At 41.8% G+C, this 143,358-nt stretch overlaps 8 protein-coding genes across 13 annotated transcripts; 5 read left to right on the top strand and 3 right to left on the bottom strand.

Annotated features, from left to right (window-relative positions):
* The first annotated feature begins 41,961 nt into the window (after positions 1–41,961).
* Positions 41,962–53,116, top strand: LOC110509100 (zinc finger protein 2). Its single transcript, XM_021590064.2, has 2 exons — positions 41,962–42,484; positions 50,721–53,116. Exons 1-2 carry the CDS (start codon positions 42,319–42,321, stop codon positions 52,046–52,048), a joined length of 1,494 nt encoding a protein of 497 aa, XP_021445739.2. The 5' UTR covers positions 41,962–42,318; the 3' UTR covers positions 52,049–53,116.
* A 1,241-nt stretch (positions 53,117–54,357) lies between these two features.
* LOC110509099 (dnaJ homolog subfamily C member 1) lies at positions 54,358–62,493 on the top strand. 3 transcript variants are annotated; one of them, XM_036966658.1, is made up of 13 exons: positions 54,358–54,733; positions 56,139–56,240; positions 57,453–57,499; positions 57,869–58,034; positions 58,560–58,657; positions 58,953–59,046; positions 59,260–59,359; positions 59,843–60,015; positions 60,406–60,525; positions 60,704–60,752; positions 61,157–61,366; positions 61,439–61,644; positions 61,957–62,493. In XM_036966658.1, the coding sequence occupies exons 1-13, from the start codon at positions 54,578–54,580 to the stop codon at positions 62,023–62,025; spliced, it is 1,590 nt and encodes a 529-aa protein (XP_036822553.1). In that variant the 5' UTR covers positions 54,358–54,577; the 3' UTR covers positions 62,026–62,493. The 3 variants fall into 3 exon arrangements, 2 of the variants coding, with proteins under 2 accessions (XP_036822553.1, XP_021445738.1); XR_005040236.1 differs by having other exon boundaries at positions 54,359–54,733; positions 61,157–61,644; positions 61,957–62,092; positions 62,253–62,493; XM_021590063.2 differs by having other exon boundaries at positions 54,360–54,733; positions 61,157–61,644.
* Positions 62,494–67,271: 4,778 nt separating this feature from the next.
* riok1 (RIO kinase 1 (yeast)) lies at positions 67,272–77,987 on the bottom strand. The gene is made up of 17 exons (XM_036966583.1): positions 77,824–77,987; positions 76,659–76,872; positions 76,449–76,539; positions 75,604–75,673; positions 75,446–75,488; positions 73,634–73,726; positions 73,163–73,275; positions 72,618–72,698; positions 71,082–71,168; positions 70,476–70,613; positions 70,072–70,175; positions 69,466–69,572; positions 69,188–69,253; positions 68,951–69,070; positions 68,679–68,732; positions 68,270–68,389; positions 67,272–67,913 (listed from the first exon to the last, which is right to left on the bottom strand). Exons 1-17 carry the CDS (start codon positions 77,877–77,879, stop codon positions 67,803–67,805), a joined length of 1,668 nt encoding a protein of 555 aa, XP_036822478.1. The 5' UTR covers positions 77,880–77,987; the 3' UTR covers positions 67,272–67,802.
* Positions 77,988–80,798: 2,811 nt separating this feature from the next.
* On the top strand, positions 80,799–82,820 carry LOC118944844 (serine/threonine-protein kinase RIO1-like). Its single transcript, XM_036966480.1, has 4 exons — positions 80,799–81,525; positions 81,645–81,735; positions 82,523–82,592; positions 82,708–82,820. The coding sequence occupies exons 1-4, from the start codon at positions 81,298–81,300 to the stop codon at positions 82,760–82,762; spliced, it is 444 nt and encodes a 147-aa protein (XP_036822375.1). The 5' UTR covers positions 80,799–81,297; the 3' UTR covers positions 82,763–82,820.
* A 5,840-nt stretch (positions 82,821–88,660) lies between these two features.
* lyrm4 (LYR motif containing 4) lies at positions 88,661–90,448 on the top strand. Its single transcript, XM_036966844.1, has 3 exons — positions 88,661–88,815; positions 89,537–89,657; positions 90,074–90,448. Exons 1-3 carry the CDS (start codon positions 88,730–88,732, stop codon positions 90,143–90,145), a joined length of 279 nt encoding a protein of 92 aa, XP_036822739.1. The 5' UTR covers positions 88,661–88,729; the 3' UTR covers positions 90,146–90,448.
* Positions 90,449–93,486: 3,038 nt separating this feature from the next.
* On the top strand, positions 93,487–103,681 carry rpp40 (ribonuclease P/MRP 40 subunit). Of its 2 annotated transcripts, XM_021590059.2 has the most exons (9): positions 93,487–93,761; positions 93,991–94,135; positions 94,251–94,319; positions 96,150–96,245; positions 96,408–96,533; positions 96,679–96,682; positions 96,855–97,058; positions 103,029–103,163; positions 103,280–103,681. In XM_021590059.2, the coding sequence occupies exons 1-9, from the start codon at positions 93,645–93,647 to the stop codon at positions 103,476–103,478; spliced, it is 1,095 nt and encodes a 364-aa protein (XP_021445734.1). In that variant the 5' UTR covers positions 93,487–93,644; the 3' UTR covers positions 103,479–103,681. The 2 variants fall into 2 exon arrangements, with proteins under 2 accessions (XP_021445734.1, XP_021445735.1); XM_021590060.2 differs by lacking the exon at positions 96,679–96,682 and having other exon boundaries at positions 96,860–97,058.
* A 4,029-nt stretch (positions 103,682–107,710) lies between these two features.
* On the bottom strand, positions 107,711–121,019 carry LOC110509094 (chromodomain Y-like protein). Of its 3 annotated transcripts, none has more exons than XM_036966482.1 (8): positions 120,748–121,019; positions 116,093–116,912; positions 115,188–115,453; positions 114,636–114,808; positions 114,040–114,250; positions 112,023–112,124; positions 110,770–111,454; positions 107,711–110,657 (listed from the first exon to the last, which is right to left on the bottom strand). In XM_036966482.1, exons 1-7 carry the CDS (start codon positions 120,769–120,771, stop codon positions 111,296–111,298), a joined length of 1,755 nt encoding a protein of 584 aa, XP_036822377.1. In that variant the 5' UTR covers positions 120,772–121,019; the 3' UTR covers positions 107,711–110,657; positions 110,770–111,295. The 3 variants fall into 3 exon arrangements, with proteins under 3 accessions (XP_036822377.1, XP_036822376.1, XP_036822378.1); XM_036966481.1 differs by having other exon boundaries at positions 111,981–112,124; positions 120,748–121,018; XM_036966483.1 differs by lacking the exon at positions 116,093–116,912 and having other exon boundaries at positions 111,981–112,124; positions 120,748–121,015.
* Positions 121,020–131,402: 10,383 nt separating this feature from the next.
* LOC110508289 (mannose-specific lectin) lies at positions 131,403–133,148 on the bottom strand. The gene is made up of 3 exons (XM_021588710.2): positions 133,042–133,148; positions 132,037–132,130; positions 131,403–131,896 (listed from the first exon to the last, which is right to left on the bottom strand). The coding sequence occupies exons 2-3, from the start codon at positions 132,124–132,126 to the stop codon at positions 131,630–131,632; spliced, it is 357 nt and encodes a 118-aa protein (XP_021444385.2). The 5' UTR covers positions 132,127–132,130; positions 133,042–133,148; the 3' UTR covers positions 131,403–131,629.
* Positions 133,149–143,358: the final 10,210 nt, after the last annotated feature.

Below are 143,358 nucleotides of genomic sequence, written 5' to 3'. Positions count from 1 at the left end.
AGTCACATAAGCTGCATGTAATCGCTATAACAATAGTGTTGAACCTCTACGGGATCAGTCCCCTCACGGAACGGTTGAGCTAACGTAGGCTAATGTGATTAGCATGAGGTTGTAGAGGTTTTAAATTGATTTTTAAATGACTACCCCATCTCTGTACCCCACAGGTCCCTCAGTCGAGCAGGGAATTTCAAGCACAGATTCAACCACAAAGACCAGGGAAGTTTTCCAATGGTTCGCAAAGAACCATTGGGAAGATGGGTAAAAAAATAGCTGACATTGGGCTGGCAAGTAGCCTAGTGGTTAGAGTGTTGGGCCAGTAACTGAAAGGTTGCTTGATCAAATCCTCGAGCTGACAAGGTAAAAATCTGTCGTTCTGCCCCAGAACAAGGCAGTTAACCCACTGTTCCTAGGCTGTTGTTGTAAATAAGAATGTGTTCTTAACTGACTTGCCTAGTTAAGTAAAAAAAAAAAAATCCCTTTGAGCATGTTGAAGTTATTAATTACACTTTGGAGGGTGTATCAATACATCCAGCCACTACAAAGATACAGGTGCCCTTCCTAACCCAGTTGCCGGAGAGGAAGGAAACCGCTCAGGGATTTCACCAAGAGGCCAATGGGGATAAAAAAAAAGTTAGCGTTTAATGGCTGGGACAGGAGATAACTAAGGAGTAATCACCCACATTGCAGTTACTCTACAATATTAACATAAATTAGTGAAAAGAAGGAAGCCTGTACATAATACAAATACTCCAAAACATACATCCTGTTTGCAAAAAGGCACTAAAGTAATACTGCAAAGAAATTAGCTTTTTGTCCTCAATAGAAAGCATTGTTTGCTGAGTACCCCTCTTCATATTTTCAAGCATAGTGGTGGCAGCATCATGTTATGGGTATGCTTGCCATCGGCAAGGACTAGGTTTTCTGGGATACAAATATTAAAATAAAATGTGCTTTACAGGGAAAAAAACGAATACAATTCTATGAAAATAAAAGCTAAACTATTTACTACACAACAAGCATAAGATGAAAAAAGAAAGAATGGCAGAAACTGAACAACTAAAATGCAACCGAAGGAAAAGCAAAGCTAAATAAGTGGGTTTTAACATCTCTTTTAAATATGTCCACAGTTTCAGCCCCCCTTCCAGAGGCTGGGGGCATAGTAACTAAAGGCTGCCTCTCCATGCCTCTTGGCCCAAGGCTTTGGGAGAGTTAAAAGGCCAGTACCTGAGGACCTGAGGGACCTAGTGGGTACATAACTCAAAAGCATGTCTGACATGTATTGGGGTGCACAATCATTGATTGATTTAAAAACCAATAGAATAGTCTTAAAAAGTATTCTAAACTCACAAGTAGTCAGTGCAGAGACCTTAAAACCAATGTAATGTGTGCTCTTCGTCTGGTCTTGGTCAGTATGTTTTGCAGTTGACCAATGACATTCTTGGGTAGAACAGACAGGAGAGAATTACAGTAGTCAAGCCTGCTTGTAATAAACAAGCATGGATGAGTCTTTCTGTATCAGCCTGAAAGAGAAACGTCCACACCTTGGCAATATTCCTCAGGTGGTAAAAAGCTATTTTGGTCACATTCCTAATGTGTGATTCAAAATGATGTCTAAAATAACACTTAGGGTTTTTTACCTGGTGTTTTACCTTTATTGCCCGTGAATTAAAATGTGCGGCCAGATTCTCTCTCTGTGCTTTGGCTCCAACAATAAGTACCTCAGTCTTGTCTTGATTTAGCTGGAGGAAGTTGTGAGCCATCCAAGTATTTAAATCACTAACGCGGTTGTATAATTTATCCGTGGAGCTAAACTCCTCTGGTGGCACAGAAAGGTAAAGTTGTGTATCATCTACGATAAAAATAAAAGGAATAGAGCTAAGCACAGGTAAAATCCTTTTTACCACTCTCTATATTTACAAGCATAGTGGTGGCTGCATCTCGTTATGGGTATACTTGTAATCATTAAGGACTGGGGAGTTTTTCAGGATAAAAAAGAAACGGAATGGAGATAAGCACAAACAGAATCCTAGAAGAAAACTTATTTCAGTTTGCTTTCCAACAGACACTGGGAGACAAATTCACCTTTCAGCAGGACAGTAACCAAAACAGCAAGACCAAATATACACTGGAGTTGCTTACCAAGAGGACATTGAATGTGGCCTAGTTACAGTTTAAACTTAAATCTACTTGAACATCTATGCTAAGACTTGAACATTTCTGTCTAGCAATGATCAACAACCAACTTGACAGAGCTTGAATAATTGTTTTAAGAATACGCTCTTAAAAAAGAAAGACCCCTTGACTTTTTCCACATTTTGTTACGTTATAGCCTTATTCTAAAATGTATTAAATATATTTTTCCTTAGCAATCTACAAACAATAACCCATGATGACAAAGTGAAAACAGGCTTGGTGGTGCCTGTACCTAAAGAATGCCAAGCATCACGACTGGAGGAAACCTGGTACCATCCCTACGGTGAAGCATGGTGGTGGCAGCATCATTCTGTGGGGAATTATTTCAGTGGCATGGACTGGGAGACTAGTCAGGGTCGAGGGAAAGATTAACAGAGCAAAGTGCAGAGCGATCCTTGATGAAAACCTGCTACAGATTGCTCAGGACCTCAGACTGGGGCGAAGGTTCATCTTCCAACAGGACAACAGCCCTAAGCACACAGCCAAGACAATGCAAAGAATGGCTTCGGTACAAGTCTCTGAATGTCCTTGAGTGGCCCAGGCAGAGTCCGGACTTGAACCCGATCTAACATCTCTAGAGAGACGCTCCCCATACAATCTGACAGAACTTGAGAGGATCTGCAGAGAAGAATGGGAGAAACTCCCCAAATACAGGTGTGCCAAGAGTGTGGCGTCATACCCAAGAAGACTCTCAAGGCAGTAATCGCTGCCAAAGGTGCTTCAACAAAGTTGTGAGTAAAGGGTCTGAATGCTTAAGTAAATGTGATATTCTAGTTTTTTATTTAATATAAATTTGCAAAACATTCTAAATACCTGTTTTTGCTTTGTCATGTGGTATTGTGTGTAGATTTGAGGGGGGGAAAAAAACAATTTCATCCATTTTAGAATAAAGCTGTAACGTAACAATGTGGAAAAAGGGTCAAAAGGTCTGAATACTTTCTCAATGCACCGTAAACTAGTGTTTAATTTTCCATCGGTATGAGAAGGACATATTTTCCGATGCCATCTGTTAACATCAGATACATCCTGAAAAAATACACACTGTGACTGGCCTGTTGAGAAAAGACCACTGACTGAGCCAAATGGTTGCCTAATCAAGCCTAGGCTAGATCATTATTTTGGAATGAAGCATGCTTTCAAAAGGTTATTCAAATTAGCCTACAATCACTGCAGTTTAAAGCCCTAGACAAAAATGGTGTACTCTCACTTGATCACAGTAATACATGCTGCTGTAGCCTAGGTAAAATAATGTTCTTGCCCAGGGACTGCCAAGTGAAGCCTGGAGGAACGCACAGATGTGCCATTTCATAATCTGTTAACTTTTTCCTTCCACTTGCACCTGACAGGTAAATATTTATAGCCCTACTATTTAGCTAATGAATGGCCTAATATCTAGCTAATATTTAGCTTCCTACTTCTGCTACACAACTCTAATCTCTCTCTTCCGGCTGTTCCTGTGCGCAATGGGCTATAGGCTACAGAAACAGGCCTTGCCACTATTCCTGTTCTCGTGAAATCCCAGGGAAACCTACCGTATAGGCTACAAGAGCTATAGGACCTGTATTTTTAGATTTATTTGTATTATTTTAATACTAGGCCTAAGCCTTTTCGTGGAGAGAAGCAGTGGGAGAGTGTGTTGGTGTGATTGTTGCACTGATGCTTTGCAAATGGTTACACAGGACAAACAGAAAGATGAGCACAGTGAGAAAGAAGATCCAAACAAATTGACAAAAATTGAAATCACTTGCAAACCACTTGAGCAACGAGGCAACGACACGATGTAAAAGATACGCAGGCTAGACAGAATTTGTCGTTGAATTGTTACATTTATAAAAATGTTATCCCCTTTTCTCTGCAATTTCGTCGTATCCAATTGTTAGTAGTTACTACTATCTTGTCTCATCTTACAACTCCCGTACGAGCTCAGGAGAGACGAAGGTCAAAAGCCATGCGTCCTCCGAAACACAACCCAACCAAGCTGCACTGCTTCTTAACACAGCGCGCATCCAACCCGGAAGCCAGCCGCACCAATGCGTCGGAGGAAACACCGTGCACCTGGCAACCTGGTTAGCGTGCACTGCGCCCGGCCCTCCACAGGAGTCGCTGGTGCGCGATGAGACAACGATATCCCTACCGGCCAAACCCTCCCTAACGACGCTAGGCCAAATGTACGTCGCCCCACAGACCTCCCAGTCGCGGCCGGCCAATAAACTGCCCACTGGTGTGGATGCTTGCCAACATTTATAGTTATTATTATTGACCTTTTCAATTATCAAATCAATAACACGTTCTATATGCACGTGCAACCAATAGCCATAATTACTAGTTCCCAAAATGACGAGTTCTTATTTCTTGATCCAACCAAAAGAAAAGGTAACAAACAAGTTATATATACACACATTGCCTTATTGCTACCAAATCCACTAAACAAAATCATCAGACAACGTTTATTTCCTGTTTCTAATCCCTGTTTCCTCTGCTGGTGTTAGCCACATTTGGCTAGCACATCAAATAACCACAGAGCTAGCGTGATGTGAAGGTAGAGAATGATCAGCTTACCTTGTTAGCCATCAGCAAGATAGATTATTTTCTCTCATGACAACCAACAATATAACTAAACTAAATGTAGTTAGTATATGAGTCCAATGTTAGACGGCCACATTGTTTACATCAAAAGTTCGCTAGCAGCATTAATTACCCCACAATCAACATCTCTCTCCCCCCTCACCAATCTGTCTCTCCTAGCTCTTCTTCGTCTGCTTCGAACAAAACACAACTATGTTTTACCAAGGTGTATTGCCCACTTAGTTTCAATGAAGAAACATACTGTAGTATTAATAAACCGCTAGCTTCTGCTGAGGCATGCATTATCGACCTCACATTATGAGACCTGGCTAGTTGTTTGTTTACATGTAGTAAAGCTAGACTATAATACAAATGCTAGTGCTGACACCTTGTAGTGATAATGTTGAACTGCATATCAATTACATCAGGATGATAAATAACATGAAGCAAACAAATTGTAACTTTATTTCAATTTATATATACATATATCTTTAAATAATGCTTTCATCATACCCTCATGATCTCTCCTGTGCATGTCATGCTTAAGGCCTACCTTCATTACAAGGCTAGGGCTTGCACTAATCCATTTTAGAGGTCGACCGATTAATCGGAATGGCCGATTAATTTGGGCCGATTTCAAGTTTTCCAATCGGAAATCGGTATTTTTGGACACCGATTTACACCTTTATTTAATCTTTATTTAACTAGGCAAGTCAGTTAAGAACACATTCTTATTTTCAATGGCGGCCTAGGTACGTTGGGTTAACTGCCTTGTTTAGGAGCAGAACGACATATTTTTACCTTGTCAGCTCTGGGGATTCAATCTTGCAACCTTACAGTTAACTAGTCCAACTCTCTAACCACCTGATTACATTGCACTCCACAAGGAGCCTGCCTGTTACGCGAATGCAGTGGAAGCCAAGGTAAGTTGCTAGCTATCATTAAACTTATCTTATAAAAAACAATCAATCATAATCACTAGTTAACTACACATGGTTGATGATATTACTAGTTTATCTAGCGTGTCCTGCGTTGCAGATAATCGATGCGGTGCGTATCGTTGCTCCAATGTGTATCTAACAATAAACATCAATGCCTTTATTAAAATCAGTACACAGAAGTATATCTTTTTAAACCTGCATATTTAGCTAAAAGAAATCCAGGTTAGCAGGCAATATTAACCGGGCGAAATTGTGTCACTTCTCTTGCGTTCATTGCACGCAGAGTCAGTGTATATGCAACAGTTTGAGCCGCCTAATTTCCCAGAATTTTACGTAATTGTGACATAACATTGAAGGTTGTGCAATGTAACAGGAATATCTAGACTTAGGGATGTCACCCGTTAGATAAAATACGGAACAGTTCCATATTTCACTGAAAGAATAACCGTCTTGTTTTCGAGATGATAGTTTCCGGATTCGACCATATTAATGACCTAAAGCTCGTATTTCTGTGTGTTATTATGTTATAACTAAGTCTATGATTGGATAGAGCAGTCTGATGGAGCGATGGTAGGCACCAGCAGGCTCCTAAGCATTCATTCAAACAGCACTTTCGTGCGTTTTGCCAGCAGCTCTTCGTTGTGCTTCAAGCATTACGCTGTTTATGACTTCAAGCGTATCAACTCCCGAGATTAGGCTGGTGTAACCGATGTGAAATGGCTAGCTAGTTAGTGGGGTGCGCGCTAATAGCGTTTCAAACATCACCCGCTCTGAGAGTTGGAGTGGTTGTTCCCCTTGCTCTGCATGGGTAAGAGATTAGGCTGGTGTAACCGATGTGAAATGGCTAGCTAGTTAGTGGGGTGCGCGCTAATAGCGTTTCAAACATCACCCGCTCTGAGAGTTGGAGTGGTTGTTCCCCTTGCTCTGCATGGGTAAGAGATTAGGCTGGTGTAACCGATGTGAAATGCCTAGCTAGTTAGCGGGGTGCGCGCTAATAGCGTTTCAAACATCACCCGCTCTGAGAGTTGGAGTGGTTGTTCCCCTTGCTCTGCATGGGTAAGAGATTAGGCTGGTGTAACCGATGTGAAATGGCTAGCTAGTTAGCGGGGTGCGCGCTAATAGCGTTTCAAACATCACCCACTCTGAGAGTTGGAGTGGTTGTTCCCCTTGCTCTGCATGGGTAAGAGATTAGGCTGGTGTAACCAATGTGAAATGGCTAGCTAGTTAGTGGGGTGCGCGCTAATAGCGTTTCAAACATCACCCACTCTGAGAGTTGGAGTGGTTGTTCCCCTTGCTCTGCATGGGTAAGAGATTAGGCTGGTGTAACCGATGTGAAATGGCTAGCTAGTTAGTGGGGTGCGCGCTAATAGCGTTTCAAACATCACCCGCTCTGAGAGTTGGAGTGGTTGTTCCCCTTGCTCTGCATGGTTAAGAGATTAGGCTGGTGTAACCGATGTGAAATGGCTAGCTAGTTAGTGGGGTGCGCGCTAATAGCGTTTCAAACATCACCCGCTCTGAGAGTTGGAGTGGTTGTTCCCCTTGCTCTGCATGGCTAAGAGATTAGGCTGGTGTAACCGATGTGAAATGGCTAGCTAGTTAGTGGGGTGCGCGCTAATAGCGTTTCAAACATCACCCGCTCTGAGAGTTGGAGTGGTTGTTCCCCTTGCTCTGCATGGGTAAGAGATTAGGCTGGTGTAACCGATGTGAAATGCCTAGCTAGTTAGCGGGGTGCGCGCTAATAGCGTTTCAAACATCACCCGCTCTGAGAGTTGGAGTGGTTGTTCCCCTTGCTCTGCATGGGTAAGAGATTAGGCTGGTGTAACCGATGTGAAATGGCTAGCTAGTTAGTGGGGTGCGCGCTAATAGCGTTTCAAACATCACCCGCTCTGAGAGTTGGAGTGGTTGTTCCCCTTGCTCTGCATGGGTAAGAGATTAGGCTGGTGTAACCGATGTGAAATGGCTAGCTAGTTAGCGAGGTGCGCACTAATAGCGCTTCAAACATCACTCGCTCTGAGACTTGGAGTGGTTGTTCCCCTTGCTCTGCATGGGTAAAGCTGCTTCGAGGGTGGCTGCTGTCAATGTGTTCCTGGTTCGAGCCCAGGTAGGAGCGAGGAGAGGAGACGGAAGCTATACTGTTACACTGGCAATACTAAAGTGCCTATAAGAACATCCAATAGTCAAAGGTATATGAAATACAAATGGTATAGAGAGAAATAGTCCTATAATTCCTATAATAACTACAACCTAAAACTTCTTACCTGGGAATATTGAAGACTCATGTTAAAAGGAACCACCAGCTTTCATATGTTCTCATGTTCTGCGCAAGGAACTTAAACTTTAGCTTTCTTACATGGCACATATTGCACTTTTACTTTCACCTCCAACACTTTGTTTTTGCATTATTTAAACCAAATTGAACATGTTTCATTATTTATTTTAGGCTAAATTGATTTTATTGATGTATTATATTAAGTTAAAATAAGTGTTTATTCGGTATTGTTGTAATTGTCATTATTACAAATGTTGTTTTTTTTAAACGGCCGATTAATCGGTATCGGCGTTGAAAAATCATGATCGGTCGACCTCTAAGTCTAATCTGGTATCCTTCAACACGGTTAGCCTCATTGTCTAATGAAAAAGAAAAACCCACACTGATCTGGCCATGATCAGCCTTTTGTTTTCTTTCCTAGTTATTATCAAATGATTCCCACACATGAGTTATTTCTGACATGTGAATGTTTTTCCTATTACTAATAGTATAAGGGCACAGGGCTTGACCCAGATACAGGAGGCAGATGGTTCGAGTCTCTGATATTTATTAGTATCCAAGGGGTAGGCAAGAGAATGGTCGTGGACAGGCAAAATATCATAACAAGGTCAGAGTCCAGGAGGTACAGAGTGGCAGGCAGGCTCGAGGTCAGGGCAGGCAGTATGGTCAGGCAGCCTCGAGGTCAGGGCAGGCAAGGGTCAAAACCGGGAGGACTAGCAAAAAAACTGAGCAAAAACAAGCGCATGGAGTAACATGTTTTGTCAAGTCAACCAGCAAGACAAACTGGCACAGACAGACTGAAAACACAGGTATAAATACCCAGGGGATAATGGGGAAGATGGGTGACACTTGGAGGGGGTGGAAACAAGCACAAGGACAGGTGAAACAGATCAGGGTGTAGTATCATTTCATTTCAAATGGAGAAAACATCTCAACAAAATATAAACAATGTGTGAGGAATTGATAATCCTGTTTCAGTACATTCTTAGAAAAAAAGGTACAAAAAAAAGTTTCTTTGCAGAGGGATAGGATTCTACCAAGAACCGTTTTGATCTGAAAAATCCCTTTTGGAAGACAAGGGTTCTTTATAAGGCATAGGGTTCTACCTAGAACCTTTAACATCATAGGAATCAGTTTTGGAAGAAAGGGTTATTTGATGATTCTTTGGAAGGCATGAAGGGTTCTTTGGAAGGAAAGAAGGGTTCTATACAGAACAGTATCATATTTCCCAGCATGCTCTATTGGAGGGTGATTTTTCAGAATGTTTTGTTTTAATATATGTTTTTGCATACATTGATTGGTTGATACATTTTATGCTACACAAAGATAAATAGCATACATTTTTCTAAACTATTTCTATCTGTTAGTAGATGGACTTATTTGCACCCATTACAGAGATGGTTGTTCCAGTTTAACTGATTGAGAGTCTCAATACTTAACCTCCTCTACCCTGGCAGTCATTATGAATGCAGGTTGCAGGTGATTAAGAAATCCACTTGTTGGATGGATTCCAATCTGCGTTAAACATCTCTTTGCAAGCCAGCATAATGTAATTTGCAGGCCTGCTGTGTGTCTTAGACCCTCAAAGAAAGGCCTTATGATATACACTACCTGTCACAGGTTTTAGAACACAGACTCAAGGGTTTTTTCTTTATTTTTACTATTTTCTACATTGTAGAAAAATAGTGAAGACATCAAAACTATAAATACATATTACATTTATTTAACTAGGCAAGTCAGTTAAGAACAAATTCTTATTTACAATGACGGCCGACACCGACCAAACCCAAACGATCCTGGGCGCCGACCTGTGGGACTCCCAATCATGGCCAGTTGTGATACAGCCTGGATTTGAACCAGGGTGTCTGTAGTGATGCCGCTAGCACTGGGATGCAGTGCCTTAGACCGCTGCGCCACTCTGGAGCCCAAGTATGGAATCAGGTAGTAACCAAAAAAGTGTTATACAAATCAAAATATATTTGAGATTCTTCAAAGTAGTCACCCTTTGCCTTGATGACAGCTTTGCACACGCTTGGCATTCTCTCAACCAACTTCACCTGGAATGCTTTTCAAACAGTCTTGAAGGAGTTCCCACATATGCTGAGCACTTGTTGGCTGCTTTTCCTTCACTCTTCGGTCCAACTCATCCCAAACCGTCTTGAGGTCAGGTGGTTGTGGAGGCCAGGTCATCTGATGCAGCACTCCGTCACTCTCCTTCTTGGTCAAATAGCCCTTACACAAGCCTGAAGGTCTTTTGGGTCATTGTTTTGTTGAAAAAAAAAATGATAGTCCCACTAATGTCAAGAGTGTGCAAAGCTGTTATCAAGGCAAAAGGTGGCTACTTTGTAGAATCTCAAATATAAAATATATTTTGATTTGTTTAACACTTTTTTGGTTACTACAAATGTTTATTCCATATGTGTTATTTCATAGTTTTGATGTCTTCACTATTTGACTAGTACTGTAGTTCAATATCTTTTCTGCATGCTTTCTATCTGTTTTTAGTCGTTTAAGTTGACACTGAAACTGTTTTTCCATCCTGAAAATTACCACTTAGACTGCCCGCCTAAGAATTTTCTATACAGAAAAAACCCTGTAATTAGCTCCAATGACTGTAATTTCCTCCATATTAAAGGGATAGTTCGAGATTTTGGCTATAAAGCAATTTATCGACTTGCCCAGAGTCAGATGAACATGAACAGATAGAATGCTAACTGATGCCGTAGACTGGAAGTTAAAAGTCCCGTAGACTTTTAATTACGGACACGCTGCAGTACCTCTGCAGACCCCAGTTTGAAAACCCCTACACTGTAGGATAAACACTTACCAAAGACATGGCTTGTGGTGAACCACTCAAATCTTTATTTGCCTTCCCATACAGGAACAGCAATCACAACCTGGCCCAAAGGATGTGGACATTTTAGTGAACCGATAGTGTTTAACTAACGTCAACAATTGGGGAGGGGAAAGAAACAATACAATTAAATAAATTAGAGGCTGAGCCAAACAAAACCACAAGCCAAAAATGGGTTTTACCCAGCCAGCTGTATTTCTTACTGTGCCTTTTATGCTCTAAAATGGACATCCTGTTATTTGGGCCCTAAAATGCCATTTGCCATGCCAAGTGAACCATTCCCCTTATTCATAAGGCTGCACAGAGATGTACTAGGCAAATCAATTAGAGGTAGTTCAATTTTGTGAGCATACATTGCCAACTTGCAATGTTTGTTTTGTGTGTTAGTTAGTGTTAGGGTACATGTTGACTGAGTTTGTTAGGGTAAGGGGTTCAGTAAATCAAATCCTGTATTTCACTAAATCAGAAGTAAGCCTCCCTTTGTGAAAACTCCTATATTATGGGCTTTGCTGTTGTCTTGAGTTACAGGTTTCATAGACCTCTCATGCCACTCAAGGGCAAAGCAAGGACCACACTTGGAGCAAAAACAATACTAAACCTTGCAACTCTCATGGCATGTAATGGTAACATCATTTGAAATACATAAGCAGTAACTTCATGTTTTTGTGTGTGTTTCTTTTTGTTTGTTTCGTAACACATGTAAATTGTGTTCTGCTTCAACCTAGCCCCTGTTGCATAGACCAGCATATGGTGCCTTCAGAAAGTATTCACATCCCTTGACTTTTTCCATATTTTGTGTTACAGCCTGAATTTAAAATAGATTCAATTGTACCTTTTTGTGTCACTGGCCTACACACAATACCCCATAATGTCAAACTGGAATTATGTTTTTTAATTTTAAACAAATTAATTAAAAATGAAAATCTGAAATGTCTTGAGTCAAAAAGTATTCAAACCCTTTGTTATGGAAAGCCTAAATAAATTCAGGAGTAAAAATGTGCTTAACAACTTACATAATAAATTGCATCGACTATGTTTTCAATAATAGTGTTTAACATGATTTTTGAATGACTACCTCATCTCTGTACGGTTGCAATCCAGTATCTCATTAATTATGTACAAATTAGCACAATGTTTTTATGCACTAATAGCACAAACTCTTGGCGCATGGAACTCCATCAATGCCACGGCCCTTCTGAATCCCTTAACCTCTCTAGGCTAGGGGGCGGCATTTTCACGTCCGGATGAAAAGTGTGCCCAAAGTAAACTGCCCGCTACTCAGGCCCAGAAGCTAGGATATGCATATTATTAGTAGATTTAGATAGATAACACTCTGAAGTTTCTAAATCTGTTTGAATGATGTCTGTGAGTATAACATAACATAACTTATTTGGCAGGCGAAACCCAGAGGACAAACCATCCAGGATTTTTATTTTTTTTAGGTCACTTTCTTTTCAATGGGATTTCTATGTGGATCTAGATTTTTAAGGCACTTGCTTGCTTGCAGTTCCTATCGCTTTCACTGGATGTCAACAGTCTAGAAATTGGTTGATGTTTTTCCTTTGAGAAATGAAGAAGTAGGGCTGTTCAGAATGAGGGTCGAGTCTAGTGTACTGTTTGTTAGGGGCGCGCGACCTGAAAGCTTGCTCCACTTTGTTTTTATCCGCTATTGAACGCAGTTTATCCCGTCTTAAATTTGATCGATTATTTACGTAAAAAAATATCAAAAATTGTATTAGGAAAGTTGTTTGAAATGTTTGGACAAAGATTACAGGTAACTTATTAGATATTTTGTAGTCATATTGCGCGAGTTGGAACCAGTGTTTTTCTGGATCAAACATGCCATATAAATTGACATTTTGGAGATATAACGACGGAATTAATCGAACAAAAGGACCATTTGTGATGTTTATGGGACATATTGGAGTGCCAACAGAAAAGGTAAGGCATGAATTATATCGTTATTTCTGAGTTATGTGTCGCGCCTGGCTGGATGAAATATGATTGTCTGTGTTTGTTTGATGGGGTGCTGTCCTCAGATAATCGCATGGTTTGCTTTCGCCGTAAAGCCTTTTTGAAATCTGACACCGTGGCTGGATTAATAAGAAGTTAAGCTTTATTTTGACATATTGCATGTGTATTTTCAAGAATGTTAAATTTTTACAATTCTGTAGTTTGAATTTGGCGTCCTGCACTTTCACTTGATGTTGGTCAGGTAGGACGGTAGTGTCCCATCTAGCCTAGAGAGGCTAACAGGTGTTTGAAATTCTCCACGTATGAGCTCGCTGTTTTTTAACTCGATGCTCTCTGAGTTTGTGCTATTAGTACAAATAAACATAACTGCTTATTTGGATGTAGCTAGTTATTTTAAAGTGAAAGCGAGGTAAAATATCGGATAAGAAATTACCAATAATCTAGTAGTTTCTGTATTTCGGCCCGCAGAATTCTAGGCTATTATTTTATTTTTATGTGTATTACTTTATCATCTTGTATACTGGAAGTGATCTTTATTCGCTCTGGCCAACATTGTTGTTGTAACATAACTAACTTTATGTTACTAACTTTAACTCACAGAGCACGTGATGCCGCATAGCTGAGCAGACGTTGACAAACCGAGCTATTCAAAGTTATTCCATTATTACCTAAATAACAACGTTGAAACAATATTCTAACATCGGCTGATAAATTGTCAAGTACTTACCTTCCCAAAGAGCCATGGACCTCCGGCCCAGAGGCAAGAAGGACGACCAAAACGTTGTTGATTCCCAAGATAACATTAACGCTACAGCTAGCAAGATTAGCATTAGTGCTCATAACTCAGACGGACAGTTCCAGACTGTTGCTCTCTGCAGCCTCTTGCAAGCCTGTCGACATGTTTGTTACTCTCCTCCAGGAAATTCAGGACGGTAACAGAGGTCTTTCTCTAAAAATTGACAAGAAATCGGCTGAACTCCATTCTTCCATTGATGACCTGAAATCCTCCATGAATGATCTCCTTTTGAGAACGACTGAGGCTGAGTTGCACATTAGCGCAGTTGAAGATACCATCTCTAGACATGTCCAGGTTCTGATACAACTGCAAAAGGACAATGCCTACCTCAAAAACAAGGTAGACCAGATGGAGAACCAGAACAGACGTAGCAATATCAGTGCGCTGGGATTGAAAGAGGACAGCAAGGGTCGTGACCCGGTCCGTTTCTTCACTCAATGGATCCCGGACGTCCTAGGCATAATCATCTTCACCAAGCCGTTGGAAATTGAACGCACGCACAGAACATCAGCACCGAAACCCCGGCCAGATGAGCCTCCACGGGCCGTCCTGATTAGGTTCCTCTGTTTCCAGGATAGAGAGAAGATACTGCAACTCGCAAGAGCCAAAGGGGACATCACCATTGATGGCAAGAGGGTCAGCCTTTTCCCGGATATGAGCGCGGATCTCGCCAGACTTCGCAAGCAGTTCAGACCAGCCGACAAAGCACTGAAGGAGAAGAACATCACCGTCTACCTCATCCACCCTGCGCACATGAAAGTTCAGTACAAAGGCCGAAGCCGTCTCTTCAACACACCGGGAGAAGTGTTCACTTTTCTCAAAGAACTGAATCGTGTCTGAATCAGGATGGTCTCTCTGGGTGATAAGATGCATTTTGTTTGTTTTTTCTTATCCATGCTGTCCTGGGACTGCTGATATCTTCTTGGAATTTGGATGCGTTTACCCCGCTATCCAGTCGCTATAATTGATTTGTACATTTTCAACCGTTTTTTCCCCAGTAGGAGTTGTATTACATTTACAGGATAGTATATTTTGGTTTAGTCAATATGCACTGGGCGAAGCAAATTAGTGGGCTTAGGTCCACTGCTCCCCCCCATTTATGTTTCTCCTCTCCTGAAAATAGACTTAAGCAGCCCTTACTGTGGGCAGTAGATATTCAGCCATAAATGTCTATTCACAACGTTTGAGAGTTCGCAGCTTTTAGTTTACGCCAAGGTTTAGCTAGTAAGAGCAAGATGGAAAGCGAGCAGCAACGTATCTCTACAAGTGTATTCATGTTTGATTGTTGGGATTGTGGTTTTAGTCTGACAATCGGGGTGGGTGGGGTTTCTGTTTTTTTTTTTTTTTCTTAAGAAATTAAATGCTGACATTGTGTTTTTACAAGAAACACATCTTACAGCCAGTGGAACACAAGAAATTGAAGAGGGAATGGGTAGGACAAGTTTTTGCGTCCTCATTTAACTCCAAAGCAAGAGGAACTGCAATTTTGATAAGTAGACATCCCCTTCTGTGTCAACAACACCATCTCTGATCCCTCTGGCAGGTTTGTTTTGGTGCAGGGGCTTATGTTTTCAGAGTCTTGGACCCTATTGAATATTTATGCTCCTAACTTCGATGACCATATGTTTATTCAGAATGTCTTCCTTCAGGTCGCTCAAGCACCACCAGGATGGCTACTGGCTGGAGGAGATTTACATTTTTGTTTAGATAGAGTTCTTGATAGGTCTTCTGATAAACCCTCACTTCTTACCAAAGCCGGCAAGCTCACCATGTCATTCATGAAAGATCTGAATTTACTAGACATCTGGAGACAGTTGCACCCACAGGATAGGGACTACTCTTTTTATTCACACCCACACAAGACACACACACACACGCATAGATCACTTTTTTACTATCAACCCAACTGTTTCATAGAGTGTTAGATGTCGAGTATCTCCCCAGATTGCTTAGTGACCATTCTCCTCTGGTATTATCAATCTCCATTCCTACCAAGGTAAATGGAGCATATAGATGGAGACTCAATTCTACACTCCTGAAGCATCCTGAATTTTGTGTATTCATCAAAGAGCAGATGAATATTTTTACTTTGACAAACAAACCCTCCGCTCCTGACAGTTTCATTCTTTGGGACATATTGAAAGCCTATCTGAGGGGACAGATCATTTCCTATACTAAAGGGTTGTAGAGAAAACACGGTGCAGAACTGAATGTCCTTGAATCTGAAATCTCTGAGCTAGAGAAAACCTACCAAAGAGACCCGACTAAAGATCTATACAGGCTTTTGGTAAATAAAAAACTGAAATATAATACTCTGAACAAATATCAAGCTGAGAGGGCCATCACTAAATCAAAACAGCTTTACTACGAGCTTGGAGAGAAAGCACACAAAGTATTGGCATGGCAACTGAAAGCAGAGGGAGGTAAGAGGACAATTAATGCCATAGAAACTCTTTCTAATGAGATATCTTTCGACCCTACTGAAATTAATTTGAAACTTTTAAGAAATATTACAAAGACCTCTACACTTCCCAATCAAGTGGTGATCTATCAGAGATTGACTCCTTTCTCTCCTCTCTCAACCTCCCATGCCTGTCAGAGGAAGACAGAGAGCGCCTGATTGAACAGTTCTCAGTTCCTGAATTTTTGGAGGCCATTAAATCCTTACCTTCTAATAAATCTCCTGGGGACGATGGCTTCCCTCCAGAGTTCTATAAAGAATTTAAGGAGCAGTTGATACCCTACCTTATGGAGGTACTTAAAAAAGCCAGGGAGGACAACTGCTTTCCAGAGTCTTTCTCTCAAGCAGTGATTACTGTAATTCACAAGAAAGGGAAAAACCCGCTAAAGTGCGCCTCCTATAGACCAATCTCTCTCCTTAACACAGATCTCTCTCCTTAACACAGATCTCTCTCCTTAACACAGATCTCTCTCCTTAACACCAAGAAGCTATCTAAGAGACTGGAGTCATCTTTTCCCTCTAACAAAAACAAAATACCTAGTGTCACAGTCTCCCTCGACGCTGAAAAGGCCTTTGATAGGGTTGAATGGCCATACCTCTTTCGCGTCTTGGAAAAGTTTGGTTTAGGTACCGTGTTTGTAAATTTGGTAAAATCACTCTACAAATCTCCTAAAGCTAGGATTGCTACCAATGGGATTACTTCCTCCTCTTTCCCTCTCTATAGGGGGAACAGACAAGGTTGCCCAATTAGCCCCCACCATCGAACCTTTGGCTGAGGCTATTAGAACATGCCCTGACATACATGCCAGCAGCATACCACCATGCATACCACTGCTGGCTTGCTTCTGAAGCTAAGCAGGGTTGGTCCTGGTCAGTCTCTGGATGGGAGACCAGATGCTGCTGGAAGTGGTGTTGAAGGGCCAGTAGGAGGCACTCTTTCCTCTGGACTAAAAAAAATATCCCAATGCTCCAGGTCAGTGATTGGGGACACTACCCTGTATAGGGTGCCGTCTTCGGTGTGTCCTGACTTTCTCGGGTCCTTAAAGATCCAATGGCGCTTATTGTAAGAATAGCGGTGTTAACCCTGGTGTCCTGGCCCAATCTGACCGTCACCTAATCATCCCCAGTTTACAATTGGTTCATTCATCCCCTGTAACTATTCCCCAGGTTGTTGCTGAGAATGTGTTCTCTGTCAACTTACCTGATAAAATACATGGGCCCCCATATCCATGAGTTATCACTCTTTGCGGACAACCTTAACTTATTTTTAACGAGCCCAGAACACTCCCTCTCTCACTCGCAGATCCAGATATAAGGTCTATTTTGATAAAAGCTAAATCTTACCGTTGTCTGTCTATGACCACCATACCATCAAGCACAATTTTCCATTTAGATGGTCGCCTATGGGCTTCACATATTTGGGCATAATGGTGGATGGTAACCTGAACAACCTCTATAAACTCAATCTGGCCAGTTTGTGTAGAATCAATGTAATTAAAATGAATGTCCTGCCCAGATTTCTATATCTGTTTCAATCTCTCCCTATCCCTGTGCCCGCAGCATTATTTTCCTCTCTCGACAAGCTGACCAGACGGTTTATCTGGCACGGCAAAACCTCTAGGGTTGGCCTGGATAAACTGACCCTTGATTACGGTCAAGGGGGCTTAAACCTCCCCAATTTTAGAATGTACTACTGGGTTGCACTGTCTAGGTTTCTGGCTCAGAGGTTTGACAATGGTTTGGTTGTTTGGAGGTTTGACAATCCCTCTCCCAACATCCCAACATTCAACTCAACATTGAAAAGTTTGAGGTAAATGATGACACTGGGGCAGAATTGTTTTACAAATGGGACAGAAAATCTATAAAAAACATCACAGACAACCCTTTAATCATACATTCTGTCCTGGCATGGTGCAAACTGTATGAGCTGTTCAGACGAGGGGGATTTCTTTCCCCTAAAACCCCTTTGTGGAACAATAGATTGATTCCTATGTTGATAATATATTGATTCCGATAGATTGATTCCAATAGATTGATTCCTATGTTTTTCCAGAATAGTAACTTTAGACCATGGTCTGATAAGGGGATCACTCTCCTGGAACATTGTTACGAGGAGGGAGTTCTTATGTCTTTTGATCAGCTGAAACAGAAATACCACTTGCATAACAGGGACTTCTTTAGCTACCTACAACTACGAAACTTTATTAGGGTGACTCTCAAGAGACAATGGAACCTACCTAAGATGTCACCTATTGAACAACTCCGCCACGCAGACCAACCACTGTTCAAGACCATTTCCCGTGTATACGATGCTCTAATGTCAGGACTAACACTGCCTGAGCTAGATAAAACAAACCAATCATTTCAATCGTGTAAGCACATGGAAATACATTTTAGCTAAATTATTTATTTATTTCAGACAGATTTAAGTGGTGGGCTGTGAGTGACGGACTGTGAAACTCAATCTCCCATGATTCCCTAGTACCGGAATTGACCATATAATTTATGTATAATTTATGTTGTATTCCGCACACAAACTTAAAACATTTTTTTTACTCTGCATGTAATATATAATAATAGAAGAAATACTTGTATTTTACATTTGAATTAGATCTGTGATGGTGTAGCTAGTTTATTTATAGACCTGCATGTGTCCAATAGAATAAAAAAAATGGGTATGTCCTGTCTGCACAACCATTAAAATGATCAGAGAGGGAAAAAAATGAGAAAATCCTCTTGAGCCTTAGTAGTTGCTCAGTGACACATTGTTGACAGGATATTGAGATGTTTATTCACAGTACACTCTGCTTTGGGACACCATTTATGCTGTCATCAAGGCAGAATGTGGCTATTTGAAGAATCTTAAATATAAGTATATTTAGATTTGTTTAACACTTTTGTGGTTACTAGATGATTCCATATGTGTTATTTCATAGTTTTGATGTCTTCACTATTATTCTATAATGTAGAAAATAGTAAAAATAAAGAAAAAACCTTGAATGAGTAGGTGTTCTAAAACTTTTGACTGGTATTGTATGTGTGAATAAGGTGTAAGCAATATGGTGTAAGCTTCACCACTTTCCTGATTATACCTATCCAGACCATTCAGAACAATCTAAGGGTTAGGTCAGGGCCAAAGAGGAGGGGTAGGGAGTGAATTTGAACAAGCAAATATTAGCCTATTATAGGCCTATATGTATTTGAATCTATAGCTACACCTAGCCTATTATAGGCCTATATGTATTATAATCTATAGCTACACCTAGCCTATTATAGACCTATATGTATTATAATCTATAGCTACACCTAGCCTATATGTATTATAATCTATAGCTACACCTAGCCTATATGTATTTGAATCTATAGCTACACCTAGCCTATTATAGGCCTATATGTATTATAATCTATAGCTACACCTAGCCTATTATAGACCTATATGTATTTGAATCTATAGCTACACCTAGCCTATTATAGGCCTATATGTATTATAATCTATAGCTACACCTAGCCTATTATAGGCCTATATGTATTATAATCTATAGCTACACCTAGTCTATTGTAGACCAATATGTATTATAATCTATAGCTACACCTAGCCTATATGTGTTTGAATCTATAGCTACACCTAGTCTATTATAGACCTATATGTATTATAATCTATATCTCCACCTAGCCTATTATAGACCTATATGTATTATAATCTATAGCTACACCTAGCCTATTATAGACCTATAATAAACTCCTCTATGAAGATGCACTTATTGTTGCATATAGGCCTATATTAACTATTTGAAGGTTAGTTGGACATATAATAAGCCATAATAAGTTTTTCCCCTGGTACAAATGGCAAGAGGAGCCCTGCGTGGCCTAAATAGTGTAACTCTGTATCATCCCCTTCAAAACGCCCTAATTCTTCATAACACCACTCACGCATGTCCACTGATGTGGGAATTTGCCTACGTATTCAATCTAAGTATTTGATATTCCCATCACTTTTGCTGATTGTTTTCTCATTCCTCACAATAAAATCACTAGACCTATATGTATTATAATCTATATCTCCACCTAGCCATAGACCTGCTCAGTATGTCAATCATACTTAGTATGCTATAGTTACTGAATTTTTATAATGTAAAATTCTATATATTTTTTTACACCATGAATATATCAATTGACATCAATTAATTTTGGTAAAATAACTATTAAAACATATGCTGTTGTAAATAAGCATATTATCCTTCATCAGGTAGGCCATCATTGTAAATTAGATTTTGTTATTTTACCTTTATTTAACTAGGCAAGTCAGTTAAGAACAAATTCGTATTTTCAATGATGGCCTAGGGACAGGGGCAGTTCATGCCTGTTCATGGGGCAGAACGACAGATTTGTACCTTGTCAGCTCGGGGGGTTTGAACTTGCAACCTTTCGGTTACTAGTCCAACAGCTCTAACCACTAGGCTATCCTGCTGCCCCGAGTCTTAACTGACTTGCCTAGTTAAATAAAGGTTAAATTAAATTAGCCAGTAAGCTTTAACAGGACACATGTCGTACCATTTGAAAGTATGGTGTAGGGTACAATGCCCTGCTGAAATATATAGGTTGGGAAACAGTACATTCCCCTCAACCACATTAGAAAGATGATGTTATACTTACAATGTTGCAAGGAAAACGTTTTATTACATAAAAATAAGTAATTCAGACTATGTAATCGATTGAAACACACACACTCAGAGCTGTTACTGCTTAATGCATTTATTTATTGAGAGCTTTATTTATTTAAGCAGTCCCATTGAGACCAAGGAAGGACTCTTTCACAACTCACTCAATTACAACGAACAAAAGGAAATCCCAATCATGACATCATAGACAACACTTGAAGAAAATACAACAAAAAACAATGAAGAACAAAACACATTCCTCGGTAAAGATGTCTTCAAGCAACAGTCTGAGTTGCTGATGACTTCGCTACAGCCTAGGACCAGGAAAGAAACAGAGGAGAGGTGAGGGGAAGAAACATGGCAACAAATGCGCTGAAAAATACACATTCCTTCTCCACTAGCGCGTCATCGGGCAAATTACATTTCCTTGGATGGGTACAGAAGGTGAGGGGGTCAGGGGTCAACGTCAGGAGACCAGGCTGCTCCCAAGGGAGGTGGTGGCGACCTTCTCCCTCTCCTGCGGGAGACAGCGAGACCAAGTGAAAGAGGCAGGAGTGTTGTATGATTTCAGAAAGCATAGCAGGAGTCATCTGATCTCTCAGCAATAGGACTTCTATCTTCATCTGAGTTCTTGTCTTCATCGGAGTCATAAAAAAATATCCCCTCCTCCCAGAATCAGCTTGTGGTAGGTGTTCCTGGTGTTGACTTGGTCTTGTGTCAGTTCACTCAATCTTCTCTTCAGGTGGCAGAGAAGGCCATTCCTTTCTCCCTCTGACAACTCCACTGAATTGCCTAAATGTCACATGTAAAGCAGTAAATGATTTACCCTTCCATTAAACAAAATAGTGTGGAGGGTATTTGTAAAGCAAGACAAAAAGTTCAGTCCAAAAACAGTATAAACCTCAACATACTCTGGTCTTGCTGTAGACCAGCTGTAGGGACAGTACCTTCTGTGTTCCCGATGCTCTTTGTAGGCTCCCCCCAGTGCCTCTTCATCTCCTTCACCAGGATCCACTCTTCCTCCTGTAGTCTGTTCACCAACATCAGTCTGTCCAAGATTGCCTTTTTTGATGACAAGATGGCTGTTGCCTGTGTGATGTAAACTCACAGAGGTATATAACAGAACGGCAGCAATGATTGCAGCCTACGCTGAAGGTAAACATTCAATCCCAATAGATACCTTCTGCAGTCCTGTTTCTTACTGGTGCCAAGTCTCTCCCATGGCCACACAAAGCTGTCAGTGTTGATCAGCTCGTCCACTGTGGGGAGCCTAAACTCTGCCTTGCTGTTGGTGAAGTTGAACAATGGCAGCTGTCAAGGCCGCTTTGTCCTCAACCATTTCTCTGAATCCGATGTGTCCTTTTGTTGCCGTCTGAATAAAAAGGGGTGATTAGACAGACTGTATGTTCAGATATATTACATGACTATAAGTTACAGAACTACTGTAGAGGCACGAACAAAGAGAGAACAAAGCAATCAACTCATTTCTAAAGCATTTACTGTCATGCGGTTATAACATTATACAAGGCCTACAGAGTTGTAGCTCACTCTGCTGTTTATGGTCATGCAATTTCTCAGTTTAATGAAATGTTTTGCATGAGATCAATTAATAACATAGGTCATGGATACATTTTTTATCATAAACATGGTCTGATGTGTATGACTAATGCATTTTCTTTCACAAATCCGTTTCACTGCTTGATTAAAAAGGTGTTTGAGGTCATATTGTTGTTGGGGCTTACCTGTCTAACGGTAGAGGTAGTGTTTCCTCTGTTTCCCACTGAGGTAAAGCCCCTCAGTCTTCTTCTGGAGATGCCCCGTCTACCCTGTTTGACTATCCTGAAGTGTGGAGATCAAACATTAGGGCAAGTTACAAACATGACTCCACTGACATCAATGCAAAAAATAACATTCACTTTTCTACCTGTCTGCCTTGAAATATACTTATTCCTGTCATCATATTAGAATGTATTGATTACTTTATATGTATAAGAAATGTACAGTACCAGTCAAAAGTGTTAAACAAATCAAAATATATGTTATGTTTTGAGTGCTGCATCAGATGACCTAGCCTCCACAATCACTCGAGCTCAACCCAATTGAGATGGTTTGGGTGAGTTGGACCGCTGAGTGAAGGAAAAGCAGCCAACAAGTGCTCAGCATGTGGGAACTCCTTCAAGACTGTTGGAAAAGCATTCCAGGTGAAGCTGGTTGAGAGAATGCCAAGAGTGTGCAAAGCTGTCATCAAGGCAAAGGGTAGCTACTTTGAAGAATATAAAATAGATTTGTTTAACACTTTTTTGGTTACTACATATCTGTTATTTCATAGTTCTGATGTCTTCACTATTATTCTACAATTGAGAAAATAGTAAAAATAAAGAAAAACCCTGGAATGAGTAGGTGTGTCCAAACTTTTGACAGGTAATGTATATGTTAGGGGTCAATGAAAGGTGTATAGGAACTTTGGGTATGGAAAGTTACTGAGTGAGACAAGGGGAATTGCAGAAAGTTTATATTCTGATCAAACATGTTATTGCTGAATGTGAATATTTCTAAGAAAGGAGGCAAAGGCTAGCAGTTTAGTTTCAGTTCCTGATAAGGCAGGCAAGCTGCTGAGGAACCAGGACAATGAGGGATGTGGAACTCAACTCCAGAAAAGGTCAGCAGTTGAAGAGAGAAGACACTGCTGGGAGGGGGGCCATAGGGGCCCATCCCGAAGACCATCTGACTACAGACCTATCCCATACACGCACTGCTGGGAGGGGGCCATAGGGGCCCACCCTGAAAACCATCTCACTACAGTCCTATCCCATACACACACTGCTGGGAGGGGGGTAATAGGGGCCCACCCTGAAAACCGTCTGACTACAGTCCTATCTAATACACACACACTTCCACACCCGTGAGGGTTCTAGACTTAGGCAGGCCATGACAATACCAGTGAGAGGAACCTATTATGTTTCTGCCTAACAACAGATGAGTGTTTATCTTAGACATGCAAGGTGGCAACTCCACCCAGTCAGAAGGCTTGTGGGTAGAATAAACTTAGTTTGAGCTTTTTCTGATTGTCTGTTTCAGTTTCTGCTCTATTTGTTCAGAACCTGACATACCTTCAGGCCACTGCTGGACCTCAGAAACCCACTCCTGAAGCACAGAGTCGTTGATGTCCAGCTCTGCCCGCTTTTCTTCAAGGAGTCTGGTCTCCCCCTTCAGTCTTTTGACATTCTGAAAAAATTCAAATTCAATTTAAGGAATAACATAGGTGAATGTTTTTCAAGTGAATCACACTAAAATATTTGACTTTAATGGAAACAGTCATCTTGATGTTTTCCTACAAGTGTGCTGGAGCTGAAATATAAAGGACCATGATGCAATCCTGAACCTTCTTCAGCATTAGTCATGACATCATAATACACTTACCAGCCTTGGACATGTGCTTTGTTGTGACAGCAGCTCTGGATATAAAATTATTCACCTGTTCGACTTCCTCTCTGGTTATGTTGCCGGCACCAGGCTGATTGCGGCCTCCCCATTTGAACTTTAATGCCTTAATGAACAAATACAACAAAAATGTAATAATGTATTATGGAACGATTATTTAAAAAAGCATTACAATATCCTTTCTTCATAACATTTAATTTAAATAAACAGTCAAGAAGGAAAACAATTACCTCACAAGACCATTCATGTGCCTTCGCATGAATAACAGAGAAGGAGAGGGTGCATTTTTAAGAAACTACTCCAACTCTGGGCACGCCTGCACAACTTTCTGACAATATGGACAGTATTTACATGCAACATCGTGCCAGCAGAAGACAGCTCCTTCTGCAAGTGCATTGTATGGGCATATATCTCTCCTCTGTACATGTTGAGGGCCTTGAGGAGTCCATTACATAGGCATATATCTCTCCTCTGTACATGTGGTGTCAGCACTGTATCCTTCCTCATCTACTTTGGCAGATCATTTTCCAGACGTCTCCTTGGCCGCTGTCCACTCTGACGTGCCACGCACTCCTTTGCCTGGCGTCTACAACATGAATATCACAGGGAAGTGCAGAGATGAACTTAAAAGAAACAAGTTCTAAACTAGGTGACATTAAGTTATGTTATAGAAACTGTGAGAATAATTACATGATTGGTCTTTGTACGGACATGTTTGACGAAAGATGACATATCGTTTGTCTTTTGCCAGGACGACACCATCACAGAAGCCCTTCTCAACACTAAATAGAAAGTCAGACTGCAAGATTACATCACAAAATGATCCATAAAACCAAACCGCCAAGGTGTGGCATGTAGCCTAGAGTGGTGGGTTGCTGGTTCAAATCCCAGACATCTGACAGTGTTGCTCCAACCTCTCTGTGTGTGCGTCTGAGTGTGTGTGTGTCTCTGTGTGTCTCTGTGTGTCTCTGTGTGTCTCTGTGTGTCTCTGTGTGTCTCTGTGTGTCTCTGTGTGTCTCTGTGTGTCTCTGTGTGTCTCAGAGGGATTTGGATGAAGCAAAAAGACAAATCCCTGTCCAACAATTTTTCTTCCTGGAAAATGACCTTTAGGTTGATAATTAATCTTCTTCTAAAAAGACCAACTGCAATATAACATCATAAACATATAATTCACAACAAAAGGAAAACCAACTGCAATATACTAGCACAGCTACACAGCTGTGGCACAGCTACACAGCTACACAGCTACACAGCTACACAGCTCTGGCACAGCTACACAGCTACACAGCTACACAGCTGTGGCACAGCTACACAGCTACACAGCTACACAGCTGTGGCACAGCTACACAGCTACACAGCTACACAGCTACACAGCTACACAGCTGTGGCACAGCTACACAGCTACACAGCTACACAGCCATGGGCAAAAGACAAACTAGAAACCAAAATGTGACACCAAAGAATCACAAATAAATTGTTCTATATATTTGGATTGTAAATACTGATGCATTGAAAATTGTGCAGCATGACTAAAAAAGTGTGTATTGCAGGAGGTGCTATCAGATTTAATTTGAAACACATAAACAATAAACACACAATTTTCTCCTGGAAGGTAAGGGATGGTTGGGGGACAAGGGTCGATAAATCCCTTCAAACAGAGACTTCCTGTTATGCAAAACCTTGGTGCTATGGGTAGCTTTGTCACATGTGGCACAGAGAATATGCCTGGGCAGGCAATCTGCACTGCACAACAGCATCCTCACTGTTGCAATACTGACACTGTCCCAACACAGTACCTTCAGCAGCGAGCATGCTGTCCACCATTGCCTCTCCCCCTTTTGTGCACACAAGGCCTGCCACTCTGCCCAAGTCACCTTTGGGGTTATATGACAACCTGGCCCTGTGAAACTCCTCATCAGCTCCTGTAGGTCCTGCATCAGGGAGTCTTGTGGAGATTAAAAAAAACAAAAACATGACAGGATTCATTAAAAGAATAGCTGCTTGGCTATATTAAGAAATGTTAAGGTTGGCATGGTATTTGTTTGGCATTCTAGCATACTGTACCTTTATCTTGTGGGGATAGGTGCAGGAGCATGGGTACCGCAGGAGGATGGATACTGCAGGAGGATGGGTACTGCAGGAGGATGGGTACTGCAGGAGGATGGGTACTGCAGGAGGATGGGTACTGCATGAGGATGGGTACCGCAAGAGGATGGGTACCGCAGGAGGATGGATACTGCAGGAGGATGGGTACTGCAGGAGGATGGTACCGCAGGAGGATGGTACCGCAGGAGGATGGGTACCGTAGGCGGATGGGTACCGCAGGAGGATGGGTACTGCAGGAGGATGGGTACCATAGGAGGATGGGTACCATAGGAGGATGGGTACCACAGGAGGATGGGTACCACAGGAGGATGGGTACCACAGGAGGATGGGTACCACAGGAGGATGGTACCGCAGGAGGATGGGTACTGCAGGCGGATGGGTACTGCAGGAGGATGGGTACCATAGGAGGATGGGTCCCATAGGAGGATGGGTACCACAGGAGGATGGTACTACAGGAGGATGGGTACCGCAGGAGGATGGTACCGCAGGAGGATGGGTACCACAGGAGGATGGTACCGCAGGAGGATGGTACCGCAGGAGGATGGTACCGCAGGAGGATGGTACCGCAGGAGGATGGGTACTGGTACTGGAAACTATTAACTAAAAATGGTGTTTTATTTCTTCATCAACGCAACTTAAGTATAACTTAGTATAACTGTTTATTGGGTGAAGAGATGAGAATCCACTCTGACAGATATGTCATTAAATGATGATGTCCGTTAGTTCTTATATTAGATATAAATATATCATGAAATTATGATATACTGTATGTCCTTATATTAGATATCATTAAATTATGATATACTATATGTCCTTATATTAGATATATATATAATTAAATGATGATATCTGTATGTCCTTATATTAGATATATATATTAAATGACATGTGCATAGCTATGTGTTTTTAATGTACATTAGCAACAGGTTCTTCTTACTTCGGGAGACATAGAACATAACATTTTCAGTACATGCCACCTAAGAGTTCATGCCTGCCAGACAGAGGCTGAGGTTACAGTCAATCGGTCTGAGGATTTGAACTTTTTATAGCACTACTTTGCATTTAATTCCACATTGAAATGAAAGCCAATGAGACAGCTAAAAATCGGTCAGTATATATTGCAACTGGATTTAGTACTAGTTAGAAATAATGTCCTGACAAGGTAATCATGCTGCCTGACCAGGTGAACGACGCTAGTCTTGATGAGGCACTTCATCTCTTGGGGTTGTTGTGTGTATCGTGATTTCCTTAGGGTCATGTGACCTGGGTTTCAAGCCTACCTCTTTTTGTATCCAAATCCGGCTTAAAACTTCTTCACAACAGTATCTCGGACCTGCCTGGTGTGTTCCTTGTTCTTCATGATGCTCTCTGCGCTTTTAACGGACCTCTGAGACTATCACAGTGCAGGTGCATTTATACGGAGACTTGATTACACACAGGTGGATTGTATTTATCATCATTAGTCATTTAGGTCAACATTGGATCATTCAGAGATCCTCACTGAACATCTGGAGAAAGTTTGCTGCACTGAAAGTAAAGGGGCTGAATAATTTTGCACGCCCAATTTTTCAGTTTTTGATTTGTTAAAAAAGTTTGAAATATCCAATAAATGTCGTTCCACTTCATGATTGTGTCCCACTTGTTGTTGATTCTTCACAAAAAAATACAGTTTTATATCTTTATGTTTGAAGCCTGAAATGTGGCAAAAGGTCGCAAAGTTCAAGGGGGCCGAATACTTTCGCAAGGCACTGTACAATTATCTGTAAGGTCCCTCGGTCGAGCAGTGAATTTCAAACACAGATTCAACCACAAAGATCGGGGAGGTTTTCCAAAGCCTCGTAAAGACGGGCAACTATTGGTAGATGTGTAAAAAAAATAAGAAAAGCAAACATTGAATATCCCTTTGAGCATGATAAAGTTATTAATTACACTTTGGATGGTGTACAAATACACCCAGTCACTACAAAGATACAGGCGTCCTTCCAATCTCAGTTGCCAGAGAGGAAGAAAATCGCCATAAGGCCAATGGTGACTTTAAAAAAGTTACAGCGTTTTAATGGCTGTGATAGAAAACTGAGGATGGATCAACTACATTTGAGTTACTCCACTACTAACCTAATTGACAGAGTGAAAAGAAGGAACCCTGTACAGAATACAAATACTCCAAAACATGCATCCTGTTTGCAACAAGGCACTTAAGTAATACTGCAAAGCAATTCACTTTTTGTCCTGAATACAAAGTGTTATGTTGAGGGCAAATCCAATCCAATACATGACTTAGTACCACTCTCTATATATTCAAGCATAGTGGTGGCTGCATCTCGTTATGGGTATGCTTGTAGTCATTAAGGACTGGGGAGTTTTTCAGGATAAAAAAAGAAACGTAATGGAGATAAGCAGAATCCTAGATGAAAACCTGGTACAGTCTGCTTTCCACCAGACACTGGGAGATGAATTCACCTTTCAGCAGGACAATTTACTAAAACACAAGGCCAAACCTACACTGGAGTTGCTTACCAAGAAGACAGTGACTGTTCCTGAGTGGCCTAGTTAGGGTTTTGACTTAAATCAACTTGAAAATCTATGGCAAGACCTGAAAACTGTTGTCTAGCAATGATCAACAACCAACTTGACCGAGCTTGAAGAATAATGTGCAAATGTTGCACAATCCAGGTGTGGAAAGCTGTTAGAGATTTACCCAGAAAGACTCACAGCTGTAATTGGTGCCAAAGGTGCTTCTACAAAGTATTGACTCAGGGGTGTGAATACTTCTGTAAATGAGTATTCAACTAATCAATACATTTGAAAACATTTTTAAAAAACATGTTTTTTACTTTGTCATTATGGGGTATTGTGTGTAGATTGGTGAGAAAAATATATATTTAATTCATTTTGAATTCAGGCTGTAACACACAAAAAAAGTGGATGAAAATCAAGGGGTTAGTTTCTGAAGCAGCTGTATGTTGTGTTTTGGACACTTTTTGATACTGGTGACCAGTTTGTGATGGTGATGCTGGTGACCAATTTATGATGGTGATGCTGGTGACCAGTTTGTGATGGTGATGCTGGTGACCAGTTTATGATGGTGATGCTGGTGACCAGCTTATGATGGTGATGCTGGTGACCAGTTTATGATGGTGATGCTGGTGACCAGTTTATGATGGTGATGCTGGTGACCAGCTCATGCTGGTGACACTGGTGACCAGATTATGATGGTGATGTTGGTGACCAGTTTATGATGGTGATGCTGGTGACCAGTTTATGATGGTGACACTGGTGACCAGTTTATGATGGTGATGCTGGTGACCAGTTTATGATGGTGATGCTGGTGACCAGTTTATGATGGTGACATTGGTGACCAGTTTATGATGGTGATGCTGGTGACCACCTCATGCTGGTGACACTGGTGACCAGTATATGATGGAGATGTTGGTGACCAGTTTATGATGGTGATGCTGGTGACCAGTTTATGATGGTGACACTGCTGACCAGTTTATGATGGTGATGCTGGTGACCACCTCATGCTGGTGACCAGTTTATGATGGTGATGCTGGTGACCAGTTTATGATGGTGATGCTGGTGACCAGTTTATGATGGTGATGCTGGTGACCAGATTATGATGGTGATGTTGGTGACCAGTTTGTGATGGTGATGCTGGTGACCAGTTTATGATGGTGATGCTGGTGACCAGTTTATGATGGTGATGCTGGTGACCAGTTTATGATGGTGATGCTGGTGACCAGTTTATGATGGTGATGCTGGTGACCAGCTCATGCTGGTGACACTGGTGACCAGTTTATAATGGTGATGCTGGTGACCACCTCATGCTGGTGACACTGGTGACCAGTTTATGATGGAGATGTTGGTGACCAGTTTATGATGGTGACACTGGTGACCAGTTTATGATGGTGATGCTGGTGACCAGTTTATGATGGTGATGCTGGTGACCAGATTATGATGGTGATGTTGGTGACCAGTTTGTGATGGTGACACTGGTGACCAGTTTATGATGGAGATGTTGGTGACCAGTTTATGATGGTGATGCTGGTGACCAGTTTATGATGGTGATGCTGGTGACCAGTTTATGATGGTGATGCTGGTGACCAGTTTATGATGGTGATGCTGGTGACCAGCTCATGCTGGTGACACTGGTGACCAGTTTATAATGGTGATGCTGGTGACCACCTCATGCTGGTGACACTGGTGACCAGTTTATGATGGAGATGTTGGTGACCAGTTTATGATGGTGACACTGGTGACCAGTTTATGATGGTGACACTGGTGACCAGTTTATGATGGTGATGCTGGTGACCAGTTTATGATGGTGATGCTGGTGACCAGATTATGATGGTGATGTTGGTGACCAGTTTGTGATGGTGACACTGGTGACCAGTTTATGATGGTGATGCTGGTGACCAGATTATGATGGTGATGTTGGTGACCAGTTTGTGATGGTGACACTGGTGACCAGTATATGATGGAGATGTTGGTGACTAGTTTATGATGGTGATGCTGGTGACCAGTTTATGATGGTGATGCAGGTGACCAGTTTATGATGGTGATGCTGGTGACCAGTTTATGATGGTGATGCTGGTGTGAAAAGTCATGTTTAATCCCTAGATGGAAACTATCCAGAGTAGGGAGATCCCAACATGTTTACATTTATTCACCCACAACCTGCATTCAGAATGATTTCCAGGGTTGGAAAGATATATGAGACGACCTAAACCCTCTAAAAGGCAACAACCATTTCAGTCCAACTAACTCATGAATCAATGTACATGCGAAAATACAGATGCTGAAACAAACGATGCTAAAAAGTCGCTGTTTTCGAATACCTGAGCCGACAAGGTGAAAAATCTGTCTCTGCCTCTGAGCAAGGCACGTATTTATTTTATAAACAATTTACTTTAACATTTATTTAACGAGGTCAGTTAAGATCAAATTCTTCTACACAATGACGGCCTTCCACAGCCAAACCAGGACGACGCTGGGCCAATTGTGCGCCGCCCAATAACCATCATTTTCTTCAGGGGTGTTCAGGGGTGTTGTACTACTATGGCTGACCCTGTAAAACAACACATTTCACTGCACCTATCTGGTATATGTGACCAAAAAAACACATTAGCTACTTATTAGTTTTGTATTTAATGTTGCGAATTGTGGTGAAAAGCCTTTAATCTCTGCTCTAACTCCTCTGCAGGATACAGTTGTGGCTACAACGCCAACACGTATCACCACTTACATCAGATCAATACACAGATGGCAATTCAATGCAAGGATTAAGAAACTTAAAGACCACCTGCCATAAATGAACAAAGACCAATTCATTATTTTCCTTTAACAACCCCCCCCCCCCCCCCCCCCTCCATATTTACCCCAAACTTTTTTTTGTACATTTCATTCTCCACAGCATGTATCCCCACTTGTATCGAGTTAACACAGGTGGCAGAACAATTGGCAGAAAAAAAAGGATAACAACACTCGGATAAAAAGCTCAAACACCACCTGCGCTTTAAAAAAAATAAGTAAAGGAGCCGTTTGGAAATGCAAACAGACAAAGTGCTAGTTAGGCATAAATATTGTTGCTTTCACCACCCCACCCCAACCCACCCCACCCCACCCCACACCACCCCACCCCACACCACCCCATGCCATGCGAATAGTCAACAAAAGTGACTTCACCCTCTGCAATGAATGCACCTGGTCATAATTCAAGTATTTTTTTTCCGCCCCCCAAACGAAAAAAAACAACCTAGTTTGACACTGCCATCTTGTGTTATTTTCTGGAACAGCATCTGAGCTCCCATGTATACAACAAAAAAAGTACCTAAATGGAAAGTGGTTTAGCGGTATATACTGTATGAGACAAAGCAGGCAACAAATAAAGAATTACATAATAAGAAAGTTGAATTCAAAAAACAAACATGATATAATAAGTTAAAAGTAATCTTGGGAGACGTTGCTCAAACACTTGCCATGTAAACATATCAACAAGGCTTAAAAGAGGAATGATAATGCACATTTACACTACAGCCATGCAGGTAACATTATCTTCTTTACATTACCATGAATAAATACAAATTTGTAAACATTCTGACATTGACATGTGGGAACCAAAACGACTCAAATTTCTTTCACTGCAAATACCTGAGTGCGGACCCTCGTCATTTTCTTCTTCATAACAGATCACTTTTTTTGGGGTCGACGCATCACAATATGAAAATCTACAATTAGATGTGAGCTGTGTTTTCTTTTTTTGGAATATTTCCATTTCCATAGGCATCTCAGACTGAATTTACACTGAGAAGAGTTTTAGAGAGAATATCTGCTTCTACACATACTTCTAGGTCGTTCCTATGCTCCCTCAGTACCCACTGTGGAAAGGTCTTATAAATTAAATTGAGGCTACACAAAGCATTTATAACCCTGTCATGCATCTTGTCAGAGCATTGCAATGCCAGGATAGTGGGTTAGATTCCTGGGACCACCCATATGTAAAAAATATATTCACGTATGACTGTAACTTTGGATAAAAGTGTCTTAAAATGTTATATATAATATTATAAACTGGGTGGTTTGAGCCTTGAATGCTGATTGGCTGACAGCCGTGGTATAGCAGACCGTATAGAACAGGTATGACAACAAAAACAAATTTACTGCCCTAATTTAGTTGGAAATCACTTTATAATAGCAATAAAGCACCTCTGGGGGTTTGTGATATATGGTGAATATACCACGGCTAAGGGCTGTATCCAGGCACTCTGGGTTGTGTCGTGCTTAAGAACAGCCCTTAGACGTGGTATATAGGCCATATACCACACCACCTCAGGCCTCATTGCTTAATTATATTACTCTAAAACATTTCTAGGATGGTCCAACCTCTTTCATTCTTGAGTGCATATTCAATATTAGTCCTGACCACAACCTTCCACAAAATGCTGACCTGCAGGATGACACACACACGCTAAAGTGCAGTCATGCACTGCAAAAAAACATTGGCAGAGCCTTTTACAAAAAATAATCTTCTGGAGTTTTTTTCCGCCCAAATCGTGTTTTCTCTGTTTTTTTTTTTTTTTTTCAGGTATTCATGAATATTCATCCATTTTCTTCTGGTTTTCCTCCAGTTTTTTCACACTTTTTTTGTTTGGTTTGTTGTGTTTACAACAATGTTTAAACTGGGGTCATTCACTTGACCTTAGAGCATGTTATAAAACCCAAATGTCTCTTAAATATCAACAAATATGAATCATTGTTAATGTTTAGACAATTATTTTTCATATATACACTGAACTAAAATATAAACGCAACATGAAAACAATTTCAAAGATTTCAGTTCATATGAGGAAACCAGTCAATTGAAATAAATAAAGTAGGCCCTAATCTATGAATGCACCTGGTCATAATTCAAGTATTCACATGACTGGGAATACAGATATGCATCTGTTGGTCAAGTAGGGGTGTGGATCTGGTGTGACTACTGTTGGGTACTGAGAATATGACATATTCATGTCACTGAGGGAGAGAGGGTAATGTATAACGTTTACATTATGTCAGGATATGTTATTGTTAGCCATCAGGGATCCTCTGGGAGGAGAAGAGACACAGTCTGGTACCAGGCACAATGACAGCCTTGTGTTGAGTGCAGGGAAGCGGACACATGTGGCAGGCATTGATAAGGGGAGAGAGCCATGGATTAGCGATGAAGGGGGGGTCGAGATCAGGTCAATTAAGGGATTAAGGGAGAAATAAAAGTTTATGGCCCGTATCACTTAGCGTCCTGCCTAGCAGTAAAGAACAATGTTTGTACAGATGTTTAGGAGGAGACTCAGCCTAGGAGGAACAGTTAAACATCAGTGCTAGTGTGAAAATGTATTTGTCTAATGCAGCTGTATTGATCCTCTGGGATGAATAAACTTGGTTTAAGCTTTCATGGTGTCCGTAGAGTTTTTTACTCTGATAATTAGAACCCAATACTACCATTTGCCTCATGCAGTGCGACACATATCCTTTGCGTAGAGTTGATCAGGCTGTTGATTGTGGCCTGTGGAATGTTGTCCCACTCCTCTTCAATGGCTGTGAGAAGTTGCTGGATATTGGCTGGAACTGGAACACGCTGTCGTACATGTCGATCCAGAGCATCCCAAACATGCTCAATGGCTGACATGTCTGGTGAGTATGCAGGCCACGGAATAACTGGGACATTTTCAGCTTCCAGAAATTGTGTACAGATAGATCCTTACGACATGGGGATTTGCATTATCATGAATGGCACGATGATGGGCCTCAAGATCTTGTCACAGTATCTCTGTGCATTCAAATTGCCATTCTTAAAATGTAATTGTGTTCGTTGTCCGTGCTTATGCCTGCCCATACCATAACCCCACCGCCACCATTGGGCACTCTGTTCACAACGTGGACGTCAGCAAACCACTCACCCACACGACACCATTCACATGGTCTGCGGTTGTGAGGTCGGTTGAATGTACTGCCAAAGTCTCTAAAACTACGCTGAAGGCGGCTTATGGTAGAGAAATTAACATTCAAATCTCTGGCAACAGCTCTGGTGGACATTCCTGCAGTCAGCAGGCCAATTGCACGCTCCCTCAAAACTTGAGACATCTGTGGCATTGTGTTGTGTGACAAAACTGCACATTTTAGAGTGGCCTTTTATTGTCCCCAGCACAAGGTGCACCTGTGCAATGATTATGCTGCTTATTCAGCTTCTTGATATGCCACACCTGTCAGGTGGATGGATTATCTTGGCAAAGGAGAAATAAGATTTTGTGCATCTGGAACATTTCTGAGATCTTTTATTTCAGCTCATGAAACATGGGAACAACACTTTACATTATGTGTTTAATATTTTTGTTCAGTGCATCATGAATAAATACAGGTTATTGACACTTTTCTACTATTATGTAGGTGTCACTACTTCCTCCGAAGTCGGTCCCTCTCCTTGTTCGGGCGGCGTTCGGCGGTCGGTGTCACCGGTCTTCTAGCCACCACCGATCCACTTTTCATTTTCCATTTGTTCTGTCTTTGTCTTATCACCCCTGGCTTCACTTAATCAATGACTTGAGTTTATTATTTAACCCAATGTTCTACATGTTGTATTTGTGAGTTAAAACCTACAGGACTGTAGCTCTCCAGGAACAGGGTTGGAGTTAAAACCTACAGGACTGTAGCTCTCCAGGAACAGGGTTGGAGTTAAAACCTACAGGACTGTAGCTCTCCAGGAACAGGGTTGGAGTTAAAACCTACAGGACTGTAGCTCTCCAGGAACAGGGTTGGAGAGCCCTGCACTTGTCCAGCTTCAGCCACAACATTTGAGCTGCCACAATGTGTCAACAATGTCATGTTGCTAAGTAGTAGGCTGCTGTTAATCACAAATATATAAAATTAAAATGTAACAGGAGCCGAACCACCGGTCCAGTAGAAAACGGATTAGCAGACCTGAGGGCGTTCCTTAATTATTTTAACAATTTATAAAAGTCCCGATTGGGCATTCCAAAAGGTAAAGTTCTGTTTTACTGTCCATTCAGAATGTTCTGTTGTCCTCCCACGGCAGGAACGCTCTGAAGGCTCCAATCCAGTGCTTGCAGTAGGCCTCTCCTGGGTCATGTTGTACTGCGTGGAAGACAAATATTCTGTCAGCAGATGGCGCTGTATAGCACAACAGTGGTCTAGTTACCTCAACGGTGTCGGGGCCACTGCTGCACTGTCAACTCCAGTAGTACTTAAACACATAGATATATCTCTGAACTCACCGAGAGGCCATACACCTTGAGAGTCTTTGTAAAAGGGTTGAAAATGTCTGTAGTACCTCCTTTATAGAGACCAAATCATACAGTGTGTGAAAGAGGGGGTGCGTTGCCTCGGGAACAGATTCTGTGGAAGGACGAGGGCGTTTACAAAGCTCTGGTTGAAGAGTTCATTGACGGTGGTGTCCTAATTGGTGGTGTTCTAATTGGTGGTGTTCTAATTGGTGGTGTCCTAATTGGTGTTATAAAAATTAACTGATTCAAGGACTGAAAAAATATGAGTCGTTAACATTTCAAACAGTATTATAGAAATTAACTGATTCAAAATAAAAATGTACATAAGTATTCAGACCCTTTACTCAGTACTTTGTTGAAGCACTTTTGGCAGCGATTACAGCCTCGGGTATTCTTGAGTATGAAGCTACAAACTTGGCATACCTGTATTTGGGGAGTTTCTCCCATTCTTCTCTTCAGATCCTCTCAAGCACTGTCATATTGGATGGGAGCGTTGCTGCACAGATATTTTCAGGTCTCTCCAGAGATGTTCGATCTGGTTCAAGTCTGGGCTCTGGCTGGGCCATTCAAGGACATTCAGAGACTTGTATATCGAAGCCACTCCTGCATTGTCTTGGCTGTGGGTCGTTGTCCTGTTAGAAGGTGAACCTTCGGCCCAGTAGGAGGTCCTGAGCAGGTTTTCATCAAGGATCTCTCTGTACTTTGCTCCGTTTATCTTTCCCTCGGTCCTGACTAGTCTCCCAGTCCCTGCCTCTGAAAAACATCCCGACAGCATGATGCTGCCACCACCATGCTTCACCGTAGCGATGGTGTCAGGTTTCCTCCAGATGTGACATTTGGTATTCAGACAAAAGAGTTGAATATTGTTTTCATCAGATCATAGAATCTTGTTTGTCATGGTCAGAGTCCTTTAGGTGCCTTTTGGTAAACTTCAAGTGGGCTGTCATGTGCATTTTACTGAGGAGTGGCTTCCGTCTGGCCACTCTACCATTCAGGCCTGATTGGTGGAGTGCTGCAGAGATGGTTCTCCCATCTCCACAGAGGAGCTCTGTCAGTAACAATCGGGTTCTTGGTCACCTCCCTGACGAAGGCCCTTCTCCCCGATTGCTCAGTTTGGCCGGGCGGCCAGCTCTAGGAAGAGTTTTGGTGGGTCCAAAACTTCTTCCATTTAAGAATGATGGAGGCCACTGTGTTCTTGGGGACCTTCAATGCTGCGGAAATTGTTTGATACCCTTCCCCAGATTAGTGCCTCGACACAATCCTGGAACTTGGCCCTCTACGGACAATTCCTTCGACCTCATGGCTTGGTGTTTGCTCTGACATTCACTGTCAACGTTGGGACATTATATAGACAGGTTCAAAATCATGTCCAATCAATTGAGTTTACCACAGGTAGACTCCAATCAAGTTGTAGAAACATCTCAAGGATGATCAATGGAAAACAGGATGCCCCTGAGCTCAATTTCAAGTCTTACAGCAAAGGGTCTGAATACTTATGTAAATAGGGTATTTCTGTTTTCAATTTTTTATAAATGTGCCAACATTTCTAAAAACCTGTTTTTGCTTTGTCATTATGGGGTATTGTGTGAAGATGAGGTGAAAAAATGATCATATTTTTTAGTATTTAAAAAAAATGTTTTTTTTTACCCCTTTTCGTGGTATCCAATTGGTAGTTGCAGTCTTGTCCCATCGCTGCAACTCCCGTATGGAGAGAGGTGAAGGTCGAGAGCCGTGCGTCCTCCGAAACACAACCCAGCCCAGCCGCACTGCTTCTTGACACAATGCCCGCTTAACCCGGAAGCCAGCCGCACCAATGTGTTGGAGGAAACACCTGGCGACTGTGTCAGCGTGTCAGCGTGCATTGAACTTTTGAACTCCAAGAACAAAATCTCTCCTAGAAGTAAATTGTTCTGGAATGCATATGCAATGCATTTGGGAAGTATTCAGACCCCTTGACTTTTTCCGCATTTTGTTATGTTACAGCCTTATTCTAAAAGTGATTAAATTATTTTCCCCTATCATCAATCTACACACAATGACAAAGCGAAAACAGGTTTTTCAAAAATGTTGTATGCATCTGAATACTTTCCGAATGCACTGTATTACTGACATTTAATGGAAGAAAGCTTGGTTGCTCCCCACAAATTCTGTATATCAAATAAAGTAAAATCTTGCACAAAATATACCCAATAACTTGTTGTCTAAATTCATGGACTTAGAGGTCATATGCCTTTTCTGTGGTAAAGAAGGGGAAACAGAGTGTGACTCTGAAGTTATTTTGGAGCGAGTTAAGTAATTACGTTTTTTTATTTCATTAAGACCCATGTATTTACAATGAAATATGTAACATGTTATTATTCAAATGAAAACAAAACTACTGAATTAGTCATTAATTTCTTCATTCTCTTTGGTAAATTTAATATACACGAGAAAACAAATATTTGAAATCTGTCCCCAAATACAATATATTTTTTACTTGTATTCTAACAACTCTATCATACAAAAGTAATTTACAACATCAAAAATGTATACACATATTTCAGATAAATTTGATGTTATTTTAATGGACAAAAAAAATAAGCTTTTCTCTCAAAAACAAGGATATTTCTAAGTGACCCCAAACGTTTGAACGGTAGTGTATATATTTTGTATATTTTTATTTGTTATTTTATGTTTCTTCAGAGAAAATATGTTTTTTTTGTTATTGTAATTTGAAATGTAATTTAAAAAATATATATATATATATACAGTACCAGTCAAAAGTTTGGCCACACCTACTCATTCTTTATTTTTACTATTTTATATACTATAGAATAATAGTGATGACATCAAAACTATGGAATAACACATATGGAATCATGCAGTAACCAAAAACAGTGTTATATTTTAGATTCTTCAAAGTAGCCACCCTTTGCCTTGACAGCTTTGCGCACTCTTGGCATTCTCTAAACCAGCTTCACCTGGAACCAGGGATTTGTCCCAAATACAATGCTTTTAGTTTTAGAAATATTTAAGGCTAACTTATTCCTTGCCACTCACCCTGAAACTAACTGCAAATCTTTAAGTGTTGCAGTCATTTCAGTCGGCGTAGTAGTTGACTAGTGTATAGTGTTGAGTCATCCGCATACATAGACACTCTGCCTTTACTCAAAGTCAGTGGCATGTCATTAGTAAAGATTGAAAAAAGCAAGGGGCCTAAACAGCTACCCTGGGGAATTCCTGATTATTACAGGTAACTCTTTATCCACATTATAGCAGGGGGTGTAAAGCCATAACACATGTTTTTCCAGCAGCAGACTATGATCGATAATGTCAAAAGCTGCACTGAAGTCTAACAAGACAGCTGTGAAATTGTTAGATATTACTTGTTAGATATTACTGCACTGTCGCAGCTAGAAACATAAGCATTTCGCTAACTCCCGCAGTAATATCTGCTAAACATGTGTATGTGACCAATAAAATGTGATTTGATTTGAACACCTTTTTATTGGTGCTTTGGTCTGAAAATCACAACTCTCCACTTCAGATCCTAATCATTTAGAGCCAGGAAATCAAAACAAAACCACTCCTTGTCACTCTGACTCTACATTTCCTAATGCCTCAACTATCTTTGTGACCACTAATAGATCTCCCAGAAATACATAATTGTCGATGAATCTCTCTTACAAGAAACTGATGTTCGTTTACAACTTTCGCTCTTTTGGCTCCATTTCCCTTTTGTCAGTGTCTTCCATTCATTCTCACCAACTTCACTCAACCGCACGCCATCAACCAGCACTTTCACGTCCGACATCTCCCTCCTCCACCATGCTGCTATTGTTGCCAGCTAGCCAGCATAAACTAGCTTGCTGGGAAATGGGAAAGGCTCATCAGAGATGACTGACTGAACCAAATTCATTAGTCTCCACTTGACTCTGATCTGCGCGGCTAACGTCATCAAAGGTGTGTTCGTATAGCTTCTCCCTATGAAAGGGGACAGTCTAGTGATTTCAGCAATCGTGGTCTCATACAAAGATTATAGATATACTAACAAGATACATGTCTCTCTGCCCTAACAATGAGAGTTGTTGACATCAACCACCTGTATTAAATGGGAGAGAGATGCTATGCTACTAGCCTCATGTCATGAATATGCATAGCCGTCTCGAGACAACGCCCATATAAAGAGTTTTTTCTCAAAGTTGCCGGGATGTCACATGTCAACTACTTATATCAGTATGCTCGTAACAATTTAAGCATTACAAAACTTTTACTCAATCAAATAAACCTCACGTAGCAAATAAGCCATTCATATTTTCGTTGAACAAATTCGACGTTCTCAATGACATCCACACAAAAACACCTCGCTTGGTGGGCGACACAACAAAAATACGCCACCTGCTGGAGGGAGACAGATTTTCCCCCGAGTTGGGCCTCTCTTCCTCATCTCGCTGTGATATTCTCCGATTTAGAGCTCACAATATGGAAAAAATACTAAATCACTTTGTGCGTAAAGCTGAAGTTGTAAGGAGTCTGCAGACATTCGAATGGTGTCTCAGAATTGCTCAGAGGAGATTTGGCAGAAAATGGTCTGTTGTCAGTTATTTTAAATGGGGCCAAATTTGTACTGTCATTAAATATAATCATATTTATTTTACAGTTATAAGAAAGGTGAAATATTATAGTAAGTCGTTTATTTTATTGTAACTATATTTAGAAAGCATTAATATTATTATATTTGTATTATGTACTTGAGTTTGTGTCCTCAAAAGTGAGTACACCTCAGAAATGAATTCCTTTTTTTTTTTTTTTTACCAGAAAGGTGTGTTCCAGACCTTTCTAGAACTATGCAGCATTACTAGTTATGGTTCTTGACCATCTCATAAAAAATGATTACTTTTGGGTATGGCTATTTATGCGTAAAACTACATTTTGCCATAAAGTTACTAATAAGTTTAATAAAGTAGTTTTAGATTACTTTCTTGCCGAGTCCATTTCAAGTAAAAACTCAAAAGTCAACAATCAGCGTTCAAAATATCTCAACATCCCAGGGATACATTTGTAAACATTTTTATAAAATGTAACTAGGCAAGTCACTTATTAAAATAACAAATTCGTATTTACAATGATGGCCTACTCCAGACAATGCTGTGTCAATTGTGCACCCCCACCCTATGGGACTGTCAATCATAGCCAGATGTGAAACAGCCTGGATTTGAAACCAGGGTCTGTAGTGACAACTCTAGCACTGAAGTTCAGTGCCTTAGACTGCTGCACCACTCAGGAGCCATGCAAATTATGGGCAGGTTATTAAAAACAATCAAACTTGAGCACCAAGCTGTGGAAACGTGGATATTGTATTTGCGCATTACAAATATATTTTATTTCGAAAACTGCTTTTCACTTATGTTAAATACATGTGATATGAACGTGTTTTGAATGGTACTGCAAACACTCATAATTAATAAGGTGATACTGTTATTAATGCCTCGTGTTATATACCCTTTGGAGTGAAAAGATGGCAGATTGTACTGAGAAAAACAATTTCAAATAATCCATCCTGTTTGAAACTAGGGACATAAATAAATAATAATAATAATAAACTGGCATGTTACAGCAGTGTGTAGAAGGGAGATCCCACAATGTGAGAAATTTGCAGGGGGGGCACAGTTAGAGGGAGCGTAGAGTTGGGATAGAGAAGGCATCTTGTGTCAACTGGGGATCCGAAGTGCCCTGTGAGGAAGCGACAGGTTGAAATTGCGACAGTTCGAGAGGGGCAGAAAGTTTAATATGCTGAGGCAGTGAAGAGAGTTTAAGATAGCCCAAGGGTGAGTGATTCGCCTGGGAGCCCCCCATTGAGTAGGCCTGAAGAGAGACCTACAGGGAGGATACGTTTTTAGTAAGGTTGAATTTCTTGCGTTTATAGCCATAACGATTAACTTTACTGCACTGATGGAGCGGAAATCACAGAAGAAAGCTTTGTTAGTTGCAGCAGCAGAAATATTGGGGTGTGAGAGATTTTAGTGCAGAACATCTACAGGGACTTTTGAGAAAAGGAATCCCAAAGTAGTTGGATGATGGGGTTAGATGTGCAATTTAAGATTTTCCCCATTTTTGTGACCAAATACTTCATCCGTACTCCAACCAACGAAAGGCAGCACCGGGTCTAAATCTGCCGGAAAAATCACACAAAGAAGAAGACAAACACAGGATTGTGGGAAATTTCGCACCTTGCGAAATGTAGGCTACATGCACAATTTGAAAGGATTATTACATATTTATCGACTTTCATTTCGATCAAAATGTCTAAACTGCAGTTGTTCAATGCGTATCTGACTGAACGATTAACAGCAGCTGCTGCAGAGATATCAGTGGCAGTAGAGAGAACGATAACAGATTACCAGGAAGAGAACGAACGTCTGCGACGACTACTTGATTTGTTAACCAAACCAAAGTTTCATAGAGCAGGTCTGTATTGTGTCAATGGGAGAGCTAACCAAATGTGGCATCATAACATTTTAAATAAGGCACACTGCCTAGGTAAGCTAGCGTTAGCTAGCTAGACCCAATGATGCGTATTAACCCTGGATTGTTGATGCTATGTATTGGACAATGACGGGCTTTGAAGGGTCATGGCTAGAAGGGATCCAGGTTTTGTTGAAGGGTCGCGGCTAGAAGCGTTACAGGTTTTGTTAAATTAACGTCAGATTTTCGTACCAGGTTAGGATAATTGGGTTAAGGTTAGCGATAGCCAAAATGCAAAAAAATAATTCCACGTTTGACCTTAAATGGTCAAAAGCTGGATCCCTTCTAGCAAGCCATGCTGCTGGCTAGAAGGCCGCCCCTGCTGTTGTTATCCCAGAAGGAGCAGTTCTCGAATGAATGGAATTCTACAGTATATCAATAAATACATTACATGTTTTTAAGTATTTATTTGTTGTAGTGGGGACAGTAACATTACTACTCCAAAAAAATGTTTTAAAGAATAGGTTTTTATATATATATAACAAAACATTTTAATGTTTAGTTCAATTAGGGCTCAGACACAACAATAGCATTTGCTGGCCAAAAGTACCTCGCACCTCTGAACGTAATTTGTGAACCGAGTGCACACTGATTTGACATCGTGTGGAAAATGTCGGCAGTCAGACATCTACAGCCGGTGGTCGCTAAAACACAGCGCGCTGAACGTTCAGCAGACGCCAGAATCACATTCAGTGTTATGTGTACTAGCCTTTAAAGGCGCCCACCAGAGGGCACAGCTCAAATCAAATGTTATTTGTCACATGCGCCGAATACAACAGGTGTTGGTTGACCTTACCGCGAAATGCTTACTTACAATCCCTTAACCAACAAAGCAGTTTTAAGAAAAGTACAACCAAATAAAAGTCACCGATAATTAACGAGCAGCAGTAAAATAACAATAACGAAGCTATATACAGGGGGTACCGGTACCATGTGGAGGCTATATACAGGGGGTACCGGTAGAGAGTCAACGTGGAGGCTACATACAGGGGGTACCAGTACAGAGTTAATGTGGAGGCTATATACAGGGGGTACCGGTACCATGTGGAGGCTATATACAGGGGGTACCGGTAGAGAGTCAACGTGGAGGCTATATTCAGGGGGTACCAGTACAGAGTCAATGTGGAGGCTATATGAAGGGGGTACTGGTACAAAGTCAATGTGGAGGCTATATACAGGGGGTACCGGTACCGAGTCAATGTGGAGGCTATATACAGGGTATTACGGTACAGAGTCAATGTGGAGGCTATATAAAGGGGGTACTGGTACAAAGTCAATGTGGAGGCTATATACGGGGGTACCGGTACAGAGTCAGTGTGGAGGCTATATACAGGGTGTTACGGTACAGAGTCAATGTGCACCGGTTAGTCGAGGTAATTGAGATAATATGTACATGTAGGTAGAGTTATTAAAGTGACTGCATAGATAATAAGAGTAGCAGCAGCAGTGTGAAGGGGGGGGGGGGGGGGGCAATGCAAATAGTGTGGGGGTAACTATTTGATTGGAGTCTTATGGCTTGGGGGTAGAAGCTGTATAGAAGCCTCTTGGACCTAGACTTGGTGCTCCGGTACCGCTTGCTGTGCGGTAGCGGAGAGAACAGTCTGACTAGAGTGGATGGAGTTTGACAATTTTCAGGGCTTTCCTCTGCCTGGTATAGAGGTCCTGAATGGCTGGAAGCTTGACCCCAGTGATGTACTGGGCTGTACGCACTACCCTCTATAGCGCCTTGCGGTCGGAGGCCGAGCATTTGCCATACCAGGCAGTGATGCAACCCGTCAGGATGCTCTCGATGGTGCAGCTGTAGAACCTTTGGGCAGCAGGTAGCCTAGTTGTTAGAGCATTGGGCCAGTAACCAAAAGATTGCTAGATCAAATCCCCGAGCTGACAAGGTAAAAATCTGTTCTGCTCCTGAACTAGGCAGTTATAACCCACTGTTCCCCGGTAGGCCGTCATTGTAAATAAGAATTTGTTCTTAACTGACTTGCCAAGTTAAATAAAGGTAAAATAAACCTGTTGTATTCAGCGCATGTGACAGATAAAATTTGATTTGAAATCAGTATCTTCAACTTGCCCATCTATTGTTATCTCCAAAGTTTTAGCATCTTCCATTAAGAGACATGCATTTTTCTACATTGTAATTGACGGTGTAACCTTTGGTAGGTAGGCTGCGGTACAGCAAAGCCAAGTCAGCACGTACTCCTGGTTCTCACAGGGGAGGTGAAATGATAGGCTACAGTGATTTTGCTCTTGATGCACGTCACAAATGACATGAAACAACAACCCCCCGAGTGCATCAGACACAACAAAATAGATAAGTTACTTTAATTTTCTTTCACGGTACCTGTTCATTATAGGATAGACACCTTGTGGTTTAGCTGCATTAATCAAAGCAGTGAAGCAAGACTTTTTAATGGTCAAAACCATTCATCTTGGGGCGACGGGTGGAGCAGAGTTGCAAAAAGCAATCATATCTCGCAATTATAGTATTTATAAAATGTTTGTGTGTGTATATATAAATACACACACACACACAGAGTATACAAAGCATTAAGAATACCTGCTCTTTCCATGACACAGACTGAGCAGGTGGAAGCTATGATTGGGGTTGCACATTTTGAGGAATATTCAGAGATGGAAACTTTCCATGGGAATATATGGGAATTAACGGGAATATATGGGAATTAAATTAATACCATTTAAATGTAGATGTTTTTTTGCATTGGATATATTTACCATGTCATATGGAGCCACAAACCTTTTACATTATCATATGTAGACAATTGCAAATGATTAAATCCTTCCAATAGAAATAAAAAAAAACAATTTAGTTACGAATTAAATGAGTTGACTCTTCACATGGGATGATTTCACTGAACAACAAAATAAATGGGAATATTGAATGTTCCCCAATGATCCATCACATCTCCCAAAAACTTTTTCAACATACATCTGTAAAATGATAGTCCAGAAACTAAAGCTTTGGTTGTCTTCCTCTCAGGCTTCCATGTCTTCTCCCTGGACCTCCTCAATGTCCACCTCTTGAACATCAGACTCAGGTCTCATCTTCACTGTCACTTTCCAACCTTGTTGAGGATGACTTATTGTCAGGCTCAAAAAGCCTCAAATTTGCCCGGGTGGCCACCAATTTTTTAACCCTTGTATTGGTCAGCCTGTTGTGTGCTTTGGTGTGTGTGTTCCCGAACAAGGACCAGTTGCGCTCTGAGGTGGCTGATGTTGGTGGGATTTGGAGGATAATGGAGGAAACAGGGGAAAGAGCCTCAGATCCACAAAGTCCTTTCCACCAGGTGGCTGATGAGATATGTTAGCAGGACTGCCATGTTGCATCTCCATCCCAAAGCCCTTGCTTGGTACTTTGCCAGACTGCCAAGAACCTTGCCCTCATCCATGCCTTGTGGATCTCTGCACCAGACAGGATGCTTTTGCCAGCATACTTGGGGTCCAACATGTACGCTGAGGCGTGTATGGGCTTCAGGCAGAAGTCTTCACTCTTTTTGATGTATTTCAGAACTGCAGTTTCCTCTGCTTGTAGCAACAGTGAAGTGGGCAGGGCAGTACAGATGTCTTCTCTTACATCTGCAAGCAGAGTCTGAACATCAGTCTGGATGGCATTTTCTCCCTCAATCCGTGCAATGGCTACTTCTATAGGTTTCAGGCTGCTTACCACGCTCTCCTAAAATACATCTAGGAGGATCCTCTAGATGGGGCTGTCTATATTGGCAGACTGTAATATGCCCATTTCTTGGAGAAACACCTTCCCCTCCAGGAGACTGTCAAACATGATGGCAACACCACCCCAACTGGTGTTGCTGGGCAGCTTCAATGTGGTGCTCTTATTCTTCTCACTTTGCTTGGTGAGGTAGATCGCTGCTATAACTTGATGACCCTTCACATACCTAACCATTTCCTTGGCTCTCTTGTAGAGTGTATCCATTGTTTTCAGTGCCATGATGTCCTTGAGGAGCAGATTCAATGCATGAGCAGCACAGCCAATGGGTGTGATGTGAGGGTAGGACTCCTCCCACTTTTGACCAAGCAGTCTTCGTGTTCCCAGCATTGTCTGTCACCAGTGGAAATACCTTCTGTGGTCCAAGGTCATTGATGACTGCCTTCAGCTCATCTGCAATGTAGACACCGGTGTGTCTGTTGTCCCTTGTGTCAGTGCTCTTGTACAATACTGGTTGAGGGGTGGAGATGATGTAGTTAATTATTCCTTGCCCACGAACATTCAACCACCCGTCAGAGATGATTGCAATACAGTTTGCTTTCTCTATGATTTGCTTGACCTTCACTTGAACTCTGCATATAGCAAATTAGTAAATAAAGCATTCTGGTTGGAGGGGTGTATGCTGGGCGAAGAACATTCAGAAATCTCTTCCAATACACATTGCCTTTGAGCATCAGAGGTGAACCAGTTGCATACACAGCTCGAGCAAGACATTCATCAGCATTTGTCTGACTACGTTCCTCCATTGACTAAAAAAAAACTTCTGATTCCAGGAGGACCATGAGCTGTTGCTATCAATAAGGTGTCTGATTCATCAGTTTCACCTCGAATAGAAGTAGAGGGACTTTTGTCAGAGGTTGCTTGTTGTGAGCGATGAGGGAACTTTATGCACTTGGCCAGATGATTCTGATTCTTTGTTGCATTCTTCACATATGATTTGTCACAGTATTTGCAAATGTACACAGCTTTTCCTTCTACATGTGAAATGCAGTGAAATGTCTCCATACGTCAGATAGTGCAATTCCATATATACAATTCCATATACAGATAAATAGTTAAGCATTTAGATTAAACAACTCCTTTGTAAGAAATGTTTTAAAATTAAACATCTATGGAAACGTGTGAATTAACACTCCTCAGTTAGCAGGCTCAAGCAAGCTAAAAACCCACATGGTAGCAAAAACTAACTAGCAGAAATGTTAGAAATGATTTAAACACACTTTGCTGTAGGCTACTATGTACTAGTTAACAAAAAAAAAGTAATGTATGTTATATAAAATATATTCACCCCACCCAGTATTGTAATCAAAACTTACCAGAAAACATGTAATCCTTGCCTCAGACAGTGTAGAAGTGTGGGCTCAATAGCATCTCATTCGTGTGCAAGATCTTGAGAATCAGCTGCACATTTGGTGGAAGAGTGCACTGCACATGCAGAGGGTTGAGCAATTCCATTGAATTGGGGATAGTTTAACCAAAATATGCCACAAGACCTAGAATTGCTTTATGTGTATCCCACACAAAAAAAAGGTTCACTATTATAAGCTCTTTTGTTTTTAATTAATTTAAACAAAATTCCCCAAATTCCCGGGCTTAACTTCCCATGGAAAAATTCTGGTAATTTACCGTAAAGTTTCGGAACCTTTGCAACCTTAGCTATGATCTCTTATTGATGTCACCTGTTAAATTCACTTCAAATCAGTGTATATGAAGGGGAGGAGACAGGTTAACCTCTTTGGGCTGAGATCCCGCGAACGGCATCGATATGACAACAGCCAGTGAAAGTGCAGGGCGCCAAATTCAAACAACAGAAATCTCATAATTAAAATTCCTCAAACATACAAGTATTTTACACCATTTTAAAGATACACTTCTCGTTAATCCCACCACAGTGTCCGATTTCAAAAAGGCTTTACAGCGAAAGCACACCAAACGATTATGTTAGGTCAGCACCTAGTCACAGAAAAACACAGCCATTTTTTTCCAGTCACGAAAAGCAGAAATAGAGAAATGAATCACTAACCTTTGATGATCTTCATCAGATGACACTCATAGGACTTCATGTTACACAATACATGTATGTTTTGTTTGATAAAGTTCATGATTATTAGAGGTCGACCGATTTAATCGAAATGGCCTATTTAATTAGGGACGATTTCAAGTTTTCATAACAATCGGAAATTTGTATTTTGGGCGCCGATTTAACGATTTTTTTAAAATATTTTTTTTTACACCTTTTATTTAATCTTTATTTAACTAGGCAAGTCAGTTAAGAACACATTCTTATTTTCAATGACGGCCTCGGAACAGTGGGTTAGCTGCCTTGTTCAGGGGCAGAACGACAGATTTTCACCTTGTCAGCTCAGGGGATCCAATCTTGCAACCTTAACTAGTCCAACGCAATAACGACCTGCCTCTTTCTCGTTGCACTCCACAAGGAGGCTGCCCGTTATGCGAATGCAGTAAGCCAAGGTAAGTTGCTAGCTATCATTAAACTTATCTTATAAAAAACAATCAATCATAATCACTAGTTAACTACACATGGTTGATGATATTATTAGATATTATCTAGCGTGTCCTGCATATAATCTGACTGAGCATACAAGTATCTGACTGAGCGGTGGTAGACAGAAGCAGGCACGTAAACATTCATTCAAACAGCACTTTCGTGCATTTTGCCAGCAGCTTTTCGTTGCGCGTCAGGCATTGCACTGTTTATGACTTCAAGCCTATCAACTTCTGAGAGGAGGCTCGTGTAACCGAAGTGAAATGGCTAGTTAGCGCACTAATTGTCGTTGTGTTGCTGGTTCGAGCCCAGGGAGGAGCGAGGAGAGGGACGGAAGCTATACTGTTACACTGGCAATACTAAAGTGCCTATAAGAACATCCAATAGTCAAAGGTTAATGAAATACAAATGGTATAGAGGGAAATAGTCCTATAATTCCTATAATAACTACAACCTAAAACTTCTTACCTGGGAATATTGAAGAGTCATGTTAAAAGGAACCATCATATGTTCTCATGTTCTGAGCAAGGAACTAAGCTTTCTTACATGGCACATATTTTACATGGAACATATCACACTTTTACTTTCTTCTCCAACACTTTGTTTTTGCATTATTTAAACCAAATTGAACATGTTTCATTATTTACTTGAGGCTAAGTTGATTTTATTGATGTATTATATTAAGTTAAAATAAGTGTTCATTCAGTATTGTTGTAATTGTCATTATTACAAGTAAATAAATAAAAATAGTCCGATTTAATCGGTATCGGCTTTTATGGTCCTCCAATAATCGGTATCGGCATTGAAAAATCATAATCGGTCGACCTCTAATGTTTATATCCAAAAATCTCAGCATACATTGGCGCGTCATGTTATGTAGTTCCAAAACATCCGGTGATGTTTGTTTTGTTCGATAAAGTCCATTATTTATGTCCAAATACCTCTTTTTTGTTTGCGCGTTTAGCACAGTAATCCAAATTCATGATGCACGAGCAGACAAAGTCAAAAAGTTCCTTTACAGTCCTTAGAAACATGTCAGACGATGTATAGAATCAATGTTTAGGATGTTTTTATCATAAATCTTCAATAATGTTTCAACCAGAGAATTACTTTGTCTGTAGAATTGCAATGGAAAGCAAGCTAACTCTTGCGTGAACACGTGTGGTCATCTCATGCCTCTCTGGCAGACCTCTGACTCATTCCCTTCTCATTCGCCCCCACTTCACAGTAGAAGCATCAAACAAGGTTTTAAAGACTGTTGACATCTAGTGGAAGCCTTAGGAAGTGCAATATGACCCAATAGACACTGTATATTCAATAGGCAATGAGTTGAAAAACTACAAACCTCAGATTTCCCACTTCCTGGTTGGATTCTTCTCAGGTTTTTGCCTGCCATATGAGTTCTGTTATACTCACAGACATCATTCAAACAGTTTTAGAAACATCAGAGTGTTTTGTATCCAAATATACTAATAATATGCATATCTTAGGTTTTGGGACTGAGTAGCAGGCAGTTTACACTGGGCACCTTATTCATCCAAGCTACTCAATACTGCCCCCAGCCATAAGAAGTTAAAGAATGATTTTTAAGCCTTGAGACAATTGAGACATGGATTGTGTATGTGTGCCATTCAGAGGTTGAATGGGCAAGACAACAAAATGTAAGTGCCTTTGGAACGGGGTATGGTAGTAGGTGTCAGGCGCACTGGTTTGAGTGTGTGTATCAAGAATGGTCCACTGCGAAATGATGGCTGTCAGGTTAACACATAGCATTGGCTACACAACTAGCTAGCTTACAGCTAGCTACAGACTGTAGTGATGGCAGTAGTACATTTCTTCTGCAGGGCATAAGGAAACTGGATGATACACTTATTATATTTTAAAATGTGAAATTATACAGCAATATTTCCCTTCTGTTTTCTTTTCAGACCCCCAGCAACTCACGCTCCTTGTATCTGAAGAGGAGGAACACTGTGAGCAGGAGTGGAGCCCAAGTCTGGGGCAGGAGGACCCGGAGGACCCAGAGCCCCCACACATTAAAGAGGAACACGAGGAGTTCAGGACCAGTCAGGAGGAAGAGCAGCTTCAAGGGCTGGTTTCTGACACGAAAGACTCAACATTCACTCCTGCTTGTGTGAAAAGTGACTGCAATGATCAGGGCCCACCTCAGCTCCCACATCTTTACCAAACTCAAACTGTGGAGAACAAGGAGAAGCACTCTATACCCACCAACACAATTGAAGAGATCAAAACAGAACCTAATGGACAGGACTATGGAGTACCAGAACCAACTAGTGACTCTCATCCCCTCTGTCAAGTAAATCCTGGTTGTTCTGCAGCTCAGAGTGAAGCCAATGACAATGGGATGGAAAGTGGAGAAACACTGCCAGGATCTACACTACTCGAATCAACTAGAACATGGGTAAAACAAGGACAAAGCTCCCATACTAGTACTGATGACAAGACAGCCAAACAGTTGCCCCAATTTAAATCCCCCAGTCAAAGAAATTCTGTTCCTTTTTCATGCAAGGTGTGTGGAGAGACTTTTGTTTTCATGGGCCATTTCGTCCATCATGTGCGAGAAACACACACAAAGAACCAAGACTACATGTGTGGTGTGTGTGGAGAAGACTTTGAGTCCACAGAATGTATGATCGATCACCTGCAAACCCACACTACAGAAATATATTATTGTGATGTTTGTAGCAAACGTTTCTCCTTTGAGTCTCATCTGAAACAACATATGTTGGTTCACACTGGGGAGAGGCAGTATCAATGCAAAGAATGTGGCAAATGCTTCATTCATAGTGGACAGCTGAATACGCATATGAAGATTCACACACGGGAGAAATTGTATCAGTGCAAAGAATGTGAAAAATGTTTCCCCAGTAAGCATAACTTGGACAGACATATGGTGATTCACATATATTCTAATCTGAAAATGCACAAGACTCACACAGGAGAGAAACGATATCAGTGCAAAGAATGTGGGAAATGCTTCCTTCATAAGGGACACCTGAATACCCATCTAAGAATTCACACAGGAGAGAAACCATACCAATGCAACGAATGTGAGAAATGTTTTGGCCGGAAGGAAAACCTAACCGCACATATGAGGGTTCACACAGGGGAGAAACCGTACAAGTGCCCAGTGTGTGGAAAATGCTATAGCACTGCACAAGTTCTAAAATTGCATCAACTTCAAAGTCACTATCTAGGTTTCCATCCAATTGGTGATGGATTTTCATGCGAATAGTCCATATAGAAAGAACATGGCCATTTTATCATCTGGGGTGTGTTTCCAACAAACTGAATTTTTAGGAGATAAAATGCTGTGTGTGATGTAGTTAACTTAAGCGCAAAAGTGCTTTTATGTTTTCATATACCAAATAAATGTTCCCATTGCATTTTCAATTCTACAAATGGTTTTGTCACACACTGTTTGCGATAAATGGTATTACTTGCCCAATCTGGTTTTGGCACATGCTCTATAAACAACAAGTCTGCTGATAAAGTGGACGAGGTAGGTTATATGATGAGATATGGATAAAATCAATAGCCTTTTTAAAAATGTGTTATAATTAGCAGCTATCAAGTCACCAGCATCATTGGACATGTGCATGAAACTCATCACCGTGCACTTAACCACCATAACTTATTCGCTTTTTTCCATGTCGCGGTAGTAGGCTACAACGTCATTGTGTGACTCGGAAGTTTAATGCGCGACATGGTGTTTTTTTCACCGCAATTGTTGCGTGATCTATTTTAATCGACCCACCAAAAAATATCCCACCGTGTCTAGCGTATTTAGTTTAGTTGACATTAGGAAGTTTTACAGACACATTAGCGGTTTTCAAAAGGCCTGTCGTGACTTTAATTTATTTTATTTTATGCGTCAGGTCATTGTCCTGTAGATCACTTCATTATTCCTTTTTGTTTACAAAGCTCTACTGTACGAGTTTCTGATTTATCCAACTTTTCGGTTTAAAATATAAAAACATGAGAAACCAAACCTGTTCACAAGGTTGGTTAACTCTTGAGGTTCCTCGAGTCGCCACCGAACTAGGTGAATACGCTTTTAGTTATAAAGCACCTCGTTGCTGGAACCAACTACAAAATACATTACAATTGGATGTTCTGGTGCCACTTATTGAGGAATGTAATGTTTTTTTTATTGAATATTTGTGTTGTGCTGTATTTTACTGGTTTTATATTGTATTTGATTTGTCTTATAAATTGTATATGCAGGGCTCCCTTTGGAAAAAAGACCCTGGTCTCAATGGTGACTCCCTGCTTAAATAAAGGTAAATAAGATTAATCTGCATGAAATGGTTGGATGAAACCTGGTTACTGTGAAGAGATGTTCACGTTAGTATGTTGTAGGACTGACTACACATACTAGTGCCTTTCTGAGTAGTGCTTTCATCCCAAATGGTGACAATCGAAAACCATCACACTTTTCCGGCCTTGTGGTTGGGAAGTATTTTTCTTCGGTGGTGCTAAGCACATACAATCTATAATCTAAAAATGATATAGTCAATGTGGGGCGAGGGGGGTACTTCATTTATTAATTCGTGTTGCTTTATAGCAAAAAGTGACCGGCCCAAATGTTACGTCATGGTCCGTTCTTTAGCTTGGAGGCTGCTGAGGCGGCTCATAATAATGGCTGGAATGGAGTGGATGGAATGGCACCAAACGCATGAAAATGTATTTGATACCATTCCCCTGATTCCGCTTCAACCATTACCATGAGCCCACCCTCTCCAATTAAGGTGCCACCAACCTCCTGTTGTTGGAGTGTTTTTTCAATCAGAAGGAATGAATGGCCTTTTCCAAATGGACGCATCAGAAATGTGTCGATTCCTGTATATTTCATTTTTCCATAAGGACCTACTCTAGATTTACTCCAAAGTAGATATTTTGAGGAGATACAAATAAAATCCATTATACTTGTCGTTACTTAAATGTTCCTCTGTTTTCCATAAGCCATCAAGATCCAGTATAACAGAAGTTCACATTCAAAAATTGAGTTTGAAGTGTTGCCTTTCTCTGGTTGCAAACTTCCTGGTTATTTAACAAAGTTCCACGATTTTTTTCATAAACTATGTTAATTAATGCGTACATTTGGGGAATACATGAATTAATTATTTCTTTATGAAAAGTATATATTTTTTCAGATTATATCTGTGTCTGGTGTTGTCCATGAGCTCTAGTGGACAGACCACATGGTTCCTGAGAAAATAGCCTATTAAATCAAATCAAATCAAATTTTATTTGTCACATACACATGGTTAGCAGATGTTAATGCGAGTGTAGCGAAATGCTTGTGCTTCTAGTTCCGACAATGCAGTAATAACCAACAAGTAATCTAACTAACAATTCCAAAACTACTGTCTTGTACACAGTGTAAGGGGATAAAGAATATGTACATAAGGATATATGAATGAGTGATGGTACAGAGCAGCATAGGCAAGATATTATAAAAACATCTAATCAACAAAGTAATTTCACTGGGTTCAAATCGAGGATGCGCTGTCTTGAAATCGGACTCGGGGGGGATATCATGCGCATCAATTGGTGCTTTTATGTTGAAGGCAAGAACTCTACAAACCGGTGTAACACGTGTGTAAACCGGAAGAGGTGACAAACAGGATTGTGGGAAATGTAGCAAATCTTTAGCGCAAGCAGCCTGCTGTAAGGGTAGTAGCCGCGCTAGGTGTACATCAGCCGGATAAAAAAAAAAATCGCGGTACAATATTACCGCCAACATTATCAAAGCCTGATAATGACCTCAGCTTCATGGAGCCTCTCGTTTATTGCCGCCGTCAGTATTCTTATTGCCTGCCCAAGACCCTCTCATTCCTGGGATTCAGACATTGAGCTCTACGATCTAGTGGAGGAAATTCAACAAAACTTTTACGAATTCCTGTCTGTTGAGCAGGTAAGTCATAACTAGTTTTTTTTTTTTTTTTTTTTTACCTGTAAACGTTTACTAACCAGCATTTTCTTTTTGAAGTCCTAAATAGAGATCTGTTCCCATGATGAGGCCTGTTGTAGTTTTTTTTTTTACTAGCTACGTGTACCTAGACTACCGGGAGACGAGCAAACCATGACGTGTCATGTTGCTTCCCGTTATTTTGTATTATAACCCCTGGTGAAAGTTAAGGTAGGTAGTTAAATATCGTTAGCTAGTTATTCATCTTGCAAGGAACACTTGCTTCACCAGCCAAAGTTTACTGGTCTGGGGCAGGCTTTTGCTCCAGCTCTACTCTAACACATACGATTTTTACTCATCTGATTCAGCAACGCATCAGGACCATGAGCAGCTGAATGAGGTGTGTTGAAATAGGGCTGGAACAAATGCCTGCACGCCCGTCAGCTCTCCAGGAGGAGGGTTGGCCACCATATGGACAAACTGAGTACAGGATAGTGTTGAATACAGTGCCGTCCTGCAATGGAGTTATCAGAGTTAGTGTTGAATACAGTGCCGTCCTGCAATGGAGTCATCCGAGTTAGTGTTGAATACAGTGCCGTCCTGCAATGGAGTCATCAGAGTTAGTGTTGAATACAGTGCCGTCCTGCAATGGAGTCATCCGAGTGCCATGTCTTTGTAGGACTCCGTTAACCTTGGAGGTGATTACTGTCCTCTGGATAGGATGGGGAACCATAGGCCCCGATACCCTTGGGGTGGTTACTGTCCTCTGGATAGGATGGGGAAGCATAGGCCCCGATACCCTTGGGGTGGTTACTGTCCTCTGGATAGGATGGGAAAGCGTAGGCCCCGATACCCTTGGGGTGGTTACTGTCCTCTGGATAGGATGGGAAAGCGTAGGCCCCGATACCCTTGGGGTGGTTACTGTCCTCTGGATAGGATGGGGGAGTGTTGGCCCCGATACCCTTGGGGTGGTTACTGTCCTCTGGATAGGATGGGAAAGCGTAGGCCCCGATACCCTTGGGGTGATTACTGTCCTCTGGATAGGATGGGAAAGCATAGGCCCCGATACCCTTGGGGTGGTTACTGTCCTCTGGATAGGATGGGAAAGCGTAGGCCCCGATACCCTTGGGGTGGTTACTGTCCTCTGGATAGGATGGGAAAGCATAGGCGCCGATACCCTTGGGGTGGTTACTGTCCTCTGGATAGGATGGGAAAGCGTAGCCCCCCAAAACTGTGGGACATGTCAGGTAGAATGAGAGCGTACAGACTGATTTAGTGCCAGAGACTAGTTATTATGCTTGTGATAAACCATGTGTGTGATATCACCACACACAATACCCTCTGAAATGTGTCGTGTACATGTCATTTTCCTGCTCACCTCTCTCTCTCTCTCTCTCTCTCTCGAGTGCAGGATGCCTCGTCAACGGACATCAGAAAGGCCTATCGCAGGCTGTCGCTCACGCTGCATCCTGACAAGAACAAAGATGCAAATGCAGAAACACAATTCAGACAGGTCAGCCCACTCACTTTACATTTTGTATTTATTATGGATCCCCATTAGCTGCTGCCAACGCAGCAGCTACTCTTCCTGGGGTCCAGCAAAATGTATACAATTTTAAAACATTACAATACATTCACAGATTTCACAACACACTGTGCCCTCAGGCCCCTACTCCACCACTACCACATGTCTACAGTACTAAATACATGTGTATGGATAGTGCGTGTGTGTGTGTGCATGTTTCTGCCAATGTGTGTGTTGCTTCACAGTCCCCGCTGTTCCATAAGGTGTTTTTTTAATCTGTTTAAAAATGATTTTTTAAATCTAATTTTACTGCCTGCGTCAGTTACTTGATATGGAATAGAGTTCCATGTAGTCATGTCTCTATGTAGTACTGTGTGCCTACCATAGTCTGTTATGGACTTGGGGACTGTGAAGAGACCTCTTGTGGCATGTCTTGTGGGGTATGCATGGGTGTCAGGAGCTGTGTGCCAGTAGTTTAGACAGACAGCTCATTGCATTCAACATCTCATAAACATCTCATAAATAAAAGTAGTGATGAAGTCCATCTCTCCTCCACTTTCAGCCAGGAGAGATTGACATGCATTAATATTAGCTCTCTGTGTCTATCCAAGGGCCAGCCGTGCTGCCCTGTTCTGAGCCAATTGCAATTTTTCGAAGTCCTTTTTTGTGAAAACTGAGCACGACAGTAGTCAAGGTGCGACAAAGCTAGGGCCTGTAGGACCTGCCTTGTTGATAGTTTTAAGAAGGCAGAGCATCGCTTTATTGTAAACAGACCTCTCCCCATCTTAGCTACTACTGCATCAATATGTTTTGACCATGACAGTTTACAATCTAGTGTTACTCCAAGCAGTTTAGTCATCTCAATTTGATCAATTTCCACATTTAGTACAAGATTTAATTGAGGTTTAGGGTTTAGTGAGTGTTTTGTTCCAAATACAATGCTTTTAGTTTTAGAAATATTTAAGGCTAACTTATTCCTTGCCACCCAATCTGAAACTAACTGCAGCTCTTTGTTGAGTGTTGCAGTCATTTCAGTCACTGTAGTAGATGACGCGTATAGTGTTGAGTCATCCGCATACATAGAAACTCTGGCTTTACTCAGTCAGTGGCATGTCGTAAGTAAAAATTGAAAAAAGCAAGGGGCCTAAACAGCTACCCTAATTCCTGATTCTACCTGTATCATTTTTCTCTCTCCCATAGCTGGTGGGCATCTATGAAGTACTGAAAGATGAAGAGAGGAGACAGAGGTCAGCCCCCCCCCTACATTCTCTCACTACTTTCTTCTGAAAGTGGGAGGAGTCTGTCACATTCACAATTTCGTACACAATTTTGTGGAGATTACAGTATTCTGTCACTATTAGGTATACTATATTCTCACCATGTTATTCACCAGTGTATCATTTTAGTATTTATTTCCTATGTTACCCACCACAGTAGTGGGGGGAGAAAATGAGGAAAGCATTTAAAAAAAAACAACAAATACCATTTTCACACTGCTGGGCTGAGCCAATCTGTTCTGCCGCTTATCACTGCTTGAAAAACTATCCATCACAGTATGGTTTGGGTAGACACGGTAGTGTGAACCACCTTTTTGTTTTGGTTCCTCTCAACTACAGGTACAATGATGTCCTGGTCAACGGGCTACCGGACTGGAGGCAGCCAGTGTTTTATTACAGGAGGGTGAGGAAGATGAGCAATGGGGAGCTGGGCTTCCTGCTCTTCCTCATCCTGACCGTGTGCCACTATGTAGTCATCTGGTCCGTCTACCTGGAGAAGCAGCTGGTGAGGGGACTGTGCATGACCTTTCACCCGTTTGTTTTTTTAACTGCCAAACTGTAATCCAAGTTTACATTTGCTGTAATCCAAGTTTGCTGTAATCCGTTCCACAGCTTCAATTCTATTAATTTAGCCCCCCCCCCCCCAATGGGCAGTTATTGCTGTGCTGAAAAAGTGGGATTAAAAAGCATTTTTGTGTGTTTGTATAAAGTATAAATACACTGGTGCAATTTAACACCGGGTTTCTCAGCCTCAGGATTTTATAATAACCAATTACTCCCATTTAACAATGTTCAATTAAATAGTCCAAAACTTAATTTATTGAATTATTCAAACTAAATATGTGAGATGTCACATTTCTCCCTCTGTCATATAATAAATGTAATTGATTTGCAGTAAAATGTTTCCCCTTGAACCAAGTAAGATTCTGCAAATAAAAAGTTGTTTTGTTTTTGTGTGTGCGCGTGAGCAAAGTGAAGCCCATAATAACCTGCTTGACGTCTTCCTTCCACATGATGCTTCTCCTACTAGGATGAACTTCTGAGCAAGAAGAAAAAAGAGAAGAAGAAAAAGACGAGTAGCAAGAGTGCCGAAGAATCGCGTTTTATCGGACAGGAAAAAATAGAGAGGTGAGTGTCACAAGGTGTTCCTAATTTCACAAGTAAATATCATATTGAATTATAATAATACAGCACTTGCTTTTATTTTTGGGGGCAAAATGGCAAAATTTGACGCTTCATGCCCAACTTCTCAAGCGGTGGAACTGTTTATTAGTAGAACAGTTGAAGTGCTCGTTGCATGTGAAAAATGTCATGGAAAACGCATTGGATTGTTGCTCCTTTGTTTGTTTAGCATGTAGTGTGTAGTTTATTCATGTGTGTTGTATGTACACTTCAGCATGGTCACGTGTCCTTTTCCTTTCAGGTCACATGACAAACCTCATTGGCAGGATATCTTGCCACTCAAGCTGAGCACTTGGCTTTATCTCTCTGTCAAGTCCCTCCCCCATGTCATACAGGTAGTTCTCTTACCTTCACAGTCTAGGAACAGCCCTTAGCTGTGGTATATTGACCAACATATACAGAGCCTAGTGAAAGTATTCCCTCTCATTGCACATTTTCTATCACAGTATTTGTGTACTATTATTATTTCTTTAATGGCAATTGATGGCAAGATCCTATCAGCATCCTCAGCGAGCGACAATTTATCTTTCATTTTGTCTGTGCTACAGGACGCCAAACAGTATTACAAAGATTATAAGGAGATGAAGATCAGAGAGAAAGAGGAAGTGGAAGCCATGGCACTGGCAGAACAGGATGCTACTACAATAAGTAAGGACTTGTAGAAGATTGAAGTAGACAACTTAATTATCTGCCTAATTATGACTGATTGTTCACTTTTGCCTGGTCTTTATTTAAAAGTAAGATTTTATTTTATTAACCTGCCTGGATAAATAAAGGTTAGCTGGATCAAACAAGAGAATAGGTCATCATAATACATTTTAATTTGTAGAGCAAAATGTTTTCTGAAATAATTCAGTAACTGAATGTTAAAAAAAAAAAAAAAACTAGGCAAGACCGTTAAGAACAAATTCTTATTTACAATGACTGCTTACACCGGCCAAACCCGGATGACGCCGCCTTATGGGACTCCCAATCACGGCTGGTTGTGATACAGCCTGGATTCGAATCCAGGCTGTGTCTGTAGTGACACCTCATGCATTGTGTCTTCGACCGCTGTGCCTCCCAGGAGCATCAGTTGTAATTGTCCCCAGCCGCGTGCTCTTGTCTCATCACGTTCCTCACTTCCCACAGAAGAGAAACGATCCAAAGTGAAGAAGCCGAAGTTTGAGTTCCCCGTTTATGAGCCTTCCCTTACGGTCGCAGACAGCGCAAACTCACTGGCGTACGACCAGGGAACGTCTATCGAGGAGATCGAAAACCAGCTGGATGACTGGCTCGAGGATAAGAAGTCTCAGAAGAAAAAGGTGGGTCCACAATATTTTCCCTCTGTGGAAAGGTTTGTTCCATGACATTAGTAAAGCTCTGCTCTTTTAATTCAGCCAAATATTGGATTATAAAGTTTTATTTGCCATTTGTAGGTATAGTTGGACAGTTACCAGAGTTTGATCTGTCTAATAGATCCTATTCTAGGATCAAGTAAGGTAAATTGCATGAATCTGAGGCAACAAGCAATATGGAATAGATTTTGGATGGTCATTATAGCGTTATGTTCACCAAAATACCGCAAATTCCTGCTTTTTTTCCCAACAGGGACTTGCGTAAAACCTGGGAATTTTGGGAACATTTCTGGAATTTTGCAGCCCTAAGCCAAAATGGCCTGGTCTTTGGTCTAATCTTGTTTGTCGTTTCTTCAGGCTCCGGAGTGGTCAGAAGAGGACATCACTCTTCTGACAAGGAATATGGCCAAGTTCCCTGGGGGAACACCTGGACGCTGGGAGAAAATCGCCCACGAACTAGGAAGATCGGTGACCGATGTGAGTATACATTGGGAATGGGTGGTGCATGGAAAACTCTGGACTTAAATGGAGGGAATGTGATTTTTTTTTGTCAGTCTTAGAAAAATATACAGCAAAATTAACATTTTGTGTTTAGAAATTGAGGAGAATAATTGCTTGTCAAAGAAAAATGTCAAAATATTGTGATCCTTTGCAGGTTACTGCAAAAGTCAAACAAGTCAAAGATGGTCAAACCAACACATCAGGTAAGTCAGTTTTTAAAAAACTTTAACTTGTTTGACCTTTGCAGTAACCTGCGATGGACCACTTTATTGTTCAGTTGTTGCCTTGTCAGGCATGGCACATTTAAAAAAAATGTCTTCTACAATCATGCAATGTTTAATAGGAGATGAAAATGTAATGTATACAGCTGAATCCAGGATATTACTCCCAATACTGAAGCAGCATTTTTTATTTAATGTCCATGAGGAGACTAGGGACTATGATGTTTGGAATATAGCCATTCCAGTTTAAACTTGTTCTGAAATGAGTGCTGACAACTGCACCATTTTTGTTGTGTTTAGAAAAATGTCCCCTTTAATAAAAACAATTTGAATACTTTATTCATCAGCAGAGAGACAGCATCTTAACTTGTACCTCTTTGATGCAGGGCTGGTGAAACTCTCTGAGCTCAAGGCCCAGGGCAGCAGCGCTTTCCCAGGAAAGGGCTCCATAGCTGGGGCCGGAGCCGTACCTGACAGCTTAATGACCCAGCGTGATGACCCCCAGCCTCCGGCAGAAGCCATGGCAGAGGGGACAGAATACAGGGGCGGAGGGGACGAAGAAGAGGGCATCCAATCCGGTGGTGTCAGGAGGAGAGGTAAAAAGACTGGGGGTGGAAGGGCGGGGGTTGAGGCTAAGGGACACAGACAGAGGGACTTTGACTACACAGCTGCAGCCGAGAAGGACAGCGGAGAGGAGCAGAGTCCGCCCACCTCTTCAGTCCCACAACCGTCCAAGGAGAAGGCCACTGCGGAGACTGACGACGTCTGGACCCAGAACCAGCAGAAGCTTCTGGAGCTGGCCCTACAGCAGTACCCGCGAGGCACCACGGAACGCTGGGACTGGATCGCCAAGGTGGTCCCGGGGAAGAGAAAGGTGAGAGATTTACCCCCCCCCCACCACAATGTAACATTGCAGAGTGTGTCAAAATGTTTGGCTAGCCCCAGTTTAAGTCGTGTGTACAGTTTGTTTTATCTATATTGTCTGTGGTAATTGACATGATCCGTCAACTTTTTTTGTCCACTTATTTATAATTGAAATACTTTCTTGAAACCTGAAGCAATTTCGATGAGTGTTAGATGTAGGTAGTTAGAATATGGAAATAACCAAACTTAAATTGTCATGAATAGCTGAGATGGTAAACCATTATTTAATTTTGAATGGTGATGGACCTATACTGTTTTTCAGGAGGAGTGTATGATCCGTTACAAACTTTTGGCTGAGCTGGTGCTGAAAAGGAAGCAGGTCAAGAGCTGACTCCGCCCAAAGACCGCCATCTTGAAATCAGTTTTCTTTTGGATCCCCCACAATGCAACATTGCAGGGTGTGTCAAAACGTTTGGCCGACCCCAGTTTATTGCCTAATCTAGCCCCTTTTCCTGGCTACCCTTCAATGTGATCTAAAAGGATGGAAGGAAATATAATGAATAATACACATAACATATGGTTGCTTCAACCTGTCTGGTTATTTTTATCTCTTAAAAGGACAGAAGAGGACCTGGGAGAAGGGACTAGGGCCCATCGTCTCATGTCTGTCATGTGCCTTAGCTCCGCCCAAAGCATGCCATCCAGCCTCCTCTCTATGGACTGCCATGTGAGGAGTGTTCAGCACGCCAACAAACAAAAGAAAATCAATACTTTTTTTTGCTGTGTCATTTTAAATCGCACATGTACTGAATATAACTTGTTTGAGAAGGAAATAAATGGTTTTATTTATTTACATGGATCCATTGGTGCACTGTTTTGAAATTTCAATTTCAGCCCTAAAATATATATAAATGAACTAGCGGTCAAACAGGGAAATGGTTCCAATTGTTTCTAAAATTCCCTATGTTGGAAAATTTTAAGGGGTGATTGTGTAGGTTTAACCTGGCATGACGTTTTGACAACCTTGTAATTCTAAGACGAGGTGATTTATCTACTCTGATGCTGAGTAGTATTTTCAAAGCAAAGTAGACATCATGCAAGACTACAAATCCCTGCAAGCTCCTGCACCTCGTCTCTAGCTGACACCTTTGCTAACAGGTATTGTATCAATTCAAAACTTTCACAAGACAGTTCACAGAATTATCAATATTTAAGAAATGTAGCCAATTTATTTATTACGACATTTAGGTAACGTTGCAAGAACTAGAGAGATGTACTTTTTCCTCTGTGGCAGTCTTGTCCAGGTTATCATGGCATTTGTATTTCTTTGCGATAGCCATATTAGCGTTTAATAAAAAAATATTAATTCACCTTGTCCGGGAGAGATTTACAGGTATCAAAAACGTCACGCCAGGGTAAGCCTACACTTGAAGTGTTTCTCATTTTTCCCGGTGGGGGATATTAATGGTGGAAAAACGATTGGAACCATTTGTTTTATCGCTAGGCATTATGACTCATACGGTGGTAGTCGTTCGGAGACAGCTGCATGTAAACGGTGTTGAGAAACATTTTAGCCTGAGGTGCTGACGAACAGACCATTTTAATCAATAACGTTGGCAAGGCTGACTCAATTTTAAAGAGCTTTACTTTTGTCTACATAAGGAAATCATAAACAAATGTTTAGACAGTTTTCCCTTTACCTCTTAAGGATCCCCCCCCCCCAATTTTCGCCTACAATGACATAATCAAATCTAACTGCCTGTAGCTCAGGAACTGAAGTAAGGAAATGCATATTCTTGGCACCATTTGAAAGGAAACACTTTGAAGTTTATGGAAATGTGAAATTAATGTAGTAGAATATAACACATTAGATCTGGTAAAAGATAAAGAAAAAAAAAAACGTATCTATTTTTTTTTTGTACCGTCTTTGAAATGCAAGAGAAATGCCATAATGTATTTTCCGGCCCAGACCATTTCTGTTAAATGTTGTATCAAGACTGCCCAAATATGCGTATGAATAACTTTTCATGTTCAAAACTGTGCACTTTCCTCAAACAATAGCATGGTATTATTTCACTGTAATAGCTACTGTAAATTGGACAGTGCAGTTAAGACTAACACGAATAAGCTTTCTGCCAATATCAGATATGTCCATGTCCTGGGAAATGTTCTAGTTACTAAAAACCTCATGCTAATCACGTTAGCTCAACCGTCCCGTGGACGTTTTAAGAAAACCCTGAATTAAAGTGCATATTTAGATAATCTGACTTTCATATTGAAATAGTTCCAAATTCAATTAACCTTGGTTAAAAATGATCTTTCCTCAGATTGATAGCATGTAAACTTGCAGGAGAAATACAAGGACTGGAGGTGAAGGGGTCACACAGGGTGTTCGTACGCCTTACCAACTACTCCCAAACAGGAAATACAGGGCACAAGTGTACATGGTGGAAGTGGCCTGGTGTCACCAGTACATAGTGGAGGTGGCCTAATGGGAGCTGTCGTCCAAAAAGTTATGCTTTTTTTTACTCGTCTGTCCCTAGAACAGTCTTCCAAGAGTCTTGATGACTATCTACGTGCTTTATGTCAAACTGAAGTCAACTTTTTGGATGAGATAGGTTCCATTATGTCCAGCGAAAACCAATTACTGCTTTCCACAGAAGGAACCTCGTACCATGGTGGTGAAAGTGTGATGGTTTACTGCCTCAGGACCTGGACGACTTGCCTTAATAGAAGGAACCATGAATTCCTCTCTGTATCAGAGAATTCTACCGGAGAATATCAGGCCATCCGTCTGTGAGCTGAAGCGCAGCTGGGTCATGCAGCAAAAAAGGCCTACATGAAAATTGTTAAAAAGCAAGTTTTGAGATGTGGCAGACCTTGAAAGGAGTGGTTCATGCTTGTAAACTCCCAAAATGTCTGCATTGGAGAATGGGCCAAAATTCCTCCACAGCGATGTGAGAGACCAATCGACAACTACAGGAAGCTTTTGGTGGCAGTTAGTGACTGCAGGTAGCCTAGTGGTTGGAAGGTTGCTGGATCCAATCACCAAGCTGACAAGGTAAAGTAAGAATTTGTTAACTGACTTGCCTAGTTAAAAACGTTAAATAAATGTAAAAAAAACTCAGTGTAAGGGGGCAATTACTTTTTGCACACAGGGGAATTAGGTGTTACATAACTTTAAATTAGTATAATTTATAAACTCAGCTTCCCTTTATCTAATAGCAGGTTTTGCTTGAAGATCGGTTAACATTCAGTATCAAAAAGAGAAATCAGAAAAGGGGCAAATACATTTTCACAGCTCGAAACAAATACATTTTACACAACGGTTTGTCTGCGCAAAAGTAATTGCTCGAAGCATTGGCGACACCCCACAATGGTTAAGCATCGACTAGCCCCCGCGATATGCAACTTTTCAGGGAAGTTAGGAACCAATATACACAGGCAGTAGGAAAGCTAAGGCTAGCTTTTTCAAACAGAAATGTGCATCCTGTAGCACAAACTCCAAAATGTTCTAGGACACTAAAGTCCATGGAGAATAAGAACCTTCTCCCAGCTGCCCACTGCACTGAGGCTAGGAAACACTGTCACCACCGATAAATCCACGATAGTTGAGAATTTCAATAAGCATTTTTCTATGGCTGGCCATGCTTTCCACCTGGCCACCCCTACCCTGGTCAACAGCCCTGCACCCCCCCACAGCAATTTGCCCAAGCCTCCCCCATTTCTCCTTCACCCAAATCCAGATAGCTGATGTTCTGAAGGAGCTGCAAAATCTGGACCCCTACAAACCCGCTGGGCTAGACAATCTGGACCCTCTCTAAAATTATCAGCCGAAATTGTTGCAACCCCTATTACTAGCCTGTTCAACTTCTCTTTCGTATCGTCTGAGATCCCCAAAGATTGGAAAACTGCTGCGGTCATCCCCGTCTTCAAAGGGGGAGACACTCTAGACCTAAACTACTACAGACCTATATCTATCCTACCCTGCCTTTCTAAGGTCTTTGAAAGCCAAGTTATAACAAACAGGTCACCGACCATTTCGAATCTCTCCGAGCTGGTCATGGGTGCACCTCAGCCACGCTCAAGGTCCTTAACGATATCATGACCTCCATCGATAAGAGATATTACTGTGCAGCCGTCTTCATCGACCTGGACAAGGCTTTCGACTGTCACTCACCACATTCTTATCGGCAGACTCAACAGCCTTGGTTTCTCAAATGACTGCCTCGCCTGGTTCACCAACTACTTTTCAGACAGAGTTCAGTGTGTCAAATCGGAGGGCCTGTTGTTCGGACCTCTGGCAGTCTCTGGGGGTGCCACAGGGTTCAATTCTCGGGCCGACTCTCTTCTCTGTGTACATCAATGATGTTGCTCTTGCTGCTGGTGCTTCTCTGATCCACCTCTACGCAGACGACACTATTCTGTATACTTCTGGCCCTTCTTTGGACACTGTTACCTAACCTCCAGACGAGCTTCAATGCCATACAACACTCTTTCCGTGGCCTCCAACTGCTCTTAAATGCAAGTAAAACTAAATGCATGCTCTTCAACCGATCGCTACCAGCACCTGCCCGTCCATCCAGCATCACTACTCTGGCGGTTCTGACTTAGAATATGTGGACAACTACAAATACCTGGGTGTCTGGCTAGACTTAACTCTCCTTCCAGACGCACATAAAACATCTCCAATCCAAAATTAAATCTAGAATCGGCTTCCTATTTCGCAACAAAGCCTCCTTCACTCATGCTGCCAAACATACCCTCGTAAAACTGACTATCCTACCGATCCTTGACTTCGGCGATGTCATTTACAAAATAGCCTCCAGTACTACTCAGCAAATTGGATGCAGTCTATCACAGTGCCATCCGTTTTGTCACCAAAGCCCCATATACTACCCACCACTGCAACCTGTATGCTCTCGATGGCTGGCCCTCGCTTCATATTCGTCGCCAAACCCACTGGCTCCAGGTAATCTATAAGTCTTTGCTAGGTAAAGCCCCGCCTTATCTCAGCTCACTGGTCACCATAGCAGCACGCGCTCCAGCAGGTATATTTCACTGGTCACACCCAAAGCCAATTCCTCTTTTGGACGCCTTTCTTTCCAGTTCTCTGCTGCCAATGACTGGAACAAATTGCAAAAAATCACTGAAGGTGGAGACTCATATCTCCCTCACCAACTTTAAGTACCAGCTGTCAGAGCAGGTTACAGATCACTGCATCTGTAAATATCCCATCCAAATACCTCATCTCCATACTGTTATTTCTTTTTTTGCTCCTTTGCACCCCAGTATCTCTACTTGCACATTCATTCTGCACATCATTCCAGTGTTTAATTACTAAATTGTCATTATTTTGCCACTATGGCCTATTTATTGCCTTACCTCATTTGCACACACTGTATAGACTTTTCTTCTATTGTGGTATTGACTTTTTTTTTTATTCCATGTGTAACTGTTGTTTGTGTCGAACTGCTTTGCTTTATCTTGGCCAGGTCGCAGTTGTAAATGAGAACTTGTTCTCAACCGGCCTACCTGGTTAAATAAAATAACGTCTTGGATTCAAATGCAGGCAATTGGTTTCCAGAAAAAAATACATTTTCCCTATGGGGACAATAAAATCAGTAAAGTGAAATTAAGTATTTCATGGTAAATAATGTTTAATTATTTCCATCCCTATACAATGTGAGGACTGGCTGGCTGCAAGCCACAATTTTCATGTGGTTATTTTGGCTTCTAAATGACTAGCTTTTAGTACAGACCATTAGGAGCACCTGCCCTGCAAACTGTTGCAGTAACTGTACATAGAAGAGCCTTGAAACCTCGTTGGTAAAATGTTTCAAGGTAAAGTACAACTTCATTTAGATATTTTTTTTTACATTTAATTGAACTGCTTTTCTATAGCGATTATCATAAAACACTAAAGCATTGTGCATAACACCTGACATGGTCAACAATATTTTGCCCACATACTTCTTATATAATAAACATGTCATATTTTTTCACTGTCTGTTAGTGTGGCCTAATACTGCACAACTGTTCACCAGTTTCACTACAGTGTTACTGAAGGCCTGTGTGTGTTGAGCACGGAGGTTTACATCAGTTCATGAAGTCACTGGGATAAAAGTTCATGTTTAGGTCTGGTGTATTCTTGATTACTGGGTCCACTCATTTGCCTTTCTTCATCTTTGAAACCCTCTCCTTTCTCTTCTTCACGTGTTTCGGTGTTTTGTTTTTTCTCTTTTCCCTCTGGGCCTCCTTGGCCAGTTTCTTCATCTCCTAAGAAATGCAGAAACAGGTTTGAGTATAGAATGTCAGATTAAAGCATTGATGTAATTTTAGGTGACTTAAATTCAGACTGAAAGAAATCTAAATAGTTTGTGATATTTGCAGAACATGCTCCAGATTTAGTTTTGTCTAGGCCATGTAATAACCTAAAAGTAGTGGGCACAGTTACAGGGTTACAATAACCACAAGGTGCTCACTCCCTCTGGTGGTCAATTGTGTCATTTCCTTATTTTTTTATTCATACCTCCAATGCAATAAGATGTTTGTTTTTTAAATCTGCTGATAGCAGTTAAATATTGCAAGATTACTTGACAAATTCACCTTCACAGTTTTAAATAGAAACATACCTTCTTGTCAATCTGAGACTCCTCTCCCACAGACTCCTGTTTGCCACCATCCTCATCTTCATCTTCATCCTCTGAACTTGAGCTCTCCTCTACATCACAGTCCTGGAGCAGGGCAGGTACCTACAAATGGAGGGACGAAATAACAGTCAACAATTAAACATTTACAACAGTCAATAAACAATCATACTACTTAACATTCCTCAACTCATGCAGGGTCATGGTAAAAATATTCACAACCACACATTACTTTATTCTCAATTAGAAGCCATTATTACAATCTGTTTATTTCAGTTGACAGTCGCCACAGAAAGCCATACCTCTATAAAAAAAATATCAACCTCTCTTTAATTGACACGCAACCTTTGCTGCCAATTCACATGGGAAAAGGGTGGCATTGAGTTTGACTTACTGTCTGAACTCCAGACAGATCCTTCTTCAGGCCCGTCACTGTCTGGTAGAGGATCTATATCAAAGAGATCACAGGCATTAATACAGAAGAGCCAGATTAATAAATCCCAGTGTAGGGGTTGGCTCAATCACATTGCTACTGAAAAAAAAGTAACAATAAATATCAGGAAGTAGAGAAACCTGTAAAGTGAACCATGAGTTAGGGGGTTGTCGACTACTTTGGTGTCAGAATGGTGTGTTTGAGCGGTGACTTCAGGGTTTTACTCAACTCACGTTGTCATTCTGCATGTTGTGCGAGGACTCGTCGTCTTTCATGTTTGTCATGGCGTCCACGTCACGTTCGTAGTGGCTCACTTCTGTAAGTGTGCGTGGGATGTACGCGTTCTTAAACACCTGTCACAGTTCAACCATAAACCAAAAGAGAGAAAACGTCAGAATATCGTGGAGGAACCCAAAAAAAAACATTTCACCTTCATGGTTATCAGATCTAAAAAATAATAAAGACTTTACCTCCTCATTCACACTATCCTGATTGGACCTCTCCTCTGCCGTCCTCTCGGAAGCAATGTCCATCGCCTACAAAGAAAAGAGAGCCACCATGAACACAGGCATATCAAACGGCCATGCTCGCTGAGTACTGAGCGTGTACAGAAACGCACGGAGCATCCCACAGTGCAACTTTTTCACTTGACAAAACAAATACAAAAAAAAAAAAAAACTGCATACGGTTATGATTCAATCGTGTAGATAAGTAAACTTCACATCAAATGAAACATCCCCCCCCCTACCTTTTCCAAGTAGAGGTTGATGTTGCTGCTGGTGATGGAGGGATCGGTGACGAACTCAAAGAGCTCGCGCAAAGTCATCGCCGCTACCCCTCTCTTCAGGAAAAAGTCTGAGGGACACGGGACCAAATCTCATCGAGCCTTTTATCCAAACTCAGAGCCTCATACTTCCAACAGAAACCATAGGCACGGGACACTCCTAGTATATGCACTGCCTCTTGTCCTATAACCTCTCGTCTACATTAACCTCTGTGTTTCACATATTACGTGCATGTCGGGTTGGAGTTACGGCAATCTCAGATGAAATGTAGCTACATTTGACGATATTAAACAAAACAGAACTTTCATTCATGTTTTGTTTCGAAAAACCTTTTAGAATATTAGAACGCTTTGTCAAATAATAAAAGAAACCATCTGTGCTTTAGAAATGCAATATTCTATTACCCACAAGCATTAAGGCTGTGGTTGGTTGACAACGTCACAGAGCGCTGATCTAGGATCAGCCCCCCCCCCGGGTCATATGTATTATGATGGTGAAAGGCTAAACTGATCCGGTATCAGAACTCTTTCTCTAGCGACTGTGTGAATACGGGCCTGGGCCACACGTACCATTGACATTGGTACAGTCTTTGCGCAGGAACTCGAGAGCGTGGGGGTGGTCGTGCTCCACAGACTGGGACACGTCGATGATGTAGGCGTCACCGTCGTTGTACCTTGAAAGATAAGCAATAATTGAATATATATATATATATATATATATATATATATAAACAATTGAATGCATCAATTTAGTCAACCCCAGTATCTTCCATAATTGCACCAATGGAAGTGTTTTTCCTTAAAGGCACAATCAGTAATATTTCCTGTTGTTCAATTCAAAATGGTAATTTCAATGTACAATACAACACCATTGATTCTCTATGAATATCTCACGAAGAAGAAACACCTTATGAATATAACTAATAAGTGTAATTCACACACACACGTACATCAGATAACAAGAGGGAACTTACAGCATGTTGAACTCACTGAGGTCTGAATGGACCAGCCGGGCCTCCTGGTACATAACCCTCATGTTGTGTATCACCTGGAGATACAGCTCGCGTGCTTTGGACTCGGACAGGGAAGCGTTCTTCAACAGAGGAGCAGGCCTGGGACCAGAGATACAGATTAAAACAGATCTTCAAAGCCAGGAGAAGCATCCACGTTCATCAGTTTGCTATATAGTAAACGTAGATGTGTGTGCAGACCTGCGTAGAATGCATCTCAAACACCACACACTGCGATAACACAGCAGCAAAAACAACAGCGTTCAACATTGACATAGTTAAAGTATAGAAAAACATAACAGCCTTAACAGTAGTTACCAGAAGTTCCAGAACAAAACCCCCTATTAAACTTGTTTGCTCTCAAATCATCACATTAGCAATGACAACAGTTGAATAAGTGAATTGTTTGTCCTTTTTGAGAGAATTGATTTGGACCACAGCTTCACTACATACAGGCTAGATAAAACCAGAACTTACACATAGAACTAGGAAACAACCTTTAAGCCAGACATAGTAACCGGTATATAATATTGACATGTCAAAACAGAAACGAAGCCTGATCATACTTACATGTCATCCTTGCCGATGAAACTCATGAGGAGCACGTGGCTACGCAGCATGATTGGCTCCGGACTCGGGATGCCTGCCGTCTGCAACCTGGAGACAGGCAGTACGAAGAGACAAGCAAAAACGCAGGGTCGTATTCTTTCGGGCACACCACAGAGTGTTGCAAGTGAAACGGAAAACCAGCGTTTCTTATTGGACAGTCCAAGTAGTCCCTCCCCTTTTCAGTCAGTTTTCAAAATTAATTAAAACTAGTGAATTTAGGGTCAAAGGTGATTCATTGACACAAGCGTAGGCTTGTACCCAACGGCGCCAGGTAGTCACCCCAACGGCGCCAGGTAGTCACCCCAACGGCGCCAGGTAGTCACCCCAACGGCGCCAGGTAGTCACCCCAACGGCGCCAGGTAGTCACCCCAACGGCGCCAGGTAGTCACCCCAACGGCGCCAGGTAGTCACCCCAACGGCGCCAGGTAGTCACCCCAACGGCGCCAGGTAGTCACCCCAACGGTGCCAGGTAGTCACCCCAACGGCGCCAGGTAGTCACCCCAACGGCGCCAGGTAGTCACCCCAACGGTGCCAGGTAGTCACCCCAACGGTGCCAGGTAGTTAACCCAACGGTGCCAGGTAGTTTACCCAATAATGTTGAATTATTTGACGTTCCAGAAGGTATCTGGTATCGGTTCTTAACCATTTACACTAACTTGAAATGTTTCTTACAGAAGGAATATGAAAAGTACATGCATAAGCACGGTAGCAATTGAAACAGTTTGGAGATTATGGGAAAATTATTAGACCAAATTTGAGGACAACAGTTCAACTGACGAGACTGAATCCAAACATTGCACTGTTGATTTGATCTGTATTTTACATTCACTGCCACATTAACGACATCTGAAAATCCTCTGGATACTTTGAGTAACATGATGACAATATTCCTGGACAATGTGTTGTAGGTGCAACATAAGAGAATGACAAGAGGTTGAGGCAGAGGACTAACTGGTGTCTCCAAGTGGACACACACACACACACCTCTCCAAAGTGTGCATTTTTCCTAAGTATATTGAACAACAATATAGAATCAACATGTAAAAATAAAATAAGTGTTGATCCCATGTTTCATGAGCTGGAATAAAAGATGACAGAAAGTCCATATGCATAAAAATAAAATAATCTTTCAAAATACATAAGGTTCTCTTAATTTACAGCATTTCTCTCACTCAGACAAACCATTTGCAAAAGTTGCCCAATTATTACGGGAGGGACGGGCGCAACTTCTTGTCGCGTGCAATGCTCATGTTCAGATCGTCTCGTCAGTCAAAACCCATACAGAGCTGTGAAGAGCAGTCTGAGCTATGACGTCATGTATTGCATGTTACTGTACAGCCACTGCGTTCCGATTTAGGCGCTTATCATTGCCCAAATCTGCAATTTGCAACCAGTATATGGGTATGAGTGTAAAGGGGTAAATACCACCTTAAACCGGGAGTAAAATAAAGCGTAACCAAGGTTACTTTTTCCATGGCTCATCTTGGGGATGCTCACCTGATGAGGTTTCTCATCTCCTTCTCGGCCCAGGTTCGCACCATCTTCCTGGGGTTTCCTTTACAGTAGCCATGGCGGAACCTGGAGGGCAGACGACAGACTTCATCAGCTTTAAACATGGCTGATGCAATCCAAGTCTACTGTACGCTAGGGATGGGCGTGAGTACTCGATTAGTTTATATTGGATTAATAATCGCATGCAGGTACTCAATATAAAATTGCAATTATTTAGCAGGTTACATTTCTAAGCACTGACAAAATCAACTAATATGCGTTTGTTTCTAGAGTAGGTAAAGTGCAGTAAAAAAATATTTTTTAAAAATCTCTTTCAGCCCTATTTCACATTAAAAAACGCTAACATGCGAGTACTCAAATATTTTTCAATGCGAGTATATCCAACACAGAATCTTTCAAATGCCCATTCCTATGGTACACAACAGACTGCACCAAATAGTTAGTTCCACATCAACCCCTTCTGAAATACGGTTACTTAAAGGTCTTGGTTTTATAACACCATCTTAGACAAGCCAGGAAATGCTGTTCACCTGAATTCTCCACTAACATATTTGTCACGGTCCTTGAACAGTAAGATGGAGGTCTTGTAGATCTTGATGGCTCTGCTCTCACCATTGGCAGTGGTTGCGTGGTAAACATTTGCCTGTTGGTAAAAAGCACTTTGAAATAATGAAACTGAATATGCCATTCGTAGGACAATAAGTTGCCCACAATTTTTTTTTTTTTATATAACAACTAGGCAAGTCAGTTAAGAACAAATTCTTATTTACAATGACGGCCTACCCCGGCCGAACCCTGACGACACTGGGCCAATTGTGCGCCGCCCTATGGTGACTCCTGATCACGGCCGGGTTGTGATACAGCCCGGGATCGAACCAGGGTCTGTAGTGATGCCTCTGGCAATGAGATGCAGTGCCTTAGACTGCGGCGCTACTCGGGGAGGCCCAAGTGTTCCACAGTGGTGGATACATTTGCCTCATGACGTTGTGGGATCAACTTGCCTCTTTGCCTGTGCTGATACATCCATTGATCTCTGAAATGACACCCCTGCTGAGCATCTTAAACAGAATCATTCGCGTCCGCGGGTCCAACACCTTTCAAACAAACAATAAGGAAATCAATTCACTGTTGATTTTCTGTTACTCAGGCTTACGCTAACACTGAAATCAGGTATGAAATCCAAACAGAATGCCATTACCACATAAAATAACGTCACTTTCAACTCTGATTTAGTACTATTGATTCAATTGTTTTTTTCCCTGCATCAATCTACACACAATACCCCATAATTACAAAACAAAAACAGGTTAAGAAATGTTTACTAATTTACTAAAAATAAAAAAACAGTCTTCTTGGGTATGACGCTACAAGCTCGACACATGTATTTGGGGAGTTTCTACCATTCTTCTCCGCAGATCCTCTCAAGCTCTGTCAGGTTGGATAGGGAGAGTTGCTGCACAGCTATTTTCAGGTCTCTCCAGAGATATTAGATCGTGTTCAAGTCCAGGTTCTGTCTGGCTGGGCCACACAAGGACATTCAGAGACCTGTCCCGAAGCCACTCCTGTGTTGTCTTGGCTGTGTGCTTAGGGTCATTGTCCTGTTGGAAGGTGAACCTTCACCCCAGTCTGAGGTCCTGAGCTCTCTGGAGCAGGTTTTCATCAAGGATCTCTCTGTACTTGGCTCCATTCATCTTTGCCTCGATCCTGACTAGTCTCCCAGTCCCTACTGCTGAATAACACTCCCACAGCATGGTTTCTGCCATCACCATGCTTCACCGTAGGGATGGTGCCAGGTTTCTTCCATATGTGACGCTTGGCATTCAGGTCAAAGAGTTCAATCTTGGTTTCATCAGACCAGAGAATCTTGTTTCTCATTGTCTGAGTCCTTTAGGTGCCTTTTGGCAAACTCCAAGCGGGCTGTCATGTGCCTTTTACTCAGGAGTGGCTTCCGTCTGGCCACTCTACCATTAAGCCCTGATTGGTGGAGTCCTGCAGAGATGGTTGTCCTTCTGGAAGGTTCTCCCATCTCCACAGAGGAACTCTAGAGCTCTGTCAAAAGTGACCATTGGCTTATTGGTCACCTCCCTGACCAAGACCCTTCTCACCAGATTGCTCAGTTTGGCTGGGTGGCCAGCTCTAAGAGTCTTGGTGGTTCCAAAATTCTTCCATTTAATAATGGAGGCCACTATGTTCTTGGGGACCTTCAATGCTGCAGACATTTTTGGTACCCTTCCCCAGATCTGTGCCTCGACACAATCGTGTATTGGAGCTCCACAAACAATTCCTTCGTCCTCATGGCTTAGTTTCTGCTCTGACATGCACTGTCAGCTGTGGGACCTTATAGAGACAGGCGTGTGCCTTTCCAAATCGTGTCCAATCAATTGAATTTACTACAGGTGGACTCCAATCAAGTTGAATAAACAGCTCAAGGATGATCAATGGAAACAGGATGCTCCTGAGCTTAAGATCAAGTCTCATAACAAAGGTTCTGAATACTTATGTAAATAAGGTATCTGTTAATTTTAATACATTTGAAAAAAATTCAAAATATTTGTTTTCACTTTGTCATTATGGGGTATTTTGTGTAGATTGATGAGGGGGAAAATGATTTTATCCATTTTTGAATAACAAAATGTGGAAAAAGTCAATGGGTCAGAATACTTCCCAAAGGCATTGTATGCATTTATGTGTAAAATAAATAAATACACACACACACACAATATATATATATACACACACACAGATTATCAAAAAAAAACACACATATACACTATAAAACTCCAACGGGAATAAAACTATTTTTAAAAGCACACCTGCTCAACTGTAGCCCGATCAGATTTGTCTTTCACTCGAAACCTAGCGGAAGTAACCACAACAGCCAACAAAATTATTTTTTTATACAATAACAGAAATAAAAAGGTACTCTTTACTCCAAGCAGTGCAATGTCATGTTCAGTGACAGGTTACATACGTGTCAGCATTTTGTTGTTTCTGCATCACGGTCACTTTGTTGATCACAGAGTCAGCATAGTTGAGCTTATCTACAGTAAAACAAACACATTCAGCGCTCTATACAGTTACTTCTCACATTGTATTATCCATCTACACAGCTAAAATACTTAGTGCTGAGCGATTGGTGCTTTGAGGTCGGTTCGGTTCCTGTTCGATTATCAAAAAAAATACCAGTTTGCGATTATTTGAGTTGAATGCTGTACCCCAAATAAAACAATGAATAAAAGTCCCATGACAGTATTAACCATAATTTATCCACATTACTTTAATAAAATATTTCAGTTCTTGTTTATATTACTTGATTATTTTACTCCAAGTCGTCTCTATAAAGCTACTGCCTATGCTGTCTGACAAAATAACTATTTTGTAGTAAACAAGGCATGCCGAACACCATCAATCCTTTTCATAATTTCAGGTAGAGATGTTGCTAAGCAACTGCTGCTCTCTATATATGACCTCACAATCATGCAAGCTTGTCTCTTCAGTAGCAGGCGTAAAAGAAACAGACTGTACAGGTAGATGTGCAATGGATTATGGTCATTGTAGTTAATTACCACGTTTTATGCACTAAAATATGTAGAATATTGGCCTGTTGGAAACTACAAATCCCTACTACGGCACACAGTTCAGGGTGGATCTTGATTTATCTCGAGAGAAACTGAAATGTGCTCATTGAGCTCAGAAAGAAAACAGAACGAAATTGAATTAAAATAATTGAACAGTAGTCAATTAGTTGTTTTAAAAATGAAAAATTGCCAAAATTTCAGTTAATCGCTCAGCACTAAAAATTCTACTTGAACTCACCTAAATTAATTTTGTGTTCAAACTTCCTCAGAGCCTTGTCAGTTGGGGTTGACAGTTTCTGTGATTTGTTACTAAGATTTTGTTTATTTGCCTGCAAAAAAAACAAAAAACAGATGACATCAATTTGCTTCATTGTCTCATATACCCAATATTGGCTCCTGCTATGGGAGCAGATTATTATCAAAATCCATGTCGAGGTTCTGAACTTACCTGGTGATTCATTCCTGTTCTATTAGCCATGTAGCGTTTTGTCAAGTCCCCAGTCTCATTCCAGTCCCAATCATCATCATCCTCTTCTTCCTCCTCCTCCTCCTCCTCATCATCACCATATTCACACAAATCATGATATGGTGTTTCCAGACTAACGTCACTGACCTGGCCCTCTATTGCAAGCATCTCCTCAGCTGGTTGGGTGATGGCAACACTATTTAAAAGAAACATAGCTAGTGGTCAGGCTCTGTACATTGAAACACTGACAGAAAGAAAACAAATAATTGACTTAGCTAGCTACATGAACAAAGGGAGAGGGGCAATACATGACATGCAGTGTGCTGTTTGTCTTGAGTCATTACATACGTTCCTTGAATAATCTCTGCTAGATTTGCAATGCTAAATGCAATGTAAAGAGACATGGGCTACCTTGTTTTATAGATAACGTTTCATACTAGCTAGCCAGCCTAAAGACCGGCAGATGGCGATATTCTGGCGCATGATTGTGTGAAATTGTGTTTCATATGGAAAGTATACATATTTTCCCAGTTTTCTCGCCATTAAATTGAGTTAGGGAGGAAATCAACGCAATTTGTAACCTGAATGGAGAATGTTATGTACGAACCGGTCCACCGGTGGATATGAATGTATAAACAAGGCTGCGTACAACAATATCGCCATCTGCCGGCCTTTTGGATACGAGCTAACACTTGAGTAAGCACAGGACACGGACACAACTCTCCTAGAGTTTTCATTAATTTATTTAACTAAGCAAGTCAGTTAAGAACAAATTCGCCAACCTCGCCCTAACCCGGCCCAAACCGGCCGACCCCGGTCTAACCCGGCCAATTATGCGCCGGCCTGTGGGACTCCTAATCACGGCCGGCTGTGATAGTTAGCTGGTTAAAGTAGCTAGCTAGATCATTTAGTCAAAACTCATGTTGTGAAATATAAATTCAACACGCTTTTCTTTTATTTTTTAAACGTATCCAATAAGTTGTTCAAACAATGAAATAGCTAAATACTTAGCTATAACTAGTTATATGCCTGTGGTTGGTCGCTAACGCTAGCTAACGTTAATGCCAATGCCACGCATGCTAGCAACAACAAACAAGGATATAAGTACGACTAGCAGTAAAAGGCTATAAAGGATACTTGTCGACACCTGTTTGATTCGTCCGCATCATCAAACTGTCCTGGTACAATCTGGGCCATGGACATTTCAATTCTGTATTTCACTCCAATGTGAGTTACAACTCGTGTAAGAAGCTCGTCTGTTTCTACACACTTCCTTCTATTTTTCTTCTTCTTCGACGAGGTTTAACAGCGGGTTGGCATCCAATAAATGCTGCATTACCGCCACCTGCTTATACCGCCTATACCGCCACCTGCTTATACTTTGCTTGAATGTTTTTTTTAAAACTACCCCTACCGTCTCTACACACACACACACACACAAAAATAACACCACCCTACTCCACTATTCAAATATTTTAGTCCTACCTCAATCCAACAACCTGAAAGGATGGGACACCACCCCTTAACACACCCTGTGACTCTTCTGATGTCAAGTCTCGCACACCCAAAATGCTTCTCTGCAGCTGCCACCACAACCTCAATATTCTGTGACTATTTTCGGAACTCTGACATTTCTGACTTGCTAACTCATTGAAAGTGGAAGGCATTTTATGCATATAACTACAACCAGTTAGCAGGTCGGACATGTAGACATTTAAATCCAACTGAAGGAGTACAGGTTTTTAGAGGGAATTTTGGTCAGTGTTTCTTGTTTTTGGTAATTAGTATGAATTTTGTCAACCAAAACAGCTTTTGTTTTTTTGGGATGTTTGTTTTTTACTACCTCATACAGTAGGTGGTGGCAATACACCTTATGAGTGTAGTCTGCCTACAAACCTAATTATTATTATTATTATTTTTTTTAAATATGTCCAAAATGTCAGAGTTTCCTAGTTCGGACTAGCACGTGAATGTGGCATTACCCATGGTTGAATGCAGGGTGCAACATCAGGAAGTAGCATTAGCCATCGTAGCATAGTGGTGGAAAATTGTGTTTTATTAAGACAGTATGCATATTTTTTCATTTTTTTGTAGTTGGGCGGCACGCCATTAAAGCTAGTTAAGGAGGAAAGCGATGGCTTTGCAGCCTAAATGGAGGATGTTTTATGTAAGAACCGGTCACTGGGGGACACTAGTGTATTACCGACTAGGCACAAGCCCAGACGGTAGTGGGGACCCATAGCACTCACAATGACCCGACACACCTCAAAGCTGTGCAAGGGTTATTTGAACAAGAAGGAGAGTGATGGAGTGCTGCATCAGATGACCTGGCCTCCACAATCACCTGACCTCAACCCAATTGAGATGGGTTGGGATGAGTTGGACCGCAGAGTGAAGGAAAAGCAGCCAACAAGTGCTCAGCATATGTGGGAACTCCTTCAAGACTGTTGGAAAAGCATTCCAGGTGAAGCTGGTTGAGAGAATGCCAAGCGTGTGCAAAGCTGTCATCAAGGCAAAGGTGGCTACTTAACATTTTTTTGGTTACTACATGATTCCATATGAGTTATTTCGTAGTTTTGATGTCTTCACTATTATTTTACAATGTAGAAAATATTTTTAAAAATAAAGAAAAACCAATGAATGGCCGCTCCCATCAATGGGTGCTCTGGTTAGTGGGTGCTCTGATCAGTGGGTGCTCTGGGCAGTAGTAATTCCATCCAATAACCAAGTTCCTCCTGACGCCCGGGCAGGCATGGAAGCGAGCGCACCTATAACTACCAGGATCAGCACACACATTGCTTACAGCACGAACCCAAACCACAAATAACGAAACGCAAAACATAAAATAATCCCAGCCTCACCCCTGATTGGAGGACCTGGAACATTTATACTATACATCTGTGTATATAATTGTTCCAACGCTCATCAATTCCACCCTTCAGACAGCCACAGATCAACCCATCTTTCCCAATGATGTCACGGCCGTCCTCTTCATCTGAAGAGGAGAGGCGAAAAGGACCTGAGGACCAATACGCGGCGTGGTAAGTGTCCATGGTAAATCTTTAATAAAGAAAGACTGAACACTATACAAACGAGTAACAAAAACAATAAACCAAATTCGACCGTGACGCTACAAAATGAGACCTGTGCTGAAACAAGCCATCGACATAGACAATCACCCACAAACAAACAGTGCAACCCAGGCTACCTAAGTATGATTCTCAATCAGAGACAACTAATGACACCTGCCTCTGATTGAGAACCATACTAGGCCGAAAACATAGAAATGCCCCAAAACATAGAAAAACAAACAGACTGCCCACCCAACTCACGCCCTGACCATACTAAATAAATACAAAACAACGGAAATGAAGGTCAGAACGTGACAAATGAATCATGATTTTTATTTTATTTTATTTAACCTTTATTTAACTAGGCAAGTCAGTTAAGAACAAATTCTTATTTACAATGACGGCCTACCGAAAGGCTCCTGCGGGGACGGAGGCTGGGATTAAAATAAATAAATAACATAAATATAGGACAAAACACACATCATGACAAGAGAGACAACACAACACCACATAAAGAGAGACGTAAGACAACAACATAGCAAGGCAGCAACACATGACAACACAGCATGGTAGTAACACAACAACATGGTAGCAACACAACATGGTAGCAGCACAAAACATGGTACAAACATTATTGGGCACAGACAACAGCGCAAAGGGCAAGAAGGTAGAAACAACAATACATCACGCAACGCAGCCACAACTGTCAGTAAGAGTGTCCATGATTGAGTCTTTTATTGAAGAGATTGAGATTAAACTGTCCAGTATGAGTGTTTGTTGCAGCTCGTTCCAGTCGCTAGCTGCAGCGAACTGAAAAGACGAGCGACCCAGGGATGTGTGTGCTTTGGGGACCTTTAACAGAATGTGACTGGCAGAACAGGTGTTGTATGTGGAGGATGAGGGCTGCAGTAGATATCTCAGATAGGGGGGAGTGAGGCCTAAGAGGGTTTTATAAATAAGCATCAACCAGTGGGTCTTGCTATGGGTATACAGAGATGACCAGTTTACAGAGGAGTATAGAGTGCAGTGAAAACTCTAGGAGAGTTGTGTCCGTGTCCTGTGCTTACTCAAGTGTTAGCTCGTATCCAAAAGGCCGGCAGATGGCGATATTGTTGTACGCAGCCTTGTTTATACATTCATATCCACCGGTGGACCGGTTCGTACATAACATTCTCCATTCAGGTTACAAATTGCGTTGATTTCCTCCCTAACTCAATTTAATGGCGAGAAAACTGGGAAAATATGTATACTTTCCATATGAAACACAATTTCACACAATCATGCGCCAGAATATCGCCATCTGCCGGTCTTTAGGCTGGCTAGCTAGTATGAAACGTTATCTATAAAACAAGGTAGCCCATGTCTCTTTACATTGCATTTAGCATTGCAAATCTAGCAGAGATTATTCAAGGAACGTATGTAATGACTCAAGACAAACAGCACACTGCATGTCATGTATTGCCCCTCTCCCTTTGTTCATGTAGCTAGCTAAGTCAATTATTTGTTTTCTTTCTGTCAGTGTTTCAATGTACAGAGCCTGACCACTAGCTATGTTTCTTTTAAATAGTGTTGCCATCACCCAACCAGCTGAGGAGATGCTTGCAATAGAGGGCCAGGTCAGTGACGTTAGTCTGGAAACACCATATCATGATTTGTGTGAATATGGTGATGATGAGGAGGAGGAGGAGGAAGAAGAGGATGATGATGATTGGGACTGGAATGAGACTGGGGACTTGACAAAACGCTACATGGCTAATAGAACAGGAATGAATCACCAGGTAAGTTCAGAACCTCGACATGGATTTTGATAATAATCTGCTCCCATAGCAGGAGCCAATATTGGGTATATGAGACAATGAAGCAAATTGATGTCATCTGTTTTTTGTTTTTTTTGCAGGCAAATAAACAAAATCTTAGTAACAAATCACAGAAACTGTCAACCCCAACTGACAAGGCTCTGAGGAAGTTTGAACACAAAATTAATTTAGGTGAGTTCAAGTAGAATTTTTAGTGCTGAGCGATTAACTGAAATTTTGGCAATTTTTCATTTTTAAAACAACTAATTGACTACTGTTCAATTATTTTAATTCAATTTCGTTCTGTTTTCTTTCTGAGCTCAATGAGCACATTTCAGTTTCTCTCGAGATAAATCAAGATCCACCCTGAACTGTGTGCCGTAGTAGGGATTTGTAGTTTCCAACAGGCCAATATTCTACATATTTTAGTGCATAAAACGTGGTAATTAACTACAATGACCATAATCCATTGCACATCTACCTGTACAGTCTGTTTCTTTTACGCCTGCTACTGAAGAGACAAGCTTGCATGATTGTGAGGTCATATATATAGAGAGCAGCAGTTGCTTAGCAACATCTCTACCTGAAATTATGAAAAGGATTGATGGTGTTCAGCATGCCTTGTTTACTACAAAATAGTGATTTTTGTCAGACAGCATAGGCAGTAGCTCTATGGAGATGACTTGGAGTAAAATAATCAAAGCAATCAAGTAATATAAACAAGAACTGAAATATTTTATTAAAGTAATGTGGATAAATTATGGTTAATACTGTCATGGGACTTTTATTCATTGTTTTATTTGGGGTACAGCATTCAACTCAAATAATCGCAAACTGGTATTTTTTTTGATAATCGAACAGGAACCGAACCGACCTCAAAGCACCAATCGCTCAGCACTAAGTATTTTAGCTGTGTAGATGGATAATACAATGTGAGAAGTAACTGTATAGAGCGCTGAATGTGTTTGTTTTACTGTAGATAAGCTCAACTATGCTGACTCTGTGATCAACAAAGTGACCGTGATGCAGAAACAACAAAATGCTGACACGTATGTAACCTGTCACTGAACATGACATTGCACTGCTTGGAGTAAAGAGTACCTTTTTATTTCTGTTATTGTATAAAAAAATAATTTTGTTGGCTGTTGTGGTTACTTCCACTAGGTTTCGAGTGAAAGACAAATCTGATCGGGCTACAGTTGAGCAGGTGTGCTTTTAAAAATAGTTTTATTCCCGTTGGAGTTTTATAGTGTATATGTGTGTTTTTTTTTGATAATCTGTGTGTGTATATATATATATATAGTGTGTGTGTGTGTGTGTGTATTTATTTATTTTACACATAAATGCATACAATGCCTTTGGGAAGTATTCTGACCCATTGACTTTTTCCACATTTTGTTATTCAAAAATGGATAAAATCATTTTCCCCCTCATCAATCTACACAAAATACCCCATAATGACAAAGTGAAAACAAATATTTTGAATTTTTTTCAAATGTATTAAAATTAACAGATACCTTATTTACATAAGTATTCAGAACCTTTGTTATGAGACTTGATCTTAAGCTCAGGAGCATCCTGTTTCCATTGATCATCCTTGAGCTGTTTATTCAACTTGATTGGAGTCCACCTGTAGTAAATTCAATTGATTGGACACGATTTGGAAAGGCACACGCCTGTCTCTATAAGGTCCCACAGCTGACAGTGCATGTCAGAGCAGAAACTAAGCCATGAGGACGAAGGAATTGTTTGTGGAGCTCCAATACACGATTGTGTCGAGGCACAGATCTGGGGAAGGGTACCAAAAATGTCTGCAGCATTGAAGGTCCCCAAGAACATAGTGGCCTCCATTATTAAATGGAAGAATTTTGGAACCACCAAGACTCTTAGAGCTGGCCACCCAGCCAAACTGAGCAATCTGGTGAGAAGGGTCTTGGTCAGGGAGGTGACCAATAAGCCAATGGTCACTTTTGACAGAGCTCTAGAGTTCCTCTGTGGAGATGGGAGAACCTTCCAGAAGGACAACCATCTCTGCAGGACTCCACCAATCAGGGCTTAATGGTAGAGTGGCCAGACGGAAGCCACTCCTGAGTAAAAGGCACATGACAGCCCGCTTGGAGTTTGCCAAAAGGCACCTAAAGGACTCAGACAATGAGAAACAAGATTCTCTGGTCTGATGAAACCAAGATTGAACTCTTTGACCTGAATGCCAAGCGTCACATATGGAAGAAACCTGGCACCATCCCTACGGTGAAGCATGGTGATGGCAGAAACCATGCTGTGGGAGTGTTATTCAGCAGTAGGGACTGGGAGACTAGTCAGGATCGAGGCAAAGATGAATGGAGCCAAGTACAGAGAGATCCTTGATGAAAACCTGCTCCAGAGAGCTCAGGACCTCAGACTGGGGTGAAGGTTCACCTTCCAACAGGACAATGACCCAGGTGACAATGGTCGGACATGTAGACATTTAAATCCAACTGAAGGAGTACAGGTTTTTAGAGGGAATTTTGGTCAGTGTTTCTTGTTTTTGGTAATTAGTATGAATTTTGTCAACCAAAACAGCTTTTGTTTTTTTGGGATGTTTGTTTTTTACTACCTCATACAGTAGGTGGTGGCAATACACCTTATGAGTGTAGTCTGCCTACAAACCTAATTATTATTATTATTTTTTTTTTTTAAATATGTCCAAAATGTCAGAGTTTCCTAGTTCGGACTAGCACGTGAATGTGGCATTACCCATGGTTGAATGCAGGGTGCAACATCAGGAAGTAGCATTAGCCATCGTAGCATAGTGGTGGAAAATTGTGTTTTATTAAGACAGTATGCATATTTTTTCATTTTTTTGTAGTTGGGCGGCACGCCATTAAAGCTAGTTAAGGAGGAAAGCGATGGCTTTGCAGCCTAAATGGAGGATGTTTTATGTAAGAACCGGTCACTGGGGGACACTAGTGTATTACCGACTAGGCACAAGCCCAGACGGTAGTGGGGACCCATAGCACTCACAATGACCCGACACACCTCAAAGCTGTGCAAGGGTTATTTGAACAAGAAGGAGAGTGATGGAGTGCTGCATCAGATGACCTGGCCTCCACAATCACCTGACCTCAACCCAATTGAGATGGGTTGGGATGAGTTGGACCGCAGAGTGAAGGAAAAGCAGCCAACAAGTGCTCAGCATATGTGGGAACTCCTTCAAGACTGTTGGAAAAGCATTCCAGGTGAAGCTGGTTGAGAGAATGCCAAGCGTGTGCAAAGCTGTCATCAAGGCAAAGGTGGCTACTTAACATTTTTTTGGTTACTACATGATTCCATATGAGTTATTTCGTAGTTTTGATGTCTTCACTATTATTTTACAATGTAGAAAATATTTTTAAAAATAAAGAAAAACCAATGAATGGCCGCTCCCATCAATGGGTGCTCTGGTTAGTGGGTGCTCTGATCAGTGGGTGCTCTGGGCAGTAGTAATTCCATCCAATAACCAAGTTCCTCCTGACGCCCGGGCAGGCATGGAAGCGAGCGCACCTATAACTACCAGGATCAGCACACACATTGCTTACAGCACGAACCCAAACCACAAATAACGAAACGCAAAACATAAAATAATCCCAGCCTCACCCCTGATTGGAGGACCTGGAACATTTATACTATACATCTGTGTATATAATTGTTCCAACGCTCATCAATTCCACCCTTCAGACAGCCACAGATCAACCCATCTTTCCCAATGATGTCACGGCCGTCCTCTTCATCTGAAGAGGAGAGGCGAAAAGGACCTGAGGACCAATACGCGGCGTGGTAAGTGTCCATGGTAAATCTTTAATAAAGAAAGACTGAACACTATACAAACGAGTAACAAAAACAATAAACCAAATTCGACCGTGACGCTACAAAATGAGACCTGTGCTGAAACAAGCCATCGACATAGACAATCACCCACAAACAAACAGTGCAACCCAGGCTACCTAAGTATGATTCTCAATCAGAGACAACTAATGACACCTGCCTCTGATTGAGAACCATACTAGGCCGAAAACATAGAAATGCCCCAAAACATAGAAAAACAAACAGACTGCCCACCCAACTCACGCCCTGACCATACTAAATAAATACAAAACAACGGAAATGAAGGTCAGAACGTGACAAATGAATCATGATTTTTATTTTATTTTATTTAACCTTTATTTAACTAGGCAAGTCAGTTAAGAACAAATTCTTATTTACAATGACGGCCTACCGAAAGGCTCCTGCGGGGACGGAGGCTGGGATTAAAATAAATAAATAACATAAATATAGGACAAAACACACATCATGACAAGAGAGACAACACAACACCACATAAAGAGAGACGTAAGACAACAACATAGCAAGGCAGCAACACATGACAACACAGCATGGTAGTAACACAACATAACAACAACATGGTAGCAACACAACATGGTAGCAGCACAAAACATGGTACAAACATTATTGGGCACAGACAACAGCGCAAAGGGCAAGAAGGTAGAAACAACAATACATCACGCAACGCAGCCACAACTGTCAGTAAGAGTGTCCATGATTGAGTCTTTTATTGAAGAGATTGAGATTAAACTGTCCAGTATGAGTGTTTGTTGCAGCTCGTTCCAGTCGCTAGCTGCAGCGAACTGAAAAGACGAGCGACCCAGGGATGTGTGTGCTTTGGGGACCTTTAACAGAATGTGACTGGCAGAACAGGTGTTGTATGTGGAGGATGAGGGCTGCAGTAGATATCTCAGATAGGGGGGAGTGAGGCCTAAGAGGGTTTTATAAATAAGCATCAACCAGTGGGTCTTGCTATGGGTATACAGAGATGACCAGTTTACAGAGGAGTATAGAGTGCAGTGATGTATCCTATAAGGAGCAATGGTGGCAAATCTGATGGCCGAATGGTAAAGAACATCTAGCCGCTCGAGAAGACCCTTAGCTGCCGATCTATAAATTACCCCTCTGTAATCTAGCATTGGTAGGATGGTCATCTGAATCAGGGTTAGTTTGGCAGCTGGGGTGAAAGAGGAGTGATTACGATAGAGGAAACCAAGTCTAGATTTAACTTTATCCTGCAGCTTTGATATGTGCGGAGAGAAGGACAGTGTACCGTCTAGCCATACTCCCAAGTACTTGTATGAGGTGACTACCTCAAGCTCTAAACCCTCAGAGGTAGTAATAACACCTGTGGGAGGAAGGGCATTCTTCTAATAATAATAATATTTATAATTATATTTATAATTATATTTATAATCCTTGAATGTAGGAAGCCTTTCAAGTAATTCCATCCAAAATCAAGTTGTAGGTTTGGAGTTTCGATTTGGAGTGAAGGTTATGTTGTTTAGGGTAGAATCCTGTAAATGTCCTGGTGACACAGTGAAGGTTGTGTTGTAGAGGGTAGCATCCTGTATATGTCCATCCCCTGTTACGTTCCCCAGTTTGTGTTGTAGTTTGTGTACTTGGGATTACTGAGAGAGATTTTTGGAGGTAGGGATTACTGAGAGAGATTTTTGGAGGTAGGGATTACTGAGAGAGATTTTGGAGGTAGGGATTGCTGAGAGATTTTGCTAGAGAGATTTTGCTGAGGTCATTGCTGAGCGATTGTTTGTGATAGAGTTTTTGCTAGAGGTTGATTTTGCTGGGAGTTCATTGCTGAGAGTGGGTATGTTCTGTGAGTTTGTTGCTCAGAGCTCACAGCTCATGATGAGGGGCGAACTTCATCAACATTAGATATGATGGTTATTTGATGTCCTCTGTTTCTCAGTTTGTTTGTAAAATTGTTTAATATTCTGTTTCATTTGTTCCCAGGGGGGAAGGGGAAGGCACCTTGGGAGTGCTTAGGCAAGAGGCCCGCGGGCATACATATACCCGTAGTATATTCACTGTCTAGGCACACTAGGTAAGACCTGGGTTGACCACTCCCTGTATTTTGGTTAGGGCACCAGGTGGTGCTAAATTAGGTAAGTAGTGGGTAGGCAGGTAAGATAGGAGAGGGGGGCTTTGAGATTTACTTTCTTTGCTTTGGTTCCGTCCAGCCCTTTTCCCCATATTACCGTGTACAGGAATAAAGTCCTTGTAAAACGGTACCACATTCTGCCTGTTGTCATCCTTACTCGCACCTACAGTCCATACCTTTTTCACTTCACAGAGAGTTTAGTTGTAGCAGGGAGTTGCGTTCCCTCTTCATAGAGGCGTGCGTAACACCCCCAAAAATCTATGTTTGTCTAACTCTAAATCTATCTATTTTTAAAAACATGCTGAAAAATGTGGGAGCTCATCTGCTCATGACCTCTCTCTCTCTCGCACATGTTATCATTCTACAATTACCTATCGCAATTCATCCCTCCATTCTCCCATGGTGTCTCACTAGGGACTTGAACCTCTCCCAATTCATCCCTCCATTATCCCATGGTGTCACACTAGGGACTTGAACCTCTCCTAATTCATCCCTCCATTATCCCATGGTGTCACACTAGGGACTTGAACCTACCCATCTGCAACATTTTACCCAAGAGCACAATGATATGTCCTATTGACTGACTGTGGTCCTTCAAATCCCCCAGCAATACAGTTTGCAGGTGCAACAGCACCCTGACATTATGGACCATTCCTGGACCAGACTCCAAAAACAAGCCACCGATGGACAGTACCAAAAGAGATGCTCTATTGATTCTGTTTCTGTATTCTCCAGAGACTGCACTGGTCTGACTGTTGAAGACCCCATATACTGAGCATTCTTTTTGTAGTGAGAATGTTATTTAATAGCATAAAATAAAACGAACGAATTAATGCATCAATTGTATAAAAAACAAATATATATCAGTTCATAAACCCGATGCCATGGTATTAGGACATCAAAAATCTGTTTTCAACTATCTCGAATTTTATGTGGCATAGTTGTCACTCCTCTTCACCGTAAGTGAAACTGATACGATACATTTTGCGATTTATATGAGTCGTTTTAAGCCTTTTATAATTTTTGAATTGGTGAAAGACAAACTAATTCATTAATTTCTCTGTTGAGAAACATCCTGTCGGGCTGTGTCACCGCATGGTACTTCTCAAAACCGATTGGAGGAGAAGGTCAGAGGGGCAGGACATCTGACTTTCTTATCCAATGGGGTTTTTGAGAAGGAGGCGAAGGAGTCAAGGAAACGCGATCATAGTGTTTACATGAACCAACATGGCGTCATGCAGCAGATCGCAGGTGATCTCCTTGTACAGGATGCTTATAAAAGAGAGCAAAAAATTCCCCTCTTACAATTACAGGTAAGGGATTTAATGTAGCTACACTGGTTGGAATTATATATGTGTTCAATCTAATGTTGATATAACTAGCTTTACAGTAAGTTCAACCTGTATTTCACAACGTCGTTAGACAGTCGATAACGTTTCCATTGCTAGAAGTTGTGGAAAGCACAACTTCTTAGTGTGAGTTTCTAGTACCATCTTTTTATATAATATATTTACTTTAAAAAAAGATGTATTGCGCTGTAACGTTACAGGTAGCTTAGCTAACTAGGTTTTTTTATGAGGTGTAACGTTGCTAGCTAGCTCACGCTGGCGAAAGTAGTGAACGTATTCAAACAAAACACTTTGGGCTTTGCAAAGATCTGACACCAATGATATGATAGTTAACTATCTAGTGGTTACCTTGACAGGATCTAGCTACGTGGACGAAGCAATTAAACTAACCTCGATAAACTGCTAGTGGTAGCAGTTTTTCCTATATTTTCCACTTGCCTAAGTCAAGACAGGAACAACAGCGTCCGCTAGCGCCCTCTCTAGGCTACAAACAAATGTAGGTATGAGTCGCATTATTTTTTTTTTATACTGCGCAAAAACAAGCCTGCAAGGCGAGCATACAGTAGGCTTTTTTTTTTATTACGTCTGAAATGTTTGTTGAATGACAATGCAAGTAACGCAACTTATATAAAAACATTTATCCACCAGATTTAAAATGTATTTACTTTTTGCTCCTGCCTTTCAGAACATATGCCCTGCGCAGGGTAAAGGATAGCTTCAGGGAGAATCTCCATGTTGACAACCCAAAAACTCTGGACATGCTGCTCAACCAGGCCAGAGAGAATCTTTCTGTCATCAAGAGACAGGTGAGTGACTCTTCAGTAGTGTTGATTTAGATGTGCATATTATGGATGTTAATTGTTAGTAGAATAGCCTATTCAAATATTCAGTGAGACTTTGTACATGAGTTATGCAATGCCTTGTGAATTGTGAAATAAATAGTAGCTTATCAATATTCAGAAATATTTGTCTCAAACGCAAGGGTTCAGTGAGTACAAACACATATCTCTCTCTACCTGATGATGGCCCAACGGCCAAGTGTTGCTCTTGTTGCCTCTAAAACAAATAGCATAAAAAAACTTTGAAAGTCAAATTTTTGAGGGCAGACCTTATACAAATCCATCTACTCCAGTCCATACAACCTATTATAGGCTATAAAAAGTCAGAAAACATCTGTGCATTGTCATGTAAACACTTATTGATTGTTCTCTTTCCATTGCAGGTGTCCATTGGCCAGATGTACACTGCTCAGAGGACCATTGTGGAGGAAACTGGAGTGCACAGGGACCTCTGAGTTTGTAGTAGTGGTGGTGGTGGTGGTGTTGTGATTGTTGTTATCATAGGATGTCTTGGACCACATTTTGGACAGTTAAAGTCATGTTTTGCTATGGTAACAGCACTGAGGAAAGGCTTTAGTCCCAGAAAGCACTTACACCAGACAACATTTCTCTCTGATGTATTGAAATGTATGATCTCTTTTTAAAACTCTTTACTCATGTTATCATTTATATGTATTTGTAACAGCTTGTAAGTGATATGTAATACCCTTTTGTTGCAATGACTGCAGCATCTCAATTAAACAGTAATATGTGCAGTATGTGGTTTTAGAGTTTGGCTGGATGTTTTTATAATACTATTTAATATTTCACATGATTTACTCTCAATGTTTAAATTTCACTACTTCTGGTGTCTAAGCCAGAGATTATTATAAATTCATGCTCTGCATGTTGAGTCAAGCCTTGACGATCACAGAAGACACCGTTTGTGTATGTACTATGGCAGATGTTTAACTTGTGCTGAAAAGCTTTTTCCAAACCGCTGTTTGTTGAAGCTCAGATTAGAGAAACTAATTCACGACTGAACATGTGATAAACATGAGCGCAATCTGGCCAAGTTGCCATAAATTAAGCAGATATCAATGAATATAAAATGTATTATTAGCTTTGTCTCTAATGAAATACAGTAACTAAAGCTTCAAGGGGTAATCTACATTTCAAACACTGATGCAGCACACCGCCACATTTTTTTTTTTTTAGATAAACAGCTGAGGGATGGGGCTGGAGAAATAGAACAACTCTCAAATTCATAGACGGGGATATGGAGGCAAGGACTGACTATTCATAAAGTCAAAATGAAAGTTTGTAAACAGACACGGTATAGCTTCAAAACATGATGTGGTAAGACGGTTGAACTAAACTCATTGGGCATTTATTTATAAATATTCTTCAAGAATCAATGGCAACAGTAAGTCAATTGATGCAGCACTCGCTGATTGCTCCTTTAATAATACATTTTAACGTGACAAATGATAAATATGGAACTGATAGACTCTGACAAGAACTGCCGTAAAGTGCTCTATTCTTAACACTGCTCAACCTTGCAGTATTCGCCAGTCTGTTATTGTTTTGTTCTCACAGAAATGACCACAATCTAATACAAATAAATGGGAGAGTGCTCTGGTGAGATATTCAGGTAAGGCACATAATGCATGTGAACCTCCTCTCCTACCAGATACTTTTTCCCGATCCGTCACAAGCAGTGGGGGCTGCTGAGGGGAGGACGGCACGAATTGAATGGCATTGTTACCTTTCCACTTATACCACTCCAGCCATTACCACACGCCCATCCTCCCCAATTAAGGTGCCACCAACCTCCTGTGATTTACATGTACATCTTGTGTATCTGGAAATGTCTGCTATAAATGACTACTCGTGGCTTCATCAGCATGCAGTACTAATTTCCATGTCATACGTCATGATCTTTCAGCAGATATACCAGGCAGTGGAAATTCAAGCTTATATCATGTCGAACTCACGAGGGTCTTCCCTAAAGGTGCAATCTGTAAGATTTTTCTGCTGCTCGTTGGTCATTTCAACTATGCTGAGCAAAAATATAAATGGAACATTGAACAATTTCATTGATTTTACTAAGTTACAGTTCATATGAGGAAATCAGGCAATTGAAATAAATTCATCAGGCCATAATCCATGAATTTCACATGACTGGGAATACACATATGCATCTTTTGGTCACAGATACCTTAACAAAAATGGGCCTCAAGTATTTTTGTGCATTCAAATTGCCATCGATAAAATGCAATTGTGTTCGCAACGTTGACATCAGCAAACTGCAAACCCACACAACGCCATCTGCGGCTTTGAAGACGGTTGGACGTGGTGCCAAATTCTCTATAATGACGTTGAATGCGGCTTATGATAGAGAAATGAACATTAAATTATTTGGCAACAGCTCTGGTGGACATTACTGCAGTCAGCATGCCGATTACATGCTCCCTCAACTTGAGACATCTGTGGCATTGTGTTGTGTGACCAAACAGCACATTTTATAGTGGCCTTTTATTGCCCCCAGCACAAGGTGCACCTGTGTAATGATCATGCTGTTTAATCAGCTTCTTAATATGCCACACATATCAGGTGGATGAATTATCTTGGCATGAGAAATGCTCACTAATAAAGATGTAAACAAATTTGTGCACAACATTTGAGAGAAATAAGCCATTTGTGTATATGGAACATTTCTGGCATCTTTTATTTCAGCTCATGAAACATGGGACCAACACAACATGTGTTTAGATGTATTTCTCAATGTAATTGAAGCTCCTTCATATTTTATGAATGTGGATACATTGATTGGTATTTTTTTATGTGTATTTTTACCAGTGCAAGAGGCGTCACTACAGCCACCCAGGTTCGATTTCAGGCTGTATCACATCTGGCCATGATTGGGAGTCCCATAGGGCAGCGCACAATTGACCAAGCATCGTCCGGGGTTGGCAGGGGTAGGCCATCATTGTAAATAAGAATATGTTATTAACTGACTTGCCTAGTTTAATTTTTAAAAAATAATATTTTTTTAAAGAAGCTTTTAAACAAACGTGTAACTTCAACTGCACAGTCTCCACACCTAGAACACATGCACTCACTCACTCACTCACGCACACACACACACACACATCACAACTGCTGCTGCAAAATTATTGCTAAATACTGCACAATTTAGAAACTTGCCCCCCAATCCCCCCTTCCACAAAATATGTCAATATTGGACTATAAATTGTGCCTTCCTGTATTATACTTATGCTTAAATGTGTATTCTATTCTACTGAGCCATTTACTTTACGTTCGTATTCTTATCTTTTATTATTTGTTATTGTTGTTGCATTGTCGAGAAGGAACCTGCAAGTAAGCATTTGGTTGGACAGCCATGTGTATTTTGTACGTACGACTAATAAAACTTGAAACTGATGTTTCAAAATAAATGTCATGAAATGTAATTCCTTGACCACTACAGATCTTACGAATGGGACATCTCATCTAATGCACATTTCTGTTGGCAGGCCAGGGCCACGTTTGGTTGCCTAACATTCTCGAACGTTGCAGATAGAAATGCTGTCAATAGAGATTATGTGATTCCTTATACTACATGTAAGAGAGGTATGTTTGTTCTACATAGCATATTTCTATCTGAACGATCCAAAACGTCGCGTCCTTCTGAACGAGCAAAAGGCATATTTGATGGTTTGGACAAAGACTACAGGTTTCTAAACTGTGGTTTAGAGTTTTGCTATGGTCACTATTGGCTACTTTAAACACGCGATTGGCTACTTTAAACACGTGACAAGCAAGCACGCTGGCTCTCTAGCCGGAAGTAGTTTACAAGTTCAGAGAGGAAGATACTGTATTTCACATGTTTGATTCACAAGTGTGTGTATAGCTAAATGTCTTTGGTTTAAATGTGTTTAGATTTGTTGTTTTTGATACAAGTCTAATACAATGTACCCGGAGCTAGACAAGTGTCCAAGAAGTTTACTTGTTTGCGAGAAATCGAACTTTGAGCATGAAAAGTCTAGACACGACACTCACGTGTCAAAACATTATTTTAACCACAAGGTAAGCAATTTTATGGTTCTGTGGTAGCTAACGTTAGATGGTTTAGATTATCTGCACGGAACCTGCTGCCACTTCGTTTGCTTTGCCACTTGTTTCACCTACGTGTTAAATCTAAACAACACTGTTTGCTAACTAGCCAGTCTGTGGATTAAGCAAATTACCAATGTGTGACACTATAGATGCATGTGATGTGAACTAAAAACATTAGGTAATTAATTCATCCTCTCAGGTGTCGGTTGTAATACCGGGATGTGGTGCCCTTTCTTCCCGGCTGGCCACTGTCATAAACAATTTCAGCAAGTATTTTCTGGTGAATAATTTACCAGTCTATGAGTTTTTGGATAAAGACTTCTTGAAGAATGTTGTGTGGGATGGTAAGTGCATAGAAGGAGAACACTATTACATTTGGTAAATGAAACAACTACCTTTCAGTAAAAAAAAAAGCGTTATTTTCATGCTAGTTTAAAGTATGCCTGTTTGTTTCCCCAGGCGCTCTCTATGCTCTTTCCTACAAGACAAGCATTGACCAGGATAACACCATTGCACTTCTCCCTAGCGGTGAGTTCCCTTACCACTGTGTTCTACCTATTATCATCTTATTACAGGACATGACTCGCACTGTAGTCCTACCGCTATAGTCTTAATAAAAGTGTGTGTAGAGTAGTAGCCATGGTCTAAAACAGGCTAGAAAGTACACTACCGGTCAAACGTTTTAGAACACCTACTCATTCAAGGGTTTTAATTTAGTATTTTTGACTGTTTTCTACATTGTAGAATAATAGTTAAGACATAAAACTATTAAATAATACATGTCGTAACCAAAAAAGTGTTAAACATATCAAAATATATTTTATATTTGAGATTCTTCAAATAGCCACCCTTTGCCTTGATGTCAGCTCTGCACACTCTTGGCATTCTCTCAACCAGCTTCATGAGGAAGGCTTTTCCAGCAGTCTTGAAGGAGTTCCCGTATATGCTGAGCACTTGTTGGCTGCTTTTGCTTCACTCTGCAGTCCAACTCATCCCAAACCATCTCAATTTGGTTGAGGTTGGGGGATTGTGGAGGCCAGGTCATCTGATGCAGCACTCCATCACTCTCCTTCTTTGTAAAATAGCCCTTACACAGCCTGGAGGTGTGTTGGGTCTTTGTCCTGTTGAAAAACAAATGATAGTCCCATTAAGCGCAAACCAGATGAGATGGCATATCATGGCAAAATGCTGTGGTAGCCATGCTGATTAAGCGTGTCTTGAATTCTAAATAAATCAGACAGTGTCACCAGAAAAGCACCATAACACCACCTCCTCCATGCTTCACAGTGGGAACCACACATGCGGAGATCATCCGTTCACCCACATCGCGTGTCAGTTGGAACCAAAAATCTCAAATTTGTCCATTGTCCATGTTTCTTGGCCCAAGCAAGTCTCTTCTTATTGGTGTCCTTTAGTAGTGGTTTCTTTGCAGAAATTTGACCACGAAGGCCTGATTCACACGGTCTCCTCTGAGCAGTTGATGTTGAGATGCGTCTGTTACTTGAACTCTGTGAAGCATTTATTTGGGCTGCAATTTCTTAACTTTTAAGAAGACACACCTGTTAATTGAAATGCATTCCAGGTGACTACCTCATGAAGCTGGTTGAGAGAATGCCAATAGTGTGCAACGCTGTCATCAAGGCAAAGGGTGGCTACTTTGAAGAATCTCAAATATAAAACAAATGTAGATTTGTTTAACACATTTTTGGTTACTACATGATTCCATGTGTTATTTAATAGTTATGTCTTCACTATTATTCTAATGTAGAAAATAGTAAAAAATAAAGAAAAACCCCTGAATGAGTAGGTGTTATAAAACCTTTAACCGGTAGCGTATAATATTGGGACAAGAAGATATCACAAAATTGCAGTCATGTTGTCCTGGGCAATAGAACCAATGGAATTTGCCAGGCATGTATTCACTAGGAAGCAAATGGGGTGGGACTAACCTAAATTTGTCCAATAAGAAACGCTCATTTTTTTGTTGCAAATGTTTTGCTTCAGTGTGCACTAATGAATACAACCCAGAGCTCCCCTGCCAGGCTGCCACATGGGTCAGTGGAGATTATTTATTTTATTTAACCTTTAACTAGGCAAGTCAGTTAACAAATTCTTATTTACAATGACGGCCAAACCCGGACGACGCTGGGCCAATTGTGCGCCGCCCTATGGGACTCTCAATCACGGTCGGTTGTGATACAGCTTGGAGTCAATGCTAGTTCTATTAAACTAACTCCACTACCATCAAAACTGGTTGTATTTTGACTTTCAATACTAGCACAATGTACTACAAGAAAGGAGGCCCGACGTTACATTGACTGGTCCTGTAAATAAACCTCTGCTCTGTCTGAATCCAAGGTCAGCTGATCCTCTCTGTGGATAAGGACACGTATGAACAGCTGGGTGTGGAGGGAAAGCCGTCACAGTACAATCACAGACAGCCCATGAGATATGGTGAGAAAGGATAATGTATCTTTTCATATTATGTTATTGACATTTAATTGATATTTCTTTGCGCCACACCTCCACCCGGTTTCTTACTCATAATTTGTTGTTGTGATGTTTGAAATGACATCTGACCTGGTTGAATTTAATAACAACGGGGATGTTCTGCAGTCGTGACCATTGACCTGACGGACAAATCCATGGCGCCGGAAGGGAAGCGCTACCAGCGAGTTCTCTCCAGCCTTAAAGAAAGGGTGCCTCTGAAAAGCGACTTCCTGCTAGGACGGCACAATTCGGGTAGGAGAACATTTTGTGTTTGTTTGCACTGTTGAGTCTGAGGCATGTCATGTCTAGTCTGTCCAAGTCCAGGGTTGTTTTCACTAGACTAAATGGAAGAAAACAGAGGAAACAGAGAGGGGACCACCTGAATTTGTCCAATGAGAAACTCTCGTTTTTTGTTGGCTACAGTATGCTCTTATGAATATGACCCTGAACTTGTCCAATAAGAAACTCTCGTTTTTTGTTGGCTACAGTATGCTCTTATGAATACGACCCTGAGTTTCCGTAAGCTGGCCAATGTTTTCTTTCAAAGCATTTCTAAAATTGCGTCTGTCGACTTCAAGGGGCGGATGGGGATAGAGCGCTGCAGAGTCTCCTGTCCCGTTACCAGTGGAAAGAGCACAGACCAGTGGTCAGTAGCCACACCCTGAAGGATCTGCCATGTCCATCCCTGAACGCTTTGGACCTGCGCGGGGACCAGCGGTCTTGTGACCCCCACAGCTTCCTGGAGTGGCTTGGAGCAGTGAGCGCTGGTGTCAGTTGGTACGTACACAACCATATAGTTCTAATGGATATAAATACAGTGCTTTCAGGAAGTATTCTCACATCCTTTGAGCCTGAATTTAAAATGGGTTAAATAATAGGTGGCATGCACTCACTGTGTGCAATAAGCGTTTAGCATGATTTTTGAATGACTACCTTAAATCGCTGTACCCCACACATACAATTGTCTGTAAGGTCCCTCAAACGGACACTCAACTTCAAACACAGATTCAACCACAAAGACCAGGGAGGTTTTCCAATGCCTCTCAAATATGGGCACCTATTGGTAGATGGGTAAAAAAAAAAAAGAAGCTAACATTGAATATCCCTTTGAGCATGGTGAAGTTATTAATTACATTATGGATGGTGTATCAAAACACCCAGTGACTACAAAGATCCAAGCGTCCTTCCTAACTCAGTTGCCAGAGAGGAAGAAAACCGGACAGGAATTTCACCATGAGACCAATGGTGACTTTAAAATAGTTAGATTTTAATGGCTGTGATAGGAGGAAACTGAGGATGGATCAACAACATTGTAGTTACTCCACAATACTAACCTAATTGACAGAATGAAAATAAAGAACAGAAATATTCCAAAACATGCATCCTGTTTGCAAAATGGCACTAAAGTAATACTGCAAAAAATGTGGCAAAGTAACTTTTTGTCCTGAATACAAAGTGTCATGTTTGGGGCAAATACAACACATTACTGAGTATCACTCTCCATATTTTCAAGCATAGTGGTGGCTGCATCATGTTATGGGTATGCTTGTAATTGTTAAGGACTGAGGAGTTTTTCAGGATAAAAATAAATAAATTAAATGGCGCTAAGCACAGGCAAAATCCTAGAGAAAAACCTGGTTCAGTCTGCTTTCCCCACACACTGGGATATGAATTCACCTTTCAGCAGGACAATAACCTAAAACACAAGACCAATCTACACTGCGGTTGCTTTCCAAGAAGACAGTGAATGTTCCCGAGTTACAGATTTGACTTAAATCTACTTGAAAATCTATAGCAAGACCTGAAAATGGTTTTCTAGCAATGATCAACCAATTTGAATTATTTTTTAAAGAATAAATGGGCAAATGTTGCACAATCCACGTGTGGAAAGCTCTTAGAGACTTACCCAGAAAGACTTGAATCAATCGCTGTCAAAGGTGCTTCTACAAAGTATTGACTCAGGGGTGGGAATACTTATGTAAATTCGATTTTTCTTGTAGAAGAAAAAGAGGAGGAAGGGAAGCACTGCTAAGGTACACAATAGTAGATTTTGGTAGACAGAAGGTGCTCTTTGGTAAAAGGGGTAAATTGGTTATCAAAAAGAAGGACCAAGGCACTAGTCATATAATACATTAAAATGCCTTTATTAGTATGGCATGTTCAACATGCCATACAAATGACTAATAACAACAAATCATGAAGAGTCCTCCTTTCTTTTTGAAATGAGATATTTCTATTTAATTTTCAATAAATGTACAAAAAATGTCTAAACATTTTCACTGTCATTATCAAATCAAACTTTATTTGTTACATGCGCCGAATACAACAAGTATAGACTTTACCATGAAATGCTTACTTACAAGCCCTTAACCAACAGTGCAGTTCAAGAAGAGTTAAGAAAAATATTTACCAAATAAACTAAAGTAAAAAGTAACACAATAACATAACAATAACGAGGCTATATACAGGGGGTACCGGTACCGAGTCAGTGTGGAGGCTATATACAGGGTGTACCGGTACAGAGTCAGTGTGGAGGCTATATACAGGGGGTACCGGTACCGAGTCAGTGTGCGGGGGTACAGGTTAGAGGTCATTTGTACATGTAGGTAGGGGTGAAGTGACTATGCATAGATAATAAACAGGGAGTAGCAGCAGTGTACAAAACAAATGGGGTCAATGTAATAGTCCAGTGGCCATTTGATTAATTGTTCAGCAGTCTTATATCTTGGGGGTAGAAGCTGTTGAGGAGCCTCTTGGTCCTAGACTTGGCGCTCCGGTACTGCTTGCCTTGCGGTAGCAGAGAAAACAGTCGAGGACTTGGGTGACTGGAGTCTCTGACAATTTTATGGGCTTCCCTCTAACACTGCCTATTATATAGGTCCTGGATTGCAGGAAGCTTGGCCCCAGTGACGTACTGGGCCGTACTCACTACTCTCTGTAGCGCCTTACGGTCAGATGCAGAGCAGTTGCCATACCAGGTGGTGATGCAACCGGTCAGGATGCTCTCGATGGTGCAGCTGTAGAACGTTTTGAGGATCTGGGGACCCATGACAAATCTTTTCAGTCTCCTGAATGTTTTGTTGTGCCCTCTTCATGACTGTCTTGGTGTGTTTGGAACATGATATATAGTTGATGTTGAGACCAAGGAACTTGAAGCTCTCAACCCACTCCACTACAGCCCCGTTGATGTTAATGGGGGCCTGTTCGGCTCGCCTCTTCCTGTAGTCCACGATCAGCTCCTTTGTCTTGCTCACATTGAGGGAGAGGTTGTTGTCCTGGCACCACACTGACAGTTCTCTGACCTCCTCCCTATTGGCTGTCTCATTGTTGTCGGTGATCAGGCCTACCACTGTTGTCGCCAGCAAACTTAATGATGGTGTTGGAGTCGTGTTTGGCCACGCAATCGTGGGTGAACAGGTAGTACAGGAGGGGACTAAGTACACACCCCTGAGGGGCCCCAGTGATGAGGATCAGTGTGGCAGACATGTTTTTGCATACCTTTACCACCTGGGGGTGGCCCATCAGGAAGTCCAGGATCCAGTTGCAGAGGGAGGTGTTTAGTCCCAGGGTCCTTAGCTTAGTGAGGAGCTAAGTGGGCACTATGGTGTTGAACGCTGAGCTGTAGTCAATAAATAGCATTCTCACATAGGTGTTCCTTTTGTCCAGGTGGGACAGGGCAGTGTGGAGTGCGATTGAGATTGCGTCATCTGTGGATCTGTTGGGGCGGTATGTGAATTGGAGTGGGTCTAGGGTATTTGGGAGGATGCTGTTGATGTGAGCAATGACCAGCCTTTCAATGCACTTCATGGCTACCGACGTGAGTGCTACGGGGTGGTAATCTTTTAGGCAGGTTTACCTTCGCTTTCTTGGGCACAGGGACTATGGTGACCAGCTTGAAACATGTAGGTATTACAGACTCAGTCAGGGAGAGGTTGAAAATGTCAGTGAAGACACTTGCCTGCTTTGAGTACACGTCCTGGTAATCCATCTGGCCCTGCGGCTTTGTGAATGTTGACCTGTTTAAAGGTTTTACATCGGCTACGGAGAGCGTTATCACACTGTCATCCAGAACAGCTGGTGCTCTCATGCATACTTCAGTGTTGCTTGCCTCGACGTGAGCATAAAAGGCATTTAGCTTGTCTGGTAGGCTCGCGTCACTGGTCAGCTCGTGTCTGGGTTTCCCTTTCTAGTCCGTAATAGTTTAAGCCCTGCCACCTCCGACAAATGTCAGAGCCAGTGTAGTAGGATTCAATCTTAACCTGTTAGAGCTCTAGGGGCGCTATTTCATTTTTGGATAAAAAACGTTCCCGTTTTAAGCGCGATATTTTGTCACGAAAAGATGCTCGACTATGCATATTCTTGACAGTTTTGGAAAGAAAACACTCTGAAGTTTCAGAATCTGCAAAGATTTTGTCTGTAAGTGCCCCAGAACTCATTCTACAGGCGAAACCAAGATGATGCATCACCCAGGAATTAGCAGAATTTCTGAAGCTCTGTTTTCCATTCTCTCCTTATATGGCTGTGATTGCGCAACGAATGAGCCTACACTTTCTGTCGTTCGCCCAAGGTCTTAGCAGCATTGTGACGTATTTGTAGGCATATCATTGGAAGATTGACCATAAGAGACTACATTTTCCAAGTGTCCGCCTGGTGTCCTGCGTCGAATTCGGTGCGCAATTGCCAGCTGCTTCCACTTTACCATTTGATTCAGGGGAGAAAGCATGTGTCCAAGAACGATGTATCAATGAAGAGATATGTGAAAAACACCTTGATGATTGATTCTAAACAACGTTTGCCATGTTTTCAGTCGATATTATGGAGTTAATTTGGAAAAAAGTTTGCGTTTTGAGGACTGAATTTATGGATTTTTTTTGGTAGCCAAATGTGATGTATAAAACGGAGCTATTTCTAATACACAAGGAATCTTTTTGGAAAAACTGAGCATCTGCTATCTAACTGAGAGTATCCTCATTGAAAACATCAGAAGTTCTTCAAAGGTAAATTATTTTATTTGAAGGCTTTTATGTTTTTGTTAATGTTGCGTGCTGGATGCTAACGCTAATGCTAACGCTAAATGCTAACGCGAAATGCTAACTCTAGCTAGCTACTTTTACACAAATTATTGTTTTCCTATGGTTGAGAAGCATATTTTGAAAATCTGAGATGACAGTGTTGTTTACAAAAGGCTAAGCTTGAGAGATGGCATATTTATTTCATTTCATTTGCGATTTTCATAAATAGTTAACGTTGTGTTATGCTAATGAGCTTGCTGATAGATTTACACAATCCTGGATACAGGGGTTTTTTCATAGCTAAACGTGACGCAGAAAACGGAGCGATTTGTCCTAAACAAATAATCTTTCAGGAAAAACTGAACATTTGCTATCTGAGAGTCTCCTCATTGAAAACATCTGAAGTTCTCCAAAGGTAAATGATTTTTTTGAATGCTTTTCTGTTTTTTTGTGTAAATGTTGCCAGCTGAATGCTAATGCTAAATGCTACGTTAGCCATCAATACTGTTACACAAATGCTTGTTTTGCAATGGTTGAGAAGCATCTTTTGAAAATCTGAGATGACAGTGTTGTTAACAAAAGGCTAAGCTTGAGAGCTAGCATATTTATTTCATTTCATTTGCGATTTTCATGAATAGTTAACGTTGCGTTATGGTAATGAGCTTGAGTCTGTATTCACGAACCCGGATCCGGGATGGGGAGATCAGAAAGGTTAATCCTGTATTGACGCTTTGCTTGTTTGATTGGTTGGTTCGTCGGAGGGCATTGCGGGATTTCTTATAGGCTTCCGGATTAGTGTCCTGCTCCTTGAAAGCGGCAGTTCTAGCCTTTAGCTCGATGCGGATGTTGCCTGTAATCCATGGCTTCTGGTAGGGGTATGTATGTACGGTCACTGTGGGGACTACGTCGTTGATACACTTATTGATGAAGCCAGTGACTGATGTTCTCCTCAATGCCATTGGATGAATCCTGGAACATATTCCAGTCAGCTAGCAAAACAGTCCTGTAGCGTAGCATCCGCACCATCTGACCACTTTCGTATTGAGCAAGTCACTGGTACTTCCTGCTTTAGTTTTTGCTTGTAAGCAGGAATCAGGAGGATAGAATTATGGCCAGATTTGCCAAAATGGAGGGCGGGGGAGAGCTTTGTATGCATCTCTGTGTGTGGAGTAAAGGTGGTCTCAAGTTTTTTTTGATTTAAGTTTGCCTGCATTAAAGTCCCCGGCCACTAGGAGCGCCACTTCTGGGTGAGCATTTTCTTGTTTGCTTATGGCCTTACAGAGTTGGTTGAGTGCTCTCTTAGTGCCAGCATTGTTCTGTGGTGGTAAATAGACGGCTACGAATAATATAGATAAGAACGCTCTTGGTAGATAGTGTGGTCTACAGCTTATCATAAGGTACTGTACCTCAGGCGAGCAATAACTCTAGACTTTTTTAATATTAGACATGGCGCATCAGCTGTTATGGGGTATTGTGTGTAGCTGGGTGAGAAAAAAACCCCTATTTAATATTTATTTTTTATCAGGCTGTAACACAACAAAATGTGGAACAAGTCAAGGGGTATGAATACTTTCTGAAGGCACTGTATATGGCACTGGGTACTTGTGTAAGAGAGAGGGAAATCTGTCATGGTATTATTAACTTCTCCCTTGTGGCTAATCTCTCTCTCTCTCTCTCTCATAACACAAACACACTCATGCAGAAAGCTAGTGAATATGTGTTGTTCGTTGTTTAGTGACAATACAGCAGCCAGCTTCCTTTCAACATACGTCTGTCCAGAGCCCCAAACACTGGTGAGCCAAGCCCTGCATTGTACAGTGTCCGGCCTGCTGCTGCCCGAAGACATCTACTCTCTGCTGCAGGAACTGCAGTAAGTTCACCTTCTGCAACACATGACTGTATCGGTTCACTCATGAAATAAGTTATATAAAAAAATCAAGTCTTAAATATATACTAATTTACTATGTGGTCTTCTCTTAAAACCAGGCGGTTCTTTGACGAACCCAAAATCACGTCCTGGCTGTCACTGACTGTACACGGCTTCATGGACAGTCCCGTTTCCTGGGGAGATGCAGAACACGGGTTTCACAAGGGTGGTGAAAACTTCTACAACCTCGTCCTCTTCAAGAACCAGGACTACTGGTTGCACATGGGCACTGGCTCCCATGATAGATGTCCCCCATGATGACCACAAAACAAAAGTTTTTTTTTTGTTTTTTTTTCAGCTTGGTTTTTTTAGGAAAATAAGGTATTGTGTACAAAACTGTTCACAAAATGTACTGCTTATCAATTGTGATGTTTCTAAAGAAATCTACTAATTTGCTCAGTCTTAATTTTTGTCTTTGCCATCTTCAATAAAAATAATTGAGTCCAACTGAAGTGCTCATAGTAAGTTGTTCTTGGTTGTTTTTATACATTTCAGGAAACATGAAATTAATTTCATCCCGTCATTTCAAGTGAAGGTGCTACACAGGATACATTTTTATTTATTTTTTAATCTGGATTAAAAAAAAAAAATGTGCATTGTCATTTCAAAACACTTCCATAATTTATATACACTGAACATAAATATAAACGCAACGTGTCAAATGTTGGTTTCATGAGCTGAAATAAAAGATCCCAGAAATATAACATAAAAAGCTTATTTCTCAAACATGTTTTGTTTACATCCTTGCTAGTCAGCATTTCTCCTTTGCCAAGATAATCCATCCACTTGACAGGTGTGGCATATCAAGAAGCTGATTAACAGCATGATCATTGCACAGGTGCACCGTGTGCTGGGGACAATAAAAGACCACTCAAGAGTGTGTAATTTGGTCTCACAACACAATGCCACAGATGTCTCAAGTTTTGAGGGAGCTTGCAATTGGCATGCTGACTGCAAGAATGTCCACCAGAACTGTTGCCAGAGAATTGAATGTTAATTTCTCTACCATAAGCCGCCTCCATTGTTTTAGAGAATTTGGCAGTACGTCCTACCGACCTCACAACCGAGGACCACGTGTATGACGTCATGCTGTGTTAGTCGTTTGCTGATGTCAACATTGTGAACAGAGTGCCCCATGGTGGCGGTTATGGTATGGGCAGGCTTAAGCTACGGACAACAAACACAATTGCATTTTATCAATGGCCATTTTAATGCACAGAAATACCGTGACGAGATCTTGAGGCCCATTTCTTAAGGTATCTGTATTCCCAGTTATGTGAAATCCATAGATTAGGGCCTAATGAATTTATTTAAATTGACTGATTTACTCATGAACTGTAACTCAGTAAAATATTACAAATTATTGCATTTATTTTTGTTTAGCATACAGTACCATTCAAAAGTTTGGAGACTTACTCATTCAAGGGTTTTTCTTTATTTGTACTATTTTCTACATTGTAGAATAATGGTGAAGACAATGAAATAACACACATGGAATCATGTAGTAACCAAAAAAGTGTTAAAAAATCTAAATCTATTTGAGATGCTTCAAAGTAGCCACCCTTTTCCTTGATGACAGCTTTGCACACTCTTGGCATTCTCTCAACCAGATTCATGAGGTAGTCACCTGGAATGCATTTCAATTAACAAGTGTGCCTTGTTGGATTTTTTCTTAATAAGTTTGAGCCAATCAGTTGTTGTGACAAGGTAGGGTATACAGAAGATAGCTCTATTTGGTAAAATACAAAGTCCAAATTATGCCAAGAACAGCTCAAATAAGCAAAGAGAAAATAGAGTCCATCATTACTTTAAAAGACATGAAGGTCAGTCAATAAGGAACATTTAAAGAACTTTCATACTTTCAAAACCTTAGCTAGCAGTCATCATGAATCAAGTCGACTATCTACTGGCAAGTCCTTGTCATATGAAGAGAAATAATAGATCAAATGTATTTGGTGCTCATCGGCCATTGGACATAAACATTACACAAGTTGGAAATCACAAATTCAACTGAGTGGTTTGGAAGGAATCAGTGGCTAACTGCAAGCATTGCACTAGCCTGCTCTTCAGTGGAGTGGATGTGTGGTCCCAATTCTGGGTTTTTCCAAGCTTAAAAGGATAAACATTCAACATTGGCCATGGTGTCAATCCAGCATGGCTTCTGCAACGCTCAAAACTGGAATATCTGACATCGTCATGATTCTACCTTGTTTTTTTACGAGTTACCAGTTGTCTTGAAAGCACCATAAATCCAGAAAATGCCGACTTTGATGACAACATTTGCCCACGAAGGACCGCCGCGCCACCTGTTCAAGTGAGTCCAACAATGTCTTGTATGCTGCTGTATAGATGATGTAATATGCCAGGGAGATATGTATACTGTAGCTAAGAAAGTAATACTAAGTGTATGTTGTGTAGTAAACTGTTAGTGGCCCATGTGCCTCACCCTAATAATTTGCTCCTGTTTCCCCTCCTAATTTCACCTAGAGTTCTGACTTGGTGGTGCACACCTATAGCCTGTTTAAGAGAAATGTAATCATCGAATATTGTAAGAGCTTTCATTGTCTGCTTATACCCCCCCCCCCCCCCCTTTAATTTATCCTACGGTTCTGACTTGGTGTACAGGGAGAATACTGTAAGAACGGCCCGTGTTCTGAATTGTCGCTGTACAATTCAAAATTGCTGAACAAATAGTTATATTGACTATGTCTGTCCTAGCTCGCTCATAATGTCTTAATCAAAATTATGGATTGCCTCTTATCCGCTCGTTGTCCCCTTATGCCATAGTTTGTACATCTCAAATGACATTATAAAAAACACATTTTAAGCAAGTCAGCTGTCATTCAGTAAATGAGGCTGAATGAACTGTTTCGCTGCCAGACAAGCCTCTGCTGATTAGTCAGGTGTTGGGACTCTGCAGTTGGGACAGCTTTATGTAGGCCCCAACAGTGTGTGGGCACCGTTTGTCACTTTTATAGTGCAATTCGTGTATTATTTAGTGTTGTGTAGTGGGTTTGCTGGCATGAATCAAAATATTATTTATATATTTTTTGCCCCACCAAGATTTACATGCTAAAATCCCCACTGCTTATGTAAATATTCAGACCCTTTGCTATGAGACTCGAAGGTGAGCTCAGGTGCATCCTGTTTCCATTGATCATCCTTGATGTTTCTACAACTTGGAGTCCACCTGTGGTAAATTCAATTGATTGGACATGATTTGGAAAGGACCCACAGTTCACAGTGCATATCAGAGCAAAAACCAAGTCATAAGGTCAAAGGAATTGTCCTTAGAGCTCCGAGCCAGGATTGTGTCGAGGCACAAATCTGTGGAAGGGTACCAAAACATTTCTGCAGCATTGAAGGTCCCCAAGAACATAGTGACCATTTTTAAAATGGAAGAAGTTTGGAGACACCTCTTACTAGAGCTGGCCGACTGGCCAAACTGAGCAAACGGGGGAGAAGGGCCTTTGGTCAGGGAGGTGACCAAGAACCCAATGCTCACTCTGACAGAGCTCCTCTGTGGAGATGGGAGCACCTTCCAGAAGGACAACCACCTCTGCAGTGCACCAAATCAGGCCTTTATGGTAGAATGGTCAGATGGAAACCCCTCCTCAGTAAAAGGCATATGACAGCCCACTTGAAGTTTGCCAAAAGGCACTTAAAGGACTCTCAAGAGTCAAGATCATGAGAAACAAGATTCTCTGGTCTGATGAAACCATGTGGGAGGAAACCTGGCACCATCCCTACGATGAAGCATGGTGGTGGTGGCAGCATCATCATGCTGTGGGGATGTTTTTCAGTGGTAGGGAGACTAGTCAGGAACAGAGAAAAATATAGAGATCCTTAATGAAAACCTGCTCCAGAGCACTCAGGACCTCAGACTGGGGCGAAGGTTCACCTTCCAACAGGACAACGACCCTAAGCACACAGCCAAGACAATGCAAAGAATGGCTTCGGTACAAGTCTCAATGTCCTTGAGTGGCCCAGCCAGAGCCCGGACTTGAACCCGAATGAACATCTCTGGAGAGACCTAAAAATAGCTGTGCAGCAACGCTCTCCCATCCAACCTGACAGAGCTTGAGAGGATCTGCAGAGAAGAATGGGAGAAACTCCCCAAATACAGGTGTGCCAAGAAGACTCTGTAATCGCTGCTAAAGGTGCTTCTACAATGTACTGAGTAAAGGGTCTGAATACTTATGTAAATGTAATAGTTTATTTTTTATAAATGTGCAAACATAAAAAATAAAAAAAACTTTACCTTTTCATTATGGGGTATTGTGTGTAGATTGATGAGGGGGGGGGAACGATTTAATACATTTTAGAATAATGCTGTAACCTAACAAAATGTTGAAAAAGTCGAGGGGTCTGAACTTTCTGAATGCACTGTATAACCTAACCAACACAATATTACTTTAACAGGTTCAGACCATTTATTTTCACAGCGAGTATAGATTTCATTAATCTATATTTTTAAAAAAAAACACACGTTCGGATTGTACAGCATGTATATTTATATAAGTTCAACTACAAAATAGGTCACATGTATGCAAACATGCTGTACCAGGATTTGAGTCAAGGCAGTTCACACAGTTCTTCAGAAGGGTGAGGATTATGGGATTTCGTACTTTTAAATTAATTTCGTTGCTGTACAAAAATGCAGTCAATTTCAACAACGCTTCTTGGAATCTTTCAACAGAATGAGTGAATTCTGTGTACACTAGACAAGCCTCATCATCATGCTGTGTTAACACACTACAAATTATATATTTTTTTAAATACAGTACATTTCTTCAATGAGAAAAACGTGGAGGACATTACATTAACTAAGCTGTGGTCCAAGTGTTGAAGGCGCCTGCTAATATTTATAAATCAGCATTCAGTGAAACATGGAAGTACGTTAAAAAAAAAAACATCTTTATTTAACTAGGCAAGTCAGTTAAGAACAAATTCTTATTTACAATGACAGCCTAACAGGGCCAAACCAGGACGACGCTGGGCCAATTCTGCGCCGCCCTATGGGACTCCCAATCATGGCCAGTTGTGTGATACAGCCTGGAATCAAACCAGGGTCTGTAGTGACGCCTCCAGCACTGAGATGCAGTGCCTTAGACCCGCTGCGCCACTCTGGAGCACTCGAGGTATGACATGCTTCAGGCATAATTTGGGAAAACTAAGCAAAAAGGACATGTTTTTATGAAAGAGCATCGCCTTATTGATACGCAATACCTCTTCACCTTTGCTTACAGAAAATCCCAACCGAAATACTGACTTCTATCCCTTCTAGAAGAAAAAAAATATGCTAATAAAACAAGCCGACTGGTGCAGTTGCGGCGCTAACAATTTTATACATCTATGCGCGAAGGCCAAAACTGAAAGTGATAACTAAAAATCATACTATGTCCACGAAGTAGACTGCCCCGAGAAGATACTTCACTTTTCAATAAAATAAAATCAAACTGTGAAACAAACCCATGAGCAATGACTCAAAAACAGACACTACTTTTGTCCAAACCATCTCCACTTTAAACATTTAAATATTCATAGACAATATAAATAATGACATTTTCCATAATTCTTTATCGAAATAGGTTGAAGGTAACAGCAGTTGTCCAGATATCGGGATATTGCGATGACATCTGTTACCCCGAGCTCTGCTACTTTTATAAATCCAGTGAAACAAGGAATATGGCCAAATGATTGGTGAGGCCACAAAAACATTGGCCAAGTCAGAATTCATATATAAAAAGACAAATACAAACAAACTGTAGGCGAATAACGGTTTTGTTTTACAAACTCAAAAAGCTGTACATCTTTTTTTCCCCCCAGGGCTATGACTAATGTAAATAGAATGCCTCCACAGCATTTTAGTAGTATCCTTTGCTCAATGCAACAACAAAAAAACAAGGTGAGATATGCTGAAGCTGCAAAAGTCCTATATCCATGGTACTGAGTGGTGAGATTAAAGGCTATTCTCACTGATAATCGCTTCAGATCAGAACACACATTTTGACATTAGAAAATGGGAGTAAAGAACAAGGCACTGCTTTTAGCTAGTACCCTAGCCTAGCCTCGTCACAACTGAGCCTTGAACCGCGTACCCTAGCCTCGTCACAACTGAGCCTTGAACCGTGTACCCTAGCCTCGTCACAAATGAGCCTTGAACCGTGTACCCTAGCCTCGTCACAACTGAGCCTTGAACCGTGTACGCTAGCCTCGTCACAACTGAGCCTTGAACCGTGTACCCTAGCCTCATCACAACTGAGCCTTGAACCGTGTACCTTAGCCTCGTCACAACTGAGCCTTAAACCGTGTACCTTAGCCTCGTCACAACGGAGCCTCGAACTGTGTACCCTAGCCTCGTCACAACTGCATTCATTGTATCAGAATCTTGTAATTGTCTCTCCTTTGCGTGTATGTTTCATGGATGGAATAAATCAGGAGTTGCAGAATATTAAATTAAATTGTAATAAAGTCTTAACTTAAAACAAAAACAATTCTGTTTACTATAGAAACTGTTTGGTGGAAAATCCAGTCCCCCAAGCCAAATAAAACAACAAAAAGATGACCTGGGTGAAATATCATCTACAGATGATATCAGTTAGACAAAAAGTAAAAATACAGTGTTAAAAATTAATCTGACATACTCTGTTCTGGATTCAATCAAAGGCGTGCTGTTCATAAGGCACTGCACTGTTGACAATGAGTCTTTTAAAAGGCCGTTACCCTGACGTTCGAAGATGGCATTCATGGTGAACGCTACAGATGACGGCTCAAGCTTAAAATGACCTTTTTAAGTTAAGTGCAGTACACTTCTCGACAACGCACCTTTTCAATTTAATCCCGGCCTCCATTCAGTTCAAATAGCAATAGGTCCTGTTTTGAATGGAAAGCTTGACAGGGGTCAATGTGGAGAATCCAATAAGCCTCCCATCCACTGGGCGGCGCTGTTTTCCCAAGAGTTCAGAGAGTTACATCTTATTGCAGGCTCCACAATGGAAAGTCGCCTAGGTTTTTGTCAAAGTTTTCAATGTGAACTTTTGTTGTGTCATAAATTCTGATCCATGTTGATACAACATCCCATCCAAATCAATCCTGAGGTGAGTAGGACAAACACCCCACTATGCAAGAAACTTTGTGTATTCATCAATGTCTTCACCTCCTCCAATCCCTCCATCCCTTTCAATCTAGGCCACGTTTAGTTGAACCTATAATGTGGAATGGTATTTTGGGCGGGCCAGGGCTATTGGGTAGAGCAGTGTTTCCCAACTCTGGTCCTCCAGTAGCCCCAACAGTGTTTCCTAACCCTGGTCCTCCAGTACCTTCAACAGCCCAACCCTGGTCCTCCAGTACCCCCCAACATTGTTGCCCAACCCTGGTTCTCCAGTAGCCCCAAAAGCCCAACTCTGGTTCTCCAGTAGCCCCAACAGCCCAACCCTGGTCCTCCAGTAGCCCCCAACATTGTTGCCCAACCCTGGTCCTCCAGTAGCCCCAACAGCCCAACCCTGGTTCTCCAGTAGCCCAACCCTGGTTCTCCAGTAGCCCAAACCTGGTCCTCCAGTAGCCCCCAACATTGTTGCCCAACCCTGGTTCTCCAGTAGCCCCAACAGCCCAACCCTGGTTCTCCAGTAGCCCCAACAGCCCAACCCTGGTCCTCCAGTACCCCCCAACATTGTTGCCCAACCCTGGTCCTCCAGTACCTTCAACAGTACAGTTTTATTGTAGTCCTTGACAAGCATACCTCATTCAACTCATTGAGGGCTTGATGATTTGTTTACAAGTCGAATCAAGTGTGCTTGTCTAGGGTTACAATAAAAATGTGTACTGTTGGGGGTACTGGAGGACCAGGGTTGGGCAACAATGTTGGGGGGTACTGGAGGACCAGGGTTGGGCTGTTGGGGCTACTGGAGAAAAAAAGGTCCAGCATCAACGTCTCAATGGGCACACACACACACACACACACACACATACAATTAATCACACAGATTGCAGATTGAACCGGTTGCACTCCCAGTGCTGTTTGTCTGGTTCCCCCACTGAATGGGGCTCGGGAACATGGGGGACACATGCTTTCCTTAAAACTCATCTATCTTCTTCTGCAGATATTGGAGGATGGAGTCCATCCCCTGCGAGGAGCCCCAAACTCTCTTCAGCGCCTCACACTCGCGTTCGTTGGCCTGCTCCAGGGCGGCCCGGTTTGCATTTCGGACCAGTGCTTTGGACTCCCGCAGGACCTACAGTGCAGCAGAGGCCCCCACCCCACCCGGCGGAAAAACAGGAAAGGAAAATGACTGATGGATATGGATGCATTGAAAGGTTATTGGCATAGACTCCCTTAACCATTCCTTGTGGGACATGAGGTCACTCTTATGTCAACAATGTCTGCACAGACGATTCAGGAGACATTCTGCAACATCCAGATAGTGTGACTTGATCTCAATTCAATGTATTCCTAAAAGCATTATATAATTCTTATTATTATTTATTTTTAAACACACTCTTGGTTCCATTTTGTTTTGGGAGACATTGAAAAGCTAACAATTCAAGTGGCCACTGTTGTGGCTAGGAGAGAGTGTATGTGTATGCATACATATGAGTGTCAGTGACGTGATGTTTATGGTTTTGATGAGACAAAAAACGTGAACAAAAAGAGGAAGGACAACGAGGGCTGGGGAGGGGCCGTGGCCGTACTGTGACTGTGTAGAAATATATATATTTTTTTAAATCTTCAAAAAAATCAAATGAAAGAGGATGACTTACAACTGAATTACAAGAGACTAGCTCCCTAATGCGAACCATCACCTCCTGAGTGAAAGTCCCGGGCCACAGCACCTGGGAGACAAGCCCTTTAGCACAGGCCTCCTGGGCCGTCAGCTTCCTCCCACTCAGCAGCATCTCATTGGCCTGAGAGACGAGGGGAAAGGGGAGGGAGAGAGAGAGAAGAGGGAGGGAGGTTAACGAGCCACTGAACACGACGATTGGCAAGAGTTTTTCTGTTACTCATTTGACAAACTAGATTTCAGTCTTGGAGGTGTGTTTCCTGACCGATTCAGTTTGGTTAATGATGATTGTCCCCTATCACTTCCTCAAAATCCCCAGAATGAATCTAAGATAAAGAAATCTGTAATAAAAATGTTGACATCTTTTGCCGAGGATGTTTTAGTTAAGCAATTTGACATCTAGCTAAGGTGTTTGGTGCGGTATTTCTGAAGTAAAGAAATGTGCAACGTATTGTCTTTTGTAAACAAAGTCTGTGCTGATGGACCTGTCTGTCTCACTGTCTATGCTATTGGATTAGAGAGCCAATCACCGCAGCTGTTTTCCCCATGTTAAGTCAGGTGTACACTACACGATTTTCGCCACCAATTTGGGCTGTTCCAGACAAGTTTGAGATCGGAGATAAAATCCCCATGTCGTTGGCTACTCGGGGGCGTGCGGCCGTCACCGACGCTCGATTCATGTGAATCAGGGACGCAATCTGAGGTCCGATCCTGTCTTTGGGCAGTCCTAGTTAGCCAATGAGAGCTCGCCAGAGAAAAAGCCAGTAAGATGATGACATCACCCAGGATGTGTAGACTCTGGAGCAGGAGCCATGATTAATACTGGTATGGATGTGTAGACTCTGGAGCAGGAGCCATGATTAATACTGGTATGGATGTGTAGACTCTGGAGCAGGAGCCATGATTAATACTAGTATGGATGTGTAGACTCTGGAGCAGGAGCCATGATTAATACTGGTATGGATGTGTAGACTCTGGAGCAGGAGCCATGATTAATACTGGTATGGATGTGTAGACTCTGGAGCAGGAGCCATGATTAATACTAGTATGGATGTGTAGACTCTGGAGCAGGAGCCATGATTAATACTGGTATGGATGTGTAGACTCTGGAGCAGGAACCATGATTAATACTAGTATGGATGTGTAGACTCTGGAGCAGGTGCCATGATTAATACTGGTATGGATGTGTAGACTCTGGAGCAGGAGCCATGATTAATACTAGTATGGATGTGTAGACTCTGGAGCAGGAGCCATGATTAATACTAGTATGGATGTGTAGACTCTGGAGCAGGAGCCATGATTAATACTGGTATGGATGTGTAGACTCTGGAGCAGGAGCCATGATTAATACTAGTATGAGTCTGTACTTGCCTTTAACCAAAGCGTCAAATCGGTACAGCTCTGATATTCACAAGAAATGTTATTCAATTCAAAATGCTATATAGATATTTCAACTCTGTAATGGCAAGCGTGAATGTCTCTGACTGAAAACGTTTACGAGACTGCTTTGGAGCCACAGATCGTTCTAGCTACATTTAACAACCTAAATCACATCATTGTTTTCACGAGACAGCTTTGGTATGGAGAACGAGGAATGAGGAATCTTGTTGTCTGAGCCGGACCGGTTTAGTGTGCACACCACTACGTTCGGGAAAGACAAAACAATACAAGATAGACGGTCGTTTAACGTGAGAGGCTCAGCGATGTTTAGGATTTTTGAAAGTGGTGTACTGTACCACCCGGCATTAGTGCGGGGAAAATGGCCATCCTCAAATCAAAACCCAACCTTCATTTACCTGTTGTGAAGCACGGATACTTTGATTCAAACCCACGACCGCAGCAGTACAATGTGATCTAGAAACCGCTAGCCCACCCCCAAATCACTGACACAGATTAAACCTAGTCCCTGGAGCAAAAAGCAGCTAAAAAAATGCTAAAAGTGCTACACTTAAAAACCAGTTCCCCTAAACAATATCTGTATTGCTGTGCAAAACAACTCCCCCCTCTGAGAATGTGGAGGATTTTCAGCATCAACTCACCGAGGCCACGCCCATGATGCGAGGGAAGGTGACGGAGGCGCAGGCGTCAGGTGTCTGTCCGTAGGTGGTGTACGGCGTCTGGAACCAGGCTCTCTCGTTGGCCCAGACCACGTCACACAGCGGGAGGATGGAGGCTCCGAGGCCCACCGCCGGTCCGTTCAAGGCTACGATGATAGGCTTCTTGAATTGGATGAAAGTGTTCACGAATGTCCTGAGAGGATGAGAACAACAGACTGGGCCTGAATCACCATCTTCTGTGGCATTATTACAACGACTGACACTACAACACAGCATTCTACTCATCTTTATCAACAGTTTCAAAAATAACAGATGATATCTAGACAATCTGTAATTTGCACTGACCAGAGATGAAAAGACAGCCTAATGATGAGCTTCCACCATTTTGTTTTCTTTAATCAGTGCAGATGAAGATAAGGGAGACAAGGAGGATGAGGACAGATTTTTGGACAATCGAGAAATGAGGAAGTTGAGTTATCCTGCCGACCTTTTAAAAAATATATATCTATTTTTCTCCCTTTTTGAAAAATCATCCACATAAAAAAAAATAGAAACAGGAGGTAAGCCTTCTGACCTACCTAATGGTCTCGGCCATCTTGATGCTCTCTTTCTTACGGTCGTCGGTGAGCCGCCTGATGAAGTAGATGAAGTCCAGGCCGAAGCAAAAGAAGCTGCCTACGGCACTCAGTAGGACCAGCTTACTGTCGTCTGATGCCGCTGTGGCCATGGCACTCTGTATCTCCTTCATCACCTGAGGCAGCCAAGAGAGGGAGAGGAATTCAAAAATATGATCCATTTTTATGGGCCAGTTTCCCAGACACAGATGAAGCCTAATCTTGGACTAAGAAGCCCTTTCGATGGAGAATGATCACTGGAAATACTTTTTTTAGTCTAAGGCTTCATCTCTATGTCCAGGAAACCATCCCAATATATTTTTGAAGGACCAGTATTTGACTTTCTTTAAAGAAATGTTGCTTACATTCATCAATTATATTTGACTACCAAATGTTTTGGAAATGTTGGCATAACAAAACTATAAAACTATTAAAAAAAAACTGTCACGTTGTAAAACAATTGTTTTGTCAGGGCAAAGACAGGCAGGCAGAAAGACAAGCAGGCGTATGACTCACGTTGGGGTTGAGTGAGTTGTTCTCCGAGGTCTTGGTGGAGAGCAGGATGTGGGTGAAGCCGTCCTGCTTCTTGACGACGAGGTCCCTGTAGCGATAGGCACTCTCCGTCTGCCGTACGCTGAACCGAAGGCGCTTGTCGAAGACCGAGCGCTGCTCTTCGAAGCGCCGTTTCCCTGCCACTCCGGAGACAGCGGTTACCCGCGCCACGGCGCTCTGCAGGTTAGCCGTCCCGTTGGCTGCCAGAGCCTCCATGAGTGTCGATGTACCTGGTGGTTAAGAAACCCCACATAAGATACAGGATGGAAATGGGAAGCATTTCTGCCTTTCTTAATATTGTCTGTTGTAATAATCAGCTAGATTAACTATCTGGAACAGGCTGAATAGTTTACTGCATGTCATGAGTAGGTCTCAGTGCTTTTCCGGGCTTCCCTTCTGTTCTACTCAACAGTAGATGAACAACGCACCAAATTTGAGTTCATTGATAACGAATGAGTGAACACTGAGACGAAAGGGGAGAAACGGAATTGGCCTGGAGTAAAGATTTGCATGGTAGTGTCCCCAATCACTCCCATCGGGCATTGTGGTCTACATGGACCAGAATGAGAAGTCTGTACCTTCATAAGTCCTCCAACGCTACTTCCAGCAGCATCTGGTCCTCCAATGATAAAACAGGCACAATCAGAGGCAACACAACAATGGCTTCTGCCATTTACTGCTGCTCTAAAATAAATTTGTACTTTTATTTCTTAACTGCATTGTTGGTTAAGGGCTTGTAAGTAAGCATTTCACTAAGGTCACCTGTTGTATTCGGCGCATTTGACATAACATTTGAACGTACAACTACAAGACCTGGGTTCAGTAAACAGCACAACAACAGTTATTGCAGTCTATTGAAAAAGCCTTACCTTTCCCATTGAGGGTGCGTATGGATGCGGGTGTTACGGGGACTGGCTGAGGGATCAATGGGATTTGGCTTTGAGTCCTGGGCCGAGTCCCCATGCGTGCCCTTTCTTCCCCGGGCCCCAGCAGCAACCCCAGAGGCTTTTCCAACAGGGCCACCTCTGGGGGCACAGAGTCCTGCTCCTGACCCCCCTGTTCCAGACTGTGGGCCGCCTCGCTGGGCGACTCTTCAGAGTCCACCCAGCTGCTCATGGGGCTTTTGGGAACCAGGATTTTGATCCCGGACTTGGCCAGGTCCATACTCCGACGCGCCGTGCCCACTGGAGAAGCAGCGGGCCCACTTGTGAAGCTTAGACTAGAAATGGCACAGGTAGTGCAATCACTGTACTTTTGGCCCAAGATAAGCTGCTGTGTGTCCGTTTTGGAATTTGCCAGGCTAGAGTCAAGTGGTGGCAACTGTGGTTGCTGCGGCCGTTTGGAGACGGCCGTAGCTGCTGTGGTGGGCGAAGAGGTGGGTTTCACTAGAGCGTGGCCTCCTGCTCCACTATTGCCGCAGAGTGGCTGAGGCCTGCAGATCTGTTTGCGGGCGTTGTTGCTCGAACTGTGGCTGTGGGCCGTGCTGGGAGAGCTTTGAGTGGAGCGCAGTAAACTGCCGTCTCTCGGTCTTTCGCCGCGTGACTGATTAAAATGGTGAATGAACTCCATGCAGGCGGAGAGGTGCGACTCGGGCTCCCAGGTGTCCCCCTCGTATCCGTACCCCCTCCAGCGGACCAGGTACTCCATCTTTCCCTTCTTGTTCTTCCGTTTGTCCACAATTTTCTCAACCTGTGACGGAATTAAAAACAAAATAGTTGGCAGTGACTAGTCACTAAGTCACGATCAATGAGACCGAAACGTCTAGGCTATATAGCCCACACTGGGCAAATGTTTCTTCGGTATAATGGCGTCAGCAACAATTTATATGTGCATTCCGCTACCTACTAAAAAGGAAAGAAATGCGAGGGTATTTAAAAAAAAAAAAAATCCATACAAACTATCAATAATGAAATGTTAAGCTAAAATCAGCCTGCTTTTCTGTTTTTAAAATCAGGTCCCTACACAGGCTCAGAATCCTGCGATGGTGGGACATTTCCTGGCGACAGTAGTCAATGTAGTGCTTCTGTCATAACTCTTGGGAGACGCTGCTGTGGTGGGCAACAAACTTCCAACTGCAGATATAATGGATGTCCAGCTTCTTGGACTTCTTGTGCAGTACAATTACCAACTGCTATAAAAATGTCACAAGATCCACCTTCTTCACAATAAGCGTATCCAGATCACTTGATTGACGTAGAGCATTTGCAACTGGTTGAGATGCATCTACTGCCATATATCTTCTTCAGCACGGTGGCTTTTTCCCACCTTCAACTCTCTTCACCCACCTCCACTATAGGTGAGTTGCTGTACAATCGTGATCCTTGACACCTCAACCTTTATCCCCCTAACAGGGCACTCTGGGTATTCGGAAAATAAGATCCCTACCACAGTTGCAACATTTTTACATTCACAGACTCTCCAAAACATATTCCTTCCGTCTGCAAACACTTGACACAAATTTTTTTACACTTCTTGAGTTGCATCGGGTTTTGCGCGAACGCTCTTACGACGTATCTCATAAATCCCAAACATTACATAAAGGTGGTAAATACTCAACATCAATAATACAGATTCATTTAGCTCCTTTTTCCTATTCTCTGTACAGAATATTTTTTGGGGGGATTATCAAAATGTCCAAACGGGACACCAGAGAACAACTTTTACCGGTGCCCTGCGTCGAAAATAAAAGCTGTCCACTTCATGTGTCGATCATTTCACGAGCCACAATGAACGCTCCTTCAACTCTTTAGATACACAGGATGCCAACACCAACACCAATCCTGGTTCACACTGGGCTACATGTGAGACATCAGATGTATTCAGTAAAACACTGGGTTCATTAAAAGGCAGTTACTCTACCCAACAGGCAAGTAGTGTGACTCCTGAATAGATGACTTCATGGCTGATTGGGCCTGTTTATTGCATTAGCCTACTTTTTGATATTCCTCCTATCGTGTGTGTGTGTAACCTTTATTTAACTAGACAATTGCAACAGCTTTGATTAAAAAAAAAAATTAGATGTGTGTGTGTATATATATATATATATATATATATATATACACATACACACACACACTCCCCCCATTCAAAAGTTTGGGGTCACTTAGAAATGTCCTTGTTTTCCATGACAACATACATGAAATGAGTTACAAAATGAATAGGAAATATAGTCAAGACATCGACAAGGTTATAAATAATGATTTAATTGAAATAATTGTGTCCTTCAAACTTTGCTTTCGTCAAAGCCTCCATTTGCAGCAATTAGAGCCCTTTGGCATTCTAGTTGTCAATTTGTTGAAGTAATCTGAAGAGATTTCACCCTATGCTTCCTGAAGCACCTCCCACAAGTTGGATTGGCTTGATGGGCACTTCTTATGTACCATATGGTCAATCTGCTCCCACAACAACTCAATAGGGTTGAGATAAGGTGACTGTGCTGGCCACTCCATTATAGACAGAATACCAGCTGACTGCCATTTTACTAAATAGTTATTGCCTAGTTTGGAGCTGTGCTTTGGGTCATTGTCCTGTTGTAGGAGGAAATTGGCTCCAATTCAGCGCCGTCCACAGGGTATGGCATGGCGTTGCAAAAGGGAGTGATAGCCTTCCTTCTTCAAGATCCCTTTTACCCTGTACAAATCTTCCACTTTACCATAGCCAAAGCGCCCCCAGAACATCACATTGCCTTCACCATGCTTGACAGATGGCGTCAAGCACTCCTCCAGCATCTTAATTTATTTTTTCACTATTTTCTACATTGTAGAATAATAGTGAAGACATTAAAACTGTGGAATCATGTAGCAACCAAAAAAAAACATTTAACAAATCAAAATATATTTGAGATTCTTCAAAGTAGCCACCATTTGCCTTGACAGCTTGCACACTCTTGGCATTCTCTCAACCAGCTTCCAACAGTCTTGAAGGATTTCCCACATATGCTGAGCACTTGACACGGCAGTTGGAACCAAAAATCTAGAATTTGGACTCATCACACCAAAGGACAGATTTCCACCAGTCTAATGTCCATTGCTCGTGTTTATTGGCCCAAGCAAGTCTCTTCTTCTTATTAGTGTCCTTTAGTAGTGGTTTCTTAGCGGCAATTCGAACACGAAAGCCTTGAAGTTACTTCAACTCTGAAGCATTTATTTGGGCTGCAATTTCTGAGACTGGTAACACTAATGAACGTATCCTCTGCAGCAGAGATAACCCTGGATCTTCCTTTCCTGTGGCGGTCCTCATGAGAGACAGTTTCATCATAGCGCTTGATGGTTTTTGCGTCTGCACTTGAAGAAACATTAGAAGTTCTTGAAATGTTCCGTATTGACTGATGTCTTAAATGTCTTAAAGTAATGATGGACTGTCTCTTTGCTTATTTGAACTGTTCTTGCCATAATATGGACTTGGTTCTGTATACCACCCCTACCTTTTCACAACAACTGATTAGCTCTGATTGGCTCAAACACATTAAGAAGGAAAGAAATTCCACAAATGACAGGCACACCTGTTAATTGAAATGCATTCCAGGTGACTACATCATGAAGCTGTTTGAGAGAATACCAAGAGTGTGCAAAGCTGTCATCAAGGCAAAGGGTGGCTACTTTGAAGAATCTCAAATATAGAATATATTTTGATATGTTTAACACTTTTTTGGTTACTACATGATTCCATATGTGTTGTTTAATAATGCTGATGTCTTCACTATTATTATACAATGTAGAAAATCAATAAAAAATAAAACCCTTGAGTAGGTGTGTCAACTTTTGATGGTACTAATATCTATATCAGATTTCTATGGCTGTGTCAGCCTATGTTAACTGTCTTGCTGTTTCTAATGTGAGAGCTCTGTGGCTAAGATTTCCAATGTAGGCAATTTAACTACCAGTATATGGCAAACCTGAACGTGATAGAAAGACAATGAGCATGTTGAGTTTGAAACTAACTTTACGCCATTATATCACACGGTCTAGATAAAGGATGGGGCTAGACTTGGCTACCTATAATAATTAGCCAACTAACTAAAGATGGAAAGCATTCACAGATTTGCATATACAATAGTATGTCTGAAATAATACGCCTAAAAATGTTGGATTGGCATGTAAAAACCAAAAAACCTGGCCACAATTGTATGTGAATCATTATTAGGAGTAAGTTACACCTGGAGAAGTGATGCACAATCTGGGTGGAACTTGTAACAGAGTGGAAAGTACAAAAAGCTCACTAGTTAACAAACTTAAAACTGGCCAAGAAGACAACAGACCCCGTGACTATCGCTGCCCGCATCTAATCACAACAACAACAACATATCTAGCTAATCACACAGCAGCTCCTCATGCTAATAAAATATGGACTTCGACCTACAGTACTACTCTAAGCAGGCAACGAGTTTATGGGCTGACATTTTATATGAAGCTAATGTTAAGTGGCTTTCAAGGCAAGTAGCTTGCTAGCTAAATACACACACCAACAAAAAACAAAACATTTCAGATAACGCTAGCTAGCAGTCGATAGTAGCTAGCTAACTCACCTCATAAAGCTCTTCCGAGGCCATTATGAGCAATGTATCTCGCCGTTTGGCTATCAAAACCTATTTTTGGTTTGAAGGCACCTTCTTCTCCTCAAGATGTAATGAAGCCCGATTTAGGTGTCTTTGGACTACGCCCAATCCTCGTAACGTTATAGCTATATTGGTCCTCGGTGTGCTGTGCTGTGATGTGCTGTCCAGCCCAGCATGTGAACTTTTTTTGTCTGGGGGTCTGTGTCCCCGAACTAGTTATTTTTGCGCTCTCACAGCTGCGCATATTTTGCGCATAAGGATGCGTTTTTTTTGGGAACCTAGTCAGACTGATACATAGACAGACTGCTGGTTGCTCACTGATGCACAATATATATACATTTTTTTTTCTCTCTCGCTTCGGTGTATATATGGGAGTCAATGTTCAATACATTAGCCTTCCTAATCGACTGTTTGATATTGCCCTTTACAATTGTTGGGGGATCACACATGACATCCTTTCCCTTCTTGCTTTTTCATATGCTCTGCACTGTATCAGTGATGTCTTTGACTGTATAGACTTATGCATTAAAGCCATTTTCATTACTTGACTTAAACCTTTCATGTTGTAGTTACACAGGCCTATACATTACATTATTACATTACACGTATACATCTTACATGTAGGCTTTGTGACCTGAAATCCTTCATACAAAAGGCACATACAGTGGGGCAAAAAAAGTATTTAGTCAGTCACCAATTGTGCAAGTTCTCCCACTTAAAAAGATGAGAGAGGCCTGTAATTTTCATCATATGTACACTTCAACTATGACAGACAAAATTAGAAGAAAAAAATCCAGAAAATCACATTGTAGGATTTTTAATGAATTTATTTGCAAATTATGGTGGAAAATAAGTAGACCTCACAGACCTGTAACTTCTTATTTAAGAGGCTCCTCTGTCCTCCACTCGTTACCTGTATTAATGGCACCTGTTTGAACTTATCAGTATAAAAGACACCTGTCCACAACCTCAAACAGTCACATTACAAACTCCACTATGGCCAAGACCAAAGAGCTGTCAAAGGACACCAGAAACACAATTGTAGACCTGCACCAGGCTGGGAAGACTGAATCTGCAATAGGTAAGCAGCTTGATTTGAAGAAATCAACTGTGGGAGCAATTATTAGGAAATGGAAGACATACAAGACCACTGATAATCTCCCTCGATCTGGGGCTCCATGCAAGATCTCACCCGTGGGGTCAAAATGATCCCAGAACCACATGGGGGGACCTAGTGAATGACCTGCAGAGAGCTGGGACAAAAGTAACAAAGCCTACCATCAGTAACACACTACGCCGTCAGGGACTCAAATCCTGCAGTGCCAGACGTGTCCCCCTGCTTAAGCTAGTACATGTCCAGGCCCGTCTGAAGTTTGCTAGAGAGCATTTGGATGATCCAGAAGAAGATTGGGAGAATGTCATATGGTCAGATGAAACCAAAATATAACTTTTTGGTAAAAACTCAACTTGTCGTGTTTGGATTACAAAGAATGCTGAGTTGCATCCAAAGAACACCATACCTACTGTGAAGCATGGGGGTGGAAACATCATGCTTTGGGGCTGTTTTTCTGCAAAGGGACCAGGACGACTGATCCGTGTAAAGGAAAGAATGAATGGGGCCATGTATCGTGAGATTTTGAGTGAAAACCTCCTTCCATCAGCAAGGGCACTGAAGATGAAACGTGGCTGGGTATTTCAGCATGACAATGATCCCAAACACACCGCCCGGGACAACGAAGGAGTGGCTTCGTAAGAAGCATTTCAAGGTCCTGGAGTGGCCTAGCCAGTCCCCAGATCTCAACCCCATAGAAAATCTTTGGAGGGAGTTGAAAGTCTGTGTTGCCCAGCAACAGCCCCAAACCATCATTGCTCTAGAGGAGATCTGCATGGAGGAATGGGCCAAAATACCAGCAACAGTGTGTGAAAACCTTGTGAAGACTTACAGAAAACGTTTGACCTCTGTCATTGCCAACAAAGGGTATATAACAAAGTATTGAGATAAACTTTTGTTATTGACCAAATACTTATTTTCCACCATAATTTGCAAATAAATTCATTCAAAATACTACAATGTGATTTTCTGGATTTTTTTTCTCATTTTGTCTGTCATAGTTGAAGTGTACCTATGATGAAAATTACAGGCCTCTCTCATCTTTTTAAGTGGGAGAACTTGCACAATTGGTGGCTGACTAAATACTTTTTGGCCCCACTGTATCACCGCCTGGTAAGGCAACTGCACCTCCCTCAACCGCAAGGCTCTCCAGAGGGTAGTGCGGTCTGCAAAACGCATCACCGGGGGCAAACTACCTGCCCTCCAGGACATCTACAGCACCCAATGTCACAGGAAGGCCAAAAAGATCATCAAGGACAACAACCACCCGAGCCAGTGCCTGTTCTCCCCGCTATCATCCAGAAGGCGAGGTCAGTACAGGTGCTTCAAAGCTGGGACAGAGAGACTGAAAAGAAGCTTCAATCTCAAGGCCATCAGACTGGTAAACAGCCATCACTAACATAGAGAGGCTGCTGCCAACATACAGACTCAAATCACTGGCCACTTTAATAAAATGACTTAATAAAGGTATCACTAGTCACCTTAAATAACGCCACTTTAATAATGTTTACATATCCTACATTACTCATCTCATATATATATACTGTTCTATACCATCTACTGCATCTTGGCTATGCCTATCATTAGTCACTTTAAGTAACGGCACTTTAATAATGTTTACATCTCATATGTATATACTGCTATATACCATCTACTGCCACTTGCCTATGCTGCACGGTCCTCACTCATCCATATATTTATATGAACATATTCCTATTAATCCCTTTACATTTGTGTATATTTGTGTGTATAAGGTAGTTGTTGTGAATGTGTTAGATTACTTGTTAGATATTACTGCATTGTCGGAACTAGAAGCACAAGCATTTCGCTACACTCGCATTAGCATCTGCTAACCATGTGTATGTGACCAATAACATTTTATTTTATGATTTGGTGCTGAACGCTCAGCTGTAGTCAATGAACAGCATTCTCACATTGGTGTTCCTCTTGTCCGGGTGAGAGAGGGCAGTGTGGAGTGCAATAGAGATTGCGTCATCTGTGGATCTGTTGGGGTGGTGTGCAAATTGGAGTGGATCCAGGGTGTCTGGAATGATGATGTTGATGTGAGCCATGACCAGCCTTTCAAAGCATTTCCTGGCTACAGATCTGAGTGCTATGGGGCGATAGTCATTTAGACAGGTTACCTTGGCGTTCTTGGGCACAGGGACTATGGTGGTCTGCTTGAAACATGTAGGTATTACAGACGGGGTCAGGGAGAGGTTAAAAATATCAATGAAGACACTTGCCAGCTGGTCAGCCAATGCTCTGAGTATGCGTCCTGGTAATCCATCTGTTAACCTGTTTAAAGGTCTTACATCAGCTACGAAGAGCGTGATCACACATTCGTCTGGAACAGCTGGTGCTGTCATGCATGGTTCAGTGTCGCTTGCCTCAAAGCAAGCATAGAAGGCATTTAGCTCATTTGGTAGGCTCATGTCACTGGGCAGCTTGCGGCAGGGTTTCCCTTGGTAAATCCATGATAGTTTGCAAGCCCAGCCACATCTGACGAGCGTCAAAGCCAGGGTAGTAGGATTCGATTTTAGTGGCGCTTTGCCTGTTTGATGGCTTGTCAGAAGTCATAGCGGGATTTGTGTCCGGAATAGTGTTGCACTCCTTGAAAGTGGCAGCTCTAGCCTTTAGATCAGTGTAGAAGTTGCCTGTAATCCATGGCTTCTGGTTGGGATATGTACATACGGCCGCTGTGGGGATGATGTCGTTGATGCACTTATTAAATTAAGCTGATGTGGTAAAATCCTCAATGCCATTGGACGAATCCCGGAAAACATATTCCATTCTGTAGCTTAGCATCCGCTTCATCAAACCACTTCTGTTTGAACTATCACTGGTACTTCCTGTTCTTGCTCGTAAGCAGGAATCAGGAAGTTAGAGTTATAGTCAGATTTGCCAAATGGAGGGCGAGGGAGAGATTTATATGAGCTTCTGTGTAGATTAATGGTGATCTCGTAATGAGATAAAACAGATTTCAGTTTCCCTGAATTAAAATTACCAGCCACTAGGAGCACTGCCTCTGGATGAGCATTTTCTTGTTTGCTTATGGCTCTATAAAGAATTTTAAGTGCGGTCTTAGTACCAACATCATTTTGTGCTGGTAAATAGACAGCTACAAAAAAATATAGATGAAACCTGTCTTGGTAAAAAAAAAAAAAGTATGGTCTACACTAGCTTATCATGAGGTATTCTACCTCAGGTGAGCAGAGCCTCGAGACTTCCTTTAATATCAGAGATCATGCACCAGCTGTTGTTAATAAAAGACACATCTCCCCCTTATTGAGTTTACCCGAGGCTGCCGTTCAATATCTCACTTTCTCTTGTCATTGTATAAAACACACATTGGTACATGAAGTTTCGCCATTAGCTGGAAGACCATGTCCTCTTTTCTCAGCGGAGGGAGGGAGAGAGGAAGGACAGTGAGATGGGTGAGAGGCCACCTTACCGCTGCTCCCTCCCCACAGACTGACCATCAGATGCAGGTCATCAGTCCAGTAAAAAAAGCTAATTATTATGCTCACTCAGCTGTGCCTCACAAGTAATACAGCAAATGATCTATTACCTGTGTGATCGTATACCTAACATGTTGAAATATAATTTCAAAATGGTCTCAGAACAACACTGGCAGGGCAATTCAAGCGTAGTGATAATGTGTTGGGCCTATAGCCTACTGCAAAAACCTCATTGCTACATAACTGTTTTTAATTGGTTAATGTTGCATAGATTTATGTTAATTAAGTCATGTTCATTTAAAAATAAATCTGAGCTGTACATCTCGGCTTGCATATTAACTCATTGTGATCTACATTCAGAAATGGTTGGTGACCACTGTACTAGGCTATTCAAAATCAAATACACATTCACTATCATTTCAGGCTAACTCTGAAGCCGCCCTGCACAATCAATGAACCAACAGCATCTACTAGACTCTCTAGCAGACTCGTGGATCGAAAGTAGTGCTATCAATAAAATTACATTGACGCCAATGGCAAAATCAGAAAACCATTAACATGACGTCAATAGAAGAATTTCTTTAAAAATCTAGGGGTTATTTAGGAGCGATTTGGGGGTGTAAAGGGGCAAGATTTGCATACATATGGAACGTTCATTCATTTTAGGGTATTATTATGGAGCAGGACCATTCAGAGAAATCAAAGAGTTGGTTGGTGAATCGGTGGTGGTCAAACCTGCCTCCCCCGACCCACGCTCAATGACCCAGCCTCCCTAGACCCGGGATCCATGAACCAGCCTCCCTAGACCCGGGATCCATGACCCGGCCTCCCTCGACCCAGGCTCCATGACCCACCAGCTGCCCCCCCCCCCCCCCCCCTCGCCGAATATGATTGGACCAGACGTCAAATTGGCGATGTTGGTTGGTTCGAGTTAATCGAGACACATTCGCATCCCCGTTGGTGGCTTTTGGTAGCTTTTAGGTATTCGAGACAAGCTAGTCATCGGATTGGCTGACAGTGTCAGTGATAGAGTCTAGCGCTAAAGCCAATGGATGCAATAGTGCTGTATGGCCACCAGATGACGGTATTGGAACAAAATTAACAAGAAGTCAAAGGAAGAATTAAAAAAATTATATCTAGGTGTTATTTTGGATATATTTTGGGGAAAATATGGGAAAAAAATACAGATAAACTGCCGTTATGATGCAATTTCCTCAACAACTGACTTGATATTGAAGTCAATGGGATTTAAAAAAACAAATATTTTTTTATGGGTAATATTAGCGGGAAAATAGATGTACCCCCCCCAAAAAAACATTACATAGAGGGGCAAAAAGGGTCAGGAACGCTTCACGAATTTTGCGTGTCATCCTCTGTTATACGTTTCTTAAAGGCCCAGTGTCCTTATTTAACATGTTTTGACATTAATAGTAACATGTTTACATCAAGTTCATTTCAGCCATCTTTGGGGGCCCTGTAAAGTCTGTTAAGGTGCTCCACGAGCCCTGTGGCCGCTCTGAGCCAGGGAATCTTCGTTGCTATCTGTTGCTTTTTTTGTTGCAATCTTTGGCTCACCTCATTGGCTAGTTAACTTTGTCGCATTTTTGGGGTGCAGAGACGGATTGGTCATGTTGCAAATTATGCCACCAATGAGATTCTTATCTGTTGTTCATGTCCCGCCTCCCCCCAAAATCCACAGAGAAATTCTGGACAGTTCTCAATCATTCCAAGTAGTTGTGAGAAAGATAGTCGTAAAGGTAACATTAGCTATATTTCATCCCGGGTTTTCGGAAAACACAGTTGTGTATTTAGGTGAATTAAGGTGAGTTTCATTCGTTGAGTTACTTGAAAATGATTATTGTCGCTAGCTAATAACGTGTAATAAATGGCAGTAATAATTGATAGTTAGCTGGCTAACTAGTTAACGTTATTATATATTTAGATATTCAGCCAATGTAGTTCACTTACAGTGTACTATATATACAACGCACACTTGTCAGCTAGCTAATGTTATATGTAGAATCAAATTGTCCTTTAACGTTGTATGGTCTCTACTGTAAGCAGCGTAGCTATGTGGTCCACTGTGTATTGCTGTCAACAAATAACAACGTATGTGTATATGTGTGAATAACCGCTCTTAATGAAAGGAAGAATGGATTATGATCACACCCCTGCTTTCCGCTTGGAGCCCTCACCTTGAGGGCATCTGAAGAGGCTGCCAGGGTTGCCAGGACCATCCAGGAAAAAGAGTGTACAGGTGTCGTCTGGGTGCTGAAGCCACGACAAGTGAAAGCGAAGGCAAAGGCTTGTGTGGTCGCCAGAGGGGGTGACCCGTATGATAGCCGACTGGTGGACAAGTGAGAGTGCCATGAAGTTCGGCAAAAATACCGTGGTCAAACCTTCAAGTGGCTGCTATGCCACAATGTCGGCTACGCCGTCATGGTCTTGGCTTCTCACCAGCAAGAGAGGGAGATGGGGGACACAGACACGTCACCTGAAATGGCCAACAAGGACCGGTTTGACTGGTACTCTTTTCCTTAAATAGGTGTACAGTCGTGGCCAAAAGTTTTGAGAATGACACAAATATAAATTTTCACAAAGTCTGCTGCCTCAGTTTGTATGATGGCAATTTGCATATACTCCATAATGTTATGAAGAGTGATCAGATTAATTGCAACTAATTGCAAAGTCCCTATTTGCCATGCAAATGAACTGAATTCCCAAAAAACATTTCCACTGCATTTCAGCCCTGCCACAAAAGGACCAGCTACATGTCAGTGATTCTCTCGTTAACACAGGTGTGACTGTTGACGAGGACAAGGCTGGAGATCACTCTGTCATGCTGGTTGAGTTCGAATGACAGACTGGAAGCTTCAAAAGGAGGGTGGTGCTTGGAATCACTGTTCAACGTGCCGTCATCATTGCTTTGCACAAAAAGGGCTTCACAGGCAAGGATATTGCTGCCAGTAAGATTGCATCTAAATCAAACATTTATTGGATCATCAAGAACTTCAAAGAGAGAGGTTGAATTGTTGTGAAGGCTTCAGGGCGCCCAAGAAAGTCCAGCAAGCGCCAGGACCGTCAACTGCGTAGTCTGCCACAAAATCAACAGCATAGTCTGCCACACTACTGGAGTTTTCACATAATTCAAGAAGTTTACTGGCCGCCTCTCTCCCGGATACCGGAGAATCAAATACCTTCCTAACTTCTGCCATGAAATCCTCCAGGTAGTGGGAATGGAAACAGAGCCACGATAGCAAGACAGACTGCCCATTCTCTGGGGGCTAGTCCCAAGAATATGTCCATTTCCAGGAGGACAATCAAGGCTCCAACGTGAGAAATGCCACCCCTCTTACTAAAGGATTTTGTAGGAACATTGCCTAGAGTTGGCAGAGGCCTTGTGCTTTTTAAAGAGATTTTATTAATCCTAATTGCACAAATACATGTTATGTGAAACTCTAATCAAGAGGAAAGGCATTTCATATTATACAAATTAAAGGACATTTAATAATTGTTAATTTCTTGAGCTTTGTGTGCTAGATCATGCTAATTATGTGTGTTTCAAAAAGGAAACCCCGAGGTGTGACTGGATATCACTTTGTTTACTATCCTGCAATGTAATCACCCCACAGTAAAATGATTTACATACTGTAGATTGCCTTGTGTTACACCTTGATTAAAAGCAGATGTTAGTCAATCACATCCATTGATAAATAACATAAAATTTGGCAGGTAGACCATTAGGGCCAGGAGACTTTCCACATTAGGTTGCTTAATAATTGCATGGAAAAACCTCTCTGGTAATTTCACCCAAAAGAGAATTTATTTTCCCCCTAATGGCTGAAGAGTTTTAGTTTTTAGATATTCATTCATTAATTTTTGTTTCATCAGACCATTTTATTATACATGTTAGAGCATGTTTGTTTCACAGCTTTTCTTTACCCTTTCTCATCAGTAACAGTTTCACATCTTATTTTCATTATCTTCTCTTGTTATACATTGTTATGGCATCCGGTGCATGTATTCTGGCAAAACCCCGCTTAAAATGTGAATGTTGAAAAGAGATTAGTCATTTAAAAGCATCTTTCATTTTTCAATTCATATAATTCATCTTCAAAGTTGTTTATGCTTTATTTCTGTTGTTCTGGATAAACTCTTGTCAGATTTTGTTAAAATTTTCAGTTCACATATTTTGTTGTCTTTCAAACTTCAATTCATTTAAATCTTTGTTTTCCAGACATTTTCACATGAAGTTTCCAAAACTCTTATCCTTTTTAACCATAGTAATTACTGACTTGACAAAGGAATGTCAACCATTCAGTCTTCCAGAGATTATACCTCTTATTTGAATAGTGACATTGCAGAGAATATTGAAATGTGTTTTGTAATAAATAATTCAGTTGACTTGTTTTCACACTTTTTCTACGATGGGAATGCTGGTGGTCTGGTCATCATTGGGAGGTAGGGGTGGGAGGGGACGTAATCAGGGAAGGGCAGGGTCATCTTCTTCCTACTTGCAGTTGGACTGTGGGGAGTGGTCGGTGTACTCGCTGTCTGCACTTTTTCGTAGGTGTCGTCTTCATCTCTCATCTTCACTGTCGGTCTCGCTGTAACTTTCTTTCATATCGCAGCTCGAGGGCTGGTGGGAGACATCTGCTTTGGAGCTCTGGTGGTCGACATTCCTGGTTCCATCTCTCTGTGCTGGGATCACTCTCTCACAGTCCCTTGACCAGCAGCTGTGACATCACGGTAGTGGTCTTGCTGACTGTCTGGGGTGCTGGGTTAAATGCTGTGGGCTCTCTCTTCGTCAGGCTTTGGGTTAGATGCTGGATCTCTTCTTGCTATGTAAGACACTTGACAATGGAAGAAGGTGAGCCCTTCACCTCCACACAGGCTGCACATGCCTCCAGTCTCTTGGCATTCGGGATGGACAGTCCAATCTAGGTAATGTGTGGGTGGTGTAAACTTTTTCCACTTCACAATAATGTCCCTGACAGTGCCCAAATTAATATTCAATGAGTAATACATTTCCTTGTAGCCTTCTCCTAATCTTTGCCTTTCAACAACCTTATCTGAGTTATTTTGGCAGTTTCTTCCTCATATTTTGATCTTTGCTGGAAATTCACTTAATGAAATTGGGACCATAGAGAAGTTCTCCCTATGGTCCCCATTTCATGAAGTGAATTTCCAGCAAATATCTTCTCATTGGTGTATTTAAATATTTTGAACCACTGTGATTGGACAGCTGCAATATGTAACTTTTTGGGTGACCCGTCAAAATTCACATAGAAATTTACGTTATAGATCTGTCATTCTTATTGAAAGTAAGTCTAAGAAGCGGTAGATCTATGTGCGTTATTTCTATGCTTCCCATTCTTACGTTTTTTTAAACTTTCGGTTTGGTACACCAGCTGAAAATACAGTATTTTTGGTAATGGGAAATATATATTTCACAGCGGTTTAGATGGTACAATGATTCTCTACCGTATCCTTGCTTGTTTTGTCACAAACTGAAATTAGGGGAACTATTTGTGCTTTTTCAAACAGGAAAAATAAATGTTGTGTAAGTGACTCGTTTAGGTTTGCCATGACAAAGGGTATGAAGACAAGTCCAGATTTCTCAGTAAAAAAAAACTATTCTTCCACTTTGAAAGTGTGGAGTAGGTTGTGTCGATCAGTGAAAAGGAATCCCAATTTAATGCATTTTTTTTTATTTTAAGGAAGGAAAAATGTGAACTGCAGGGGTGAGTAGACTTTCCCTGGTGACTGTATTTGTGACTATCCAAAATGTAAGTTTTATAGCCCTAACATTAACCGTTACCCTAGCAGGCTATTATTTACATATATATATTTCAACATGTTGATAGTATCTGTACTTCCCTACAGATGATCTATCAAAATAAAGTATAACAAAGTTAACCTAATGCTTTCCTCTTGCCAACTTTATGAGATCAGTAATTGCTTCATGGAAAGGATGCATTTTTCATCGGGCCCATCAAATCAAACAGACCACCATCAGAAGCTAAAAAACATGATTCACAAGACAGTTTTGTGGCATTTTTAAAAGGTTTATTGTATAATAATTTCACTGTGAATCAGATACATTAAGGCTATGTTTTAATAACCACACTAGCATAACACTTACACAAAGCATGCAAAGCACATCGCTTGATTTCTAAGTGGTATATTAATGTGGATATTTGAACACAGGCATTTGACTGACGGTACAGATGTACAGAGGTCATCTTCTTTGATGCCCGTTTGGACCGAGTCAGGACGTTTACTGCTTGTGACCCTTGGAGGAAGAAGAGTTCCACATTTCTTCTCCGTCCTTCTCAACGACCAGGTTGCCGTCGTTACGCAGGTACACGCGGCACATCTTGAACCCTTGAGCCTGGCTCTTGGTTTGCCACATCATCTTGTTATCCCTCTTGTACATGACAAAGTTGCTGTCATCTTGCATGCACAGGCGGTAGGCGTCGCGCTGTCCCGCGGTGTCAGAGGACCACATCTGCCTCCAGCCATAGATGACGAAGTTACCGTCCTCCTGTGCAGATGACATAAAGGGTTGTGGTAAGGAATAACAAAAAAAGAAGAAGTTTTACCACAGTTTGGGAGACACTGTCCTGGTTCAGCAATAGCTGACTTCAGATTACATACTATATCTGTATCTGTAAATGTACCTACCTGGAAAACTGCCTTGTATTCCTTGTTATTGGACCACATGTAGTCTCCCTTACGCATCTCATCATACTTGGACATGTAGTTCCTGCTCATGATTCTGAAATAAAGAAGAAATAAATAAAACTCTGCTTAGCAAAAAAAAAATACATCCAGCTAACCTTTTCTAAATTCCTAAAGCAAATATTCCCATGGCAAAAATCTGTAATATAATCACTTTTGAAATAGTAATATAATGGCCCATTCACCTATCAAATGGTGAATAGCACTCTTTATTTCCTCCCCAATTTCATTAATCTTAATTAATCTCAGTTAATCTTGTCTACACATCGCTGCAACTCCCGTACAGACTCGGGAGAGGTGGAGGTCGAGAACCATGCGTCCTCTGAAACACAACCCAGCCAAGCCGCACTGCTTCTTGACACAATGCCCATTTAACCAGGAAGCCAGCCACACCAGTGTGTCGGAGGAAACCCTGTACACCTGGCGACCATGTCAGCGTGCACTGCGCCCGGCCTGCCACAGGAGTCACTAGTGCATGATGGGTCAAGGACATCCCCGGCGGCCAAACCCTCCCCTAACCCAGACAACGCTGGGCCAATTGTGAGCCGCCCCATGGGTCTCCCGGTCGCAGCCGGGACTCGAACCCAGAATCTCGAGTGGCACAGCCTTAGACCACTGCGCCACTCGGGAGGCCTGACTAGCACTTCCACTCAGTTGAGGCATCCTGACTGTTGGCAAGAGTTTAAGTGGCCACCAAAAGACATTTCAGTTTTGAGCAAATTCAAAATCACTACTTGGCGTTATCACCTGTAACACAAAATATAACTTAACGTAGAAGGTGTAAGAGTTCCCACATCCGTTTTCAGCGTAAAAGGAAGCTAGGTTTAATAAAATGGCTGTATCCCGGAACACCAGACAATTTGGTTGTTGCCAAGGCTACACAACATACAGCAGGAGACATGCTATACCCAGAAACTCAAGTTGCTAAACTCCTGCTTTGATACTCACAGTCCGTGTGGTTCAGTAGTTCAGTGGATCAGATTGATGAGGCTGGAGGTTCCAAATGAAGTGAAGCTGGTAAATAAACGTCCTCTTTTATACCCACTGAGGAGAGGGTAAAGACGGGGGGGTGTGATTGGAGGAGGAGACTGGGGCTGAATGGACACTGAGATGCACAAGACAACCTTAAAACACGTGCTAGTTAATTTGACTGGAATCTTGAAAAAATAAAATGCTTTTACAGTTTGGATTAGATTGCCTAGATTAGAGTTAACTTTCATCTGGTGTATCTGGCTGGACACATTGACAGTGCTAAATACTGATCTGGCCTTGTGATCATTTTAAAGTTCAAAGAGTTTAAAGTTACACATTTTTGATGGTTAAGTGTTCCTCTGCATTGCGTACGTATTAGCGACTAATTAGCCCTTAAATTCATTGTAAATGATTTAGCCAATGGTAACGAGTTAGCTGTTAAGCATAGCTTTTAAGAAGCATTCTACATAGATAAGTATCGAATCTTGATTGAAAATCATTGTTTCAACACCATCTACCTTTTTTAAGGCAATCATTATGTTGTTACTTTGAAGTGATCTATATAGGTTTTCCAAGAACCTTGCATAAGATTTTGTCCTTTTGGACTTTCCGTCGTTTCGGCTAATTTGTTCTTGTTAAATTGCTCTCTCCCAAGTCCGTACGGGAGCTGAAGCGATGAGACAAGACTAAATACCAATTTGGATCCCACGAAATTGGGGAGAAAAATCGAAATACACATTTTTTTTGGTTTGTGGAATTTTACACCTTTTTTATCTCCCCAATTTCGTGGTATCTAATTAACTATCTTGTCTCATCGCTACAACTCCCATACGGGCTCGGGAGAGACAAAGGTTGAAAGTCATGCGTCCTCCGATACACAACTCAACCAAGCCGCACTGCTTCTTAACACAGCGCCACCCAACCCGGAAGCCAGCCGCACCAATGTGTCGGAGGAAACACCGTGCACCTGGCAACCTTGGTTAGCGTGCACTGCGCCCGACCCGCCACAGGAGTCGCTGGTGCGTGATGAGACAAGGATTCCCTACCGGCCAAACCCTCCCTAACCCGGACGACGCTAGGCCAATTGTGCGCCGCCCCACAGACCTCCCGGTCACGGCCGGTTACAACAGAGCCTGGGCGCGAACCCAGAGTCTCTGGTGGCGCAGCTGGCGCTGCAGCACAGCACCCTTAACCACTGCGCCACCCTGGAGGCCCTAAATCTAAATACAATTTAATAAAAAATATTGAAAACACGATTTCCCATCTAGAGGTTAAATAAAGAAATGACTATAAGTAAGTGCCAAATAATCCAATGAAATGTAATTCATCGCTTGCAGATATTATTGCGGGTGTCGAGAAAAGCTTGTGGAATGTAACAGGGTTGATGATTTCTTGTTAAATCAGCCATGAACCCCCTTGTGACGGGGAATGGAAGCTTGTTGTGTGCAACAGAGTGGCAATTGCATGCAAGCTTCCCCCCCCCCCCCCCCCCCCCCAAAAAAAAAAAAAAAAAAATATATTGTTTAAAAATGTCTAGCCTGTCTGAGTAACAGGGTTGACATAGATTGCTCGCCCCCCTCTTCTCGTTTTTCCACCACAAAATGGCCAAAAAGAGAAGAACCGGCTCACCTGCTTTTACTCTATGATTTGACTATCAGCTAGCTGTTACATTTTTCTTTTGACAAAAAAATATTTTAAAAGGATTAGTTTCATATATATATACATATATATATAAAAGAGTTAAGTTCATGTAACAGGGTTGGCTTTAAAATGAGGGACAGACGTAAATGAATCACTAATCACATTTTAAATAAATAATAACCTTCAGAAACGACTGTCAAAGAAAATAAATAACTAGGACTTTATTTACAATAAATGTAAAACTTAGGAGACATGTTGGGATTAAGTGGGTTAAAATCTTCCTAGAAATGACATGGCTGACAGAGGGGCATGTCCAAATGCTGAATTTTGGCACTGTAGCAAGCCTTTATTCATAATAAAAATGTGAGCTATTCAATTATCCACGTCGGTCTATATTAAAGGACACGTCATTAATATAAGAAGCTTTTTAAAATTCAATATTGTTGCACAATTTTGACTTAAAATATCAAAGGGATGCAAAAGGCACTCTTCGTGGAACAACCCCATTTTTAGTATGAATTCCTTTCACGTCTCTTCTTCGAAAAAATAACAATGTGTGGAATGATCACCAAATTAATAAGAGCACACATTTTCAATTACCGATAAACTCTAAATTGAGGGTCAGACTTGAAAGCATAGGCTACTGTAATATTATTATGATTTTTAAAAAATTAGAACAAAATAGATGAAATTGTTCAAATTCTTTCCTTCTGAGTAAGGATTTAACCATTAACATCAATACAATTATTTACTTCTATGTACCACATGAAATCATGACTCTAGCTCTCCTTTTACTTAAGACAAGCTTCTTTCAGGGTGTAATTTGAGATAATCTGATTAGATTTATGAGAGGCATCTGACTTGTTTGTGAACATGGATGATTAGATCCAAACACGCACAAGGTTTTTTATCTGTGAAATGTTTTTACCGGTTCTCTGCTCCTAAAATAACACGAACAGAGAACAGCTACCCATTGATCTAAAAGCATGCTTTGAGATCCAGCTTGAGATAGACGTTTTTTTTGCCCAATTTGCCAAAGTTCTTTAAAGTGGAGTGTATATTAAAGAGATACTTGCTTGTACTATATAAGTACACATGAATTAGATTACCCATCCAGACAACTTGCCCCTCCCTATATGTATGTACAGTTGAAGTCGGAAGTTTACATACACCTTAGACAAATACATTTAAAGTTTTTCACAATTCCTGACATTTAATCCTCGTAAAAAAATTCCCTGTCCACACACTCAATCAAACAGACTCCAACCTCTCCTCAATGACCAAGACCAGACAGTTGTGTAAGGACATCATAGATTTGTAGACCTGCACAGGGCTGGGATGTGCTACAGGACAATAGGCAAGCAGCTTGGTGAGAAGGCAACAACTGTTAGCGCAATTATTAGAAAATGGATGAAGTTCAAGATGACGGTCAATCACCCTCGGTCTGGGGCTCCATGCAAGATCTCACCTCGTGGGGCATTAATGATCATGAGGAAGGTGAGGGATCAGCCCAGAACTACACGGCAGGACCTGGTCAATGACCTGATGACAGCTGGGACCACAGTCTCAAAGAAAACCATTAGTAACACACTACGCCGTCATGGATTAAAATCCTGCAGCGCACGCAAGGTCCCCCTGCTCAAGCCAGCGCATGTCCAGGCCCATCTGAAGTTTGCCAATAACCATCTGGATGATCCAGAGGAGGAATGGGAGAAGGTCATGTGGTCTGATGAGACAAAGATAGAGCTTTTTGGTCTAAACTCCACTCGCTGTGTTTGGAGGAAGAAGAAGGATGAGTACAACCCCAATAACACCATCCCAACCGTGAAGCATGGAGGTGGAAACATCATTCTTTGGGGATGCTTTCCTGCAAAGGGGACAGGATGACTGCACCGTATTGAGGGGAGGATGGATGGGGCCATGTATCGCGAGATCTTGGCCAACAACCTCCTTCCCTCAGTAAGAGCATTGAAGATGGGTCGTGGCTGGGTCTTCCAGCATGACAAAGACCCGAAACACACAGCCAGGGCTACTAAGGAGTGGCTCCGTAAGAAGCATCTCAAGGTCCTGGAGTGGCCTAGCCGGTCTCCAGACCTGAACCCAATAGAAAATCTTTGGAGGGAGCTGAAAGTCCGTATTGCCCAGCGACAGCCCCGAAACCTGAAGGATCTGGAGAAGGACTGTATGGAGGGGTGGGCCAAAATCCCTGCTGCAGTTTGTGCAAACCTGGTCAAGAACTACAGGAAACATATGATCTCTGTAATTGCAAACAAAGGTTTCTGTACCAATATTAAGTTCTGCTTTTCTGATGTATCAAATACTTATGTCATGCAATAAAATGCAAATGAATTACTTAAAAATCATACAATGTGATTTTCTGTATGTTTTCTGTATGTTTTAGATTCTGTCTCTCACAGTTGAAGTGTACCTATGATAAAAATTACAGACCTCTCTACATGCTTTGTAAGTAGGAAAACCTGCAAAATCGGCAGTGTATCAAATACTTGTTCTCCCCACTGTATGTAAACTTCTGACACACTGGGAATGTGATGAAATGAAATGAAAGCTGAAATAAAACATTCTCTCTACTATTATTCTGACATTTCACATTCTTAAAATAAAGTGGTGATCTTAACTGACCTAAGACAGGGAATTTTTATCAGTATTAAATATCAGGATTTGTGAAAATGTATAAATGGATTTCGCTAAGGTGTATGTAAACTTCCAGCCACCCTGTTGCTCCACAATCCACAACACAGTGCTCACATAAAAAAACCGCAGGGTACTTATTATAGCTGCCAACCAGTAGTGACGAACCCTGTCCTAAAGTGGTAGAGGTATGCTATGGTCTCTGGTCTCAAGATAGAAATGTGAGTGTGAATACAACTTTCTACAGGAACACTTTTAACACAAGATTACCCCCTCTCCAATCAACACATTTTGAAATGTTTATATATATTTTTTTACGAGGTTTTGGTGCTTACTGTAGGTGCCAAACTGGGTCATCTATCCCCAAAAAATTAAGTAATATTCAACAGTTTTCCTCTTCACTCAATGTTTTTTTATTTTTTTTTTATCTCAAAACTGAGGAACTCAAAGACCCACTTGCAATTAAGTTTATCCTTAGGTTTGTAATCCAGGGAGCTTTTAAAGTGCTTCGGGTTCAACGATCAACACTTAAACAAGAGGAACAGAGGGCCAGTGTAACAATAGTAAAAGTTATAGGACTAAAGGGTGAGGTCTATACTCACTGCATCACACTTTACATCTCCTCTTTATTTAGTGGATCAGATGTCCAAAGATGCCTCCTTGTGTCTTTCCCCAACCAGGAAGTCCACTCAAATTTCAAATGGTTTAACATGATTCATTTTTTAAAACTAAAAATGTAGATTCAAAAAATTTATCAAATCAAATCAAATGTATTTATATAGCCCTTCGTACATCAGCTGATATCTCAAAGTGCTGTACAGAAACCCAGCCTAAAACCCCAAACAGCAAGCAATGCAGGTGTAGAAGCACGGTGGCTAGGAAAAACTCCCTAGAAAGGCAGGAACCTAGGAAGAAACCTAGAGAGGAACCAGGCTATGTGGGGTGGCCAGTCCTCTTCTGGCTGTGCCGCGTGGAGATTATAACAGAACATGGCCAAGATGTTCAAATGTTCATAAATGACCGGCATGGTCCAATAATAAAAATTGCTTTCAAAAGTCTTATTCCCGCGATTGCGTTCAGAATTGTTGTGCAATTGACTGCTTCAGGCCTGGGATTTTGCAGTCAACCAGCCTACTGAGTAAGCATAGAAGAGGACATTAGATTGCCACGCCACTTTGCCAGTGACTCATTCAGGAGACTATAGAATGGAATAGGGTGCATAGTCCCTCGATATTGCACATTCAAGAAAAGAACAGTCAGTAGCTATAGTAATTCCACAATTATCAATATATTGTATAGGGTCAAGACGTGCATTGTACAAATGCAGCACTGCATTTGTCAATATAGCTAACGAACTAGCCAGTATCAAAGCTACCCAGCTAGCAATGAGGAAGCGGCCCTCTTCCTGGGGGCCAGAACTGATTGAATTGGCCCGGAATCGGCATGAATGACTGCCCAGAATCGGCCCAAGTAGGCCGTTTCCGTGTACCAGAATCCCCCCCAGAAGTGGCCCAATGCCGGTTTTAAAATAAATGTATACAAAATGAATCATTTTAAATATTACTATTATATATTTTATACATACTTTGTGGATGGGTATGATTTGTATCAAAATACTACTTAATCAGGAAAGACTGAAATAATTTAATTTCAATGTAAATGTTAATTTTTTTCATCACAGAAACAATGAAAAGTAGTTTGATTTTGTCTATTTAAGCTTTCTTTCAATTTAAGCTCTGGTATGCATTCAGTTTTCTCCATCACTTCTCGAAGGTCTGGTCACTTCTCACTCACTCTCTCTCCCTTTTCTCCCTCCATCTCTGTCAGGGGCTAGCTGCATCCATCGTTTTGTGTATCCATCAGGAACTTCAGAATGGCTGTGACGCACAGTACCTTTGTAAATATCAGAAAGAGAGTAAATGGAACACTTACTGAAATACTTCCAGAAATGACTCATAGTTTATGCAACTCCCCTATCCCTACAAAATTGTTTAAATCAATGGCTTTTTGTGAAATATTTCCAGTTTATTATATTCTTCCTGCCTTGAACTGTGTTGTAATAATGAACTTCCCAGCTGACAATCAAATTGTCATGCTGCCCTGTTATATTTAATTAATCACTTTATGCCTCTCTGCCCCATGCAGTGGCCATGAAAGCAAACTTACCCATAACAACACTTTTTAAGGCAAGAGGTTCAAAAGCTTGTTTCCCATTGGCCCCTCTCCAATTAATTTTCATTACCAGGCCATTTGTAAGGAGTTTTGAGAGGATTCTCCACACATTCTCCTTGGTGGTCATCCCTCCAGACAGTCCCAAATATATGGTCTGAAAAACAAAAATGCGTATATGATGAATATAATACTAATTTGAAGAAAGCTGGAATGGTACTCTGTGTCAGATAGTGGCTTGGTTGATTACTTTTCAGCAATACATGTAATTATAGAATATCGATAATCTGAAAGTTGGCCCTCGACTCTCCTCAAGTCTTACAGCGAGGACATTGGAAGTCGAAGGTCTGTCAAATCTGGAAACTCATCCAGGGTTGATCTGTTCGCCTGGAATTTTTGCAGTGTTAAGATCTCACGAAGAATTTCTGTAAAAATACAAAACAGAACTGTCATGTTGTCTTGTCTCTGTCCTTTCCCTTCACCCTGTCTCCCTCTGCTGGTCGTTGTTATGTTACCTTTTCTCCCCCTCTTTTCCCCAGCTGTGCCTTGTCTCCTCCTAATTACCCATTCACCCCGTTCCCCACCTGTTCCCTTTTTTCCCTCTGATTAGGTCCCTATATCTGTCTCTGTTTCTGCTCCTGTCCTTGTCGGATTCTTGTTTGTTTGTTTATGTGTCTCATGCCTGAACCAGACTATCATCGTGTGTGCTGCAACCTTGTCCTGTCCTGTCGGAATCTACCTGTCCATCTGAGCCCACGTATGTTCGTCATTAAAGTACTCTGTTTGTTAATTCGCTTTTGGGTCCTCATTCACGCACCATAACAGAAGAATCCGACCAAGAATGGACCCAGCGACTTCGGATCCTCTCCACTCAGCCGTCGAGATCCAGGGAGCGATGCTAGGCAGACACAAGCAGGAATTGTCTGCTGCTCGACATGCCGTTGAGACCCTGGCCACCCAAGTCTCCAACCTCACAGAACAGGTTCACCATCTCCGCCTCGATCCACCGGCCACTTCCAGGGCTTTCGAATCTCCGGAGCCCAGAATCAATAACCCGCCGTGTTACTCTGGGGAGCCCACTGAATGCCGCTCGTTCCTCACCCAGTGTGATATTGTGTTTTCTCTCCAGCCCAACACTTACTCCAGGAGCACTGCTCGTGTCGCCTACGTCATATCTCTCCTTATTGGACGGGCTCGTGAGTGGGGCACGGCAATCTGGGAGGCAAGGGCTGAGTGTATTAACCAGTATCAAGACTTTAAGGAGGAGATGATACGGGTTTTTGATCGATCTGTTTTTGGGGAGGAGGCTTCCAGGGCCCTGTCTTCCCTATGTCAAGGCAATCGATCCATAACAGACTACTCTATTGAGTTTCGCACTCTTGCTGTCTCCAGTGGCTGGAACGAGCCGGCCTTGCTCGCTCGTCTTCTGGAGGGTTTCCGCGCAGAGGTAAAGGATGAGATTCTCTCCCGGGAGGTTCCTTCCAGCGTGGATTCCTTGATTGAACTCGCTATTCGCATTGAGCGACGGGTTGATCTTCGTCACCGAGCTCGTGGAAAGGAGCTCGCGCTCTCCGTCGCCTCCCTCTCCGCATCACTACCATCTTCCTCTGCCGGCTCGGGTGCTGAGCCCATGCAGCTGGGAGGTATCCGCATCTCGACTAAGGAGAGGGAACGGAGAATCACCAACCGCCTCTGTCTCTATTGCGGTTCCGCTGGTCATTTTGCCACTTCATGTCCAGTAAAAGGCCAGAGCTCGTCAGTAAGCGGAGGGCTACTGGTGAGCGCTACTACTCCTGTCTCTCCTTCAAGATCCTGCACTACCTTGTCGGTCCATCTACGCTGGACCGGTTCGTCAGCTTCCTGCAGTGCCTTAATAGACTCTGGGGCGGAGGGCTGTTTTATGGACGAGACCTGGGCTCGGGAACATGACATTCCTCTCAGACAGTTAAAGGAGCCCACGGCCCTGTTCGCCCTGGATGGTAGTCCTCTCCCCAGGATTCAGCGTGAGACGCTACCTTTAACCCTCACTGTTTCTGGTAATCATAGTGAAACCATTTCTTTTTTAATTTTTCGTTCACCTTTTACACCTGTTGTTTTGGGCCATCCCTGGCTAGTTTGTCATAATCCTTCCATTAATTGGTCTAGTAATTCTATCCTCTCCTGGAACGTCTCTTGTCATGTGAAATGTTTAATGTCTGCTATCCCTCCTGTTTCCTCTGTCTCTTCTTCACAGGAGGAGCCTGGTGATTTGACAGGGGTGCCGGAGGAATATCACGATCTGCGCACGGTGTTCAGTCGGTCCAGGGCCACCTCTCTTCCTCCACACCGGTCGTATGATTGTAGTATTGATCTCCTTCCGGGAACCACCCCCCCCCGGGGTAGACTATACTCTCTGTCGGCTCCCGAACGTAAGGCTCTCGAAGATTATTTGTCTGTAGCTCTTGACGCCGGTACCATAGTCCCCTCCTCCTCTCCCGCCGGAGCGGGGTTTTTTTTTGTCAAGAAGAAGGACGGGTCTCTGCGCCCCTGCATAGATTATCGAGGGCTGAATGACATAACAGTGAAGAATCGTTATCCGCTTCCTCTTATGTCTTCAGCCTTCGAGATCCTGCAGGGAGCCAGGTTTTTCACTAAGTTGGACCTTCGTAACGCTTACCATCTCGTGCGCATCAGGGAGGGGGACGAGTGGAAGACGGCGTTTAACACTCCGTTAGGGCACTTTGAATACCGGGTTCTTCCTTTCGGCCTCGCTAACGCTCCAGCTGTCTTTCAGGCATTAGTCAATGATGTCCTGAGAGACATGCTGAACATCTTTGTTTTCGTTTACCTTGACGATATCCTGATTTTTTCACCGTCACTCCAGATTCATGTTCAGCACGTTCGACGTGTTCTCCAGCGCCTTTTAGAGAATTGTCTTTTCGTGAAGGCTGAGAAGTGCACTTTTCATGCCTCCTCCGTCACATTTCTCGGTTCTGTTATTTCCGCTGAAGGCATTAAGATGGATCCCGCTAAGGTCCAAGCTGTCATTGATTGGCCCGTCCCTAAGTCACGCGTCGAGCTGCAGCGCTTTCTCGGCTTCGCGAACTTCTATCGTCGTTTCATCCGTAATTTCGGTCAGGTGGCAGCTCCTCTCACAGCCCTTACTTCTGTCAAGACGTGCTTTAAGTGGTCCGTTTCCGCCCAGGGAGCTTTTGATCTCCTCAAGAATCGTTTTACATCCGCTCCTATCCTTGTTACACCTGACGTCTCTAGACAGTTCGTTGTCGAGGTTGACGCGTCAGAGGTGGGAGTGGGAGCCATCCTTTCTCAGCGCTCCCTCTCTGACGACAAGGTCCACCCATGCGCGTATTTTTCTCATCGCCTGTCGCCGTCGGAACGTAACTATGATGTGGGTAACCGCGAACTGCTCGCCATCCGGTTAGCCCTAGGCGAATGGCGACAGTGGTTGGAGGGGGCGACCGTTCCTTTTGTCGTTTGGACTGACCATAGGAACCTTGAGTACATCCGTTCTGCCAAACGACTTAATGCGCGTCAGGCGCGTTGGGCGCTGTTTTTCGCTCGTTTCGAGTTCGTGATTTCTTATCGTCCGGGCTCTAAGAACACCAAGCCTGATGCTTTGTCTCGTCTCTTCAGTTCTTCAGTAGCCTCCACTGACCCCGAGGGGATTCTCCCTGAGGGGCGTGTTGTCGGGTTGACTGTCTGGGGAATTGAGAGGCAGGTAAAGCAAGCACTCACTCAAACTCCGTCGCCGCGCGCTTGTCCTAGGAACCTTCTTTTCGTTCCCGTTCCTACTCGTCTGGCCGTTCTTCAGTGGGCTCACTCTGCCAAGTTAGC

The sequence above is a fragment of the Oncorhynchus mykiss genome, chromosome 28, assembly GCF_013265735.2.
Source record: "Oncorhynchus mykiss isolate Arlee chromosome 28, USDA_OmykA_1.1, whole genome shotgun sequence".
In the NCBI taxonomy this organism is placed as follows: Eukaryota; Metazoa; Chordata; class Actinopteri; order Salmoniformes; family Salmonidae; genus Oncorhynchus; species Oncorhynchus mykiss.
Note: the sequence above shows the minus strand (reverse complement) of the source record. Positions and strands in the feature narration are given on the sequence as shown.

What these genes read in the sequence shown, in the direction of transcription:
- LOC110509094 (XM_036966481.1), bottom strand. Translation starts at nt 120,771, where the DNA reads ATGGCCTCGGAAGAGCTTTATGAG. An exon ending in GCATCATGGGCGTGGCCTCG is followed by an intron (nt 112,125 to 114,039) that starts GTGAGTTGATGC and finishes CTCGTCTCTCAG; the next exon opens with GCCAATGAGATGCTGCTGAG. An exon ending in TAGTCTCTTGTAATTCAGTT is followed by an intron (nt 111,455 to 111,980) that starts GTAAGTCATCCT and finishes GCTGCACTGTAG; the next exon opens with GTCCTGCGGGAGTCCAAAGC.
- riok1 (XM_036966583.1), bottom strand. Translation starts at nt 77,879, where the DNA reads ATGTCCATGGCCCAGATTGTACCAGGACAGTTTGATGATGCGGACGAA. An exon ending in TATGTTAGTGGAGAATTCAG is followed by an intron (nt 72,699 to 73,162) that starts GTGAACAGCATT and finishes TCTGCCCTCCAG; the next exon opens with GTTCCGCCATGGCTACTGTA. An exon ending in CTCAGTGAGTTCAACATGCT is followed by an intron (nt 70,176 to 70,475) that starts GTAAGTTCCCTC and finishes TTATCTTTCAAG; the next exon opens with GTACAACGACGGTGACGCCT.
- LOC118944844 (XM_036966480.1), top strand. Translation starts at nt 81,298, where the DNA reads ATGTTTCTTTTAAATAGTGTTGCCATCACCCAACCAGCTGAGGAGATG. An exon ending in GAACAGGAATGAATCACCAG is followed by an intron (nt 81,526 to 81,644) that starts GTAAGTTCAGAA and finishes TTTTTTTTGCAG; the next exon opens with GCAAATAAACAAAATCTTAG. An exon ending in AAACAACAAAATGCTGACAC is followed by an intron (nt 82,593 to 82,707) that starts GTATGTAACCTG and finishes TACTTCCACTAG; the next exon opens with GTTTCGAGTGAAAGACAAAT.
- LOC110508289 (XM_021588710.2), bottom strand. Translation starts at nt 132,126, where the DNA reads ATGAGCAGGAACTACATGTCCAAGTATGATGAGATGCGTAAGGGAGAC. An exon ending in AATACAAGGCAGTTTTCCAG is followed by an intron (nt 131,897 to 132,036) that starts GTAGGTACATTT and finishes TCATCTGCACAG; the next exon opens with GAGGACGGTAACTTCGTCAT.
- lyrm4 (XM_036966844.1), top strand. Translation starts at nt 88,730, where the DNA reads ATGGCGTCATGCAGCAGATCGCAGGTGATCTCCTTGTACAGGATGCTT. An exon ending in TTCCCCTCTTACAATTACAG is followed by an intron (nt 88,816 to 89,536) that starts GTAAGGGATTTA and finishes CCTGCCTTTCAG; the next exon opens with AACATATGCCCTGCGCAGGG. An exon ending in TTTCTGTCATCAAGAGACAG is followed by an intron (nt 89,658 to 90,073) that starts GTGAGTGACTCT and finishes TTTCCATTGCAG; the next exon opens with GTGTCCATTGGCCAGATGTA.
- LOC110509100 (XM_021590064.2), top strand. Translation starts at nt 42,319, where the DNA reads ATGTCTAAACTGCAGTTGTTCAATGCGTATCTGACTGAACGATTAACA. An exon ending in ACCAAAGTTTCATAGAGCAG is followed by an intron (nt 42,485 to 50,720) that starts GTCTGTATTGTG and finishes TTTTCTTTTCAG; the next exon opens with ACCCCCAGCAACTCACGCTC.
- rpp40 (XM_021590059.2), top strand. Translation starts at nt 93,645, where the DNA reads ATGTACCCGGAGCTAGACAAGTGTCCAAGAAGTTTACTTGTTTGCGAG. An exon ending in GTGAGCGCTGGTGTCAGTTG is followed by an intron (nt 97,059 to 103,028) that starts GTACGTACACAA and finishes TTCGTTGTTTAG; the next exon opens with TGACAATACAGCAGCCAGCT. An exon ending in TCTCTGCTGCAGGAACTGCA is followed by an intron (nt 103,164 to 103,279) that starts GTAAGTTCACCT and finishes TCTTAAAACCAG; the next exon opens with GCGGTTCTTTGACGAACCCA.
- LOC110509099 (XM_021590063.2), top strand. Translation starts at nt 54,578, where the DNA reads ATGACCTCAGCTTCATGGAGCCTCTCGTTTATTGCCGCCGTCAGTATT. An exon ending in TCTACCTGGAGAAGCAGCTG is followed by an intron (nt 58,035 to 58,559) that starts GTGAGGGGACTG and finishes TTCTCCTACTAG; the next exon opens with GATGAACTTCTGAGCAAGAA. An exon ending in CCCTCCCCCATGTCATACAG is followed by an intron (nt 59,047 to 59,259) that starts GTAGTTCTCTTA and finishes TCTGTGCTACAG; the next exon opens with GACGCCAAACAGTATTACAA.